General features: G+C 39.5%; 5 protein-coding genes, 1 long non-coding RNA gene and 1 pseudogene across 8 annotated transcripts; 6 read left to right on the plus strand and 1 right to left on the minus strand.

The window, feature by feature from the left end:
- Positions 1-530: 530 nt before the first annotated feature.
- LOC307119715 (myosin-7-like) lies at positions 531-15659 on the plus strand (the record flags this gene model as incomplete). The annotated part of the gene is made up of 37 exons (XM_079806163.1): positions 531-731; positions 824-967; positions 1047-1203; positions 2879-2906; positions 2997-3099; positions 3198-3290; positions 3359-3422; positions 3511-3609; positions 3712-3815; positions 3950-4088; positions 4182-4300; positions 4389-4538; positions 7096-7266; positions 7543-7852; positions 7937-8025; positions 8195-8400; positions 8553-8676; positions 8912-9048; positions 9120-9375; positions 9476-9718; positions 9799-9975; positions 10054-10199; positions 10284-10374; positions 10458-10847; positions 10950-11076; positions 11179-11297; positions 11504-11700; positions 11810-11993; positions 12075-12240; positions 12321-12445; positions 12566-12874; positions 12952-13155; positions 13269-13565; positions 13712-13816; positions 13902-13997; positions 15211-15345; positions 15540-15659. 37 exons carry the CDS (start codon positions 531-533, stop codon positions 15558-15560), a joined length of 5826 nt encoding a protein of 1941 aa, XP_079662289.1. The 3' UTR covers positions 15561-15659.
- A 6037-nt stretch (positions 15660-21696) lies between these two features.
- Positions 21697-36300, plus strand: LOC307120022 (myosin-7-like; annotated as a pseudogene). The gene is made up of 32 exons: positions 21697-21897; positions 22076-22219; positions 22299-22455; positions 22597-22624; positions 22729-22831; positions 23028-23119; positions 23203-23266; positions 23357-23455; positions 23533-23628; positions 23744-23882; positions 23976-24094; positions 24183-24290; positions 24423-24593; positions 24678-24958; positions 25057-25142; positions 25983-26148; positions 26279-26383; positions 26447-26602; positions 26686-26941; positions 27054-27296; positions 27377-27557; positions 28168-28286; positions 28370-28566; positions 28655-28838; positions 28920-29085; positions 29174-29298; positions 29432-29738; positions 29807-29944; positions 30019-30123; positions 30221-30316; positions 30403-30537; positions 36280-36300. The product of its transcript is annotated as a myosin-7-like (transcript).
- Positions 36301-39060: 2760 nt separating this feature from the next.
- On the plus strand, positions 39061-53228 carry LOC307119714 (myosin-7-like). Its single transcript, XM_079806162.1, has 39 exons — positions 39061-39108; positions 39310-39349; positions 39461-39672; positions 40019-40162; positions 40242-40398; positions 40547-40574; positions 40653-40755; positions 40855-40947; positions 41035-41098; positions 41467-41565; positions 41673-41776; positions 41907-42045; positions 42139-42257; positions 42346-42495; positions 43023-43193; positions 43279-43588; positions 43891-43970; positions 44170-44375; positions 44696-44819; positions 45906-46042; positions 46130-46385; positions 46485-46727; positions 46808-46984; positions 47063-47208; positions 47304-47394; positions 47477-47866; positions 48007-48133; positions 48236-48354; positions 48441-48637; positions 48747-48930; positions 49012-49177; positions 49277-49401; positions 49520-49828; positions 49946-50149; positions 50263-50559; positions 50672-50776; positions 51469-51564; positions 52531-52665; positions 53008-53228. Exons 3-39 carry the CDS (start codon positions 39472-39474, stop codon positions 53026-53028), a joined length of 5817 nt encoding a protein of 1938 aa, XP_079662288.1. The 5' UTR covers positions 39061-39108; positions 39310-39349; positions 39461-39471; the 3' UTR covers positions 53029-53228.
- A 4580-nt stretch (positions 53229-57808) lies between these two features.
- On the plus strand, positions 57809-79515 carry LOC307120023 (myosin-6-like; the record flags this gene model as incomplete). Its single annotated transcript, XM_079806849.1, has 35 exons — positions 57809-58009; positions 58091-58234; positions 58314-58470; positions 58550-58577; positions 58658-58766; positions 59497-59589; positions 59697-59760; positions 59862-59960; positions 60044-60147; positions 60595-60733; positions 60818-60936; positions 61069-61218; positions 61310-61480; positions 61594-61934; positions 62098-62221; positions 62304-62440; positions 62526-62781; positions 62865-63107; positions 63186-63362; positions 63454-63599; positions 64023-64113; positions 64457-64846; positions 65135-65261; positions 65351-65469; positions 65609-65805; positions 65953-66136; positions 66345-66510; positions 66590-66714; positions 66898-67206; positions 67301-67504; positions 67610-67906; positions 67985-68089; positions 68228-68323; positions 68416-68550; positions 77628-79515. The coding sequence occupies 35 exons, from the start codon at positions 57809-57811 to the stop codon at positions 77646-77648; spliced, it is 5568 nt and encodes a 1855-aa protein (XP_079662975.1). The 3' UTR covers positions 77649-79515.
- Positions 79516-81914: 2399 nt separating this feature from the next.
- On the plus strand, positions 81915-94695 carry LOC307119713 (myosin-7-like). Of its 2 annotated transcripts, XM_079806161.1 has the most exons (39): positions 81915-81946; positions 82042-82074; positions 82287-82495; positions 82577-82720; positions 82800-82956; positions 83056-83083; positions 83169-83277; positions 83594-83686; positions 83786-83849; positions 83944-84042; positions 84126-84229; positions 84649-84787; positions 84873-84991; positions 85127-85276; positions 85368-85538; positions 85647-85956; positions 86042-86121; positions 86196-86401; positions 86569-86692; positions 86775-86911; positions 86998-87253; positions 87348-87590; positions 87666-87842; positions 87926-88071; positions 88464-88554; positions 89202-89591; positions 89679-89805; positions 89894-90012; positions 90139-90335; positions 90482-90665; positions 90858-91023; positions 91101-91225; positions 91409-91717; positions 91812-92015; positions 92119-92415; positions 92494-92598; positions 92737-92832; positions 92929-93063; positions 93390-94695. In XM_079806161.1, exons 3-39 carry the CDS (start codon positions 82295-82297, stop codon positions 93408-93410), a joined length of 5823 nt encoding a protein of 1940 aa, XP_079662287.1. In that variant the 5' UTR covers positions 81915-81946; positions 82042-82074; positions 82287-82294; the 3' UTR covers positions 93411-94695. The 2 variants fall into 2 exon arrangements, with proteins under 2 accessions (XP_079662287.1, XP_079662286.1); XM_079806160.1 differs by having other exon boundaries at positions 81918-81946; positions 82287-82720.
- A 17071-nt stretch (positions 94696-111766) lies between these two features.
- On the plus strand, positions 111767-125644 carry LOC307119718 (myosin-7-like). The gene is made up of 39 exons (XM_079806166.1): positions 111767-111798; positions 111894-111926; positions 112174-112382; positions 112464-112607; positions 112687-112843; positions 112925-112952; positions 113057-113165; positions 113254-113346; positions 114428-114491; positions 114586-114684; positions 114768-114871; positions 115334-115472; positions 115557-115675; positions 115833-115982; positions 116071-116241; positions 116353-116659; positions 116745-116824; positions 116904-117109; positions 117271-117394; positions 117477-117613; positions 117691-117946; positions 118033-118275; positions 119389-119565; positions 119661-119806; positions 120313-120403; positions 120475-120864; positions 120952-121078; positions 121166-121284; positions 121385-121581; positions 122595-122778; positions 123025-123190; positions 123270-123394; positions 123586-123894; positions 123989-124192; positions 124298-124594; positions 124666-124770; positions 124888-124983; positions 125079-125213; positions 125535-125644. Exons 3-39 carry the CDS (start codon positions 112182-112184, stop codon positions 125553-125555), a joined length of 5820 nt encoding a protein of 1939 aa, XP_079662292.1. The 5' UTR covers positions 111767-111798; positions 111894-111926; positions 112174-112181; the 3' UTR covers positions 125556-125644.
- LOC307119721 lies at positions 114408-138077 on the minus strand. The gene is made up of 5 exons (XR_013815672.1): positions 137999-138077; positions 137492-137813; positions 137240-137296; positions 125502-125611; positions 114408-117086 (listed from the first exon to the last, which is right to left on the minus strand). It is a non-coding gene; the product is annotated as an uncharacterized lncRNA (long non-coding RNA).
- Between the last annotated feature and the right edge of the window lie 6102 nt (positions 138078-144179).

The following is a 144179-nucleotide window of genomic DNA, read 5'->3' on the forward strand; positions in this document are numbered from 1 at the left end:
CTCAAGCCTACAACTTGTAAACAGGTAATTCAAAACATTAAATTATTTTGAATAATAGGGAAGTTATAATAACTGTGTAACTTAATGCATTTAATCTCTGACTGCATTGTTTGTAGGGCAGCGTTTGCAGTAATAATCTCTGCTGGAAGGTAATGCATCTCTTATATTACTGTTTCATGGTCGTAATGCATGTTTCATAAAGACAGTTTTGCAGTTGTTTTACATCATAACAGCAATTCAGCATCATTAGTGAACAATAGTGAAATGTTTGATTGTGGCTTGAAGCATATTTAATAACTTACAAATATGTATGAAAGAAGATTATTGATTATTAACTTGCCTTAGTCTTATTTATATTCAATTGGCTTAAAGCTTTGAATGTTTGTGTAGTGAAAATGGCATTGTTTCTTTTTCTTTTTTTTAAATTATCTTATTTTTGTGTCTTAAGTGCCCAAATATGCTCCTATATATAATATATCTCGTATAGTAATCTGTTTGCATACCCTAACAAACAGCAGGCTAGGTGAAAGATGGGGGATGTTGCGATGGAGGAGTTTGGAGCTGCTGCTCCGTTTCTCAGGAAGTCGGACAAGGAGCGTCTGGAAGCCCAAACGCGCCCCTTTGACATGAAGAAAGAGTGTTTCGTCCCTGATCCTGATGAGGAGTATGTGAAAGGAACCATTGTGAGTCGAGATGGTGATAAAGTCACCTGTGACACGGAAAAAGGCAAAGTAAGTTCAAGTTAAACAAGTGATTATTACTTCACTACATTAGAGGAACTTATTGTTTTGAGTAATAACTCTTGGATATGTGCTGTTTACAGACAGTAACTGTGAAGGAGGCTGATGTTCACCCCCAGAACCCGCCAAAGTTCGATAAAATTGAGGACATGGCGATGTTCACCTTCCTACACGAGCCCGCTGTGCTGTTTAACCTCAAAGAGCGTTACGCAGCCTGGATGATCTACGTGAGTCGAGTCTTAACACACTCACACATTCTCTTTATCTTGCATGAGCAGATCTAAACCTTCTGTGAATCTCCTACAGACCTACTCTGGGCTCTTCTGTGTCACTGTGAACCCCTACAAGTGGCTGCCAGTGTACAACCAGGAAGTCGTTGTTGCTTACAGAGGAAAGAAGAGGAGTGAAGCTCCTCCTCACATCTTCTCCATCTCTGACAATGCCTACCAGTACATGCTGTCAGGTGCGTCTACTTGACACCACTGGTTATACTTTAGGACCAAATTGACTAGCTTAAATCAAGTGGCAGATTCATAGAAACAACAGTTTGATGTCTGACATTTAACTTCACAAACGAAAAATATTGGAAGTGGTTTCCCCATTTTGATAAGCACATATTTTGCTATTCTAACAATGCAGAAATGTTTAATTAGTTACTTTTCATGTACTCTTTCCCTGCCAGCATTTTTTTTAAAAAGTTGCCAATCTTTTTCTCAAAACTTTAATGGCCCCCAGAATATTTAGTTTGTATGAATATCTGGGTAACACTTTAGAATAATGGTCATTAGTTAACATGAACTAATAAGGAACTGCACTTATAAAGCATTTATTTATCTTTGTTAATGTTAATTTCAACATTTACTAATGCTTTATTAAAATCTTGTTAACATTAGTTAATGCACTGTGAACTAACATGAACAAACCATGAACAGCTGGATTTATATTAACTAAAGTTAACAAAGATGAACAAATACAGTAACAAATGTATTGCTCATGGTTAGTTAATGTCCATTATTCTAAAGTGTTACCAATATCTGAACATGCAATATATCAAAAGAACAGAGAAAAAACTTGAAAGCATGCAAGCAACATTTTGAGCAAAAAGTTTAGAAGACTTCGTCCGGGTCAGAACGATGATCAAATACAGATGGAGTAGATCGAGTCCACCAACACCCCCAAAGCTTCACAGTCCTATAGCTCGTCCTGGGTCAACAACAACAATAACCTTTATTTATAAAGCACATTTAAACATAATAAGGATTGATCCAAAGTGCTGTACAGAGTACAAAGCAGACGGTTTTCAAATGCTAAAGAATAAAAATACGATTTAAGAGTAGATTTAAAAATGTCCAATGTAGGAGCAGACCTCACATGATAGGGGAGACTATTCCAAAGCTTGGGCCCAGCCACAAAAAAGGCCCGATCACTCTTTGATTTATAGCGATTTATAACAGTTAAAAGCAAGTGAGTAGACGATGCCCTAGCGGGACAATAAGGCACAAGAAGATCACTTGGTGCGTGGCCAGACAACGCCTTATATATAAACATAAGGATTTTAAAATTTTAAATCAACTCTAAATTTAATGGGAAGCCAGTGAAGAAATGCTTAAATAGGGGAGATGTGGTCCCTCTTTTTCGACGCAGTCTAGCAGCCGCATTTTGAACAGCTTGCAATCGTGATACTGAAGACTGAGGGATACCGGAATAAAGAGAGTTGCAATAATCTAATCGTGATGTTAAAAGAGCATGAATCACAACTTCTAAATCTTTGCTTGAAAGGAGATGCTTCAGTTTTGCAATAGATCTTCAATGGAAAAAATTTCCTCTAATAACAGCATTAATTTGTTGATCAAAAAATAGTGAAGAGTCAAAGATTACTCCAAGATTTGTTTTGATTTATATGCCTTTAGCTTACAATTGCTTGTTTTTGGATCAGGAGATTCTGTACATTTTCAGATGCGTAATAGCACCCCCTATAGTATAACAGTGAAAACATGGATAGCTGGAAAAACTCATCAATGATCGAGCAAGTGTTGTCATAAATGATGGAAAATCTTGTCAATGGTGAGGAAAACTTTTCTTTTTTTGTTTGGTTAGAATGTAACTGTATTTTTTTATATTTTCATTGCCCATTTCAGACAGAGAAAACCAGTCTATTCTTATCACGTAAGTCTGCTTCTGCACATCACTTTTTATAATAGTCAAAACAAAACAAAAACTTGTGCGGTGCTTAACATTTTATCTTTCTACTTGAAGTGGAGAATCTGGTGCTGGAAAGACTGTGAACACAAAGAGAGTCATTCAGTACTTTGCCAGTATTGCTGCTAGTCCTACAAAGAAGGAAACCAGTGATAAAAAGGTAAATGAAGGAGATCTGAATTCAAACAAAAAATTATTGGAATACCTTTTTGTTTGATTATCATTCGCCATACACACGTTCTTAATATTGTTTTCTAGGGTACTCTGGAGGATCAAATCATCCAGTGTAATCCTGCTCTTGAGGCCTTTGGTAATGCCAAGACCATCAGGAATGACAACTCTTCCAGATTTGTAAGTGAATGAAATAGCAGTGAAAACTGAATATGGCTTTTACTAACAATTTTTATCTTTTCAAACAGGGCAAGTTCATCCGCATTCACTTCGCTGCAAATGGCAAACTCGCTTCTGCAGATATTGAGACTTGTAGGAACACTTATGCTTAGTACCATATTAAAATGATAAAATAAATGCATAATAGTAATGATTTTAAATAAAATTTTCTCTGTGACAGATCTTCTGGAGAAATCTCGTGTGACTTTCCAGCTCAAGGCTGAGAGAGACTACCACATCTTCTACCAGATCCTGTCTCAGAAGAAACCAGAACTTTTAGGTGGGCAAAAAATTTTCTATAACATCAATAATTTAGTTTTTTAAACGTTAACAAGAAAATGCATTACAACATGATGTCTAAGTGCCGTGTCCTTTCTCTCAGAGATGCTGCTGATCACAGCAAACCCTTATGATTACGCCTTCATCTCTCAAGGAGAGACTCAAGTGGCTTCTATTGTTGATTCTGACGAGCTGATGGCAACTGATGTGTGTTATTTGAAATAGCTACAAATTCCCATTAATTCATTTTGATCTTACCTTCTTAAGATGAATTTGCCTGAAAATACAAGAAAGAAGAATATAAGGCATCTATCATGTTAAATCAATTAAATTTGCTGTAGGAAGCGTTTGATGTGTTGGGATTCACCCAAGAGGAGAAGAACAGCATCTACAAGCTGGTTGGTTCCGTCATGCACTACGGCAACATGAAGTTCAAACAGAAGCAAAGAGAGGAACAGGCCGAGGCTGATGGGACTGAAGGTCAGTATTAGGACAAAATGCTGACATAATGCATGCAGTTATTGGGTAATAGAAGATTCATTACCATCAACCATCTTCTTTTATTGACGACAGATGCTGATAAATCCGCTTATCTGATGGGCCTGAACTCTGCTGATCTCATCAAGGCTCTGTGCCACCCAAGAGTCAAAGTAGGAAATGAGTGGGTCACCAAGGGACAGAATGTCCAGCAGGTGGAGACTTCATGATGTCCTTAACTGTTAACACTAAAAGCATACGTTTTTTGTAATATTTAATAACTATATTATATCTATTGGACAGGTGTACTATGCTGTTGGTGCTCTTTCCAAATCAGTGTATGAGAAGATGTTTCTTTGGATGGTTGTGAGAATTAACCAATCCCTGGACACTAAACAGCCTCGTCAGTACTTCATTGGTGTGCTGGACATTGCTGGATTTGAGATCTTTGATGTAAGCTAAAATCAACTAATTATTGTTATTGAAGAACGTCTAGGTTACTTATCGTTACGTCGGACTGGCGTCATGGGGTCTTGCCTGGGAGCCCAATCACCTCCAAGTGGTAACAAAATGAGTTACATTACCAAGGTACATTAACCAGTGAGATTTGCTTGCCCAGTCACAACTACCCGGACATATGGGTATAAATAGGACCGGCATAATCACTTCATTCATGTTTTGCTGAGGAGCCGATATAGGGATCCCTGCCATTCAGTGGTGGTTCAGGGCTTTGGCAGGAGGATGTAACATCTCCGTTCTGTCCTTCAGGGAACGGGGGTTACATTAGTAACCTAGACATTCCCATTCAGTCAGTCACATTCGATGTTACGTCGGACTGACGTCATGGGGTCCGTGTGGAAAACGCCATAGCTACTGAACTGTGTTCCAAGTGTTTGAGATGCAGATGCTGGCAAGCTGCCGTTTTGGCAACTGCACTCACAATGTCGTAACCTACCCAGTGCCCCATGTAATCCCGAGAAAGTAGTCCCCCATACCGAAGAGGATGGAAGGGACAGGGTTTACTCTGGGGACAGTCGAAGTTACTGCTCCGGGGAGGAGCTACTACCGGGCAGAGACAGGGCACACCACCCAGGCAAACCATATTGTGGACAATACACATATGAGATTACAGAGTGGGGAATCATATCATGTGGGACTCTAGCCCAGTAGGCTACAAGGGCTGACCAGCTGACTGCCGATGGATGCTGGAGGAACTCAACTCAGGGTTAGCCTAGTGGGGAACTCACCTGTACATTTACATTTATGCATTTGGCAGACGCTTTTATCCAAAGCGACTTACTTATTACAGGGACAATCCCCCTGGAGCAACATGGAGTAAAGTGCCTTGCTCAAGAAACACTGGTGGTGACCGCTGGGATCGAACCAGCAACCTTCTGCATATCAGTTCCATGGTTTAACCCACCTGTAGGCGCTTGTATCCCCCTGTTAGACACAGGGACCGTTTCTCTACACATTACCTGTTTGTACTCAACACACAGGAAGAAACCATCTCCACTCTGAGATTATAGAATCTCACAGATGTGTTAGGTGTCGCCTAGCCCGCAGCCAGATACTGTGCGCCAATGCCCAGGAGGCACAGCCCGCTTTGGGTTTGGTACGCCAAGGCGATGTCATCCACTATCCAGTGGGCCAACCTCTGTTTGGAGACAGCCTTTCCCTTTTGCTGATCTCCAAAGCAGACAAAGAGCTGATCTGAGCTTCTGAAGCTCTGCGTGCGGTCCATGTAAACACGCAGTGCGCATACGGGACACAGCAACGCAAGGGCTGGGTCTGCCTCCTCTGGGGGCAGCGCTTGCAACTTCACCACCTGGTCCCAAAAGGAAGTTGGCGGAACTTTGGGGATGGCGTGAGACCAGGCCGTCCTGAACTCTAGGCACGATTCGCTGACTGAAAATGCCTGTAGGTCCCCCACGGTGTCTTTAAAGACAGGATTTTAAGCTCAACTGACTCTAGGGGCTCAAATGGAGCTCTTTGTAGGCCCGAAAGGACTTTCCCAGTGACCTGCCATCAACAGCGTTGTGAAGTGCTGTAATGGTGGCAACATAGACCTTCAAGGTGAAGGGGGACAGTCTCCACTCCAAGCCATTTGAAGGGAAAGCACTGAGCCGATCTGCTGGGCGATGTCCTCGACAGTGTCACCAAAGAGACCGGTCTTGGAGATGGGGCATCAAGAAAGCAAACTTTGTCAGCGTCCCTCATCTCAGCCAGGTCCAACCAGAGACGACGTTCCTGGGCCACCAGAGTGGACATTGTCTGGCCGAGGGCCTGCGCTGTGAGGTCAGTAGCCATGAGCAGTTCCTGCAACAACCCCGGCTCAGAACTGCCCTTGTGCAGCTCCTCAAGAGCTTTTGCCTGATGGATCTGCACGATGGCCATGGCATGCCCAGCGGTGGTGTAAGCCTTAGCAGCCAGGGCTGCTGTCATCTTACACAACTTGGACGGTAGGTGCGGACGATTCCACCAGGTGACAGCACAAGTGCACCACAATTGTACGCTCCACCTGTAGAATGTCCACGTAACCGCCATTGAGATTTGTGAGAGTGGAGGAGGCAGAAGAACGGCGTTGGGCTGTAAAAGGTGCCATCTACGTTTTCTGAACCTCCTCATGCACCTCAGAGAAGTAAGGCACTAGAGGAACCCAGTAACCAATCATCCAACCGCGAGCGCTCAGGACATAGTGGAGGGTTCCATTCAAACCTGATGCCTCAGTGGCTCAGAAAAGCATGGCAACTGTTCGGCTCCGAAGCAAAATATGGCTGAAGGGCGTAATGCCAGTCCTATTTATACCCGTATGTTTGGGTAGGTGTGACTGCATGCATCACTAGCCAATGTCCAATGGCTCGTTTTATCACCATTTTGGAGGTGATTGGGCTCCCAGGCGAGACCCCATAACATCAGTCCGACGTAACATTGAACATCACTCACTGAATGGGAACTTTGGTTCTTTATTACTTTGCCATTGTGATTCCACAATATCTTCCACCTGCAGTTCAACACCTTTGAGCAGCTGTGCATCAACTTCACTAATGAGAAGTTGCAGCAGTTCTTCAACCACCACATGTTTGTGCTGGAGCAAGAGGAATACAAGAAGGAGGGCATTGAGTGGGTGTTTATTGACTTTGGCATGGACTTGCAGGCTTGTATTGATCTCATTGAAAAGGTGGGTGTACAAAATCTTTTTTCTAAACATCTAATCTCTGAACTTTATTTAACTCTTTTCCTGCCATTGGCGGAAATTTCCTGGCAATCCATGTTTCACTGTTATACGGTGGGGGGCGCTATTGCACACCTTCTGAAAGAGCAGAGAATCTCTGTTTCAAAACACAGAAAATGCTGGCAGTGGCTGGCAACTTAAAAAACAATAAAAACACTGGTGGGGTAAGGTGTAATATCCATTTTGCTTTAAGTCACATACGTTTTGTTGCCTTCTCTATAGCCCATGGGTATCATGTCCATCCTTGAAGAGGAGTGCATGTTCCCCAAAGCCAGTGATGCCTCATTCAAAGCTAAGCTTTATGACAACCATTTGGGGAAATCAAACAACTTTCAGAAGCCCAGGATTGTCAAGGGTAAACCAGAGGCCCATTTCTCCCTGGTTCACTACGCTGGCACTGTGGACTACAACATCAATAACTGGCTGGTGAAGAACAAGGACCCTCTCAATGAGACGGTTGTTGGCCTCTATCAGAAGTCCACCATGAAACTTCTGTCTAACCTGTTTGCTAATTATGCTAGTGCTGACTCAGGTGTGTTGCGCTGATGACTTTATCCTTGAGACAAATAAGGATTTAGTGCAAGGTTAATTTAAATAATTGTTTTTTTTTCAACAGCCACGGAGGGAGGAGGAGGAAGTGGTGGCAAGGGAAAGGAGAAGAAGAAAAAAGGCTCTTCTTTTCAGACAGTGTCTGCCCTTCACAGGGTAAAATATAGTATAATATAATATAATATAGAGTGCTTTCAATGCTGATTCATAATGAATTGTATTATTTTGTATAGCTTGGTTTCTTAATTTATTTAAACATCATGCCCTAATATATATATATATATATATATATATAGGCAGATTGATGGATAATGTCTATCGACAGGAGAACTTGAACAAGCTGATGACCAACTTGAGGTCAACTCACCCTCACTTTGTGCGCTGCATCATCCCCAATGAGACTAAGACTCCTGGGGCGATGGAGAATCCTCTGGTCATGCACCAGCTGCGCTGTAACGGTGTGCTGGAGGGCATCAGGATCTGCAGAAAAGGATTCCCCAACAGGATCCTGTATGGAGATTTCAAACAGAGGTATATTCACTTAAAACAAGAGACATGCAAGTGTGTGAGAATGTGTGAGAATGACAAAAATTAAAGCCCACTAAATAATTTAGCTTGTTTAAAAATATTCATATATTAATATTGCCAATGGTAACTCTTTATTTTTAAATATGCAACAACAGATACCGTATCCTTAACCCTGTTGCCATCCCAGATGGTCAGTTCATTGACAGCAGGAAAGGAGCTGAGAAGTTATTGGGCTCTTTGGATATTGACCACAACCAGTACAAATTTGGACATACAAAGGTATATATACTAATTGGTAACTACTTTGTAGCTTGTTAAATTCTGTGTAGGTTTTTCCCCCTAGTTTTAAAATATGCTCTCCTGTCCCACATTAATGCGCTGAGACAACTACAAGTAATCTATTAGAAGGCTGACATCCCTAAAAAGTGTACCATATCACTGGGGCGCTTGCAGCATTGCGCTATTTGTTTGTGCCTTTGATAGATTGCCTGTTATGTCTATCTGTTGACCATAGGTATTCTTTAAGGCTGGTCTACTGGGTACTCTTGAAGAGATGAGAGATGACCGTCTTGCTCTCATCATCACCAATATTCAAGCTAGATCACGTGGTCTTCTCGCAAGACTGGAATTCCAGAAGCTTGTTGATCGCAGGTAACTGGATGGGCATTTAAATCGGTCAATGCATCATAAAAAGAGACAAAAAAAACAGTTTTGTTTTGCAGAGATGCCTTGCTTGTGATCCAGTGGAATGTGCGTGCCTTCATGGGTGTCAAGAATTGGCCCTGGATGAAGCTCTACTTCAAGATCAAACCACTGCTGAGATCTGCTGAAGCAGAAAAAGAGATGGCCAACATGAAGGAAGAATTCCTGAAGTTGAAGGAGGCGTATGCCAAATCTGAAGCCCGCAGAAAGGAGCTTGAGGAAAAGATGGTTTCTCTTCTCCAAGAGAAGAACGACCTGCAACTCCAAGTCCAAACTGTAAGTTTATGATTTGATGAATTCATGAATTCATGCAACTCTACTTTTAATTATACAAATAAATTAATAATAATAAATAATTTTCTGTTCCTGTAAACAGGAGCAAGATAATCTATGTGATGCTGAAGAGAGATGTGAGGGTCTCATCAAGAACAAGATCCAGCTTGAGGCCAAAACGAAAGAGCTGACTGAGAGACTGGATGATGAAGAGGAGATGAATGCTGAGCTGACTGCAAAGAAACGAAAGCTGGAGGATGAATGTTCTGAGCTCAAGAAGGACATTGATGATCTTGAGCTCACTCTGGCCAAAGTGGAGAAAGAGAAACATGCCACTGAAAACAAGGTCAGTTTTCAACACTGAATGTTTAGTGATGCTAGAAAGGTGTGCTATGAGTCTCTTGATATAATGACACATTTCTACAGGTTAAAAACCTGACAGAAGAGATGGCAGCTTTGGATGAAATCATCGCTAGGCTGACCAAGGAGAAGAAAGCTCTGCAGGAGGCCCATCAGCAAACGCTGGATGACCTCCAGAGTGAGGAAGACAAAGTCAACACACTCACAAAAGCCAAAGCCAAGCTGGAGCAACAAGTGGATGATGTGAGTGGATTGGTGACACTTCTGTTGTAAATGAAAAAGGTGACATTTACAATGCTGAGCAAAATATTGTCCTTCCAGCTTGAGGGTTCCCTGGAACAGGAAAAGAAGCTTCGTATGGATCTGGAGAGAGCTAAGAGGAAGCTTGAGGGAGACTTAAAGTTGACCCAAGAGAGCGTAATGGACCTGGAAAATGACAAACAGCAAATGGAAGAGAGGATTAAAAAGTGGGTTTCAAGAGAGTGAAATAATGAATCAAAATTACAACTCAAAACCTGAATAATGGCAATCAAATATGTTCTGCAACACAGGAAGGATTTTGAGATCAGCCAGCTCAGTAGCAGGATTGAAGATGAGCAGACAATGGCAGCCCAACTCCAGAAGAAACTGAAGGAGCTGCAGGTAAACTTTATGATTCTTAGAAATAGGGACTGTTGGACAGTTAGGAATTCTAGTTTTAACTTTGGTTTTCCTCACATTACCAGGCCAGAATTGAGGAGCTTGAGGAAGAGCTGGAGGCTGAGAGAGCTGCCCGTGCTAAAGTTGAGAAACAGAGAGCTGATCTGTCCAGAGAACTGGAGGAGATCAGTGAGAGGTTGGAGGAGGCTGGTGGAGCCACTGCTGCCCAGATTGAGATGAACAAGAAACGTGAAGCTGAGTTCCAGAAACTGCGCAGAGACCTTGAAGAGTCCACTCTGCAACATGAGGCGACTGCGGCTACACTGAGGAAGAAACATGCAGACAGTGTGGCTGATCTGGGAGAGCAGATTGACAACCTCCAGAGAGTGAAGCAGAAGCTGGAGAAAGAGAAGAGTGAACTCAGACTGGAACTGGATGATGTGGTCTCCAACATGGAGCAGCTTGCAAAGTCCAAGGTGATACATTCTTGTTCCCATGTTAACTTCAGGCATTCTTTACTTCAACTTTTTTCATCCACTGTGTTGCTTCCGTTTGATTAATTGATTTAATCTATCCAGGCAAACTTGGAGAAAATGTGCAGGACCCTTGAGGACCAGATGTCAGAATACAGAACAAAATACGAAGAAGGACAACGGAGCATCAATGACCTTACCATGCAAAAAGCTAGGTTGCAAACCGAAAATGGTATGTATTCTGATGAGGTTTTACTTTATTCTGTGCATTGTTAGAATACTTATCAAGACCACACATTACTTTCTGTAATGTACTGGTTATATTTTTACCTAGGGGAGCTTTCTAGACAGCTGGAAGAAAAGGATTCATTGGTCTCTCAACTAACAAGAGGCAAGCAGTCCTACACCCAGCAGATTGAGGACCTCAAGAGACAACTAGAGGAGGAAGTCAAGGTATTGCAACCAATGTTGGTACTTGAACCCATAAGGTTAGAGTAACACAGTGCAGCAGTCGTACACCTAAACCACTACACTACCCCATCATCCAATAAGCTCATCTAGGAGCAGTGGGATTCAAATGCCTGAAAGGGACTAGAGCCTTATACTACAGCTTTGGGCCATTCCCTATAACAGAAAAAATAGTTGTAAATATCTTTCAGGCTAAGAATGCCCTGGCTCATGCAGTTCAGTCTGCTCGTCATGATGCTGATCTGCTGAGGGAGCAATATGAGGAGGAGCAGGAAGCCAAGGCTGAGCTGCAGCGTGGTATGTCCAAGGCAAACTCTGAAGTGGCTCAGTGGAGAACCAAGTATGAAACTGATGCCATCCAGAGGACTGAGGAGCTGGAGGAAGCTAAGTAAGAAGCAGGATATACTTGGGTTTCCCTTGTAGCATGCCATAAAAGCATCTGAATTGGTAAAAGCCTCACTAAGTTATTTTGGAACAAATTCTTTTCATTCATGAAGGAAAAAACTTGCTCAGCGCCTGCAAGATGCAGAAGAAGCTGTGGAAGCTGTTAATGCTAAATGCTCCTCTCTGGAGAAAACCAAGCACAGGCTGCAGAATGAGATTGAAGACCTCATGGTGGATGTGGAGAGATCCAATGCTGCTGCTGCTGCTCTGGACAAGAAGCAAAGAAACTTTGACAAGGTGACTAAAACACACTTATAAAGGATCTTTCTGTTCATTCAGCTCCAATGGTAGCTTATCAAAGTCTGATTCTATCAACAGGTCCTAGCTGAATGGAAGCAGAAATATGAGGAGTCTCAGAGTGAGCTGGAAAGCTCCCAGAAGGAAGCCAGATCTCTCAGCACTGAACTATTCAAACTGAAGAACTCGTATGAGGAGTCTCTGGATCATTTGGAAACTATGAAGAGAGAAAACAAGAACCTCCAAGGTGCCATTGATTTATTAGTCATCTGGGCTAATTGATTTTATTTTCTTTCTTTTATATTAATAATTTTTCCTGCCAAACAGAGGAGATTGCTGATCTCACTGAACAAATTGGTGAGAGTGGAAAAAACATTCATGAACTAGAGAAAATTCGTAAGCAGTTGGAGCAGGAAAAAGCTGAAATTCAAACTGCTCTGGAGGAGGCTGAGGTATATTGATTATGTTATGTGTAGATGCAGTAGGTCTAGTTTTTCTAGTTACACCAGCAAGAATACATTTGCACATGCTAAATGAAATTACTGTATTTTTTAATGCTCTTAATTGGTCAGGGCTCCCTTGAGCATGAAGAAGGAAAGATTCTTAGAGCTCAGCTGGAGTTCAATCAGGTCAAAGCTGATATTGAACGTAAACTGGCTGAGAAAGATGAAGAGATGGAGCAGGCCAAGAGGAACCAGCAGAGAGTGGTGGATACCCTGCAGAGCTCACTGGAATCAGAGACTCGCAGCAGAAATGAAGCTCTCAGGCTGAAGAAGAAGATGGAGGGAGACCTCAATGAGATGGAGATTCAGCTCAGCCAGGCTAACAGACAGGCATCAGAAGCCCAGAAGCAACTCAAGGGTCTTCATGGGCATCTCAAAGTAGGCTAGATTAAATGCAAAAGTGAAATCTTATGAAGTTCTCCAGTCTTTTTATTGGTAACATTTGTACTTTACAGGATGCCCAACTGCAACTAGATGATGCTCTTCGTAGTAATGATGATCTCAAAGAGAACATCGCCATTGTGGAGAGACGCAACAATCTGCTGCAGGCTGAACTGGATGAGCTGAGATCCATGGTGGAACAAACTGAGAGAGGAAGGAAACTGGCTGAGCAGGAACTGCTGGATGTCAGTGAGAGAGTTCAGCTCCTGCATTCTCAGGTATGACACATCTCTGCATTAGACAAACACAAGTAAAACCCTTTAAATCCTCTCTTAGTACACAATATCAACTAGAGACTACATACATGAATGTCAATATTGTCCATGTTCAGAACACCAGCCTGCTGAATCAGAAGAAAAAGCTGGAGGGAGATAATACTCAGCTTCAGACTGAGGTTGAGGAGGCAGTGCAGGAGTGCAGGAATGCTGAGGAAAAAGCCAAGAAGGCCATCACTGATGCTGCCATGATGGCTGAGGAGCTGAAGAAGGAGCAGGACACCAGTGCTCATCTGGAGCGCATGAAGAAGAACATGGAGCAGACCATCAAGGACCTGCAGCACCGTCTGGATGAAGCGGAGCAGATCGCCATGAAGGGAGGCAAGAAGCAGGTCCAGAAACTGGAAGCCAGGGTTAGTTTCTGAATTTCAATTCTTAATAATGCATTTTATATTCAAAATGCATTACTTTTGTGAAGATGACTATTATGTACTTGGATTCAGATATCAATAGCTTTGTAGAGAACTGATAAATTTGAAACAATGTTCGGTTTCGGTAGGTGAGAGAGTTGGAAAATGAGGTGGAGATAGAACAGAGAAAGGCGAGTGACTCTGTGAAAGGGATCCGTAAATATGAGAGACGCATCAAGGAGCTCACCTACCAGGTTATTTCTCTATTCAAAACAATATCCCCCAATGTCACCATCTTCAAACCACCCAGACCAAAAATAATCATTAGTCTATCAACAGACTGAGGAAGATCGTAAGAATCTGGCTCGTCTTCAAGACCTGGTGGACAAACTCCAGCTGAAGGTCAAATCCTACAAGAGAGCTTCTGAGGAGGCTGTAAGTTCATTTCCTGTACATCATTGTACTGTGTATATATATATATATATATATATATTAGTGCTGTCAAACGATTAAAATATTTAATCGCGATTAATCGCATTAATGTCATAGTTAACTCACAATTAATCACAATTAATCGCACATTTTTATTTATTCTAAATGTCCCTTGATTTCTTTTTGTCCCATTATTTTTTCTTATTTTAATGCTCTTATCAACATAGAAAAGTGGATCGGCTTGCTTTGTTCAAATGTTTGTTTTATTGAAAACAACATTGGCATACTGTAGTGTTCGATTTCACACCAACATTCTCACTTGGAGCAAATAATCTCACACAATGTAACACTGCCCATCAATAAAAGGGTGAAACAAATACTTTGTTGCACAAACAGCCCCTTCAACAGCCCTTTCTAAGGGATCAAAACAGGGTGATACAAAATAAAATTACAAAGTGCACATGCAAGGTAAACTAGGACTCCGCCTATAGTGCAGTTAAACCAGGGGTCGCCAACTAGTGAACTCCGGTCCGAATCCGGACCGCGAGATGCGTCCATCCGGACCGCGAAGCCTTTTGACATAATGAAACAGTTAACGTTGCAATGCTCTCTGTTACTACGTTCAGACCCAGACGCGCGGTCAAGCATGCAGTGAAGAAGAGACTGATGGTGCGCTCACACCGGACGCGAATGACGCGACATGCACGCCGCTTAATCCGCGCCGCAGAATGTCTATTTGCGTCTTTGCATTGACTTAAATCACTCGCGCAAAACGCTTCATTCGCGTCTGGTGTGTAGGCTACGCACCATCAGAGCAGAAAGCAGCGCTCAAGACAAGCACTTTTAGTTGAAGACCCCTGAGTTAAACCATGGCTTAATACGTTTCTCATTTCGGCGTCTCACGCTTGCCATCCACGTCTACTCTTTTAATGGCCCAAACGAGTTCGGGCAGCCGCAGCGTGCCTGATGTTTTGTTTCCGGTCTAGCTACATCCGGAGTGGTGTTGTAGTTTTTCTAACGTTACTAGTTGTTGCAACAGCATGTGAAAAAACTACAAAGTTTGTTAGACCAAAAAGAACGTTAATCTCGCGATAAAAAAATTGACGCCGTTAAAATAGGTTTGCGTTAACGCCGTTAATAACGCGTTTAACTGACAGCACTAATATATATATAGTTTTGTATATTGTTTATGCCAACAAACTTTTGATTTAATCAGGAGGAACAGGCCAATTCTAACCTGGGCAAGTTCCGTAAACTGCAGCATGAGCTGGATGAGGCAGAGGAGAGGGCTGATATTGCTGAATCTCAGGTCAACAAGCTGAGAGCCAAGAGCCGTGATACAGGATCCAAGGTAAGTTAACTAAGTTTAACCCAATATTCTGTGTGCTTACTATAATTAAGTTGAAGAAGTCTCAATGAAGCAATGGGTAATGTTTTACTTTGAATGGTGAAAGGGTTAGAGACCTTTTTGTAAATATGAGTTTATATAGCTTTTACCTTTCAGCGATGCCAGATGAACACTTTTCTTTTCTCTTCCTCTCACAGAAAGGGCATGATCAAGAGTGAATTTCTTGCATTTTTCTGAAAGGCTTGTTTGGCTGGACTCTGTGCTTCGTGACTTCATTTCCTGTAGTTCTGTAGAATAAAGTGTGCAAATTAAACTTTTCTTGTGGTCTTTGTCATATTTGAAAACAATGATGTTTGGCAGGCCCTTTACAAGTACAGGCACCCTGGAGTATACCCCATACATAAATGTGTTTTTTACAAATATGCAATTGGAAGCAACATGAGTTCCATACTAGTCATCTAGTTCAACTTTATGAAAAAGTACAGCGATGGTATTTGGTGATTACCAATTGGAATATAGACATATCAGTTCACATACTCCACCACCGTGATCCTGTTAACTCTTTCCCCACCATTGACAGAATTTTATGGCAATCCATGTTTTCACTGTTATACGGTATTTCACTGTATTACTCTTGATCATCTAACATGAAACGGCATATAAATCAAAACTGTCTAATGTTACTGGATGAAATGTTGACCCAGGAAGAGGTATAGGACTCTGCAAGCTTTGGGGGTGTTGATGGACTCTATCTACTCTATCTACACTATATTGCCAAAAGTATTGGGACACGTCTCCAAATAATTGAATTCAAGTGTTCCAATCACTTTCATGGCCACAGGTGTATAAAATCAAGCACCTAGGCATGCAAACGCTTCTACAAACATTTGTGAAAGAATAGCTCAGTGAACTCAAGTGTGGTACTGTGATAGGTTTTCACCTGTGCTATAAGTCCATTCATAAAATTTCCTCACTACTAAATATTCCACACTCAACTATTAGTGGTATTATAACAAAGTGGAAGCAATTGGGAACAACAACAACTCAGCCATGAAGTGGTAGGCCACATAAAATCACAGAGCAGGGTCAGCACAGGCTGAGGGTCAAAGTGCGCAGAAGTCTGCAACTTTTTGCAGAGTCAATATCTACAGACCTCCAAACTTCATGTGGCCTTCAGATTAGCTCAAGAACAGTGTGTAGAGCTTCACTGAATGGGTTTCCATGGCCGAGCAGCTCATCCAAGCCTTACATCACCAAGTGCAATGCAAAGCGTCAGATGCAGTGGTGTAAGATGCCCTTAGTTCCAGGGAAAGGAACTCTTAAAGGAGAACTCCGGGAAATTTTTAAGTTAATCTTGATCGTTATACCTTTGTGAGTACCGTCTATAGAAGAAAAAAACTAACCGGATTGGTGCTTGCAACACGGATCTGTTACAGTTAATGCTCCCACTCAGCTAAAACGGTAGTTATGGGGGCATATACATAAAGAGTGTCTTTGTGCCTCTTAACAGACACAAAATGCAATTAAAATGTCTGTCCAACATGAACAGGGCCCTTACATGACAACGAGATGCGTTTAGCCACTTAGCCATTGTTTAAATTCACCTAAATAGTGTTTTAGACGGCTAGCTGTAGTCTCGCGCTGAAGTCCCGTGGGAACTCAGTTGTAGCCGGAAAAAGGCAAATAGTCCAGGTGGGAGGAGCGTCGTGTGTGAAGAGTGATGATCGGCTCACAAGTGAAGAAGAAATGGTTCGCGTTTGTGCCGCTCCGAATTGTGGCAACAGAATGCAAAAATACAAGAATTTACATTTTCATCGTCTTCCTTTTCATGACCTCAAGATTCTGCAGCTCCTCCCACCTGGACTATTTGCCTTTTTCCGGCAACAACTGAGTTCCCACGGGACTTCAGCGCAAGACTACAGCTAGCCGTCTAAAACACTATTTAGGTGAATTTAAACAATGGCTAAACGCGTCTCGTTGTCATGTAAGGGCCCTGTTCATGTTGGACAGACATTTTAATTGCATTTTGTGTCTGTTAAGAGGCACAAAGACACTATGTATATGCCCCCATAACTGCCGTGTTAGCGGAGTGGGAGCTCTGGGCATTAACTGTAACAGATCCGTGTTGCAAGCTCCAATCCGGTTCGTTTTTTTCTTCTATAGACAGTACTCACAAAGGTATAACGATCAAGATTAACTTAAAAAATTTAAAGGATAAAGAGTTATCCTTTAATGCTTCAGCATATCAATACATTTTGGCCAATTTCATGCTCCCAATTTTGTGGGAACAGTTTGGGGACGGCCATTTCCTGTTCGAACATGACTGTGCACCAGTGCACAAAGCAAGGTCCATAAAGACATGGAAGAGCTGGCCTCACAAATGCGCTTCAAGAAGAATGGTCAAAAATTCGAATAAATTCCTAAACCTTGTGGAAAGCCTTCCCAGAAGAATTGAGTTATTATATTGAATGTTCAGATTTTCATGCATCAAAATAGTCTGGGAACTTTTTTTTAAAATGCTGGCGGGGAAAGAGTTAAACTGCTAGAAACCAACAGTAGTTATTTGGCAAACTCTATTGGTTGTCCTATATATATATAGTTTATAATTTGCACTATTTTAATTCAGTGCATGTTATTAATGAGCAAAAGTTAACTTCCAACTCATGTGGTTAAAACTTGCAAGCTTTTGTAGGCAGAACTTTATACGTTGCATTTTGCATTATTTATGACAAAAGGTACTTTTACCTTGACATATGTACACCATTTTATAGAATACAGTTAAGCATTTGCCATATCTTATTTTACAAGTAAAAAAAACACCTACCACATTATTTATACCTCCATGTGTGAATGAAACCCAAGACTCATTTCTTTGGTAGATCAATAGGAGTTATAGTGTCTTCCTCTGTGTGCACGTTCTGCAGTAAGAAGGGTGCATCTCTGACAGACCAAAGTGTCCTCTAAACATCCTCCACACTGAAAGTGATTGATGAAAAATCAATGTTAGCAAGGCTAACATCTACAGAGCATCTACAGACAATGTTCAAGATAAAAACTAAAATGTTTGCTATGATAATACTACAGAATTTGTTTATTTCAGCTGTCTCACCTACATCAAATGTCCCCGTTCCTTTCGAGTGCATGAGACCTGCAAAACAAATGAAAAGATTAATGTATCCAAAAGTTCCAAATAAAAACCACTAAATTAAACAATGGAACTTTGTTAAAGAGTCGCTGCTTGATAGGCTGAATGCATAAAGAGAACAGTGTATGCTGGTAAAACCTAGTATTAAAGGTGAAGAACAGGCCAGGGCTAGAGGTGGAGTCTAACAGATGAATAAAGGGAGGAGCTCCTCAAAGGTTCACAGACCAACCAACCAACCATCCTGCAACCTTAAACCACAGTGCAATGTGCTTGAGATATATTAAGATATATTGCCACAAGTCAGGAGATAATGACTGCTGGCTTGACATCTCACGCCCCTCGTCATTTAAAAGAAATCAGCAGCATCTTAAACGTTCACCCTTTTGGTTAACAAATGGTCTTAACAGTTAGCTGACCCCTTCAGACATCCAGCAACAGTTGCATACTGAGAATAACAAACATTGTATATGAACAACATACATATTTTTATGTTATTTGCAAAAAGAACTTTGATTGTTCAAAGTTGACAATGACTATTTCTTCTCTTTCTACGTGTCTTTTAAGTCAAGGGGTTGAATGTTGGTTAATAATAAACACTTGTCTTGTGACCAGCATTGTTTTGCCTCAATTGGCCATGTAACTTAAGTAGTATGTATACGGCTCGCAAGGGTGCCAACATGTACCGCTTGACGTTTATTTATGCGCTGATAGACCTTTAGAAATGTGGCATCCGCTTTGTGTTCTCACTGTCCCTCATCAGGTGCTACCATTTCGTCAGAGGCTCAGAAGGAATTTCACAGGGTTATCTTTGTACTCAAGGACAATGGGAAGGAAACAATGTGGTAAGAGGATAACTGACAGTCAGACACAGACCTCCTCCATATGCATTGACGCAAAGTTCATGGTGCATTGTGCACGTAGTTGTTGCATACATTTCTACAGAGTTGATGATGAAAAACGGTCTAGTAGCATGAAAGTAATGTTATTAGAATATCGGTTCCTCAAGTTCAGTTGGACATTTTACCTAAAAATGACAAGTCTGTCATCATTTACTCACCCTCATATGGTTCCAAATTGAATGACTTGCTCTTTTTTTTTTAAAACACATATTTTGAAAATGTCAGTGTTTCTGTCAATGACATCCAATACTGTTTGTACCCCAGCATTCATCTAAATACAGCAATCGCCTTTTGTTTCCCACAGGAGGAGGAAATGCATGCAGGTCTTGGAATGAGATGAGGTTAAGTGATGACAGAAGTTTTATTAAATATAGAATATTCACAATTTTTTACAATGGGCGCTGTATTGTGAAATGTGACTGAGGATGAACTTATTGTAGAGGCTTCACACTTTTAGGCGGACAATACAGTGCAGCTGAACAAAAAATTCAGTCTGAAAATGTGGTCTAGTTGAATGACCTATGTTTTAGATAACCTGGGTCTTGGGTTGATGCTGATATAAAAAATTAAGAATTGTCTGCCAAACTGGACGAATTAGATGATAAATATTAAGTTCACATTGAGGAAAGGTTGCGTGTACATTCATTTACTTTGTGAGATCGGCCTGCTGGAGAAATACATAAATGGATGCTGGTTGCAGAGATCGCACAAGCTGTTCTTCTCAATCATTTAGGAGCACCCAGAAAGAATTTCACAGGTTATCTTTGACCTCAAGTGTGAAGGCAAAGGAACAACGGCGTGTCAGCGATGAAGGCCTGAGTGAAGCGATCACGCCAACTGGAAACTGACCTTGGGCCTTATGAATTAATTTGCGGCTGATAAAAAAAAAATATATGATGGACAGAGTGAAATGACACTTGGCTTGTCCTTGAGCAAGGTACAGATCAGTTGGTACAAACAATGAGACGCATTCTCTCTGAGCCAATAACTGATAACTGATATAAACACCATTCTGCTTTTTTCAGCCATCAGACGAAATGAAGTAAAAAGTTATGATTGCCATTGGTTAATTGTAATGAAGCGACTTTCCAGTTTCCTTTGCATTCCACCATTTGTGCCAGCAGCCAAAATCTTAATATTTCCTCTGAATCATAAATGAATTGAATGAAAGTACATCTATTGACTAAGTATGCCGGTCCTTACTGGCATGAATTGTACACTATATAAAATAAACATACACCTGTCTCCAGCAGACGCCCAGCCCAAACGTAGACACTAACATGCTTCAGAAAATTCCTGCAACCATATTTAGAGGACCTCTTACATTATAAAAAGGGGTGGAGAGTCTATGGCCTCAGACAGGTTTGCTATCATATCATTAAACGGTAAGCCTTCAGGGATGCTGGAGACTTTATGAATCCCTGATTTCATCAACAATTCCTTTACAGTATATTACCTCTTAGGCACAGAGAGATTTTTTCATACAGGTTTTGTTACATTGCTTTTACTCATAATTGACTATAATTGTCAACTGTTAAATAAGTAATACTGCTTTATATTTGTGTGACCCTAGGACAGTAAACCATTAGTGTCAGGAGAGTTGAACTGTAAAGGTAAGTAGACTAATCTCATGAGTTATCAATTTATTACACTCCAAAAAAAAAAGGTTCTATATGGCACAAAAAATGGTTCTTGGCTCGTAATCATAGGGGAACCTTTTTTAGTGCTATATAGCACCAATTTTGGTGCTTCAGCGGTTCTTCAGAGGTGCTATAAAGCACCTTAGTCAAAGAACCGGTGAAGAACCTCTGAAGAACCGCTGATAGCACTAAAAAAGGATCCCCTATGATTACGAGCCAAGAACCATTTTTGTTGCATATAGAACCTTTTTTTTTTTTTAGAGTGTAGAAGTCCTACCATATACAGTACAGTGGTCTCATTATTTGGACACACTTATAAATGTCTCTTATGCTGCAAGATCCTTTCTCTTCACTCATTTTTGATTAATGTGTTTAAATAAGCTGGCAATTTTTTGTGAATGTATGAAAGTTTTCATATACCATTCATACACAGGTGTAGAAAATCACATTAACTATCAACATATTCCTCAAACCACAAACAAACTAGATTGCACTAGATTTCAAATTAGATTCATATTTTTGCTTGAAAGTGTCATTGTGTTATTTTTCTTAAATATGTGTTAATTATCTTGTTGTTTTTGTGTCTTAAGTGTCCAAATATGCTCCTATATATAATATCTCGTATAGTAATCTGTTTGCATACCCTAACAAACAGCAGGCTAGGTGAAAAATGGGGGATGCTTTGATGGAGGAGTTCGGGCCAGCGGCTCCGTACCTCAGGAAGTCGGACAAGGAGCGTCTGGAGGCCCAAACGCGCCCCTTTGACATGAAGAAAGAGTGTTTTGTTCCTGATGCTGAAGAAGAGTATCTCAAGGCATCTGTTATCAGTTGAGATGGAGATAAAGTCACCTGTGAGACTTCAAAGGGAACGGTAAGTTCAAGATTTTGTGTTGGCGTTATGATTAATTGGGGGATTTTAAATAGTCACAAAGTGAAATTGCCTGATTATGACATTTCTCTACATTGAAATTAAAGGATGAAATTGGATTGCATGTACAAAATAATACACACAGACACTGTTTTAACACTCAAATCTCATGTTCCCACAGACAGTAACTGTGAAGGAGGCTGATGTTCACCCTCAGAACCCGCCAAAGTTCGATAAAATTGAGGACATGGCGATGTTCACCTTCCTACACGAGCCCGCTGTGCTGTTTAACCTCAAAGAGCGTTACGCAGCCTGGATGATCTACGTGAGTCGAGTCTTAACACACTCACACATTCTCTTTATCTTGCATGAGCAGATCTAAACCTTCTGTGAATCTCCTACAGACCTACTCTGGGCTCTTCTGTGTCACTGTGAACCCCTACAAGTGGCTGCCAGTGTACAACCAGGAAGTCGTTGTTGCCTATAGAGGAAAGAAGAGGAGTGAAGCTCCTCCTCACATCTTCTCCATCTCTGACAATGCCTACCAGTACATGCTGTCAGGTGCGTCTACTTGACAATTCTTTAAATATTTTATATACAACCATGCCTTTAAAAAAGACAGCACAGACAATAACTAGTGGAAATAATTTTGTGTTTATTTACTATGCATATTACATTCATAATTATATATTTATTTTACAGACAGAGAAAACCAGTCTATTTTTATCAAGTAAGATTTTCTGTGTTTTAGTTGAATCCTGGGGTTTGACTTTATTTGTTAGTTTTTTAGTAATTCATTCTTCATAAATTTCTAAGACTGCTTTGTGTTGACAGTGGAGAATCTGGTGCTGGAAAGACTGTAAACACCAAGAGAGTCATTCAGTACTTTGCCAGCATTGCTGCTGGTAGTGGCAAGAAGGACACCAGTGATAAGAAGGTTAATACAGATCCATGTTACAAAGATTTAACCTCAGAGACATATGCATTGATAATGGGTATAAAGTACAAATCACATTATTTAGTTAGTTTATGCTTTAAGGGTACAATTCTGACATTAAACTTTACTATAAACCAGCTGAAACACAACATCCTCTGCTCTGTATTTTACTCTCTATATATGTCTGTTTTTTTAGGGTACTCTGGAGGATCAAATCATCCAGTGTAATCCTGCTCTTGAGGCCTTTGGTAATGCCAAGACCATCAGGAATAACAACTCTAACACTTTGTGAGTTTGATCTGCCTCCAGTTTCAAAATATGCTGATTTTATTTACACAAGTGAAATTACATTGATGACTGTTTTTAAACAGGGCAAGTTCATCTGCATTCACTTTGCTGCCAGTGGAAAGCTAGCTTCTGCTGACATTGATAAAAGTTAGAATGGATTTATATTTCTTACAAGTCTCATTCTTACAAATGAATGAGCTGGATGTAAAAGCTTAACTTCTACATTTCTAAAAATAGATCCGTTAGAGAAATCCCGTGTCACTTATCAGCTCACGGCTGAGAGAGACTACCACATCTTCTATCAGATTCTGTCTCAGAAGAAACCAGAACTGCTGGGTAAGCAAAATCACAAGTGATGAGACGTCACATTGTATTTATTTATTTTAAAACATGAGATGTTTTTATCCTCTCAGAGATGCTGCTGATCACAACAATCCCTTATGATTACGCCTACATCTCTCACGCAAGTGGCCTCGATTGATGATCCTGACAAGCTGATGGCTACAGATGTGCCCTATCTAAATACATTTGTTGATACTGGCTTCACAAAGGTTTAGAACTGAAGTCCGTATAACATGCCATGCAATGCAATTAATTATTAGAGACACTGTACATGTTCTCTAGGAAGAGTTTGATGTGTTGGGCTTCACCCAAGAGGAGAAGAACAGCATCTACAAGCTGATTGGTGCTGTCATGCACTACGGCAACATGAAGTTCAAACAGAAGCAAAGAGAGGAACAAGCCGAAGCTGATGGGACTGAAGGTCAGTATTAGGACAAAATGCTGACATAATGCATACAGTTATTGGGAAATACAAGATTCATTACCATCAACCATCTTCTTTTATTGATGACAGATGCTGATAAAGCAGCCTATCTGATGGGCCTGAACTCTGCTGATCTCATCAAGGCTTTGTGCCACCCAAGAGTCAAAGTAGGAAATGAGTGGGTCACCAAGGGACAGAATGTCCAGCAGGTGGAGACTTCATGATTAACATCCCTTCATAACATAATGTTACTGCAAAAACACAATATTCTGTACCATTTTAATGTGTATTGGACAGGTGTACTATGCCATTGGTGCACTTTCCAAATCAGAGTACGAGAAGATGTTCCTCTGGATGGTTGTGATGGTTGTTGACTCTCCATGTGCAGTTTACTCTTTATATGACAGTTATATGACAATAAATATTGTCTTAAATTGTACACTATCAAAATGAATTGACTTCTAACATTACATAAAACATGACTCTAAAATCTGTCATTCTGTGATTTTGTTTTCTACCTATGTTTATCCCTTCTAGTTCAACACCTTTGAGCAGCTGTGCATCAACTTCACTAATGAGAAGTTGCAGCAGTTCTTCAACCACCACATGTTTGTGCTGGAGCAAGAGGAATACAAGAAGGAGGGCATTGACTCAGAATTTATTGACTTTGGCATGGGCTTGCAGGCTTGTATTGATCTCATTGAAAAGGTGAGTTTTAAAATATGAGAGATCTCAGGAATTGGATCAATACTGCTGAGTTAATTTGAAACCCTTCGATCTATTGTTTGCTAGCCAATGGGTATCATGTCCATCCTTGAAGAGGAGTGCATGTTCCCCAAAGCCAGTGATGCAGCATTCAAAGCTAAGCTTTATGACAACCATTTGGGGAAATCAAACAACTTCCAGAAGCCTAGGATTGTCAAGGGTAAACCAGAGGCCCATTTCTCCCTGGTTCAATAACTGGCTGGTGAAGAACAAGGACCCTCTCAATGAGACGGTTGTTGGCCTCTATCAGAAGTCCACCATGAAACTTCTGGCTTACCTGTTTGCTGGATATGCTGGTGCTGACTCAGGTGTGTTTTAGACATCAGAATCCTAAAAACAAACAAGGGAATGTTTTGTGATATTTCTTTATACATAATACATATGAACATGATATTTCTTGCAACAGCCATGGAGGGAGGAGGAGGAGGTGGCAAAGGAAAGGAGAAGAAGAAAAAGGGCTCTTCTTTCCAGACTGTGTCTGCCCTTCACAGGGTAACATATGGTTTTTCATACTGAAATTAATAATATATATGTGTAAATTAATTATATATAATACTGGGTGAAGTTGTGGCCTAATGTTTAGAGAGTTGGACCTGAAGGTCGTGGGTTTGAGTCTCAGTACCGGCAGGAAATGTAGGTGAGGGGAGTGAATGAACAGTTCTCTATTCCACTCTCATTACTCACAACTGAGGTGCCATTGAGCAAGGATCCTAACCCCCAATAGGTCCCAGGGTGCTATAGCAAAAATGGCTGCCCACTGCTCTGGGTGTGTGTGTGTTTAATACTCACTGCTGTATGTGTGCACTTGGATGGGTGAAATGCAGAGCATGAATTCCAAATATGGGACACCATATATATATATATATATATATATATATATATATATATATATTAGTGGTGGGCCGTTATCGCCGTTAACGTGCTGCGTTAACGTGAGACTCTTATCGGGCGATAAAAAAAATATCGCTGTTAATCTATTCTCAAAGTTGGGTTGGGAGCTGGGTCTATACTACACAAGCTATGATGACTTTCACCTTGATAGTTTAGCGCGGATGTATACCAAGCCGTATTGCACTGTAGGGGGCGAGAGAACGAGTCTTCGAACCTGTGTGTATGCCTACTAGTGTTGTCAAAAATATCCATATTTTGATATGTATCGATACTGAAATATCTGAAACGATACGATACTAATTTTCTACAGTATCGATATGACAGCGTGTTAGTATTGGTGTGACCGGTCTGAATTTCACGTGGTGTTGCACATAACGTTAATTCTACTAATTCACTAATATATATATGGGGATATTGATGGATAATGTCTATCCACAGTAGAACCTGAACAAGCTGATGACCAACTTAAGGTGTCAACTCACCCTCACTTTGTGCGCTGCCTCATCCCCAATGAGACTAAGACTCCTGGGGCGATGGAGAATCCTCTGGTCATGCAGCAGCTGCGCTGTAAGATTTCAAACAGAGGTACGTTTAATTTTGACTCCAAGTTCTGATAAGTGTCAAAGTTTTTGTTTTTCTTTAATCATCACATATAAAATATAACCTAAACTATAAAGTAAAAAATAAACTACAATCTGTAATTGAAAACAACAATAGCATTAATTTACTTATTACAGACACCGCATCCTGAATCCTGCTGCTATCCCTGTGGGACAGTTTATTGACAGAAGGAAAGGAGCAGAAAAACTACTGGGATCTCTGGACATTGATCACAACCATAATAACATAATATTCATCAAAATACTTTTTTAATTGTTTTAATTTTATGGATTGTCTTAAACTAGAAATCTCATTTATTTGAAGGTGATCTTCAAGGCTGGTCTCCTGGGTACTCTTGAAGAGATGAGAGATGACCCTCTTGCTCTCAGCATTACTGGTATTCAAGCAAGAGCCCGTGGTATTCTCGCAAGGATTGAGTTCCAGAAGATTGTTGAACGCAGGTTAGAAATCAGAGTTTCTCAATAAATTTGAGATCAATCATTTTAATTTGTTTAAGATATGAATGTGCAAAATTACATTGCAGAGATGCCTTGCTTGTGATCCAGTGGAATGTGCGTGCTTTCATGGGTGTCAAGAATTGGCCCTGGATGAAGCTCTACTTCAAGATCAAACCACTGCTGAGATCTGCTGAAGCAAAGAAAGAGATGGCCAACATGAAGGATGAATTTCTGAAGTTGAAGGAGGCATATGCCAAATCTGAAGCCCGCAAAAAGGAGCTTGAGGAAAAGATGGTTTCTCTTCTCCAAGAGAAGAACGACCTGCAACTCCAAGTCCAAACTGTAAGTTTATGATATTATACATTTATGAATGTGAAATGTATGAAATGTATAATTAAATCAAATGTAGAGTTGCTTAAATTGATTACAAATAATTTTCTGTACCTGTGAACAGGAGCAAGATAATCTTTGTGATGCTGAAGAGAGATGTGAGGGTCTGATCAAGAGCAAGATCCAGCTTGAGGCCAAAACCAAAGAGCTGACTGAGAGACTGGATGATGAAGAGGAAATTAATTCGGAGCTGACTGCAAAGAAACGAAAGCTGGAGGATGAATGTTCTGAGCTCAAGAAGGACATTGATGATCTTGAACTCACTCTGGCCAAAGTTGAGAAAGAGAAACATGCCACTGAGAATAAGGTCAGTTTTCAACACTGAACGTTTAGTGATGCTAGAATAGTGTGTTAACAGTCTATTGATTCAATTATACAATTTTACAGGTTAAAAACCTGACAGAAGAGATGGCCGCTTTGGATGAAATCATCGCTAGGCTGACCAAGGAGAAGAAAGCTCTGCAGGAGGCCCATCAGCAAACGCTGGATGACCTCCAGAGTGAGGAAGACAAAGTCAACACACTCACAAAAGTCAGAGCCAAGCTGGAGCAACAAGTGGATGATGTGAGTGGATTGGTGACACTTCTGTTGTAAATGAAAAAGATGAAATTTACTAGCCTGACAAGCCAGACCCACATCAAGATGTTGGGTCTGGAAACACACTATTGACAGGGCTCAATCCGAGGGGCGGGATAAACGGTTGTCTTTCAAATTCCCTCTGCATGCAATTGGATAGCGCCATGAGCGCCACAACCAACCAGAGCAAAGAAGGTGAAGCCAAGCTAACGTTAGTTGATAGACTTTCGCCGTATCCGGTAGGCAAAACTTCGAACATATCTTCTTTTCTTAAGAATGACTTCAGTGCCGTTGTGCGTTGACCGCTGTGCGTCAGCTTCTTTGTTTACGAGTAGCACGCAGAACCTCCGCAACTCTGCCGTGACGTGCCGTCATTATGTTAAGCCCGCCCACCGACTCTACACACGCTGTGATTGGCCTGACCAGAGTTTGGTTTTTCCAGCTCCCAGGTCTACCGAGAGTTGCTAGACTACACTCGGGGCAAAATACATTTTCTGCCGCTAGGGTGCGTCTAGATTTCTAGGCTAGAAATGTACAATGCTGAACAAAATATTGTCCTTCTAGCTTTTTTTCTGTAATGTAATGGTTATACTTCTATCTAGGGGAGCTTTCTAGACAGCTGGAAGAAAAGGATTCGTTGGTCTCTCAGCTAACAAGAGGCAAGCAGTCCTACACCCAGCAGATTGAGGACCTCAAGAGACAACTAAAGGAGGAAGTCAAGGTATAGTTTATTTTTTAAAGGATTTGTTACCAACTGTCCATTGCATTTGTATATGGTTAACAGGATATTCCCAATCCTCATAGGCTAAGAATGCCCTGGCTCATGCAGTTCAGTCTGCTCGTCATGATGCTGATCTGCTGAGGGAGCAATATGAGGAGGAGCAGGAAGCCAAGGCTGAGCTACAGCGGAGTCTGTCCAAGGCAAACTCTGAAGTGGCTCAGTGGAGAACCAAGTATGAAACTGATGCCATCCAGGGGACTGAGGAGCTGGAGGAAGCGAAGTATGAAACATGAAAATCAGTATTTCCTACAAATAACATCTTGTTTATATTGAAAGATAAAAGGAACAAATTCTGTTTATTCATGAAGGAAGAAACTTGCTCAGCGTCTACAAGAAGCTGAAGAAGCTGTGGAAGCTGTTAATGCTAATTGCTCCTCTCTGGAGAAAACCAAGCACAGGCTGCAGAATGAGATTGAAGACCTCATGGTGGATGTGGAGAGATCCAATGCTGCTTCTGCTGCTCTGGACAAGAAGCAAAGAAATTTTGACACGGTGAATAAAACACACTTATAAAGGATCTTTCTATTCATTCAGCTCCAATGGTAGCTAATCAAAGTCTGATTCTATCAACAGGTCCTAGCTGAATGGAAGCGGAAATATGAGGAGTCTCAGAGTGAGCTGGAAAGCTCCCAGAAGGAAGCCAGATCTCTCAGCACTGAACTATTCAAACTGAAGAACTCTTCTGAGGAGTCTCTGGATCATTTGGAAACTATGAAGAGAGAAAACAAGAACCTCCAAGGTCCCATAATCTGACCATTAACATAGCACATAAATTAAATATTTCTCTTGACTGTGTGTTAACTACCATTATCTTGCCTTTTAAACAGAGGAGATTGCTGATCTTACTGAACAAATTGGTGAGAGTGGAAAGAACATTCATGAGCTAGAGAAAGTTCGTAAGCAGTTGGAGCAGAAAAAAGCTGAAATTCAAACTGCTCTGGAGGAGGCTGAGGTGTATTGATTGTGTAATATGCCATTTTTGGTTACCATTAACAATGAATATTCAAGGTGTTGTATGTAATTGTAAGCCTATATGGTGAAGAAAAAAATGAAGTCTTAATTAAACATTTCTCATCAACTGTCAGGGTTCTCTTGAACATGAGGAGGGTAAGATCCTGAGGGCCCGACTGGAGTTCAATCAGGTCAAAGCTGATATTGAACGCAAGCTGACAGAGAAAGATGAAGAGATGGAGCAGGCCAAGAGGAACCAGCAGAGTGGTGGATACCCTGCAGAGCTCACTGGAATCAGAGACTCGCAGCAGGAATGAAGATCTCAGGCTGAAGAAGAAGATGGAGGTAGACCTCAATGAGATGGAGATTCAGCTCAGCCAGGCTAACAGGCAGGCATCAGAAGCCCAGAAGCAACTCAAGGGTCTTCATGGGCATCTCAAAGTATGCTATAGTATTATATAGTATTTTACAAAATGCAATCTCCAGTTTTTCATTTGTAAAATTTGTAGCAGGACACCAGTGCTCATCTGGAGCGCATGAAGAAGAACATGGAGCAGACCATCAAGGACCTGCAGCACCGTCTGGATGAAGCTGAGCAGATCGCCATGAAGGGAGGCAGGAAGCAGGTCCAGAAGCTGGAAGCCAGGGTAAGTTACTGACGTTTTTGCAAACAAGTCTATTGCTTTCATTTGATTAGCTAACCCTCTTACACATCTCTAAGGTCAGAGAGCTGGAAAATGAGGTGGAGCTTGAACAGAGAAAGGCGAGCGAGTCTGTGAAAGGAGTCCGTAAATATGAGAGACGCATCAAGGAGCTCACCTACCAGGTCATATTCCCTCACATAAAAATAAATGTCTTTTATTCATACCATTTATATAATTTAAGCATAGAGACACAATTAAATCTTTGTATCCTGTCTGCAGACTGAAGAGGACCGTAAGAATCTGGCTCGCCTGCAGGATCTGGTGGACAAACTCCAGCTGAAGGTCAAATCCTACAAGAGATCTGCTGAGGAGGCGGTATGTTTAAGATAATTATTTTTATTCATTGAATTTTTCTGGAAATATTTTCAGATCTTTGAAATGCATACAAATATGTTGTTTAGGAGGAACAGGCCAATTCTAATCTGGGCAAGTTCCGTAAACTGCAGCATGAGCTGGATGAGGCAGAGGAGAGGGCTGATATTGCTGAATCTCAGGTCAACAAGCTGAGAGCCAAGAGCCGTGATACAGGATCCAAGGTACAGTCATCATCAGTTTGCTTAATTAAAATTTGGATTGCTTTGACTCTGCAATCCAGATTAATGTAATTAGAAAACAAATTTGGAGAAATGTGTTACTCAAAACTAGAGATTCACCAGGCGAACGGCCACAAATTGTAACCAGTTTTTTGGCTCATCTCTTGCACACAAACTGCATTGCAATCATTTCCCAAAATGAATATTATAAAGTCTGTAAATGGGACATTAAACACAGGCCAGAGATGGGACACGCCGAAGACGGACACAATAAGGAGAACAGAGACACGCCAGCAGACAAAATTGTGAATGCAGTGGTTCAGATATTTTTTGTTAATGGCCAGTTTGGCCAGTAATAGAGCAAATAAACAACAAATACATTTACTTTAAGAAAAAAATAAACCTGCAACCGGTACCTGCAAATTTGCTTGTAAAAAATTGGAATCTGCCATTAAAAAAATTATTATTGGTGCATACCTGGGTCATTATACGAAAACGTGCCATTTCTCACTTTGAATGTTTGATTTTCAAAGTACTGTTTTGAAAATCTTTAAGCCCCTTTTTGGATGAAGTAGATCCTTACCTCTCAGGAAAATGTGCCGTGCCATCTCAGGCTATCTTATTTTTTATTTTATTTTAATAAAACCAACGTAAATGTGTGTGTTTCGTCAACCCTGTTACCGACATATTAATTACTTTTTGAAAAGGTTTTAAATACATATATAGAACAAATCTGATATACTGTGAAAGATAAACCCCCCCTTGTTACATTAAGAGTTTTTGTGAATTGAGAATATTGAAAGTTTTATTTTGTTTAGTGGATGAATACGTTCATTTCCAAATTACACTCTCCCAGCATCTTCTGTTTTAAGAAAAATGTATGGAAACAAAAATAAAACGCCTCAATTCAATTTTGAGTGGATTATTAGCCTCTCTTACTAAACATTTACAATTAGTTGATTACATTTTTATTTTCATTTTTTAAATGATATTAGAATATTATACAAGTAACAGGGTTGACACATCAGTAACAGGGTTGACAACAGTTACCGTATTGGTTATACTGCTTGTTAGAGTTACAGTTATGGGTGTAATGGAGTCTTAATTGGACATTCATAAACCTTTAATTCAACATGACTAATCAGCATATTTTGTAAACAGCTCTACTGAGATATTTTAGCATAAAAATTATGAAAAATTATGATGATTCTGCGCATGTAAATGTAAACCAACTGTTTTATTAAAACATTAACATTACATTGCAATTAAATGACCAATTGAACATGTTTGGCCAAAGCAAAAACCACTAACGATCACTCGGTAAAGGAAAGGACTCGGTAAAGGAAAAGCTAACTGTTGAACATGTTTGGCCTTAACAGAATAAACAAAAGTCAATGATCACTAATGATCAATGTAACATTCCTGTCTGCCTACCCAACAAGTTTTGACCAGATGTCTTTCCGTATTTCTACGTGCCGTGCTGTCACATTAAGAGGAGCAGGAATCAATCTTAAAATGTCATCAAGTATATACCAGATGCTGTCCTCACGGGCTGGCCAGAAATATCTATTCGGGCCAACAATGTGCATGCACTTCACTTGGGCATATCCTTCATCTTTTGCCACGATGATTCCTGGGTAGATCTCCTTGTCATATGTCAGGACACACCATTTTCCGATAATCTGGTCGTCATTCCAGTCGATCTGAAGTTCTTCTGTCAGGTGCTCCTCTGACTGGATTGGTTGAGGTCTGACTGATGTGCTTGAGGTAGCTGACAGTGGAGGGAAGGTGAAGTGGTGAGTGTTGAAACATGTGCAGGACAGGTTATTCAGTGTAGCACACAGACAGCTGACGTCTCTGGAGATCAAGTGGCCTTTTCTGTTGGTGACCACTTGGTGTATTCGCATTGTCCCAGGGACCGATGGGATGTTTGCTGGAATGTTACGGTATGCATCCACAATATTCTCGGTTTCCACATAAAAGAGCTTCACTGTGGTGCCAGTGGTCAGTAGAGCTCGGTAGAGTGTGATGGCATCAGGGATGTCACGCCCTTGACTCACAAGCTGATCTGCCAATCTTTTTAACACTCCCCCAACACCATCAGGAGCACCCTTGCCGTGGCTCGCTTCAAAGAAATTCCAGGTGCCACTCTCAAAGCCCCTCTTGCTCAACTCAGTACTGAACAGGAAGAAATTACCTTTCTGCCTGTACTGAGTACAAGGGCCATCACTGAAGAAGTGGACCACAGACACAGATGGATGATGGGCTTGTATGTAGTCCAGTACTGGTTCAAGATGTTGCCAGATTGCAGGGGGACCTTTTTGCTTGGATTGAGAGATGGTGCAGAAGCAGAGAGGGCTAGCATTGTCACCAACATATAACACACCTGTGTGCATTGTTGCCTGTTGGTGTGAGGCACCGAAATGTACAGCCTGGATCTCAGCACTGTATTTGCACGAGTAGTTTTCCGAGAAGTCCACATGTATAATGCATTCATGTGAGGACAGACTTCTCTTTAGTTCTCTGGAGAATGAGAACTGCTGCTTGATGTTGAACACATGCTTCTTGAACTTATGCAGCAGGCACGTGAAATGCTCAATGAGTTCCTCTAAAGAGCTTTCGATTTGTTTTTTTGCTGTCACTTTGAATGACACAGCCTCATTTTCTTGTGGCATTCTGTTCTTCTCTTTCTCCTCCAGTACCCACTGTGTGTATGTTATACGCATTGATGCATTGGTAACAGTATCCAGTGGGAAGCTTTTCAGTTTGCATTTGGGACACTCTCCATACATGCACTCCTTACTGCTGGTGCTGCAAGATACCTCCTCTATTAGCTTCTCAAGGTTTGAGTTGGGAAGAAAATTTAGTTGCTTCAACTTGTCAACCACAAAGCCGAGGTTCTCATGGATTTTGCACATGCAAGTATCTCTGTCTTGAATGGTTGGATGTACAACCCAGAAGGGACGAAGTCTGCAAAAGAGAGTGTAGGACAAAGCTCTGTTTGCATTTTCAGACAGAAACTTTCTGTGAAGGTTTAACAGTGTATCAACAAGAAATCTCTTCTGTTTTTTTACTTTGTTTCGCGTTATTGTCTGTTTTCTCCCAGTGGTGACCCGACTGACATCATCCCGGTCAAAGAAGGCTCTGATACTTGATTTTATTTGTGTTGGAATGCGGAGCTTTTCTTTACGAGAGAAAGAAAGTGCATTTCCATCTAAAGTCTTCCACCTTCTTCTTGGAAGACCAATGGCACTCTGTCCATATTTCTGCATGCGGTACTTTTTCACAATCTGCCCAGATACCAATTTGGAGATAATCTGCCTCTCTCGTTCATCATATGAAGTTGTATATTTGCTTTTTATGTCCCTCAACAGTGCAGAATGAAATTTGAGGGTTTTTCGAGCTTGCGACTGCACAGCTGCGGTGCTCAATTGATGTTTGACTTTAGAAGAAGGGGATGTTGTTTTATATTTTAGGCGGAAGTATCTTTTTTTGTACTTATTTGTCTTTTGTTTTTCTTTTTCCAGGCTTTGCCTCAATTTCCCCAGGTCATGGTGGAGCCTCTTTCTCTCCTTCTTTGACCTTAAACGCCCCTGATCACGTTGCCTGCAACACAATCAAGCACTGATTAATGAAATACTTGTACTGACAATCAAATTATCATAAATAAATAGGGAGATGCATGCACACACCCGCACACACACACACACACCCACACACACACAAACAACACACACACACACACACACACACACACACACACACACACACACACACACACACACACACACACACACACACACACACACACACACACACACACACACACACACACACACACACACACACACACACACACACACACCTTAAATTGAAATTTACAAAATTGAAACATTGAATAAAAGCCTTAACTTCTATTTACTCTAACTCTAACCTTGAGGGCCCTGGTGCTGGCTCTACACCTGGTTCTGGACTTAGAGGTGGCGTCACGCACTGATCTATGATTGCTGCACTTGCTGCTTTGGCTGTTCTGCTTTTCACTTGTGCTGCTCTCCAGTTTCGCCGCTTGGCTCTCCTTTCTCTGTCATTTAGTTCACTAACTGACCGCTTTTTCCCTGTGTCTCTGTCCTTTCTCCATTTTGCCCTCTCTTTTTCTAAATATGCTTCTCGTCTCTCAGGATCAGCATCTCTACGTTGTCTGTATCTGCGCTGTTTCTCAGCTGCAGAAAGAGGCATCCTAACAAAATCAAATCAAATAAAAATACATAAAACACTTTAACAGCAACCTTGTTTATTTATTGACTTCTCATAATAAAAATAATAATGACTTTTGGTTTATAAAGCACATTTATAAAACCCAATGCACTTGTGTGCATCAGTATAGATCAGTAACCTCAACACATTTTAGCCTTAGGATGAAAACTGTAAAAACATGTATATTATGTAAATACTATTAGTAAGAAAAGTACGTCTATGAAAATTCTCAGTCATCCAGGTTATAGTTATCCAAGAAGGGTTGGCTCAGGGGTGACAACCCCACATGGGTTAAATACCTGGCACTCCCCATCAGTCATTTAGAACTGAAGAAACCCCTTGGATGAGAGTCAAAACATCTTCAAATGAAGTACCAAGTCCAGTTGCCCTTGATTTAACCCTTCTTGGGTATACAACATGGGTAAGACACCAAAAAGCATACTTTCGTCAACCCTGTTATCCTGGAATGGTAACAGGGTTGACGGTAACAGGGTTGACGAAAAATGTTATTGGCGGCCATTACTAGCCATGAGGTATAGGTAATGACACCACATTATGTGCCTTAATGAGAGGCTTAAATGTTGTTATATATGTAAATTTTTAAATATGTACAAATCACTTTTTAACGTATGCTTTTCTGGTAACAGGGCTGACACAATGAGCGTGTCCCTGTCTTTCAGACATTACATAAACTCAAAGAAAATTCATTAAAAGAAGAGAACACTTACTTGTCTTCTACCATCAACTTCTTGAAAGGCAGATGATGTCACTTCCTGGAACTGATGCAACTTTTGGAAGAGTCCATTATCTTTAAAGAGGTGTTTTCATAAAAAGTAACAGGGTTGACGAGAACCTAGGGACCCGACTAAATTGTGCTTTTTTTTTTATTTGACACATGTTAAGAATAAAATCCATTCATGACTAATGAACTGACACTTAAGGCTTTATACAAGTATATGTTTTTTTATGATAGTTTGACTTTTTTGGCCTCGATAGCAAGTAGAAGTAGAAAAATCATACTGAGGGACAGGCCATTTTCAACATTTCTGCAAGATGCTTTGCACAAAAATGTGATTAAAATCCTTTAAAAACAAAAGAAACAGCAATTAATTTACTCTTATATTATGAGACATATTATGGAAACTAAATTATAAAATATTTTATTTGTTTAATGGTTTATTAAGATTTACAGAGCTTTTTTTTCCCTGAGGGACACAAAATGGCACGTTTTCGTATAATGACCCACCTACTCAAAACCAACAGTTTCTTTAATTCATACTCTGTATGAGGTGGTGCATATGTGCAATTTTTTGTGTTTGTAAATAAAAAACATTTGCCTCACCAGTTACTGAGATACTATGCATAAACAGAATGAGCTTTTTAAAGTTGATGCTAAACTAAACAGTCTAAACAACATTACTTTTTTCTAGTTGAAAAAATAAAGAAAATACCTTCTTCCCAATATCCTTTTCATGTCTCTTCCTCTCTCAGAAAGGTCACGATGAAGAGTGAAGCTCACACATGGATCCTTCTGACAGGCTTGTTCAGTGTGGCAGTGAATTATCTGTAGTTCTGTAGAATAAAATGAATGTGCAAGTAAGTCCCTGCTTCTCTGCTATTATTTTAATACAATGCTGTTGAATTCACCTTAAATACATTGGGTGAAATGATACCCCTTTAGAGGAGCCACTCTTCAATCAAGCACACATAAAATCAGATGTTTAAATTACATCTTATACAAAATTATAAAACAGAAAATCTTCTTTTTGCCATTTATTTCCTCTCAAAATGGCAACATTTTTTTCCTGAATTTTGGCACTTTTTAATCACAAATTTATGGTTGTGTTATAAATACATTTATAGATTGAATGATTCAAAGCACTGAATGAAAGATTACATAAAAAATCAAATGGGAAAACTTACCTTTCAATTGGAAAAACACAATGTTCCTCATTTGGAATTTCTCAGGTTAGATTATTTGCTCATAGTATGTGTGTGTATGGTGATGTATTTTTTATGTTTTTTAAGAAGCTGTGATCCCCAGTAATGACTCTAGTCCAAAACAGTTTTCATGCAAAATTGTCACCATACATCTAACATGAAGAAAAAAAATGCTTTAGATGATTTGCAGCTAATGTCTTACCTTAAACAGAAGAGCTTTGAGGTTCCTTAAACCTGAAAAACCTCATGACACTTATCTAACTTTACTTATCTAGGTAATTTAGGGCAAAATAACTGTGTATGTGAGCTAGAAACTGTAGGTGTAATTCAAGGTGATGAGCAGGTCAATGATGGACAGATGATTGAAGGTGGAGTCAACCCTGAACAGCTGAGAATGGAGAGGTGAAGGGGAGGAAACCAACTATGCTGCCCCTTTAAATGATACCATATAGGATTTGTGTTATTTTAAAGCCTTAACGGCTGAATTTCTATACTGTTATGGTGAAAACAAGGTGAAGCAAACGTGACTGGTTATCTGCAAAATCTTTGTCGTCTTTTTGGATTTGAGGACAAATGGTCTCTAGTTCTATCTATTAATTCAAAATTGACAATGTCTCTAGACGTGGGCAATTTAAACTATACTATATTACCATAATTTCTAATTACAGAAATTCCCTAGATGTAACGAAAAGAGAAATGAACACCCGATATTTTAAAGCTATTTGATATGTAGCTAATAATAAAATCCACATTCTGACCAGCACTACATTGTTCTCCCTCTGTTGGACATGTAACTTAAGTTAAGACAATGCAGCCACCAAGTGTGCCAACATCTATAACTAGAGGCTCCTTTTTATGTGATCCCTTTACAAAAACAGCACCTGCTTCACCCCGGATTTCAACATGTGGGCTGAGCTGTCCTCAATCGGCCAGACGAACTCAGGAAGAATTTCACACCGTTATCTTTATACTCAAGGGCAAAGTGAAAGAAAAATAAGTGTCACATAAGCAGAGATAAAGGTGTATCTTTTGTTGTTTGATTGGCACTAACAGGTTCAGTTAATTGCCCAAAGGTTAAATCCACTTCATGAATATAAACCAAATTACTTTATAAACGCTTTTTTAAAAGTTTGAAAAAGGGCATCAATTTAGATTCAATGCACAACCTATTTTTAGGTTATATCTTTTCAGTATTTGCATTTTCAGTAGCCTTAAAAAGTTGAACTCAAGTGTGACCATTTGCAAACCCTTAAAGAATCTTACATCTTAGGAAGGAAGTGTCTTCAGTGGGTTTCATAATTAACACCCTTCATATTATTCGACTCTATGACCGCATGTGTGAATTGCCAAGATATTAGCACTCATCACACACTTCTTGTTCCTCCTTGTTAGCCTGAATGTCTTGACCCCAACTTATCAGCTTGCAGGTCTTAAGTTAACAATGGTGCTCGACTGTCAGTCTGGTAAGCTGATCTGTAACAGGTGTTTTCAAGATCTGTTGTATAAAGATCTGTTGTTGGAGCATATACAAATATAGGAGCAGCGAGCAGAATCTCTACAGAAAGTTCACTTGCTCTCCATTAATGGATGTAGTCAGGTAGATCATGCAAGCTGTTCCTCTCAATCATGAAGAGGCACTCAATAGGAATGCCACAGGGATATCTCTATGCTTAAGTGTACAGGGAAGAAGACACATGCTCCATTACCAATACAGCACAAACTGAAATATTCACACCAGCTAGACTTTGACCTTGGTGGCCCATTCAACAACTGTTAATCAGGTGAGGCCTCTAGTGGAAACCACAGGAAAAATGTCCGTGATGAACCTCTACACAAGAGACACATACCTTTTGGAAGATCAGTTTTATACAAAGCTAATCCTGACCATTTACTTATATTTTGAAGTCTGATAAAGGTTTCAAAAACAGTACACATCATATGTTATGGACATTTCACATTCATTATTTATTAAGTTACCAATTAAGGTAAATACCGTTTAACATGATCTGATGTTGTAGAGATCAGTATATGAGTTTTATTTTGTTTCAGACTTACTACACTGATCTTATTCAATTCTTCAACGTGTTTCAGGCATACAGTGGGAGGGTAAAATAATTTCTGATTAATCTGAATATGTTTCTAAAATCCATTTTTGATACTCAATAACCATTATGAACTCTGAGCCTGACAGGGATGACATTCAATACCACAATAAACTGGCCCCCACCTCTCCCGAGTACCCGACCCGTCCTTCCTAACCAAACTGAGCGAGCTGGAAGCTTTGGGTGATGCCAACAACCATATTTAGAGGAACAATTGCATTATAAAAAGGAGACGACATGATTTCAATTGTATCATCGTTATCTTTCTTTTTGTGCGGTAAGTTGGAGGGTACATTGATTTATACACATCATCGAAGTCATAGTCAAAGAGTTATTTACTAATTGTAGTATAACTTGACTTGGTGACAGACCAGGTACTGTTTTTGGAATCTGTAGTGATTTGGGTTTGAGTGTTATGTGGTCAGTAGTAGACATGAGACATTGTTGACATCATTTTCAATCGTTTGTGTGGAACTAGAGCTTTGAAGCATCAGTCTCTGAAGAAGACAACAGCAAAAGTGAGTAGATTTTAGTCTTACTTAACAGGGTAATCAAAACCGAATGTGTACTAGTCACGTCATTTTATAAATTACTACTGCATCGCATAAAGTTTACTTGAAATCCAACAGAAGGGTGAAAAATGGGGGATGCTGTGATGGCAGAGTTCGGGCCAGCGGCTCCGTACCTCAGGAAGTCGGACAAGGAGCGTCTGGAGGCCCAAACGCGCCCCTTTGACATGAAGAAAGAGTGTTTTGTTCCTGATACTGAAGAAGAGTATCTCAAGGCAACGATTACCAGTCGAGATGGTGATAAAGTCACCTGTGAGACTTCAAAGGGAACGGTAAGTTTGAATAAGTGTAAGCAGTGGCATTGTGATTAATCAGATTTTAATTATTGTTGTGACTTACAGTTGCTTAATTCATTTTGCTAAGTGAAAGGCTTAAGACGTTTAAAATAAGGGCTGATAATAATATTTATAATACATAATTATGTTTTTCAATATTTTGATTAAAATACATTATTGTCTGAGTTAGTTTTTTATTAACATTGCTTCACCATCTAATGCACTCAAATTAATTTACTATTATTCTAATTTGAAAGATACTTTGGATAAAATGATTGAATCTCGATGGTGCACATAAATATGCATAAACACTGATTGTGTCAAATTTGTCATGTTCTCACAGACAGTAACTGTGAAGGAGGCTGATATTAACCCCCAGAACCCGCCAAAGTTCGATAAAATTGAGGACATGGCGATGTTCACCTTCCTCCACGAGCCCGCTGTGCTGTTTAACCTCAAAGAGCGTTACGCAGCCTGGATGATCTACGTGAGTCGAATCTTAACACACTCACACATTCTCTTTATCTTGCATGAGCAGATCTAAACCTTCTGTGAATCTCCTACAGACCTACTCTGGGCTCTTCTGTGTCACTGTGAACCCCTACAAGTGGCTGCCAGTGTACAACCAGGAAGTCGTTGTTGCCTATAGAGGAAAGAAGAGGAGTGAAGCTCCTCCTCACATCTTCTCCATCTCTGACAATGCCTATCAGTACATGCTGTCAGGTGTGTCTACTCAGCATATTCGAAATAGTTTACAATAATTGTGCAAATTGTTTCCAAATATACTGCATTTATATTACCTTGCTGGAAGAATAAGTAATCAATATCAATGAGATCCATTTTATAACAAAACATTGTTTTTATTTTACAGACAGAGAAAACCAGTCAATTCTTATCACGTAAGACTTATATGGCTGCAAAGTGTCAATAAGGTTGATATGTATGTATGCTCTGTCTAGACTGTTTTGTGTTGACAGTGGAGAATCTGGTGCTGGAAAGACTGTGAACACAAAGAGAGTCATTCAGTACTTTGCCAGCATTGCTGCTAGTCCTTTAAAGAAGGAAACCAGTGAAAAGAAGGTAAACGGAGGAGATCTGAATTCAAACTAAAAAAGCATTGGCCTGCCATTTTGTTTGACTTTCATTCATCATACACAAATTTCTAATATTGTTTTTTAGGGCACTCTGGAGGATCAAATCATCCAGTGTAATCCTGCTCTTGAGGCCTTTGGTAATGCCAAGACCATCAGGAATGACAACTCGTCTCGCTTCGTGAGTGGACACTAATTTAAGTTACAAATAATTATCATTTTGTAGATTTTTCCAAAGTATTTAAAGACAATATCCTCTTTCGAACAGGGCAAGTTCATCCGAATCCACTTCGCTGCCAGTGGCAAGCTAGCATCTGCTGATATTGAGACTTGTAAGAAATATCTTTGATTATTGACTGTTTTTTCTTTTAAGACACATACACAGTTACAATAGGGACAAAGTTTTTTTTTTTATTTTTTTATACATATTTACAAATAATTTGTACCCAGAAGTGAGTTAAATCTGGGACATCTGGGGATACATTAATTTGTAAAAACAATACATATATTGTTTTCTGTTAGGGTTAGCTAAAAGCCAATTAATATTTTTTATGAATACATTTTTATTTATTATTCTTATTTTCATTTTTTTTTAAATGGTTAGGGTTAGGTTATATCATTAGCTGTATATAAAAACAAAACAAGTCTATGGAATGTCCACATTTAGATACAATGCTTATTTTGTGATTTCTATGAACAGACCTTTTGGAGAAATCTCGTGTGACTTTCCAGCTCAAGGCTGAGAGAGACTACCACATCTTCTACCAGATCCTGTCTCAGAAGAAACCAGAACTTTTAGGTGGGCAAAAAATGTTACAACCAAACATCTATAATTTAGTTTTTTAAATGTTTACAAGAAAATGCATTACAACATGATGTCTAAGTGCCCTGTGTCTTTTCTCTCAGAGATGCTGCTGATCACAGCAAACCCTTATGATTACGCCTTCATCTCTCAAGGAGAGACTCAAGTGGCCTCTATTGTTGATTCTGACGAGCTGATGGCAACTGATGTGTGTTATCTGAAATAGCTACAAATTCCCATTAATACCTTTTGATCTTACCTTTTTAAGATTAATTTGACCGAAAATACAAAATGTTTCATTAACATTTATCATGTTAAATTAATTAAATTTGCTGTAGGAAGCGTTTGATGTGTTGGGCTTCACCCAAGAGGAGAAGAACAGCATCTACAAGCTGATTGGTGCTGTCATGCACTACGGCAACATGAAGTTCAAACAGAAGCAAAGAGAGGAACAGGCCGAGGCTGATGGGACTGAGGGTCAGTATTAGGACAAAATGCTGACATAATGCATGCAGTTATTGGGTAATAGAAGATTCATTACCATCAACCATCTTCTTTTATTGACGACAGATGCTGATAAATCAGCTTATCTGATGGGCCTGAACTCTGCTGATCTCATCAAGGCTCTGTGCCACCCAAGAGTCAAAGTAGGAAATGAGTGGGTCACCAAGGGACAGAATGTCCAGCAGGTGGAGACTTCATGATTAACATCCCTTCATAACATAATGTTACCACAAAAACACATTATTTAGTAACATTTTAATGTGTATTGGACAGGTGTACTATGCCATTGGTGCACTTTCCAAATCAGTGTATGAGAAGATGTTCCTCTGGATGGTTGTGAGAATCAACCAATCCCTGGACACCAAACAGCCTCGCCAGTACTTCATTGGTGTGCTGGACATTGCTGGATTTGAGATTTTTGATGTAAGTACTTGATGTTGTTACTATTAGTCACTTTTCTGGATATACTTGCTCAACAGGTACTCTCCATGTACAGTTTAGTCTTCAAAGTTAAATTTCACTGGGCCCAGTCTTAAATTGTACATTTTCAAAATGAATTCATACCCCAAATTTACTAAATGTATGAACGTTGATTATTTGATATCATTGCAATGCTTAGTTAAAGACCTAACTATTCGCTTTGGTAAATTTTTTCCCCCAGTCTTCTATTGAAGGAAACTCCAGGACATACAATAGAAATAATATTTTTTTTAAAGTAGCCAATAATCTTTATCAGTTTCCTAACAGATAATGCTGTTTGTGAGAGATGGTATTAAGGAGACATGACGATCTTATAGAAAGCGTATTATTGTACAAAGAATTGTACTGTGTATGTTTGTTTAACTAATACTTTTGGTCAGTCTTGTTTATTTTAAATTGTGTATATGAGCTAAAAGATTTATAGTGCATTGGCATTTCGATTAGTTGACAACACTGTTAATCTGTTTTAGTTCAACACCTTTGAGCAGATGTGCATCAACTTCACTAATGAGAAGTTGCAGCAGTTCTTCAACCACCACATGTTTGTGCTGGAGCAAGAGGAATACAAGAAGGAGGGCATTGAATGGGAGTTTATTGACTTCGGCATGGACTTGCAGGCTTGTATTGATCTCATTGAAAAGGTACGTTTTTCAAATTAGAGAGATCTCAGGTATTGGATCAATACTGCTCATCTAAATTGAAACCCTTCGATCTATTGTTTGTTAGCCAATGGGTATCATGTCCATCCTTGAAGAGGAGTGCATGTTCCCCAAAGCCAGTGATGCAACATTCAAAGCTAAGCTTTATGACAACCATTTGGGGAAATCAAACAACTTCCAGAAGCCTAGGATTGTCAAGGGTAAACCAGAGGCCCATTTCTCCCTGGTTCACTATGCTGGCACTGTGGACTACAACATCAATAACTGGCTGGTGAAGAACAAGGACCCTCTCAATGAGACGGTTGTTGGCCTCTATCAGAAGTCCACCATGAAACTTCTTTCAAACCTGTTTGCTAATTATGCCGGTGCTGACTCAGGTGTGTTAATAATCAAGGGGGGGAATTCATTACCCACTTTTCCACCATCAGGCCGAATAGTTTAAGAACGATAAGGAATGGTTCCAGTCATATTTGCACTTGAGCTTGCTTCAGCACAGCACAATTACAAACCATTCTCGACCCGAAATTATCAGCATGGTCGGCTAACCTCCTCCTTTTAACCGTGCAGGTCCTAAACTGTTAAGCAACGAGAGAGGTTTCGCCTGATGGTGGAAAAGCAACTATGAATACAAATAAGGAATGCAAGGTTAATTTTAAGAAAACAATGTTTATTTCAACAGCCGCAGAGGGAGGAGGTGGCAAAACAAAGGAGAAGAAGAAAAAGGGCTCTTCTTTTCAGACAGTGTCTGCCCTTCACAGGGTAACATATACAGTGCCTTTCCTAGTGATTCATAATAAAATAATTTATTTAATATAGCATGGTTTCTTAATTTCTTTAAATAGCATGACCTAATATATATATATATATATATATATATATATATATATATATATATATATATATATATATATATATATATATATATAGAGGCAGAGTCATGGATAATGTCTATCCACAGGAGAACTTGAACAAGCTGATGACCAACTTGAGGTCAACTCACCCTCACTTTGTGCGCTGCATCATCCCCAATGAGACTAAGACTCCTGGGGCGATGGAGAATCCTCTGGTCATGCACCAGCTGCGCTGTAATGGTGTGCTGGAGGGCATCAGGATCTGCAGAAAGGGATTCCCCAACAGGATCCTGTATGGAGATTTCAAACAGAGGTACATTCATTAATGAATACAAGACATCTAAGTCACACGGGTCAAAAAAATGACCACAAATTATGCAACCACAGTAGACATATTTGCAAATATTCATATTAAATATTATTTCTCATTCAGAGCTGTTTCTCATTTGGTTTTGTGATTTACTTGGGTCTTTGAACAAATTGCTGGAAATAATGGTTTACACAAAATGTCTTTAATGGGAATTTGAGCCATTTCTTGACCCATTTGTTTTACAGTACCTTACTTTATTTTAAATGCCATATTAATATTGTCAAGGCCAAAATTAATATGATTTCCACTTTATTCAACAACAGATACCGTATCCTTAACCCTGCTGCCATCCCAGATGGTCAGTTCATTGACAGCAGGAAAGGAGCTGAGAAATTATTAGGCTCTTTGGATATCGACCACAACCAGTACAGATTTGGGCATACAAAGGTACCTTAATAAAATGTATAATTCAGGTTATAAATGGATAAAATACAAAAAAATATTAGTATGCATGTAATGATTAGTGTTGTCACAATATTGGAATTCTAACTTCGATACGATACCTTGAAAATCATTGCTATTCGATACCATGGGGAAAACTTTTTTTTTTACTATCTCAATTTTTGCAATAGCTTACACACAGAACAGGGAGGCTTTATAAAAAACAAAAACAGTCAGTAATAAAAGAAGAACAAATAAACAAATTTCAAACGATAGTACAAATAAATACAATATAATAAAGACACATTAAATAAACATGGCTTTAAGTTTTTCAGGTGGGTCTAACAGTCGTATTCAGGTAAAAAATACTACAGAATTTAAATAATCAAATGTAAAACTACACTGGATAGTCTTTACATACAAATGAATGCTTACAATTAAAGTTGCAAAAGTTATTCAGTCAAGCGCAGCGAGTGATTTTCTCTTCTTCTTTTGATCTTTGATTAACATGACAGACAGCAGCAGTATTAGGCTGCTGTCACTTAACAAGTTTATGCACGGATCTAATATACTGTTACACAACATGCGTTTTCTCTCAAATATTTACATTCCAATACTGACTGTATTTACCTAAATACTTGGCAAAATGGGCATTTTGACAATTTTGTATGTATTTGACCGTTTAAGCGCAATAAGCCACGGAAAATAAGTCAATTTGCTACTTGTGAGCTGTTTGAGAGGAGGCTTTATGTGTGCGCCACTTTTATAGATCAGTGGTGCGTGTGCTTTTGGTGTGAGCGCAAAACCTGCAGAAATTTGTAAAATTATGCGCAATACAAGCACTATTCAATAGGAACGAATGAGACATGTGAGTGACAGAACGGGTGTGAGTCTACTGTCAATTCACTGTAGGAGAAAAGAGAGCAAGAATGTGCAGCTGGTATCGCGTATCTTTACTGCAGAAAAGGAGTATTGGAAGTTTTCAGATATTTCAGTATCGGTACATATCGAAATACCAATATTTTTGACAACACTAGTAATGATCACTTGTGCAATGTAAGACTAAATAAGAGACCCTTTTTATTTCTCAAGGTGTTCTTCAAGGCTGGTCTGCTAGGTACTCTTGAAGAGATGCGAGATGACCGTCTTGCTCTCATCATGACAAATATTCAGGCTAGAGCTCGTGGTATTCTGTCAAGAATTGAGTTCCAAAAAATTGTTGATCGCAGGTAAAGTTTTAGGCTATTAAATTCAGAAATAATTCCACTAGTACTTTTAATATGAAGTATATGAACAATTTTTGTGTCATATTACAGAGATGCCTTGCTTGTGATCCAGTGGAATGTGCGTGCTTTCATGGGTGTCAAGAATTGGCCCTGGATGAAGCTCTACTTCAAGATCAAACCACTGCTGAGATCTGCTGAAGCAGAGAAAGAGATGGCCAACATGAAGGATGAATTCCTGAAGTTGAAGGAGGCTTATGCCAAATCTGAAGCCCGCAGAAAGGAGCTTGAGGAAAAGATGGTTTCTCTTCTCCAAGAGAAGAACGACCTGCAACTCCAAGTCCAAGCTGTATGTTTACAAGCTTTGAGCTTGAGTCTGTGATTGTATTAAATTTAATAATAGTAATTGTTTTCAAATACATGAAATTCCATATTTATAAATAAACAGGAGCAAGATAATCTTTGTGATGCTGAAGAGAGATGTGAGGGTTTGATCAAGAACAAGATCCAGCTTGAGGCCAAAACCAAAGAGCTGACTGAGAGACTGGATGATGAAGAGGAGATGAATGCTGAGCTGACTGCAAAGAAACGAAAGTTGGAGGATGAATGTTCTGAGCTCAAGAAGGACATTGATGATCTTGAGCTCACTCTGGCCAAAGTAGAGAAAGAGAAACATGCCACTGAAAACAAGGTCAGTTTTCAACACTAAATGTCTAGTGATGCTAGAATGGTGTGTTAAGAGTCTCTTGATACAATGACACATTTTTACAGGTTAAAAACCTGACAGAAGAGATGGCAGCTTTGGACGAGATCATCGCTAGGCTGACCAAGGAGAAGAAAGCTCTGCAGGAGGCCCATCAGCAAACGCTGGATGACCTCCAGAGTGAGGAAGACAAAGTCAACACACTCACAAAAGCCAAAGCCAAGCTGGAGCAACAAGTGGATGATGTGAGTGGATTGGTGACACTTCTGTTGTAAATGAAAAAGGTTTCATTTATAATGCTGAACAAAATATTGTCCTTCCAGCTTGAGGGTTCCCTGGAACAGGAAAAGAAGCTTCGTATGGATCTGGAGAGAGCAAAGAGGAAGCTTGAGGGAGACTTAAAGTTGACCCAAGAGAGCGTAATGGACCTGGAAAATGACAAACAGCAAATGGAAGAGAGGATTAAAAAGTGTGTTTTCCAGACGAGGAAATAATTATTCAATAATACAGTTCACGATCTGAACCCTTATCAATAATGGTAATCAAATATGTTCTGCAACACAGGAAGGATTTTGAGATCAGCCAGCTCAGTAGCAGGATTGAAGATGAGCAGGCAATGGCAGCCCAACTCCAGAAGAAACTGAAGGAGCTGCAGGTAAACTTTATGATTCTTAAAAATAGGGACTGTTGGACATTAGGAATTCTAGCTTTAACTTTGGTTTTCCTCACATTAACAGGCTAGAATTGAAGAGCTTGAGGAAGAGCTGGAGGCTGAGAGAGCTGCCCGTGCTAAAGTTGAGAAACAGAGAGCTGATCTGTCCAGAGAACTGGAGGAGATCAGTGAGAGGTTGGAGGAGGCTGGTGGAGCCACTGCTGCCCAGATTGAGATGAACAAGAAACGTGAAGCTGAGTTCCAGAAACTGCGCAGAGACCTTGAAGAGTCCACTCTGCAACATGAGTCCACTGCGGCTACACTGAGGAAGAAACATGCAGACAGTGTGGCTGATCTGGGAGAGCAGATTGACAACCTCCAAAGAGTGAAGCAGAAGCTGGAGAAAGAGAAGAGTGAACTCAGACTGGAACTGGACGATGTGGTCTCCAACATGGAGCAGCTTGCCAAGTCCAAGGTGATGTTTTGTTTCCTTGATATAATTTTTAATTGCTTTTCCTCACTTCAGGTGCTCTTAAGAATTATGCTATAACTTTATTTATTCACTGTGTGCCTTAAACTTTTTTTTTTTTTTTAACATTTCTTAAATCCATCCAGGCAAACTTGGAGAAAATGTGCAGGACCCTTGAGGACCAGATGTCAGAATACAGAACAAAATATGAAGAAGGACAACGGAGCATCAATGACCTTACCATGCAAAAAGCTAAGCTACAAACTGAGAATGGTATGTACAATGACAAGGAAATACGTTATCCTGTGTATTGTTAGACAAATGCCCAAGATTGCTCACTACTTTATGTAAAATAATGGTTATACTTCTATCAAGGGGAGCTTTCTAGACAGCTGGAAGAAAAGGATTCATTGGTCTCTCAGCTAACAAGAGGCAAGCAGTCCTACACCCAGCAGATTGAGGACCTCAAGAGACAACTAGAGGAGGAAATCAAGGTATGGCTTATTTTTAAAGGATTTATTACAAACTGTCCATTGCAGTTCAATGTATATTGTAAACAGGAAATTCCCAACCCTCATAGGCTAAGAATGCCCTGGCCCATGCAGTTCAGTCTGCTCGTCATGATTCTGATCTGCTGAGGGAGCAATATGAGGAGGAGCAGGAAGCCAAGGCTGAGCTACAGCGGAGTCTGTCCAAGGCAAACTCTGAAGTGGCTCAGTGGAGAACCAAGTATGAAACTGATGCCATCCAGAGGACTGAGGAGCTGGAGGAAGCTAAGTAAGAAGCAGGAAATACTTTGGTTTCCCATGTAGCATACCATAAAAGCATCTGAATTGGTAAAAGCCTCAATAAGTTATTTTGGAACAAATTATTTTCATTCATGAAGGAAAAAACTTGCTCAGCGTCTGCAAGATGCAGAAGAAGCTGTGGAAGCTGTTAATGCTAAATGCTCCTCTCTGGAGAAAACCAAGCACAGGCTGCAGAATGAGATTGAAGACCTCATGGTGGATGTGGAGAGATCCAATGCTGCTGCTGCTGCTCTGGACAAGAAGCAAAGAAACTTTGACAAGGTGAATAAAACACACTTATAAAGGATCTTTCTGTTCATTCAGCTCCAATGGTAGCTAATCAAAGTCTGGTTCTATCAACAGGTCCTAGCTGAATGGAAGCAGAAATATGAGGAGTCTCAGAGTGAGCTGGAAAGCTCCCAGAAGGAAGCCAGATCTCTCAGCACTGAACTATTCAAACTGAAGAACTCGTATGAGGAGTCTCTGGATCATTTGGAAACTATGAAGAGAGAAAACAAGAACCTCCAAGGTGCCATTGATTTATTAGTCATCTGGGTTAATTGATTTCATAAACTTTTTTTAATTCTCTTGACTTTCTTATATATTAATAATTTTTCCTGCCAAACAGAGGAGATTGCTGATCTCACCGAACAAATTGGTGAGAGTGGAAAAAACATTCATGAACTAGAGAAAATTCGTAAGCAGTTGGAGCAGGAAAAAGCTGAAATTCAAACTGCTCTGGAGGAGGCTGAGGTATATTGATTATGTTATGTGTAGATGCAGTAGGTCCAGTTTTTCTAGTTACACCAGCAAGAATACATTTGCTGCTAAATCAAACTTACTGTATTTTTTAATGCTCTTAATTGGTCAGGGCTCCCTTGAGCATGAAGAAGGAAAGATTCTTAGAGCTCAGCTGGAGTTCAATCAGGTCAAAGCTGATATTGAACGTAAGCTGGCTGAGAAAGATGAAGAGATGGAGCAGGCCAAGAGGAACCAGCAGAGAATGGTGGATACCCTGCAGAGCTCACTGGAATCAGAGACTCGCAGCAGAAATGAAGCTCTCAGGCTGAAGAAGAAGATGGAGGGAGACCTCAATGAGATGGAGATTCAGCTCAGCCAGGCTAACAGGCAGGCATCAGAAGCCCAGAAGCAACTCAAGGGTCTTCATGGACATCTCAAAGTATGCTAGATTATTATTATTATTATTATATTTTTTTTTTACAAAAATGCACAGGTGTAATGCAAAAGTGAAATATTATGAAGTTCTTCAGTCATTTGTAAAACTTGTACTTTACAGGATGCCCAACTGCAACTAGATGATGCTCTTCGTAGTAATGATGATCTCAAAGAGAACATCGCCATTGTGGAGAGACGCAACAATCTGCTGCAGGCTGAACTGGATGAGCTGAGATCCATGGTGGAACAAACTGAGAGAGGAAGGAAACTGGCTGAGCAGGAACTGCTGGATGTCAGTGAGAGAGTTCAGCTCCTGCATTCTCAGGTATGACACATCTCTGCATTAGACAAACACAAGTAAAACCCTTTAAACCCTCTCTTAGTACACAATATCAACTAGAGACTACATACATGAATGTCAATATTGTCCATGTTCAGAACACCAGCCTGCTGAATCAGAAGAAGAAGCTGGAGGGAGATAATACTCAGCTTCAGACTGAGGTTGAGGAGGCAGTGCAGGAGTGCAGGAATGCTGAGGAAAAAGCCAAGAAGGCCATCACTGATGCTGCCATGATGGCTGAGGAGCTGAAGAAGGAGCAGGACACCAGTGCTCATCTGGAGCGCATGAAGAAGAACATGGAGCAGACCATCAAGGACCTGCAGCACCGTCTGGATGAAGCTGAGCAGATCGCCATGAAGGGTGGCAAGAAGCAGGTCCAGAAACTGGAAGCCAGGGTAAGTTTCTGAACCTCAGATCCTAATAATGCATTTTCTAGTTGCTATTCATGAATACTTGTATTCGGAGGTTTAGAATTGGTGTGTTTGAAATTATTTTGGATTTTTCAAGGTGAGAGAGCTGGAAAATGAGGTGGAGCTTGAACAGAGAAAGGCGAGCGAGTCTGTGAAAGGAGTCCGTAAATATGAGAGACGCATCAAGGAGCTCACCTACCAGGTCATTTTCTTTGAAAAAAAAAAAGTATTTTTATTCATGCAAAGATTTTATAAAACAACATCAATTGTGGTCAAGTCAATGTATGCTCTATGATTATATACAGAGTTGGGAGGGGTACTTTAAAAATGTATTCCATTACAGTTAAAAAAAAACATCATAAAAAATTATTAAGTAACATAATCCAAGTACCACAATACGAAAGTAATGTAATCTGATTACTTTTGGATTCATTCAAGGTCACATATGTAAATAAAGTCAAATAAAAAGCAGAATTTAGGGCAATGATTGCCATGCACCAGTAGGTGGCTCACATGAGTCATGACAACAGAAGCAGCTGTCAATTAGAGATGCATGGATCACTTTTAACAGTTTTCTTTCCTTCCTTTAATCTTTTTAATTATCCTTTTCAAAATTTCTCTTGGATCTGTTTTGCCTCCATTTCCTTTGTGTTTTATACAGTATATTGACCACTAGGAGATGCTTCACTGAAGAGATATATGTTGTTGAAAAACTAAAGTCAAAGAGTAATGCACACTTGTTGCATTTTACTATGAAACGAGAGTTTCGTGTAATCTGATTACTTAGTTTTTTAACATAACTGTAACTAAGTACAGTTACCAGATTTTTGTATCCTGATTACGTAACGTCGTTAAATGTATTCCGTTACTCCCCAACCCTGACTTTATATGCAGACTGAGGAGGACCGTAAGAATCTGGCACGTCTTCAGGATCTGGTGGACAAACTCCAGCTGAAGGTCAAATCCTACAAGAGATCTGCTGAGGAAGCGGTATGTTTAAGATAATTTAGAAAGCATCTAATCATGCTTTACACCTTTGGTGTTCTCAGTCAAAAATGACCAGCCTTTTAAATAGCTTGTTATGCTGAACATGAACATGATAACATCCTCCTGGATACGGTTTCTCTTATTTTCCAGTCATATTTGAATGGGAACACCAAAAGTGTGCCTTTGTGCAATTGTGTACAAGATAAAATCATTTCAAGACAAACTTCTTGGTTAAATATTAAAGCACAATAGTGTGATAAATAGTGTAATTTTTTTCATATATATATATATATATATATATATATATATATATATATATATATATATATATATATATATATATATATATATATATATATATATATATATATATATTAATATTGACAAAATTATCCACAAATACAGCTTTCATCATTAAAAAAACGATAAGCTCAGATCAATGAGGACTGCGGTCAATCATTTCCAAAAACTGTCCTAATTGAAAGAAAACAAAAAGATTGAATACAATATTTGGGGATAATAAAGCATAGCAAGAGATTTTATGAGCTTTTTTTGTAGGCCGGTCAACTGTGTACACCACAAGTGTAACAAGGTGGGGGGAAAAATCCCCCAAAATTTGGGAAGTAGTAGTAACACCCTATGTGAGCATATTCAGTAAGGTTTAGTCCAATACAATAACAGTAACTAACATTTTTTGGGGAAAAGAAAATCCTCTCCGGGTCAAAATGACTTAAGGGTTAAAAAGAATTACAATTGCAATTTAAGGAGAATAAACAAAATTTTCTTTAACAACCTTTGTTTGAATTTGGTTGCACACAATTTTAATTAATCTTGAAACCCAAAATATCCTTAGTGCATAAAGCTTGATTGCCATGATTTTCTGTTCTTGTGATGAATAAACTTAAATAAAAATATGACTTGGTTTCTTGGCATGGGATTGCTTGATAAAATATCTTCATGTTTTTATAGGAGGAACAGGCCAATTCCAATCTGGGCAAGTTCCGTAAACTGCAGCATGAGCTGGATGAGGCAGAGGAGAGGGCTGATATTGCTGAATCTCAGGTCAACAAGCTGAGAGCCAAGAGCCGTGATACAGGATCCAAGGTAAGTATTTGTTGTTTGCAAACAAATGTTAAATGACTTGGCAGGTTTGGTGCATACTGGCATTAACATGAACTCTAAAGCAATCAAAAAATTAAAGTAACTATTTGACAGTGGACACCTACCCACAAAATATTTCAACAACTTTCAAGTGAGAAATAACAGCTGTTGCTTCGAAAAGCCTTGATAAGCAGAGCTCTTTTAAGAGCTCCATTACTACTGTGCAATAAAATTTTGCAGGGAAAATAATTTTAAACAATTATATTCATGGGCAAAATGTGTTGTATTTTCTAATAAGATAAATTAATCTTACATCTTTGTCTTTTTTTCTTCTTCTTTGAACAGAAAGGACATGATGAGGAATGAAGCTCTCCCATCTCTCAAAATCCTGTGTGTTGCTTTGAATCCATTAGTCTCCATATCAATAGAATAAAGAACATGTGCAAATTAAACTTCTGCCACATTGTGTTATTTTAAAACTAAATTGCCATCCTCACTAGTGGTTTAAACTGTGTGCTTTACAAAGTCAAATTAAGGAGTAAAAATAAAAAAACATTTCATGCATCAGCTGACAAAGATTTGATGTGCTGATTAAAGTAGCTATGAGCATTAGTAGCCAAGTAAAAACGTCTGCAATGAAATCCACAATTATACAGGTCATTCTCCCAAATATTGAAGTACCATAAACTTCTAGGAGAAATTATGAAAACATAATTTGGTGTTTACACCAAATACATTAATACATGTAAATAAAATCTGTAGTTAACATACTGTTGACTTACCTTTTCTAATGGTCCAAATAGAAATAAAACTAGCAAACACGTTTCAGACGAGTGAACTGTCCGTTACAGAACTACTCAATGGGTAGTGAGGCAAAAGAAAGTGAGGCAACTTCAACACTTGTCACTTGTGCTATATTAAGAGCTCCATAAAGCTTAGCACATACATTACTATATGTGAGAGGAGTCTCTGACGCACGTAAAAAGCTTAAAAAAGCTTATAAACTTGACAATGACCATTTTTCTTAGGCATACAGGCAATGTGATAAATCAGAGTAAATTTGCGGATTAACATTGTTCAAAAAGAGATTGCCATAGCTTTTGAAAGTTCAAGGTAATTAAACAATATCATAAGCATGGCATGGAGGAGGCATTAGGTCATGTAATAGATCATGTAACTTAAGTAGTAAGAGTTTATGCAAGTGATGGACGTCTACAGATGAGACGTGTCCTACTGTTTCAACCCACCCTATCTGATCTCTTCCATCATAGAGGCACTCAAAGGAATTTAACAGGTTATCTTTGTCCTCAAGGCTAAAGTAAAGGAAACAATGCCATTTTAAACAATACAACTTGAAGGGTATGGCCCCTCTGTCATCTCTCTGAGGGACAGCAACAGACTTCAAGCACTTATGCGATTCAGTGCTTCAAAGCATATTGGGGATATCCGTCAAGTTTTTAGCCTGGATGCATAATGCAGCAGATGAACAATATATTTAGAAAACCCATACTGGTCAGAGTGCATTTTTATATGAAGGCAAATTGCATATTTTATACAATGTTTGAAATAATATTTTTTACTTTGGATACATGTAAAATATATTATTTTAAAGTTATAAAATGTTGATATTTAAAATGTCAACTGCAAACTGAAGTTAAGAGCCTGTTTCATCGGATGCTCTAAGCAATCATGATAATGTGCTGATGATCTTCACATTACCACCACCAGAGGATGTCACTGTCACTGGTGATCAACCACATCAAAATGTTAAGCAATATACAATTGCTTCAAAAAGACCAGAAGTTTAATGCATATTTTTCAAAGTATGTTTTAAATAAAAGTGGTGTTATTTGCATATCAAAATTTAGAATTTATTTTGCAGCAGCACTTGAAGTGACAAACAAAACTTGATCCTGGTATCAAAAATGAGCTTCAATTTACACTGAAACTTTCACCATCTATATAAAGGAGTCACATGATCAGTGTTATCTAGAAACAGTCTGGCACAAACACTATATTGTCAAACGTTTTGGGACGCCTGCCTTTACATGCACATAAACTTTAATGACATCCTATTCTTAATCCATAGGGTTTAATATGGAGTCGGCCCACACTTTGCAGCTCTAACAGCTTCAGCTCTTCTGAGAAGGCTTTCCACAAGTTTTAGGAGTGCAAAGTTTATGGGCCTTTTTGACCATTCTTCTAGAAGCGCATTTGTGAGGTCAGTCTCCACTCTAATTCATCCCAAAGGTGTTCTATCGGGTTGAGGTCAGGACTCAAGTTCCTCCACACCAAATTCGCTCATCCATGTTTTTATGGACCGACACTTTGTGCACTGGTCAGTCATGTTGGGACAAGAAGGTGCCGTCCCCAAACTGTTCCCACAAAATTGGGAGCATGAAATTGTCCAAAATGTCTTGGTGAAGCATTAAGAGTTCCTTTCACTGGAACTTAGGGGCCAAGCCCAACCCCTAAAAAACAACCCCACACCAAACTTTTACACGTGGCACAATGCAGTCAGGCAAGTCCTGTTCTCCTGGTAACCGCCACTGCATCTGACGCTTTGCATTGCTCTTGGTGATGTAAGGCTTGGATGAGCTGCTCGGCCATGGAAACCCATTCCATGAAGCTCTACACACTGTTCTTGAGCTCATCTGAAGGCCACACAAAGTTTGGAGGTCTGTAGCTATTGACTCTGCAGAAAGTTGGCGACTTCTGCGCACTGTGCGCCTCAGCATGCGCTGACCCCGCTCTGTGATTTTATGTGGCCAAACACTTTGTGGCTGAGTTGCTGTTGTTCCCAATCGCTTCCACTTTGTTATAACACCACTAACAGTTGAGCGTGGAATATTTAGTAGTGAGGAAATTTCCCGAATGGACTTATTGCACGGGTGGCCACCGATCACGGTACCACACTTGAGTTCACTGCGCTCCTAAGAGCGGCCCATTCTTTCCCAAATGTTTGTAGAAGCGTCTGCATGCCTAGTGCTTGATTTATACACCTGTGGCCATGAAGTGATTGGAATACCTATATTCAATGATTTGGATAGTGTACACTCATTTGAACTAATTTGCTCAAAATGTACAAAATTCTAAAACTTTCAGTTTGATCCATGCTTTAATTATACTTTTAATCACCGATTTTTTAATGTGGTCTCAGAATTTTGATACAGTGTTGTTTTGAGATATTGTGAGACATCAGTGTCATTGAGATACTATTATAGTTTTTATTACAATTTTAAATTAGTTTAAATTTTTTGTTTTTTTGTTTTGTTTTCACTTTAATGTTAGGTAAAGTTATATAGTCTTTTTAGAAAATGTAATTTTTATTTCAGTTTTAGTTATTTCATTTTTTTTTTTTTTTTTTTTTTTAATTTCACTTTTGCATTTAATCAATGTGCCATTGTTTAATGCTTAAGAATTACACCTACTAATTTACATTTTACTAGCAAAACTAGCTGCATGGTCTGAAGCAGAAGACCGGAAGTAGAGACACAATGAATTCCTATTTAAACCAACAGATGCAAAACCGTTCTAGTGCACCCAGTGACAAAAGGAAGCTCCGATTACAGGTTGTCTCCATTTCTTCCATTCTTTCTTCTGAGTGTTGATAAACCAGAGTAAATAGACAGGTGATAATGAGGCTCTGTAAAGGATGAGGGGCCTAGAATAGATTGCCCAAGTGCTAAGACTAAGTAAGGTGCTTGTGGAGAGGGTGCAAAATAGCTGAGGGGCAAGAGGTCAAGGCCGGCTAGAAACATCACAAAAGGTCTTAAGTGATGGCACAGCTCCCCAACAAATCAACACCGTAGAGCTGACAATACATTAACGCTGTATAGAAACAGATCTGGGGCTAAGTAAGATGGTTAGTTTTAACTGCTCACCGTGTTCTATCTGTTAAGAATGAATAATTATAAGCACTTTCATGTTAACTGATGCACAGAACAGTAACACTGCTGTAATGTATTCAGAATATATTAATTTCTGTAAACATACAAATTGCATTTTCTATCTTACAGAATACATTTCATGGTGAACATGGATTAACATGAATGAAGCTATTGTTCATATACATCATTTGTGTTTTACAGGTTGTATCAAATTCATTACTTGATGCAAACTCTAAACACAAATTAGGGATATAGCATTTAGAAATCAAGTAAGGTTAAAGCAACCTACAAGCAAGAGTTGCAGCTGTCTCTGCATTAGTGGAGAACAAAAGGTCGCAAGTGCAGATATTCATTGTTGCCGTTACAGCTGTCTACTGACAATTTTACTGTTCCGTGACAGCCGTCTTGCTCATAAGGCATTGTTACCTTGTCTTTATCCTTGAGCACAAAGATAAACCTGTGAAATTCCCAGTGCATGCATGTCACTCTTTGAGGACAGAAAATGACGCACAGTTCTAGAAAAGCATCATAGCGCATTATTGCTGGAATCTAACTGAAAAAACATGTTGTGAATTTGTCCTATGAAACTAACTACAAAATATGAAAGTGAAGGTGTAAAATTTCAGTATAAAAACCTTATCAGTAAATATCTGATAAAAAAAAATATATACATATGAGACAAAAATAGCACCATTGTTATTTAGATCCTTTCTGATATTTCGCACTACCACCACACACCACACACCACGTGCTATACTACTGTGACTGACAAAGATTTTTTTCAGCCTTCCAAAAAGAGCTATACACACCCGAACCAAGTGACCAGAACCAAATACAGATAGTCAACGTCACAGTCATTGTGCCTTTATATAAAGAGATACATTACAGCACAATGTTGCAAGCTCAGATCATTGTGTCATCTAAAGGTAAGAACACACATAATTAGATTAAATTGTTCATAGGACTGAACAATAGAATAAGATGACTTCTCATAAAAAAAATTTTTTTTCATTGAAAGGACTTGGATTTTCTTGGGTTTGGATTTCGTCTGGTAAGGCATGCTTTTATAAAGGTCAACACATTGTGTATATGTGTGCGTGTATGTTTATGCAATATTTTCTTTTTGTCACCAATAAATAATTAGATTTTTTATATTTATAAATCATATTTAATTTATATTTTTTTCCAATATATCTTTTAATTGTAAACAAGTTTCACTTTAAGAGAATCTTGTCATCTATGCCTCAGTCTGAAAGATGGGGGATGCTGTGATGGCAGAGTTCGGGCCAGCGGCTCCGTACCTCAGGAAATCAGACAAGGAGCGTCTGGAGGCCCAAACTCGCCCCTTCGACATGAAGAAAGAATGCTTTGTGCCCGACCCTGAGGTTGAGTACGTCAAAGCCTCCATCACTAGTAGAGACGGTGACAAAGTCACTGTTGACACTGAATTTGGGAAGGTAAGATCTAATCTCTGCATTGTTGTAGATTGTACACAGAAGTACAGTGTGACTGTCAAAACATTTTTGTGTTATCCACAGACAGTAACTGTGAAGGAGGTGGATGTTCACCCCCAGAACCCGCCAAAGTTCGATAAAATTGAGGACATGGCGATGTTCACCTTCCTACACGAGCCCGCTGTGCTGTTTAACCTCAAAGAGCGTTACGCAGCCTGGATGATCTACGTGAGTCGAGTCTTAACACACTCACACATTCTCTTTATCTTGCATGAGCAGATCTAAACCTTCTGTGAATCTCCTACAGACCTACTCTGGGCTCTTCTGTGTCACTGTGAACCCCTACAAGTGGCTGCCAGTGTACAACCAGGAAGTTGTCAATGCCTATCGAGGAAAGAAACGAACTGAGGCCCCTCCACACATCTTCTCCATCTCTGACAATGCCTACCAGTACATGCTGTCAGGTGATGATCTGACTTATGTTTTTAGAGATTTCTAATGCAATTTCAAATGCTAAGTTTCTTACGTTTTATTTTCTCACAGACAGAGAAAACCAGTCTGTCCTGATCACGTACGTAATACATATTATTCCACACCAATATTTCGATGCAGTATTTTATCAGTCTTTTAATGAACTGTTTTTATTTTAAGTGGAGAATCCGGTGCTGGAAAGACTGTGAACACTAAAAGAGTGATCCAGTACTTTGCGAGCATTGCAGCAGCATCACCCGGCAAAAAGGATCCATCAGCAGAGAAAAAGGTGCTTAATTCCCAAAAACTCATTCCCAAAAACTCATTATGGATGAATGAATATACCATAGACCATAAAAAAATATGGAGGATGCGACTTCATTCTCTTCCGCTGAAGAAAAGTGAAGCTGCCGGAGGTTTCAAATATGGCTCTAACAGCTTGCACAGATTTGGGACCGAGTCTGCAGTAGTTACCTCGGGACTGGACTCTGCGCAGTACAGAGCCGGAAGTAGAGCCGTGATATTAAAAGCCGCCCACACTCTTGCAGATGCGGAACAATTTATTATGTTGGTTTGAAATAAACAGTTATGGAAATGTTGAAATTAAAGCTAAAGCTCCAATCTCCACCCAAAAATCCCGGAAAAAGTCTGTTGTTGCCTCAGTGACGACTTCACTCAGACAAGCCGTCAATCTCAGCTGTCAATCGTTTTTAACACGAGTGCGGGAGGTTTGGAATATACCTTCTATATAGCATAGCATACAAAAAAATTACTAAATTAATGTCTTCATATATTAAATATTGTTATGAGTAACCTTACTTGTACCATATTGCAATGCATTTACACGTAAACAAACAACAACATCTTTGTTTTCTTAATAATATTTCTGCTGTGACTTTGATTCTGTATGGATTATTGTTATTTTTACAAGACTACATAATGTCAGAACATATGCATGGCTGTTAACTTAAAGGTACATCAAACGCTTTACACAATTATTGTTAAAATATGATTCTCAGGGTACTCTGGAAGATCAAATCATCCAGTGTAATCCTGCTCTGGAGGCCTTTGGTAATGCCAAGACCATCAGAAATGACAACTCCTCCAGATTTGTAAGTGGGGTTTACATTGGTGTTGTTATTCTATATTGGTTGGTTTCCATAATATGTTATATGAGCAAGCTATTTATTTTATTTATTATGTATTGCTGTATTTACAGGGTAAATTTATCCGTATCCATTTTGGGGTCAGTGGAAAGTTATCTTCTGCTGACATTGAGACTTGTAAGTACTTTCATTTCATAAGAAACAACATTTTTTAACAAATCACTCATTGATGAAATGTGTAACTGTTTTGATATTCATCTGTTTATCAATTCATTTAGATCTGCTGGAGAAGTCTCGTGTCACCTTTCAGCTCAAGGCTGAGAGAGACTACCACATCTTCTATCAGATTCTGTCCCAGAGAAGACCAGAACTACTGGGTAAAATTACCCATCATATCTATTAGCACTGCCAGCTCTAATTAGAAGAGTCTTTTCTGATCTATGTTCCCATTTCCCCTTAGAAATGCTGCTCATCACCAACAACCCCTTTGACTATGCCTTCATCTCCCAAGGAGAGACACAAGTGGCTTCTATTGATGACTGTGACGAGCTGATGGCCACTGATGTGAGTGTTTGTTAAAAACATAGGCAGTTGACAATACGAGATACCACATTATACAATATTATAAGAAATAGTCCAGTTTAGTCACCATTAGCACTTTTGACAACCTGTATGACTGCGTTTATCCTGAGGAACATGAATTGATAATGTCCTGGCTGTTTTCCATACAATAAAAGCATATCATGATCAGGGGCTGTCAATAAGTATAAAACCATAAAAGGTCCGCACAACTTGTTTTTTTCCGATGCCATCTGATTGTGTGAGGAAAAGAACAGCGTGAACACGCTCTACTTGTGTGTTCCACAAAATAAATTAAGTCATACAGGTATACAACAACTTGAAAGGGAATAAATTATTCTCTTGTCCATTCTTTAAAAAAAAACACTGCTAATGTAGTTGTCAAAAAGTAGAAGAAGAAACATTTGCCATGAAATTTAACATTTGCTGTAGGAAGCGTTCGATGTGTTGGGTTTCACCACTGAAGAGAAGAACAGCATCTACAAGCTGACTGGTGCTGTCATGCACTACGGCAACATGAAGTTCAAACAGAAGCAAAGAGAGGAACAGGCCGAGGCTGATGGGACTGAGGGTCAGTATAACTTGGAATCTCAGCTTCATAAAGGAGACATGTTGTATATAGAGTGATGGCTCTGTATTCTTTTTTATCATGTAGATGCTGACAAAGTCGCATATCTGATGGGCCTAAATTCAGCTGACTTGATCAAGGGTTTGTGCCACCCAAGAGTCAAAGTAGGAAATGAGTGGGTTACCAAGGGACAGAATGTTCAGCAGGTAACAAAAGAAAATAATAATCAAATGGGGAGTGTTTCCAAGACATAAAAACTAAATATTTAATGTCACTGAAAAAAATGCTATCTAGCTTGCAATGTGTCAAATTCAGCAAAATTCAACATTTTCTATCAGGTGTACTACTCTATTGGTGCTCTGGCAAAGTCAGTGTACGAGAAGATGTTCCTCTGGATGGTTGTGAGAATCAACCAATCCCTGGACACCAAACAGCCTCGCCAGTACTTCATTGGAGTGCTGGACATTGCTGGATTTGAGATCTTTGATGTAAGCTGAAATTATTGTTATTCAAGAACAAATCCAACAAGTAGTGCAACCAGTTTGATCATTTGGATTATACAATATCTTCCACCTGCAGTTCAACACCTTTGAGCAGCTGTGCATCAACTTCACTAATGAGAAGTTGCAGCAGTTCTTCAACCACCACATGTTTGTGCTGGAGCAAGAGGAATACAAGAAGGAGGGCATTGAATGGGAGTTTATTGACTTCGGCATGGACTTGCAGGCTTGTATTGAGCTCATTGAGAAGGTGGGTGAATATTGTGTTCATGATTATACTGTGAGGGGGAAAATCATAATTTTCAGTATGAAGTCTTGTGGCAAACTCATATATTGACTGTCATAATCTACAATTCATTTTAGCCCATGGGTATCATGTCCATCCTTGAAGAGGAGTGCATGTTCCCCAAAGCCAGTGATGCAACATTTAAAGCTAAGCTTTATGACAACCATATGGGGAAAAATCCAAACTTCCAGAAGCCTAGGATTGTCAAGGGTAAACCAGAGGCCCATTTTGCCCTCGTTCACTACGCTGGCACTGTTGACTACAACATCAATAACTGGCTGGTGAAGAACAAGGACCCTCTCAATGAGACGGTTGTAGGGTTGTTCCAGAAGTCAACTCTTAAGCTGTTGTCTATTCTGTTCGCTATTTATGCAAGTGCTGACTCTGGTAAGTACATACTGGAGTGTGACATGAAAATATAATAAGCACTACTTTTATTGTTTAATAATAACAATTGGCTTTCGTGTCTTGCAAAATAATTTTATGTATGACTCCAAGTTATTTTAGGTTGCTTCATTTCAACACTCAGTATGCAAATTTAAGCATTTGCTAGAAATAAAAATAAATATTTTTTTTGTTAGATACCGCATCCTAAATCCTGCTGCTATCCCTGAGGGACAGTTCATTGATAACAAAAAGGGTGCAGAAAAACTTCTGGGGTCTCTGGACATTGATCACAACCAGTACAAGTTAGGACATACTAAGGTATTTTTATATTAACAATAACTTTTTCCAAAGCCACTTTTCCATCGCCATCCTTTTTGATGGTAGATTCTTCCCTATACAGGTCTTTTTTAAGGCTGGTCTTCTGGGTACTCTTGAAGAGATGCGAGATGACCGTCTTGCACTTATTATAACTGGAATTCAGGCCAGGGCTCGTGGTTTTCTATCAAGAGTTGAGTTCCAGAAAATTGTGGAAAGAAGGTTAGATTTTAGCTCTTCAATCTTTAACATATTATTGAAGTTACATTTAAATGCAAGACTGAACATTCTAATTTAATCTCTATAGAGATTCTTTGTTGGTGATCCAGTGGAATGTCCGTGCTTTCATGGGTGTCAAGAATTGGCCCTGGATGAAGCTCTACTTCAAGATCAAGCCTCTGCTGAAAAGTGCAGAGACTGAGAAAGAAATGGCCAACATGAAGGAAGAATTCCTGAAGTTGAAGGAGGCTTATGCCAAATCTGAATCCCGCAGAAAGGAGCTTGAGGAAAAGATTGTTTCTCTTCTCCAAGAGAAGAACGACCTACAGCTTGCAGTGCAGTCTGTAAGTTCACATGGGACTACAACTCTGCACTTTTCAAAAGTCAGAAAATAAAATCAGATTTAATTTTTTTTTCATGTGGATAGGAGCAAGATAATCTTACAGATGCTGAGGAGAGATGTGAGGGTCTGATCAAGAGCAAGATCCAGCTTGAGGCCAAAGTCAAAGAAATGACTGAAAGGCTGGAGGATGAAGAGGAAATGAATTCTGAGCTGACTGCAAAGAAACGAAAGCTGGAGGATGAATGTTCTGAGCTCAAGAAGGACATTGATGATCTTGAGCTCACTCTTGCCAAAGTAGAGAAAGAGAAACATGCCACTGAGAATAAGGTCAGTTTTCAACACTGAACGTTTAGTGATGCTAGAATGGGTTTAGAGTTCACTTGATACAATGACACATTTCTACAGGTTAAAAACCTGACAGAAGAGATGGCAGCTTTGGACGAGATCATCGCTAAGCTGACCAAGGAGAAGAAAGCTCTTCAGGAGGCCCATCAGCAAACGCTGGATGACCTCCAGAGTGAGGAAGACAAAGTCAACTCACTCACAAAAGCCAAAACCAAACTAGAGCAACAAGTGGATGATGTAAGAGCCAGAAAACACAACACTAGAATTAAAATGAGAATCTTTAAGTAATTGCTTAATTATTTATTTATATTTTTGGGATAAAGTTTAGCTCGAAGGTTCTCTGGAACAAGAAAAGAAAATCCGCATGGATCTTGAGAGAGCCAAAAGAAAGCTTGAGGGTGACTTGAAGTTGACTCAAGAGAATGTGATGGATTTGGAAAATGATAAGCAGCAGATGGAGGAGCGGCTAAAGAAGTAATATATATTATATGATATAAAATATATAATCCAATTTTAGTATTAAAATACATTTGGTCAATAAAGTTACATTTGACTTTAGTTAACTACATTATTTAACATGAACGAATAATGAAAATACTTTTAAGGATTTAAATGTAATCATTAATTGTACATTTAAACATTTACTAACACATTATCAAAATTGAATACAGTTAATACTGTTAATATTATTAAATGAGCCTGAACTGACATAAGCTAACAATGAAAAGTTTTATTTTTATTAATTAACGTTAACAATGTTTTAAAAAAAACTGTAACAAATGTATTTTGTTAGTTAATGATGTTTACTGCATTATCTAAGGTTACCTACTTGAATCTTTTTGTAAAATTGTACCTGATATTTTAATTTGAAATTATGTCATCCTGTTTACTTGACAGAAAAGACTTTGAAATAAGCCAGCTAAATAGCAAGATTGAAGACGGACAAGCTTTGGAGTCCCAACTACAGAAAAAACTCAAAGAGTTGCAGGTAAACTTTATACGTCTTAATGAGCAATATATTTATGAGTAATATCATGCTCATAGTCATGCAAAACGTCTTCTGCAGCATCTATGCATCATTAATTTTGCATGAAAATATTGTTTCATACAAAAAGTTAAACACTAATTTCATATATATTGTCTTTCAATAATTCAAGTACTTTTCAAGTACCTCTTCATAAATATGGCTGTTTTCAAAGGTTTTCTAGGACTCACATTTTAAAAAGTCAAATTCAAGTACTTCAAGCACCTTGTACGAACCCTGTTAATAAGATAGACAATTGGACAGTTAGGAATTTTAAACTTAATTTTGAATGTATGCACATTACTAGGCCAGAATTGAAGAGCTTGAGGAAGAGCTGGAGGCTGAGAGAGCTGCCCGTGCTAAAGTTGAGAAACAAAGAGCTGATCTGTCCAGAGAACTGGAGGAGATCAGTGAGAGGTTGGAGGAGGCTGGTGGAGCCACTGCTGCCCAGATTGAGATGAACAAGAAACGTGAAGCTGAGTTCCAGAAACTGCGCAGAGACCTTGAAGAGTCCACTCTGCAACATGAGGCCACTGCGGCTACACTGAGGAAGAAACATGCAGACAGTGTGGCGGATCTAGGAGAGCAGATTGACAACCTCCAGAGAGTGAAGCAGAAGCTGGAGAAAGAGAAGAGTGAACTCAGACTGGAACTGGATGATGTGGTCTCCAACATGGAGCAGCTTGTAAAGGCAAAGGTGAGTGAGAGAAATGATGCTGAGAGTCTATAACACGGGTGTCCAAAGTCGGTCCTGGAGGGCCACCGTCCTGCGGAGTTTAGCTCCAACTTGCCTCAACACCTGTCTGGAAGTTTCTAGTGGTTCCTAATAAGACCTTGATTAGCTGGTACAGGTGTGTTTAATTGTGGTTGGAGCTAAACTCTGCAGGACAGTGGCCCTCCAGGAGTAGGATTGGACACCCCTGGTCTATAACATATGTGTGTCAGTCACAGAAAGCAATCAACTATGATATAATTTATCCTCAAGACAAACCTGGAAAAAATGTGCAGAACTCTGGAAGACCAGATGAGTGAGTACAGAACCAAGTCTGAGGAAGGTCAGCGCAGCATCAATGATTTCACCATGCAAAAAGCCAAGCTGCAAACTGAGAATGGTAATAACACAAAATATTGTGTTATGGTACCAACTGTACCATAATGATAATTGGAACAAATTCAATATTTTTTTTACATTTTCTTTCAGGTGAACTTGCTAGACAGCTTGAGGAGAAAGACTCCCTGGTGTCTCAGTTAACCAGAGGCAAGCAGTCCTACACTCAACAAATTGAGGACCTCAAGAGGCAGCTCGAAGAAGAAATCAAGGTTTTCAAAATCTCCCTCAAATTTGTATTTATTTTTATTTAGCTTAAGACCAAAAACTCACTGTTGTAACAAACAACTGGTCCCAAATATTATTTAATTATTATTCAAATATATTTATTTATCTGAATATATTCTTCAGGCTAAGAATGCCCTGGCTCATGCAGTTCAGTCTGCTCGTCATGATGCTGATCTGCTGAGGGAGCAATATGAGGAGGAGCAGGAAGCCAAGGCTGAGCTGCAGCGTGGTATGTCCAAGGCAAACTCTGAAGTGGCTCAGTGGAGAACCAAGTATGAAACTGATGCCATCCAGAGGACTGAGGAGCTGGAGGAAGCAAAGTAAGAAACTAACACTATTTACATTTTAAAAGATGAGACACTTTTCTGAATGTTCTGCTATAGTTGGTGGCCAATTAAACACATTCAAATGCAGTTTAAATGTAATGCTTGAGATGTTCACTATATTTTGTATTTTGATTATTACAGGAAGAAACTGGCTCAGCGTCTGCAAGATGCAGAAGAAGCTGTGGAAGCTGTTAATGCTAAATGCTCCTCTCTGGAGAAGACTAAGCACAGGTTACAGAATGAGATTGAAGACCTCATGGTGGATGTGGAGAGATCCAATGCTGCTGCCGCTGCTCTGGACAAGAAGCAAAGAAACTTTGATAAAGTAAGGAAATTAAGTATTTTTTCATTAGCAGGAAAAATTAGTCATGTAAAATTTTACCATGTAAAATAAAAATTGTGCAATGTTAAATTGATAGTAAACGTTTCTAAAAAGTTTCTAACTATGGATAGAGTCTAGTACTTTACTACAAAACCACTTGACCAAAAGGAACTGCTCACAATGGCCAATTGGTCTTGTTAAATTTAACCAGGTCCTGGCTGAGTGGAAGCAGAAGTATGAGGAGTCCCAAACCGAACTGGAAAGTGCCCAAAAAGAAGCTAGATCTCTGAGCACTGAACTCTTTAAATTGAAAAACTCGTATGAGGAGTCATTGGACCACCTGGAGAGCATGAAGAGGGAGAACAAGAATCTCCAAGGTAAGAGTGGTTTTACAACTCCAAACCACTACTTGAATTGCTTGCATTTGTGAGCTCACATGTTATTGCTATTACACAGAGGAAATTTCTGACTTCACTGAGCAACTTGGTGAGAGTGGGAAGAATATTCATGAGCTGGAGAAAGTTCGAAAACAACTGGAGCAGGAGAAACAAGAGATACAAACAGCTCTGGAGGAGGCTGAGGTAAAAGAAGAACAACCATTTCCCCCAAAATTCTTATTAATTTCACAACTCTTTGATTTAAATCAAGCTATTGTTTAAGTTGATTGATCATTCCAGATTATTTTAAGGAAGGTCACCTCCCACACAGGGCAAAACAAAACTTTAAATCTCAATAATAACAAACACCCATTTTACTCTTCATAGGGTTCCCTTGAACACGAGGAAGGCAAGATACTTAGAGCTCAGCTGGAGTTCAATCAGGTCAAAGCTGATATGGAACGTAAGCTGACGGAGAAAGATGAAGAGATGGAGCAGGCCAAGAGGAACCAGCAGAGAATGGTGGATACCCTGCAGAGCTCACTGGAATCAGAGACTCGCAGCAGAAATGAAGCTCTCAGGCTGAAGAAGAAGATGGAGGGAGACCTCAATGATATGGAGATTCAGCTCAGCCAGGCTAACAGACAGGCATCAGAAGCACAGAAGCAACTCAAGGGTCTTCATGGGCATCTCAAAGTATGACAAATCTTCAAATCAAGATTTTATGATGCTTAGAAGATATCCAACCCAGATCTTCAGTCTTTTTATTTGTAAAATGTGTACTTTACAGGATGCCCAACTGCAACTAGATGATGCTCTTCGTAGTAGTGATGATCTCAAAGAGAACATCGCCATTGTGGAGAGACGTAACAATCTGCTGCAGGCTGAACTGGATGAGCTGAGATCCATGGTGGAACAAACTGAGAGAGGAAGGAAACTGGCTGAGCAGGAACTGCTGGATGTCAGTGAGAGAGTTCAGCTCCTGCATTCTCAGGTATGACACATTTGTACTAATACTATGCTAAATAAAGTCTAAATCATCTCTTAGTACACAATATCAACTAAAGACTATATGAATGTGAATATTGTCCATGTTCAGAACACCAGCCTGCTGAATCAGAAGAAGAAGCTGGAGGGAGATAATACTCAGCTTCAGACTGAGGTTGAGGAGGCAGTGCAGGAGTGCAGGAATGCTGAGGAAAAAGCCAAGAAGGCCATCACTGATGCTGCCATGATGGCTGAGGAGCTGAAGAAGGAGCAGGACACCAGTGCTCATCTGGAGCGCATGAAGAAGAACATGGAGCAGACCATCAAGGACCTGCAGCACCGTCTGGATGAAGCTGAGCAGATCGCCATGAAGGGTGGCAAGAAGCAGGTCCAGAAACTGGAAGCCAGGGTAAGTTGCTGATGTTTTAAGAAACTACTTATTCTAAAAATATAAATTTTTATACGAAAATTGTTACACATCTGTTAGGTGAGAGAGCTGGAAAGTGAGGTGGAAATAGAACAGAGAAAGGCCACTGATTCTGTCAAGGGGATTCGTAAATATGAGAGACGCATCAAGGAGCTCACCTACCAGGTAGGAAAAATGTTACCAACTAACAATTTTGTCCCTGCTTGATTTGATCATGTTATTTTTTGAAAATACATAAAGTGGTGTCTTACAGTATTTAAATGTATATTGCATATACTAAAAAAATTTTTTTGCTTTGCATAGACTGAGGAAGACCGAAAGAATCTGGCTCGCCTTCAGGATCTGGTGGACAAACTCCAGCTGAAGGTCAAATCCTACAAGAGATCTGCTGAGGAGGCGGTGAGTAATTTCCCAGACTGGTGCCATCTTATGATACGACTTCTCTAGTGATTGTATCTTTTGATTTTCACAAATGCTGTTTTTATCTTTAGGAAGAACAAGCCAATTCCAATCTTGGCAAGTTCCGTAAACTGCAGCATGAGCTGGATGAGGCAGAGGAGAGGGCTGATATTGCTGAATCTCAGGTCAACAAGCTGAGAGCCAAGAGCCGTGATACAGGATCCAAGGTAAGCGTAAGCATTTAAAACAAGTGATTTTGGTCACAAAAATAAAAACCTCAAAAAATCCAAAAATAGTCAGTTATGTCAACTTGATAGGTCAACTCTAGATCTGCACTTTTTTAGTGACTTTAGGACATGGATAGCAAGTAGTTTCAACAACTAGCCTACACTTGATGAAATGCAATTTGCTATTTAACAAGTGTGGCTATTGAGAAAAACAAACAAACATTCATGCCGGTTAGCTGTGTAGAGTTTAAGCCATTTTGAACTGGATCAGCTAAACTTTAACATTCTTTTGGTTTCCTTTCTAACAGAAGGGGGCTGATGAGGAGTGATGTTTATCTCTCTAAACATGGATTGCTGAGACGACCTCTTCTGTAGTTTGGTAGAATAAAGCAGACATGAAAATTAATACCTCATACACTTTTGTCTTTTGTTTTTAAACAATGTAGACATTGCAATGTCCCAACATGATCCTGAAAACAAAAGTAAATCAGTTGCCTGAATGTACTGTATGTGCCAGAGACTGTGCTAAGATCTAATTCAAACTAAAGTCGAAATGTTCTTAAATTGTCCTTTGAAGTATGGTCAGCCATACAAAGATACGGTGTTTAGAATTTTTACCAAACTATTGCAAACCACATAATGCAGATGAAGTTGCTGACCATTACACTGTATGTTTTGACAGCTCATCCCCAGGGAATAAAATAAAACTAAGGTTTTGAATTAAATTATTATGGTTCAAATGCCTTAGATTTATTTAGTTTTGACAGAGCAGTAAAATGCAGGAGGAAATTCAAGTACCGTATAATAGTAGCCTACATAGACCATTACATCTCTTTGGTGAATGTGAAATATTGATTTAAATTATAGTCAATATAAATTATTGTTGTGAACAGCCATCATCGTTAGACTAAGAATTTACAGTTCAGCTCAATTTCAATAGAACTCTTTCACGTCAATTGCGTTGGCAATACATTAATTCTAAACCTAAAGTAACCTCATCAATGCTGTGAATGTGAGAGCTGCAATAGTCAGTCACCACCACTTGAGGGCGCCACCACCATTAAATCTCATATGAAGCATACTTTCTAGATGTCCATGTAAAGCAGGATTGGGAAAGTGGTCTACTTTTTATTCCTTTTGAACTTAAAATTTATGTATAAACAATTTACAAAAATATATTTAACATTTCCAATGGTATTGCTTAGGAAAAACATTAACTGGTTAACCTTTTGCTACACTTTACAATAGGGTTCAATTTGTTAATGCATTAAGTATCACCAATTTATGAAAATGTCGATGTATGCTTTATCTAAATACACTACTTTTCATTGAAATTCATGAAATGTTTAAATGTAGAAATTAACATTAACCTATATTCATATGCTGTAAAACCATTGTTCATTGTTAGTTTGTTACCTAATGCATGAACAAATGCACAAATGAACTGAACTGTATTGTAAAGTGTTACTAATTACATAAACAGTAATAAACAAGAAAAGACTGTGTATTAGAGAGTGTAACATATGATAACTCTCTTAATAACCTGGTGTTAATGAAAAATACTCCTGAGAACACAGTACAAATTTCCATTATACAACTAACTGACTTTGATCTAATGTATGTCAGTGTCTCTTATATTCACTTATTTATCCAAAAGCCATTAAAAAGAATGATATTAGATATGTAGTTTGGAGGACACAATTAACAAATGGTTGTGTCTTAATTTGTAGTTTGAGAGCAAAATAGATAGCACTGCATGTATGTAAAAATGATGTAATGAGACAAAATATAGAGACACAAAAGTTACATAGATACACTATATTAGATACACCAAAAGTATTGGGACACCCCTACAAATAATTTAATTCAGGTGTTAAATCACTTTTATTGCCAAAGGTGTATAAAAGCACCTAGGCATACAGACTGCTTCTACAAACATTTGTGAAAGAATGGGTTGCTCTCAAGAGCTCAGTGAATTCAAGCGTGGTACCGAGATAGGTTGCCACCTGTGAAAATCAATTTATGAAATTTCCTCACTTGTACTAAATATTGTACAGCCAACTGTTAGTGGTATTATAACAAAGTGGAAGCAATTGGGAACAACAGTGAAAGACTGTGAAAAGCCACATTGTTTGGTGGAGGACAAAGGACACTTTTCACAGACGACGTCACACTGAGTGAATCAACTGAAAATGGCCTTAATCTACATGTCTTTCTCTTCATCTGAATCTCCCCCCATCCTACTTCCCTTCATGCTGAGAGATCACCCGAAATATACCCAAAATCTATTTGATTTAAATGTAAATTCTCACTATACAGTATTATATGTGTTTGATATCATTTGAAATGTCTCAGTGCGACTGGTACAAAAATCTCGTCCCCACAGAAGTATACAAGATGATAAGAGTTTTTAGAGATATTTTGCATATTATGATGGGTGTGGCTTTTGGAGCCCTTTGGTCTCTTCTTTCAATCCAGGCAAATGGGAGAGCGATTCAATTTAAATTCCCTTTGTTATCATGTTTCCATTTGAAAGAGGTTTCTGTCTGGTCTAACCTACTTAAAGCGATGTAGCAGAAAGATCGGGGCTGGACACTGTAATGAAAGTGAGCCCATAACGTGGGTGTTATGTAATATTCAGAAGTCAGGTATCTTTCACTCTTTACTGCAGAGTATTTGATATTATGTATGGATTATCCTTGAAGTGATTATGTAATTGGCATTATACATTTACCTGACTGTTAATAAATTGTTACATTTTGATCTGATCTGAATTACTCTGTAATTATTAACTATTTCTAATAGACTACAGAACGGAATAATCTCAACAAAGGGTGAAACAGAATGACTAAATCTGTGACTAACTATTAAATATAAATTACCAAACAACCAATTGGCTGTTAATAAATTGTTACATTTTTGATCTGTTCTGAATTACTCTGTAATTATTAACTATTTCTAATAGACTACAGAAAGGAAGAATCTCAACAAAGGGTGAAACAGAATGACTAAATCTGTGACTAACTATTAAATATAAATTACCAAACAACCAATTGGCATTCAATCCTAAATTCGAGGTTATGATAAAATGGAGTCAGATAAGATACATTAGAAATAATCCATTCTACCCAGCTGAAAACACAGAACGCGCAGCGTCTTTCAAACCGCTATCGTTACTGTCATTGGAATGAATTCAGTGGTCTTACAATACCCTTCTCTTGGAATAAATTAATAATCAATACTGAGTGTTCACAGGATGAACTGATTGATTGATTGTAATTTTATGTAGCTACATCAAGTTAATCTCATTAACTGATTAAAATATTAATAATGAATCATAATGAATAATCATAATGAGCTATGAATAATTATTAACATTCCCCCTTTGAGCTAACTCAATATAAATCTGGTGGAGAATGCGGGCATCATTTTAAACAATTGTTTTCAGATGGACCCAGTAATCAATCATGTGTTGTTCCATAAACTTTATTACCATCATACATATACGTACAAGTTTCTGATAAAATCAACCAAACTATAGTTTGAATGCGCTTTCCTCCAAACGTCAGAAAGTTTCTCAATGCTATAATGCATGTTTAAATTGTACGATAAGAAACTAACCTGAAATGATCAAAGAAATTATAATTTTACTCGTTAAACAAGCTTAAGCCTTTTTCTGACGAAGAACTCTCAGACTAGACGCCTCTTTTTACCAGCATGAAAAATAGGCTAAAACTTTTATTCATATTGTGAATAGATTAAATACAGAAAGCAAGCAAAGCACGCTCCCTTTAATATAATCACTATAGCTGTCAATCAGATGTTGCGTGACTGCCAGTGCTTAAAGGGGCAAGTTGCGCAGCGTGCAAGACTCTGGAGGAGATCAGTGAGAGGTTGGAGGAGGCTGGTGGAGCCACTGCTGCCCAGATTGAGATGAACAAGAAACGTGAAGCTGAGTTCCAGAAACTGCGCAGAGACCTTGAAGAGTCCACTCTGCAACATGAGGCCACTGCGGCTACACTGAGGAAGAAACATGCAGACAGTGTGGCTGATCTGGGAGAGCAGATTGACAACCTTCAGAGAGTGAAGCAGAAGCTGGAGAAAGAGAAGAGTGAACTCAGACTGAAACTGGACGATGTGGTCTCCAACATGGAGCAGCTTTCCAAGTCCAAGGTGATGTTTTGTTTCCTTGATATCAAAATGTGCAGGACCCTTGAGGACCAGATGTCCGAATACAGAACAAAATATGAAGAAGGACAACGGAGCATCAATGACTTCACAATGCAAAAAGCTAAGCTACAAACTGAGAATGGTATGTACAATGACAAGGAAATACTTTATCCTGTGTATTGTTAGACAAATGCCCAAGATCGCACACTACTTTCTGTAAAAATAATGGTTATACTTCTATCTAGGGGAGCTTTCTAGACAGCTGGAAGAAAGGGATTCATTGGATTCACTCTCAGCTAACAAGAGGCAAGCAGTCCTTCACCCAGCAGATTGAGGACCTCAAGGGACAACTAGAGGAAGAAATCAATGAATGGTTTATTTTAAAGGATTTATTACCAACTGTCCATTGCATTTCAATGTATATTGTTAACAGGAAATTCCCAATCCTCATAGGCTAAGAATGCCCTGGCCCATGCAGTTCAGTCTGCTCATCATGATGCTGAATATTGTAAAAAAGTGAATGCTTCTTTGTAATATTTTAGGAAGAAGCTGGCTAAGAAGCAAAAGAAGCTGTAGAAGCTGTTAATGCTAAACGCTCCTCTCGGGAGAAGACTAAGCACAGGCTACAGAATGAGATTGAAGATCTCATGGTGGATGTGGAGAGATCTAATGCTGCTGCTGCTGCTCTGGACAGGAAGCAAATAAACTTTGATAAAGTAAGGAAAGAAAGTATTTTGTCATTAGCTGGGAAAAATTAGCCATGTAAAATTTTACCATGTAAAGTCAAAAATGGTCAATGTTAAATTTATAGTAAATGTACGTTTTTATTGATGGACAGGGTCTAGTACTATTCTTTACTACAAAACCACTTGACCAAAAGGCACTGCTCTCATTGGTAATTTGGCCTTGTTAGTTTTATTCAATAAGGTGAATAAAACACACTTATAAAGGATCTTTCTGTTCATTCAGCTCCAATGGTAACTAATCAAAGTCTGATTCTATCAACAGGTCCTAGCTGAATGGAGGCAGAAATATGAGGAGTCTCAGAGTGAGCTGGAAAGCTCCCAGAAGGAAGCCAGATCTCTCAGCACTGAACTATTCAAACTGAAGAACTCTTATGAGGAGTCTCTGGATCATTTGAAAACTATGAAGAGAGAAAACAAGAACCTCCAAGGTGCCATTGATTTATTAGTCAGTGGGCATGCACAAATATAAATAAAGAAAATAAATGTCTGCACACTACAGCTACAAAAATATATTTATAAACAGTGCAACATTTAAATCAGTCAGTTCTTTGTCAGGCTATTGATAACTTTTTGTCCCACACCTGAGCCCAATTTGGGTTTTGGATGTGCACACCTTTATTTGTATTTTTATTCACATCAATATCACAAAAATCTTAACTTGTATTAACTATTATTATCTTACCTAATAAACAGAGGAGATTGCTGATCTCACTGAACAAATTGTTGAGAGTGGAAAGAACATTCATGAGCTACAGAAAATCGGTAAGCAGTTGGAGCAGGAAGAAGCTGAAATTCAAACTGCTCTGGAGGAGGCTGAGGTACATCTAAATATCTAATTGTTGATATTTTTGTGTTATCTGTGTATTTATTCAAAATATTAAAATAATGTTATTCTAATAGAAGTGAACATGTTTCTAAAAAAACTATATTAATTGATCTGTCAGGGCTCCCTATTTCTCAGGAAATATTTTAAGAGCTCAGCTGGAGTTCAATCAGGTCAAAACTGATGTGGATACCCTGCAGAGCTCACTGGAATCAGAGACTCGCAGCAGAAATGAAGCTCTCAGGCTGAAGAAGATGATGGAGGGAGACCTCAATGAGATGAAGATTCAGCTCAGCCAGTCTAACAGACAGGCATCAGAAGCCCAGAAGCAACTCAAGGGTCTTCATGGGCATCTCAAAGTATGACGAATACTCAGCTTCAGACTGAGGTTGAGGAGGCAGTGCAGGAGTGCAGGAATGCTGAGGAAAAAGCCAAGAAGGCCATCACTGATGCTGCCATGATGGCTGAGGAGCTGAAGAAGGAGCAGGACACCAGTGCTCATCTGGAGCGCATGAAGAAGAACATGGAGCAGACCATCAAGGACCTGCAGCACTGTCTGGATGAAGCTGAGCAAATTGCCATGAATGGTGGCAAGAAGCAGGTCCAGAAACTGAGTCCAGAGTAAGTTTAAGAACCTCAGATCCTAATAATGCATTTTCTAGTTGCTATTCATGAATATTTGTATTCGAAGGTTTAGAATTGGTGTGTTGGAAATTATTTTGGATTTTTCAAGGCGAGAGAGCTGGAAAATGAGGTGGAGCTTGAACAGAGAAAGGCGAGCAAAAGGATTCTGTAAAAGGAGTCTGTAAATATGAGAGACGCACTTTCTTTGATACAAAAAATATTTTTATTCATGCAAAGATTTGATAAAACAACATAAATTGTGGTCAACTCAATGTATGCTCTATGATTATATAGGGTTGGGAGGGGTACTTTAAAAATGCATTCCATTACAGTTAAAAAATAACTTCATAAAAAAGTATTAAGTAACATTCCAAGTACCACAATACAAAAGTAATTTGATTACTTCTGGATTCCTTCAAGGTCACATATGTAAATAAAGTCAAGTAAAAAGCAGTATTTAGGACAATGACTGTTAATATAAATCAACCATCCACCACCCCCACGAACCCATGATTTTCTCTGATTCAGGTATCCGCACCCAATCGTCACATTATAATTATTGTAATTCTAAATGTTATGTGTGATGATATGGTCACATATTACACTGAAGTAGACTGCTTTCAAATTAACATTTAGCTATTTCAAGTAAAAGTTCTTCCTTGGCAAAATTGCATTTCCTTAATAGCCTAAACGCTTTACTTAAACAAAACATAAATTGTCACTGTTTCCGTCACTGAAACTTCCCGAACATACACACAAGAAATTAATACATTCATCCCAAGCAAAGGCTGGATATAGGCTTTATGAGTTTATTGTCGTATACATACGCTGTATACATACACAGCTGTTCCATATAACAAACTTATCACTTATTTTGTCCTGGTTAACTATTTCAGTAAAACATTGTACTTTTTCCTTCCTTTTTTTTAAATTCTCCTTTTCAAAAATTCTCTTGGATATGTTTTGCCTCCATTTCCTTTGTGTTTTGTATATTGACCACTAGGAGATGCTTCACTGAAGAGATATATGTTGTTGAAAAACTAAAGTCAATGAGTAATGCACACTTGTTGCATTTTACTATGAAACGAGAGTTCTGTGGAATCTAATTACTTCGTTTTTTAACATAACTGTAACAAAGTACTGTTACCAAATTTTTGTATCCTGATTACGTAACACCGTTAAATGTATTCTGTTACTCCCCAACCCTGACTTTTTAAGCAGACTGAAGCTTGGTACATACTCTGTAAGTATGAGAAAGGCAGGTGCCGAACATCTCTGTTTCTCTGAATTAACCCTGCCCACTTAAAAATATGTTTTAAGATAATTTCAGTAAAAATGTATGCATCTAATCATGCTTTACACTTTTGGTGTTCCCAGTCAAAAATGACCGGCCTTTTAAACATTTATTTTAAATAGCTTGTTATGCTATATTATCACCAAATATTGGATTCAATCTTTTTGTAGTTAATTTTTTGAAACTGATTAATTGTTGGCCTCACTGATCTGAGGATAAAGTTCATCTCTGTGAAAAAGAAAACTTGTAATAGTTTGTTTGTGTAGTAAACGCGTGTGTGTGCACAGTAGCGCGAGTCAAGATTAAAAGCGTGAGCGTGATTAAATCAAAATAAAAAATATGACTTGGTTTCTAGGCATGGGATTCCTTGATAAAATATCTTCATGTTTTTATAGGAGGAACAGGCCAATTCCAATCTGGGCAAGTTCCGTAAACTGCAGCATGAGCTGGATGAGGCCGAGGAGAGGGCTGATATTGCTGAATCTCAGGTCAACAAGCTGAGAGCCAAGAGCCGAGATACAGGATCCAAGGTAAGTATTTGTTGTTGGCAAACACATGTTAAATGCCTTGGCAGGTTTGGTGCATACTGCCATTTACATGAACTCTAAAGCAATCTAAAATTTAAATAAACTATTTGACTGTGGACTAGCCTAGAAATCTAGACGCACCCTAGCGGCAGAAAATTTATTTTTATAGTCTAGCAACTCTTAGTAGACCTGAGAGCTGGTAAAAACAAATTCTGGTCAGGCCAATCACAGCGTGTGTAGAGACGGTGGGCGGGCTTAACATAATGACGGCCCGTCACGGCGGAGTTGCGGAGGTTCTGCATGCTACTCGTAAACAAAGCTGACGCACAGCGGCCTTTTGAATCGACTTTGGCCGCGACTCTGGAAGACTTGGAGTTAAGCTTTTCTTTGAGAAAAGAACAGCATTGAAGTCATTCTTAAGAAAAGAAGATATGTTCAAAGTTTTGCCTACCGGATACGGCGAAAGTCTATTAACTAATGTTAGCTCGGCTTCACCTTCTTCTTTGCTCTGGTTGGTTGCGGCGCTCATGGCGCTATCCAATTGCATGCAGAGGGAATTTGAAAGACAACCCCTTATCCCGCCCCTCAGATTGAGCCCTGTCAATAGTGTGTTTCCAGATCCAACATCTTGATGTGGGTCTGACTTGTGAGGCTAACTGTGGACACCTACCCACAGAATATTTCAACAAGTTTAAAGTGAGAAATAACAGCTGTTGCTTCGAAAAGCCTTGATAAGCAGAGATAATGGCAACTCCGTTACTACTGTGCAATCAAATTTTGCAAGGAAATATAGAAATCATTTTAAACAATTATATTCATGGGCAAAATGTATTGTATTTTCTAATAAGATAAATTAATCTTACATCTTTTGTCGTTTTTTCTTCTTTGAACAGAAAGGACATGATGAGGAATGAAGCTCTCCCATCTCTCAAAATCTTGTGTGTTGCTTTGAATCCATTTGTCTCCATATCAATAGAATAAATAGAATAAAGAAAATGTGCAAATTAAACTTCTGCCACATTGTGTTATTTTAAAACTTGACATCATCACTAGTGGTTTAAACTGTGTGCTTTACAGAGTAATATGCATCAGCTGACAATGACAAAATTGTTATTTTGTTAAGATTCGTTGTGCTGATTAAAGTAGTTATGAGCATTAATAGTCAAGTAAAAACTTCTGCAATGAAATCCACAATTATACAGGTCATTCTCCAAAATATTGAAGTACCATAAACTTCTAGGAGAAATTATGAAAACGGGTCAGAACAGGCCCTTAACATACATGTAAAAAATACAATCAAATAAAATCTGTAGATAACATACTGTTGACTTACCTTTTCTAATGGTCGCAAATAGAAATAAAACTAGCAAACACGTTTCAGACGAGTGAACTGTCCGTTAAAGAAATACTCAATGGGTAGTGCCTGTCACTGCTCAAGATGATGCAGTGGCTCCAACAGACATGTTAAATAAAGGAGGAGTCGGGGAAGGAAGAAAGTGAGGCAACTTCAACACTTGTGCTATATTAAGAGCTCCATTAAGCTTAGCAAATACATTACTATATGTGAGAGGAGTCTCTGACGCACATCAACAACTTTAAAAAGCTTATAAACTTGACAATGACCATTTTTCTTAGGCATACAGGCAATGTGATGAATCTGAGCCAATTTGCGGATTAACATTGTTCAATGAGAGTTTGCCATAGCTTTTGAAAGTTCAAGGTGGTTAAACAATATCATAAGCATGGCATGGAGAAGGCATTAGGTCATGTATATAACTTTAGTGAGAGTTGTCCTACATACTGTTTCAAACCACCCTATCTGATCTCTTCCATCACAGAGGCAATCAAAGGAATTTAACAGGTTATCTTTGTCCTCAAGGCTAAAGTAAAGGAAACAATGCCATTTAAAACAATACAACTTGAAGGGTATGGCCCCTCTGTCATCTCTCTGAAGGACAGCAACAGACTTCAAGCATGCTATGCGATTCAGTGCTTCAAAGCATATTGGGGATATTCATCAAGTTTTTAGCCTGGATGCATAATGCAGCAGATGAACAATATATTTAGAAAACCCATACTGGTCAGAGTAAATTTTTATGTGAAGAAAAAATGCAAAAAATGCATTTTTTATACAATGTTTGAAATAATATATACACACATCCACCAGAGGATGTCACTTGGTGATCAACTATATCAAAATGTTAAGCAATATACATGTGCTTCAAAAAGTCCGAAATCGGTAGTTTAAAATATATTTTTTAAAATATAAAATAATTTGGTGTTATTGGCATATAAACATTTAGAATTTATTTTGCAGCAGCACTTGAAGTGACAAACAAAACTTGATCCTGTTATAAAAAATTAGCTTCAATTTACACTGAAACTTTCACCATCTATATAAAGGAGTCACATGATCAGTGTTATCTAGAAACAGTCTGGCACACACTATATTGCCAAAAGTTTTGGGACGCCTGCCTTTACATGCACATAAACTTTAATGACATCCTATTCTTAATCCATAGGGTTTAATATGGAGTTGGCCCACCCTTTGCAGCTCTAACAGCTTCAGCTCTTCTGAAAAGCTTTCCACAAGTTTTAGAAGTGCAAAGTTTATGGGCATTTTTGACCATTCTTCTAGAAGTGCATTTGTGAGGTCCAGCACTGATGTTGGACGAGAAGGCCTGGCTCGGAGTCTACCCTCTAATTCATCCCAAGGGTGTTCTATCGGGTTGAGGTCAGGACTCTGTGCGGGCCAGTCAAGTTCCTCCACACCAAACTCGCTCATCCATGTCTTTTTGGAGCGACGCTTTATGCACTGGAGCGCAGTCATGTTGGGACAGGAATGGGCCGTCCCCAAACTGTTCCCACAAAGTTGGAAGCATGAAATTGTCCAAAATGTCTTGGTATGCTGAAGCATTAAGAGTTCCTTTCACTGGAACTAAGGGGCCAAGCCAACCCCTGACAAAAAAAACCCACACCAAACTTTTACACATGGCACAAAGCAGTCAGGCAAGTTTTGTTCTCCTGGCAACCGCCAAACCCAGACTCGTCCATCGAATTGCCAAACAGAGAAGCGTGATTCGTCCCTCAGAGAGCACGTCTCCACTGTTCTAGAGTCCAGTGGCGGTATGCTTTACCCCACTGCATCTGATGCTTTGCATTGCACTTGGCGATGTAAGGCTTGGATGATGCTCGGCCATGCAAACACATTCCATGAAGTTCTCTACGCACTGTTCTTGAGCTAATCTGAAGGCCACACGAAGTTTGGAGGTCTGTAGCTATTGTGGCGACTTCTGCACACTTTGACCCTCAACATGCGCTGACCCCGCTCTGTGATTTTACGTGGCCTACCACTTTGTGGCTCAGTTGCTTTTGTTCCCAATTGATTCCACTTTGTTATAATACCACAAACAGTTCAGCGTGGAATATTTAGTAGTGAGAAAATTTCATTATTTCCTTATTGCACATTCTAAATCTTTCAGTTTGATCCATGCTTTAATTATAATCACAGATTTTTGAATGTGGTCTCAGCCTTTTGATCCAGTGTTGTTTTGAGATACTGTGAAATACCAATGTCATTAAGGTACTATTATAGTTTATATTACAATTTTAACTTAGGTTTTTTTCTGTTTTCTTATTTAGTCTTTTTAGAAAATGCCAATTTTTTCAGTTTATTTCAATTTCACTTTTGCATTTAATCAATGTGCCATTGTTTAATGCTTCAGAATTACACCTACTAATTTACAACATTTTTAGTAGCAAAACTAGCTGCATGGTCTGAAGCAGAAGACAGGAAGTAGAGACACAATGAATTCCTATTTAAACCAACAGATGCAAAACCATTCTAGTGCACCCAGTGACAAAAGGAAGCTCAGATTACAAACTTTATTAGACACAAGGTTGTCTCCATTTCTTCCATTCTTGTTTGTGAGTTCTGATAAACAAGGGTAAATAGACAGCTGATAATGAGGCTCGGTAAAGGATGAGGGGCCTAGAATAGATTGCCCAAGTGCTAAGACTAAGTAAGGTGCTTGTGGAGAGGGTACAGAATAACTGAGGGGCAAGAGGTCAAGGCCGGCTAGAAACATCACAAAAGGTCTTAAGTGATGGCACAGCTCCCTAACAAATCAACGCCGTAGAGCTGACAATACATTAACACTGTACAGAAACAGATCTGGGGCTAAGATGGTTAGTTTGACCTGCTTGCTATGTTCTATCTGTTAAGAAGGAATAATTATAAGCACATTCATGTTAACTGATGCACAGAACAGTAACACTGCTGTAATGTATTCAGAATATATTAAAATCCGTAAACATACAAATTACATTTTGTATCTTACAGAATCCATGAACATGGATTATCATGAATTAAGCTATTGTTAATATCAATCATTTGGGTTTTACAGGTTGTATCAAGTTCATTACTTGATGCAACCTCTAAAACAACAAATTAGGGATATAGCATTGAGAAATCAAGAAAGGTCAAAGCAACATCAAGAACAAGCAAGAGTTGCAGCTGTCTCTGCATCAGGGGAGAACAAAAGGTCGCAAGTGCAGATATTCATTGTTGCCGTTACAGCTGTCTACTGACAATTTTACTGTTCCGTGACAGCCGTCTTGCTCATGAGGCATTGTTACCTTGCCTTTATCCTTGAGCACAAAGATAAACCTGTGAAATTCCCAGTGCATGCCTGTCACTCTTTGAGGACAGAAAATGACGCACAGTTTTTGAAACTGTTAATTAAACTTTGTACAATTTTACTCAAATTTTTTTTTGAATGTTTAACTATGGTTAAGATACATTATATACAAGAGTCTCCATCGCTATAATGATTTACACACATCAAAAAAACGTGAATTTGTCCTATGAAACTAACTACAAAATATGAAAGTGAAGGTGTAAAATTTCAGTATAAAAAACTTAAGTAAATATCTTATAAAATATCTTAAAAAAATAATATAAACATATCAGACAAAAATAGCACCATTGTGATTTAGATCCTTTCTGATCTTTCGCGCTACCACCACACACCACGTGCTAAACTACTGTGACTCACAAAGATTTTTTCAGGCATCCAAAAAGAGCTACACACACCCGAACCAAGTGACCCGAACCAAATACAGATGGTCAACGTCACAGTCATTGTGCCTTTATATAAAGAGATACATTACAGCACAACGTTGCAAGCTCAGATCATTGTGTCATCTAAAGGTAAGAACACAGATCATTTAGATTGAATTGTTCATGAGGACTGAACAATAGAATAAGATGACTTCTCATTAATGATTTTTATTTTTAATTGAAAGGACTTGGATTTTCTTGGGTTTGGATTTTGTCTGGTAAGGCATGCTTTCATAAAGGTCAAAACATTGTGTATATGTGTGCGTGTATGTTTATGCAATATTTTCTATTTGTCAGTTGAAAGACCAATAAATAATTAGATATTTTATTTTTATATTTATAAAACATATTTAATTTATAATTTTTTCTAATATATCTTTTAATTGTAAACAAGTTTCACTTTAAGATAATCTTGTCATCTATGCCTCAGTCTGAAAGATGGGGGATGCTGTGATGGCAGAGTTCGGGCCAGCGGCTCCGTACCTCAGGAAGTCAGACAAGGAGCGTCTGGAGGCCCAAACTCGCCCCTTCGACATGAAGAAAGAATGCTTTGTGCCCGACCCTGAGGTTGAGTACGTTAAAGCCTCTGTCACCAGCAGAGACGGTGACAAAGTCACTGTTGACACTGAATTTGGGAAGGTAAGATCTAATCTCTGCATTGTTGTAGATTGTACACAGGAGAACAGTGTGACTGTCAAAACATTTTTGTGTTATCCACAGACAGTAACCGTGAAGGAGGTGGATGTTCATCCCCAGAACCCGCCAAAGTTCGATAAAATTGAGGACATGGCGATGTTCACCTTCCTACACGAGCCCGCTGTGCTGTTTAACCTCAAAGAGCGTTACGCAGCCTGGATGATCTACGTGAGTCGAGTCTTAAAACACTCACACATTCTCTTTATCTTGCATGAGCAGATCTAAACCTTCTGTGAATCTCCTACAGACCTACTCTGGGCTCTTCTGTGTCACTGTGAACCCCTACAAGTGGCTGCCAGTGTACAACCAGGAAGTCGTTGTTGCCTATAGAGGAAAGAAACGAACTGAGGCCCCTCCACACATCTTCTCCATCTCTGACAATGCCTACCAGTACATGCTGTCAGGTGATGATCTGACTTGTTATTTTTTGAGCGATTCAAATAAAATGTGTATTTCTAATGCAATTTCAAATGCTAAGTTTCTTATGTTTTATTTTCTCACAGACAGAGAAAACCAGTCTGTCCTGATCACGTACGTAATACATAGTATTCCACAACAATATTTTCTTTCCATGTTGCATTTCATCAGTCTTTTAATTAACTGTTTCGATTTCAAGTGGAGAATCCGGTGCTGGAAAGACTGTGAACACTAAAAGAGTGATCCAGTACTTTGCGAGCATTGCAGCAGCATCACCCGGCAAGAAGGATCAATCAGCAGAGAAAAAGGTGCTTAATTCCCAAAAAATTACTCATTATGGATGAATGAATATACCTTCTGTATAACAGCATACAAAAAATAATTACTAAATTAATAATGTCATCATATACTAAATATTGGAGTTACAAATTGTCACAATTCAATGCATTTACACGTAAATAAACAACTTCTTTGTTTTCTCAATAATTTTTCTACGGTAACTTAGATTCTGTAAGGATTATTATTATTATTACAAGACTACATAATGTCAGAACATATGCATGGCTGTAAACTGAAAAGTACATCAAACGTTTTACACACTTATTGTTAAAATATGATTCTCAGGGTACTCTGGAGGATCAAATCATCCAGTGTAATCCTGCTCTGGAGGCCTTTGGTAATGCCAAGACCATCAGAAATGACAACTCTTCCAGATTTGTAAGTGGGGTTTACATTGGTGTTGTTATTCTATATTGGTTTCCATAATATGTTTTATGAGCATGTTATTTATTTTAATATGTATTGCTTTATTTACAGGGTAAATTTATCCGTATCCATTTTGGTGTCAGTGGAAAGTTATCTTCTGCTGATATTGAGACTTGTAAGTACTTAATTGCCCAACATCATTTCAACAAATCACTCATTGATGAAATGTGTATCTGTTTTGATATTCATCTATTTATCAATTCATTTAGATCTGCTGGAGAAGTCTCGTGTCACCTTTCAGCTCAAGGCTGAGAGAGACTACCACATTTTCTATCAGATTCTGTCCCAGAGAAGACCAGAACTGCTGGGTAAAATTACCCATCATATCTATTAACACCACCAGCTCTAATTAGAAGAGTCTTTTCTGATCTATGTTCCCATTTCCCCTTAGAAATGCTGCTCATCACCAACAACCCCTTTGACTATGCCTTCATCTCCCAAGGAGAGACACAAGTGGCTTCTATTGATGACGGTGACGAGCTGATGGCCACTGATGTGAGTGTTTGTTAAAACATAGGCAGTTGACAATACAAGATACCACATTATAAAATATCATAAGAAATAGTCCACCCAACATATGCAGTTTAGACATTAGACATTTGGCAACTCGTATGACTGCGTTTCTGCTGAGGAACATGAATTGATAATGTCCTGGCTGTTTTCCATACAATATAGAGGCTGTCAATAAGTATAAAACCATAAAAGGTCCACACAACTTGTTTTTTTCACAATTGAATTGTGTGAGGAAAAGAACAAGCGTGTTCACGCAGTCATACACGTATAGAACGACTTGAAAGGGAATAAATGATTCTCTTCTCCATTCTTTAAAAAGAAAGACTTCTAAAGTAGTTGTCAAAAAGTAGAATATGAAACATTTGCCATGAAATTTAACATGTTCTGTACCTTTGCTGTAGGATGCGTTCGATGTGTTGGGTTTCACCACTGAAGAGAAGAACAGCATCTACAAGCTAATTGGTGCTGTCATGCACTACGGCAACATGAAGTTCAAACAGAAGCAAAGAGAGGAACAGGCCGAGGCTGATGGGACTGAGGGTCAGTATAACTTGGAATCTCAGCTTCATAAAGGAGACATGTTGTATATAGAGTCATAGCTCTATATTCTTTTTTTATCATGTAGATGCTGACAAAGTCTCATATCTGATGGGCCTTAATTCAGCTGACTTGATCAAGGGTTTGTGCCACCCAAGAGTCAAAGTAGGAAATGAGTGGGTAACCAAGGGACAAAATGTCCAGCAGGTAACGAAGTAAATAATAATTGAATGGGGAATTTTCAGCCTCATATGTTCAGTTTCCAAGACATAAAATCTTGAAAAATTGCTATCTAGTCTGCAAAGTGTAAAATTATGCAAAATTCAATCTTTTCTTTATCAGGTGTACTACTCTATTGGTGCTCTGGCAAAGTCTGTGTATGAGAAGATGTTCCTCTGGATGGTTGTGAGAATCAACCAATCCCTGGCCACCAAACAGCCTCGCCAGTACTTCATTGGTGTGCTGGACATTGCTGGATTTGAGATCTTTGATGTAAGCTGAAATTATTGTTATTCAGGAACAAATCCAACAAGTAGTGCAACCAGTTTGACCATTGTGATTATACAATATCTTCCACCTGCAGTTCAACACCTTTGAGCAGCTGTGCATCAACTTCACTAATGAGAAGTTGCAGCAGTTCTTCAACCACCACATGTTTGTGCTGGAGCAAGAGGAATACAAGAAGGAGGGCATTGAATGGGAGTTTATTGACTTCGGCATGGACTTGCAGGCTTGTATTGAGCTTATTGAGAAGGTGGGTGAATATTATGTTCATGATTATACTGTGAGGGGGGAAATCATAATTTTCAGTTTCTTGTGTCAAACTGATATATTGACTGTCACAATCTACAATTCATTGTAGCCCATGGGTATCATGTCAATCCTTGAAGAGGAGTGCATGTTCCCCAAAGCCAGTGATTCAACATTCAAAGCAAAGCTTTATGACAACCATTTGGGGAAAAATCCAAATTTCCAGAAGCCTAGGATTGTCAAGGGTAAACCAGAGGCCCATTTTGCCCTCGTTCACTACGCTGGCACTGTTGACTACAACATTTCAAACTGGCTGGTGAAGAACAAGGACCCTCTCAATGAGACGGTTGTAGGGTTGTTCCAGAAGTCAACTCTTAAGCTGTTGTCTATTCTGTTTGCTAATTACGCAAGTGCTGACTCCGGTAAGTACATACTGGAGTGTGACATGAAAATATAATAAGCACTACTTTTACTGTTTAATAATAACAAAAATAATGTATATCACAGCTGCAGATTCTGGAGGAAAGGCTGCCAAAGGAGCTAAAAAGAAGGGTTCTTCCTTCCAGACGGTGTCAGCCCTCCATAGGGTATGAAATATTATAATTTTGTCTCATAAGGTTTTATACCATATAAATCTAAATCCTGTATGCTCTACCAACAGGAGAACTTGAACAAGCTGATGACCAACTTGAGGTCAACTCACCCTCACTTTGTGCGCTGCCTCATCCCCAATGAGACTAAGACTCCTGGGGCGATGGAGAATCCTCTGGTCATGCACCAGCTGCGCTGTAACGGTGTGCTGGAGGGCATCAGGATCTGCAGAAAGGGATTCCCCAACAGGATCCTGTATGGAGATTTCAAACAACGGTTAGTATGAAACCAAATGGTTTTCATGTCTTACAAAATAATTTTATGTATGACTCAAGTTATTTCAAGTTGGATCATTTCAACTCTCTGTAAGCAAATTTAAGCATTTGCTAGAAATAAAAATAAATGCATATTAAAATAATTGTAATGTATGTTTTTTTTGTTAGATACCGCATCCTAAATCCTGCTGCTATCCCTGAGGGACAGTTCATTGATAACAAGAAGGGTGCAGAAAAACTTCTGGGGTCTCTGGACATCGATCACAACCAGTACAAGTTAGGACATACTAAGGTATTTTTATATTAACATTAACTTTTTCCAAAGCCACTTTTCCAGTGTCATCCTTTCTGACGCAAAATTCTTTACTATACAGGTCTTTTTTAAGGCTGGTCTTCTGGGTACTCTTGAAGAGATGCGAGATGACCGTCTTGCGCTTATTATAACTGGAATTCAGTCCAGGTCTCGTGGTTTTCTATCAAGAGTTGAGTTCCAGAAAATTGTGGAAAGGAGGTTAGATTTTAGCTCTTCAATCTTTAACATAGAATTAAAGTTACATTTAAAATGCAAGACTGAACATTCTAATTTAATCTCTATAGAGATTCTTTGTTGGTGATTCAGTGGAATGTACGTGCTTTCATGGGTGTCAAGAATTGGCCCTGGATGAAGCTCTACTTCAAGATCAAGCCTCTGCTGAAAAGTGCAGAGACTGAGAAAGAAATGGCCAACATGAAGGAAGAATTCCTGAAGTTGAAGGAGGCTTATGCCAAATCTGAATCCCGCAGAAAGGAGCTTGAGGAAAAGATGGTTTCACTTCTCCAAGAGAAGAACGACCTGCAGCTTTCAGTGCAGTCTGTAAGTTTCCATGGGACTACAACTCTGCACTTTTCACATTTTCACAAGTCAGAAAACAAAACAAGTTTTACATTTTTCATTTTCATGTTGATAGGAGCAAGATAATCTAATAGATGCTGAGGAGAGATGTGAGGGTCTGATCAAGAGCAAGATCCAGCTTGAGGCCAAAGTAAAAGAAATTACTGAAAGGCTGGAGGATGAAGAGGAAATGAATTCTGAGCTGACTGCAAAGAAACGAAAGCTGGAGGATGAATGTTCTGAGCTCAAGAAGGACATTGATGATCTTGAGCTCACTCTGGCCAAAGTAGAGAAAGAGAAACATGCCACTGAGAACAAGGTCAGTTTTCAACACGTCTAGTGATGCTAGAATAGTGTGTTAAGAGTTCCTTGATACAATTACGAATTTCTACAGGTTAAAAACCTGACAGAAGAGATGGCAGCTTTGGATGAGATCATTGCTAAGCTGACCAAGGAGAAGAAAGCTCTTCAGGAGGCCCATCAGCAAACGCTGGATGACCTCCAGAGTGAGGAAGACAAAGTCAACACACTCACTAAAGCCAAAGCCAAGCTGGAGCAACAAGTGGATGATGTAAGACAACACTAGAATTAAAATGAAAATCTTTTTTAAGTAGTTGTGTAATTATTTATTTATATTTTTTGGATGAAATTTAGCTGGAAGGTTCTCTGGAACAAGAAAAGAAAATTCGCATGGATCTTGAGAGAGCCAAAAGAAAGCTTGAGGGTGACTTGAAGTTGACTCAAGAGAATGTGATGGATTTGGAAAATGATAAGCAGCAGATGGAGGAGCGGATAAAGAAGTAATATATATATTATGATATAAAATATATAATCTAATTTTAATATTAAAATATATTTGGTCAATAAAGTTCCATTTGACTTTAAAAAAAATAATAATAATAGAAAAATACTTCTAATCATTTAAATGTAATCATTAAATGTAAATTTACTAACACATTATTAAAATCAAAATTGAATATTATTAATACTGTTAATATTATTAAATGGGCCTGAACTGACACAAGCTAACATTGAAAAGTTTTATTTTTTATTAATTAACGTTAACAATGTTTAATAAATACTGTAACAAATGTATTGTTTGTTAGTGATCTAATGTTACCTACCTGAATCTTATTGTAAAATGTTAACTGATATTTTAATTTGAAATTGAGTCATCCTGTTTACTTGACAGAAAAGACTTTGAAATGAGCCAGCTAAATAGCAAGATTGAAGACGGACAAGCTTTGGAGTCCCAACTACAGAAAAAACTGAAAGAGTTGCAGGTAAACTTTATATGTCTTAATACAGGGTTTGTACAGATACTGTAAAATAAAATTCCAGGACTTTAAAGGACTACAATCAGAGATCGCACTTATCAAAACAATGTCTTTATTATCTTTCAAATTCTAAAAAAGGTAAACAGATAAATAAAACATACTAATAAAACAAAATTGATTAAAGTGCAGCTCATGCAAAGTACGCAATGACTTTGGCAACTATGACCATTGAAAGGATACAATGACAAAAAAAACATTCCTTATTAAAACTGATTTTTTTCCCGTGAATATATGATGGACCTAAAGAATGAAAGCAGTATCCTATACTTGGATATTTATGACCAATGTCAGGCTCATAATCATGCAAAAATATCTTCTGCAGCATTAATCTATGCAGCATTCATTTTGCATGAAAATATTGTTTTATCGAAAAAGTTAAAACACTAATTTCATATATATTGTCTTATAATAATTCAAGCACTTTTCAAGTACCTCTAATCATACATATGGCTGTTTTCAAGGGTTTTTCAGGACTTACATTTTAAAAGTCAAATTTAAAAAAGTCAAATTCAAGCACTTTAACCACCTTGTACGAACACTGTTAATAAGATTAGGAATTTTAAACTTAATTTTGAATGTATGCACATTACTAGGCCAGAATTGAGGAGCTTGAAGAAGAGCTGGAGGCTGAGAGAGCTGCCCGTGCTAAAGTTGAGAAACAAAGAGCTGATCTGTCTAGAGAACTGGAGGAGATCAGTGAGAGGTTGGAGGAGGCTGGTGGAGCCACTGCTTCTCAAATTGAGATGAACAAGAAACGTGAAGCTGAGTTCCAGAAACTGCGCAGAGACCTTGAAGAGTCCACTCTGCAACATGAGGCCACTGCGGCTACACTGAGGAAGAAACATGCAGACAGTGTGGCGGATCTGGGAGAACAGATTGACAACCTCCAGAGAGTGAAGCAGAAGCTGGAGAAAGAGAAGAGTGAACTCAGACTGGAACTGGACGATGTGGTCTCCAACATGGAGCAAATTGTAAAGGCAAAGGTGAGTGAAAGAAATTATGCTGAGAGTCTATAATGTATGTGTGTCAGTCACAGAAAGCAATCAACTATGATATAATTTATCCTCAAGACAAACCTGGAGAAAATGTGCAGAACTCTGGAAGACCAGATGAGTGAGTACAGAACCAAGGCTGAGGAAGGTCAGCGAAGCATCAATGATTTCACCATGCAAAAAGCCAAGCTGCAAACTGAAAATGGTAATAACACAAAATATTGTGTTATAATACCAACTGTACCATAATGATAATTGGAACAAATTCAATATTTTTTTATATTTTCTTTCAGGTGAACTTGCCAGACAGCTTGAGGAGAAAGACTCCCTGGTGTCTCAGTTAACCAGAGGCAAGCAGTCCTACACTCAGCAAATTGAGGACCTCAAGAGACAGCTCGAAGAAGAAATCAAGGTTTTCAAAATCTCCCTCAAAAAAGTCAAATGTTTTTGCTAAAGAAAAAAATTCCCTGTTGTAACAAACAACTGGTCCCAAATATTATTTAATTATTATTTAAATATATTTTTGCTTTGTCTTCAGGCTAAGAATGCCCTGGCTCATGCAGTTCAGTCTGCTCGTCATGATGCTGATCTGCTGAGGGAGCAATATGAGGAGGAGCAGGAAGCCAAGGCTGAGCTGCAGCGTAGTATGTCCAAGGCAAACTCTGAAGTGGCTCAGTGGAGAACCAAGTATGAAACTGATGCCATCCAGAGGACTGAGGAGCTGGAGGAAGCAAAGTAAGAAACTAACACTATTTACACTTTAAAAGATGAGACACTTTTCGGAATTTTCTGCTATAGTTGGTGGCCAATTAAACACATTCAAATACTGTTTAATGTAATGCTTGAGATGTTCACTATATTTTGTATTTTGATTATTACAGGAAGAAACTGGCTCAGCGTCTGCAAGATGCAGAAGAAGCTGTGGAAGCTGTTAATGCTAAATGCTCCTCTCTGGAGAAGACTAAGCACAGGTTACAGAATGAGATTGAAGACCTCATGGTGGATGTGGAGAGATCCAATGCTGCTGCTGCTGCTCTGGACAAGAAGCAAAGAAACTTTGATAAAGTAAGGAAATTAAGCATTTTGTCATTAGCATGTAAAATTTTACCATGTAAAATCAAAAATAGTTAATGTTAAATTTATAGTAAATGTAAGTTTCTAACGACACATAGGGTCTAGTACTATTCTTTACTACAAAACCACTTGAACAAAAGGGACTGCTGTCATTGGTAATTTGGCCTTGTTAAATTTAACCAGGTCTTGGCTGAGTGGAAGCAGAAGTATGAGGAGTCCCAAACCGAACTGGAAAGTGCCCAAAAAGAAGCTAGATCTCTGAGCACTGAACTCTTTAAATTGAAAAACTCATATGAGGAGTCATTGGACCACCTGGAGACCATGAAGAGGGAGAACAAGAATCTCCAAGGTAATGGTTTTACAACTCCAAACCATTGCTTTAATTGCTTGCATTTGTGAGCTTAATGTGTTATTTCTACTGTACAGAGGAAATTTCTGACCTTACTGAGCAACTTGGTGAGAGTGGAAAGAATATTCATGAGCTGGAGAAAGTTCGAAAACAACTGGAGCAGGAGAAACAAGAGATACAAACAGCTCTGGAGGAGGCTGAGGTAAAAGAAGAACAACCATTTCCCCCAAAATTCTTATTAATTTCACAACTCTTTGATTTAAATCAAGCTATTGTTTAAGTTGATTGATCATTCCAGATTATTTTAAGGAAGGTCACCTCCTACACAGGGCTGAACAAAACTTTAAATCTCAATAATAACAAACACACATTTTACCATTCATAGGGTTCCCTTGAACACGAGGAAGGCAAGATACTTAGAGCTCAGCTGGAGTTCAATCAGGTCAAAGCTGATATTGAACGTAAGCTGACGGAGAAAGATGAAGAGATGGAGCAGGCCAAGAGGAACCAGCAGAGAGTGGTGGACACCCTGCAGAGCTCACTGGAATCAGAGACTCGCAGCAGGAATGAAGCTCTCAGGCTGAAGAAGAAGATGGAGGGAGACCTCAATGAGATGGAGATTCAGCTCAGCCAGGCTAACAGACAGGCATCAGAAGCCCAGAAGCAACTCAAGGGTCTTCATGGGCATCTCAAAGTATGACAAATCTTCAAATCAAGATTTTATGATGCTTAGAAGATATCCAACCCAGATCTTCAGTCTTTTTATTTGTAAAATTTGTACTTTACAGGATGCCCAACTGCAACTAGATGATGCTCTTCGTAGTAGTGATGATCTCAAAGAGAACATCGCCATTGTGGAGAGACGCAACAATCTGCTGCAGGCTGAACTGGATGAGCTGAGATCCATGGTGGAACAAACTGAGAGAGGAAGGAAACTGGCTGAGCAGGAACTGCTGGATGTCAGTGAGAGAGTTCAGCTCCTGCATTCTCAGGTATGACACATTTGTACTAATACTATGCAAAATAAAGTGTAAATCCTCTGAGTAAACAATATCATCAGAAGACTATATGAATGTCAATATTGTCCATGTTCAGAACACCAGCCTGCTGAATCAGAAGAAGAAGCTGGAGGGAGATAATACTCAGCTTCAGACTGAGGTTGAGGAGGCAGTGCAGGAGTGCAGGAATGCTGAGGAAAAAGCCAAGAAGGCCATCACTGATGCTGCCATGATGGCTGAGGAGCTGAAAAAGGAGCAGGACACCAGTGCTCATCTGGAGCGCATGAAGAAGAACATGGAGCAGACCATCAAGGACCTGCAGCACCGTCTGGATGAAGCAGAGCAGATCGCCATGAAGGGTGGCAAGAAGCAGGTCCAGAAACTGGAAGCCAGGGTAAGTTGCTGATGTTTTAAGAAACTACTTATTCTAAAAAAAAATATTTTTATTCTAAAATTGTTACACATCTGTTAGGTGAGAGAGCTGGAAAGTGAGGTGGAAATAGAACAGAGAAAGGCCACTGATTCTGTCAAGGGGATTCGTAAATATGAGAGACGCATCAAGGAGCTCACCTACCAGGTAGGGAAAAAATGTTGCTTACTAACAATTTTGCCTGTGCTTGATTTGATCATATTATTTTTTGAAAATACATAAAGTGTTGTCTTACAGTATTTAAATGTATATTGCATATACTAAAAACCTTTTTGATTTGCATAGACTGAGGAAGACCGAAAGAATCTGGCTCGCCTTCAGGATCTGGTGGACAAACTCCAGCTGAAGGTCAAATCCTACAAGAGAACTGCTGAGGAGGCGGTGAGTAATTTCCCAGACTGGTGTCATCTTATGATACGACTTCTCTAGTAATTGTATCTTTTGATTTTCACAAATGCTGTTGTGTGTAATCTTTAGGAAGAACAAGCCAATTCCAATCTGGGCAAGTTCCGTAAGCTGCAGCATGAGCTGGATGAGGCAGAGGAGAGGGCTGATATTGCTGAATCTCAGGTCAACAAGCTGAGAGCCAAGAGCCGTGATACAGGATCCAAGGTAAGAGTAGGCACTTAAAACAAGTGATTTTGGTCACAAAAATAAAACCCCCAAAAAATCCACAAATAAATGGTCACATCTACGTCGATTTGATAGGTCAACTCTAGATTTGCACCTTTTTTGACTTTAGGAAATGAGTAACAAGTAGTTTCAACAACTAGCCTACACTTGATGAAATGCATTTTGCTATTTAACAAGTGTGGCTATTGAGAAAAACAAAAACAAAACAAAAAAACATCCATGCCGGTTAGCTGTGTAGAGTTTAAGACATTTTGAACTGGATCAGCTAAACTTGAACATTCATTTGACCTTTTTCTTTCTAACAGAAGGGGGCTGATGAGGAGTGAAAATATTATATGGATCTCTCTAAACATGGATTGCTGTGACGATCTCTTCTGTAGTGTGGTAGAATAAACCAGACATGAAAATGAATACCTCATACACTTTTGTCTTTTTTTTTTAACAATGTAGACATTGCAATGTCCCAACATGATCCTGAACACAAAAGTAAATCAGTTGCCTGAATGTACTGTATGTGCCAGAGACTATGCTAGGATCTAATTCAAACTAAACTCGAAATTGTCTTTTGAAGTATGGTCAGCCATACAAAGATACAGTGTTTACCAATTTTACCAAACTATTGCAAACCACATAATGCAGATTAAGTTGCTGACCATTACACTGTATGTTTTGACAGCTCATCCCCAGGGAATAAAATTAAATTAAGGGAACATGCCTTAGAATTATTCAGTTTTGACAGAGCAGTAAAATGCAGGGGGATATTCAAGTACCGTATAATAGTAGCCTACATAGACCATTAAATCTCTTTGGTGAATGTGAATTATGATTTGAATTATAGTCAATATAAATTATTGTTGTGAACAGCCATATTTGTTAGACTAAGAATTTACAGTTCAACTCAATTCAGAAGAACTCTTTCACATAAATTGCATTCATTAATTCTAAACCTAAAGTAACCTCGTCAATGCTGTGAATGTGAGAGCTGCAATAGTCAGTCACCACCACTTGAGGGCACCACCACCATTAAATCTCATATGAAGCATACATTCTAGGTGTCCATGTAAAGCAGGATTGGGAAAGTTGTCACAACTTTGTATTCCTTTTGAACTTCAATTTATGTATACACAATTTACAAAAATCTATTTAACATTTCCACTGGTATTGCTTAGGAAAAACATTAACTGGTTAACATTTTGCTAAACTTTACAAGAGGGTTCAATTTGTTAATGCATTATTTATCACCAATTTTTGTAAATTTTGATTTATGTTTTATCTAAATACACTACTTTTCATTGATATGCAGAAATTAACATTAACCTATGTTCATATGCTGTAAAACCATTGTTCATTGTTAGCTTGTTACCTAATGCATGAACATATGCACAAACAAACTGAACCGTATTGTAAAGTGTAAACAGTAACAAATGAGAAAAGACTGTGTATAAGAGAGTGTAACATATGATAACTCTCTCAATAACCTGGTGTTAATTAAAAATACTCCTGAGAACACAGTACAAATTTCCATTATGCAACTGACTTTTATCTAATGTATGTCAGTGTCTCTTATATTCACTTATTTACCCAAAGCCATTAAAAATAATGATATTAGATTAGTTTGTCTTAATTTGTAGTTTTAGACCAAAATAGATAGCACTGCATGTATGCAGCTTGCATAATGATACAAAAGTAACAGAGATAGACCATATTGACAAAAGTATTGGGACACCCCTCCAAATCATTGAATTTAGGTGTTGCAATCACTTCCATGACCAAAGGTATATAAAAGCACTTAAGCATGCAGACTGCTTCTACAAACATTTGTGAAAGAATGGGTCACTCTCAGGAGCTCAGTGAATTCAAGCGCGGCACCGTGATAGGTTGCCACCTGTTCAATAAGTCCATTCATGACATTTTCTCACTAGTACTAAATATTCAACAGCCAACTTTCTGCAGTCAATAGCTACAGACCTCCAAACTTTGTGTGGCCTTTAGATTAGCTCAAGAACCGTGTGTAGAGCTTCATGGAATGGGTTTCCATGACCGAGCAGCTGCATCCAAGCCTTACATCACCAAGGGCAATGCAAAGCGTCAGATGCAGTGGTGTAAAGCAGGGGTTTTCAAACCTGTCCTGGAGGACCCCAAGCCTGGCACATTTTGTATGTCTCCCATATTTGACACACCCTCTTCAGGCCTTGCAGTCTCTAATAATGAGCTCATGAGTTGAATCAAGTGTGTTAGACGAGGGAGACATATAAAATGTGCAGTGCTGGGGGTCCTCCAGGACAGGTTTGAAAACCCCTGGTGTAAAGCACGCCGCCACTGGACTCTAGAGCAGTGGAGACGTGTTCTCTGGAGTGACACATCACACTTCTCTGTCTGGAAATCCAATGGACGAGTCTGGGTTTGGTGGTTGCCAGGAGAATGGTACTTGCCTGACTGCATTGTGTAAAATTTGGTGGAGGGGGGATTATGGTGTGGGGTTGGGGTTGGCCCCTTTAAGTGAAATAACTCAATGCTTCAGCATACCAAGACATTTTGGACAATTTCATGCTCCCAACTTTGTGGGAACAGTTTGGGGATGGCCCATTCCTGTCCCAACATAACTGTGCACCAGTGTACAAAGCAAGGTCCATAAAGACATGGATGACCAAGTTTGGTGTGGAGGAACTTGATTGGCCTTCACAGAGTCCTGACCTCAACCCGATAGAACACCCTTGGGATGAATTAGAGCCGAGACTTCGAGCCAGGCCTTCTCGTCCAACATCAGTGCCTGACCTCACAAATGCGCTTCTAGAAGAATGGTAAACACATAAGCACTCCTTGTGGAAAGCCTTCTCAGAAGAATTGAAGCAGTTATAGCTGCAAAGAGTGAGCCAATTCCATATTAACCTCTATGGATTAAGAATGGGATGTCATTAAAGTTCATCTGCATATAAAGGCAGACGTCCCAAAACTTTTGGCAATATAGTGTATATAAGGGGCACCTAGATGTCATCCACTTCTCATCTGAATGGACTATCCAGCATTATACAAGAGTCTCAAGATGAACCCTTGTAATAAGCCAAAGGACCTGCCAAGGCCGCTCAAAGGCTAGGAACCAACAACTTTACATGGAAGGGGCTCCTTTAAGGGAATATGGTCAGGGGACCGAAAGGAGCCAGTCACTTTTTTAGGAGGACATTGTGTCAGCCCCTAATGCCGCCAGGGAGGCTGACTTGGTTGCTCTGTGACCTAGTCTAGCCAGCAACCTGTCTGTTACTTGAACAAAATATTTTGCATTATTTGCCTCTAGAAGAGGCATCCAATGAAAGGGAAAGGAAAACTGCATGGGAGACCTACTGAGATAGCCTGCGACCCTTGCTACTATCCATCTGTACCTAACACCACTAGAGAACCAAGAACTCAGTAACTCAGTCAGTATGACTCAAGTAACAAGTTCAACTGAGGCAACAGAGGAGGACACAAGGAGCAACGCCATAGAAACGCTCCATGGCCCTTAAGAGTTAATACTTTCCTGCATTCATTTATAGCCAATTGATCTATAAATAAACATGCACCCCAGAACATTGTGTGTATGATTAGTACTGTCTAATGTAGTGTTTTCTGTATGGTATTTTTGTTTTATGCATATTCCATGATAGAACGGTCAATGTAACCTCAGCTATACCATGTTTGGTCTCTATTAATTTGTACTTTGAAGATCTGAATGATTGTTTATATAATATGTTGATACCTGGCAACACATTAGTATCACAAGAATCCATAAGTTTCTTCATCAGCAACCAATCAAATTACATGTTCAAATGCCCTTCTAGAAGACAGAGGATCGTAAAATGTTCCCTCCGAAAGCCTAAGTACGATTGGCTCACTGACCCCTAGGAGGGGGGGTTTTACCCATGTATGTGTGATTTAGTTAATAAAACCTGTGCACAATACATGTTTGGTTCTGACTCCCTGCCGAAAAACAAATTGTCACTTAAACGATCGATTTTGTTACATGCTCTAAGCGCTGTAAATAGTAAGGAAGAATTATTTTCTGTGGCCATGAAAAATACCCTTCTCTTAGAATTAATTATTAATCAATACTGGGTGTTCACAGGATAAACTGATTGATTGTAATTTTAATGTATCTACATCAAATTCATCTTATTTAAATGTTAATAATTAATCATAATGAGTTATGAATAATTAGTCATATCTCCCCTTTGAGTTAACTCACTACATATCTGGTGGAGAATGCGGGCAAAATTTAAACACTTGATTGCAGACGGACCCAGCAATCAATCATGCGTTGTTCCATAAACTTTATTAACATGCATGCAACATTTGCATAGCGAACTCCGCCCACCAGTGTGGCTATATACGGAGCCTGTTGAGTTACCTGCTGAGGAGCCGAGGCTGAGCTCCCCGGCCGGTACAGCGGTTGAGGCACGGGGACGTAACATGAATGGGATGCAAACAGGTCTGTGTATCTCCAAACAGTTCCCAAATCAGCTGAACCGACTGGGGATGGAGTCTAAATTCCCCTGGACATAGCCATTGTCGTGAGAGCTCGTCAACTTCAGCTCGATTCAGCTCTCCCGGGATGTAAATGGCGCGAAGCGACCTCAGATGTTTCTGACTCCATAGGAGGAGATGGCAGGCGAGCTGTGACATACTCCTGGAGCGCAGTTTACCCTGATGGTTGATGTACACTACTGTTGCCGTGTTGTCTGAACGGACCAGTATGTGTTTGTCCTTCAGCAGCATTCGGAAATGGTGCAGGGCTAGACGTACGGCCAGCAACTCGTGGCAATTGACATGCCATAGGCGCTGGGGCCCTCTCCAGGAGCCCACAGCAGCAGGTCCATTGAAAATGGCAACCTAGCCTGTGGCAGAGGCATCGGTTGCAATAACATGCCTGGAAACTCGGTCTAAGGGCATTCCGGCCCTTAGAAAAGAGAGGTTCAACCAGCGGGTGAAGGTTTGACGGCAGGCCCGAGTGACTGGCACCCAGAGCGTGCCATCTCGGGACTCGATCGCGAAGCCAGTGCTGAAGCGGTCGCATATGAAGCAGGCCAAGTGGCATGATATGCCCCAGAAACCTCTGAAATGTCTTCAGTGGAACCACATTCTTGCCCTTGAATTGACTCAGGCAATTCAGCAGTGACTGCGTGCGCTCGCTGGTAAGCTGCAAGTACATGGCGACTTCCAGACAGAGAAAAGAGATCCTCTGCACGGCGGAGAGTTTTCTCTTTTCCCAGTTGACCCAAAGGCCCAGACGGACGAGGTCCTGAAGCACCAGGTCCCTGTGTTTGCAAACCTGGTCTCGAGAGTGAGCTAGTATGAGCCAGTCGTCAAGATAGTTCAGGATGCGAACAGTGTTGCCCGAGTGGCAAAAGGGCTGCCTCAACGAATTTCATCAAGACGCGAAGAGACAGGGCTAAACCGGATGGGAGTACCATGTACTGGTATGCCTGCCCCTCAAAGGCAAACCGTAGAAACGGTATGTGTCGAGGAAGAATGGACACATGAAAATATGCGTCCTTCAGGTCAATCACTGCAAAGCAATCCAACGGATTAATGCATTTCGAAAATGCGTTTGGCTGTCAACATCTTGAATGGAAGCCTGTGAAGGATTCGGTTCAAGACGCGGAGGTCCAGGATTGGTCGTAACCCATTGCTCTTCTTGGGTACAATCAAGTAGGGGCTGTAGAAGCCGGATTTCATCTCAGCTGGATGGACGGTCTGGATCACACCCTTTGCCAGTAGGGTGTCGACCTCTGCATGCATGACAGGGGCATTGCCACCCACGGACTACCCAAAAGTGGGGAGGAGACCGTGTGAACTGAATCGCATAGCCGAGCCTGATCGTTCGAGCGAGCCAGCCGGACAGATTTGGTAGTTCTAGCCAGGCTCCCAAAAACTTAACCAGCGGGGTTTGGAAGGCTTAGGGCCAGAGAGGGGATGCACCAACTTAATGCAACCTCCTTACTGCCCAGGTGAAAGATGCTGTTGGGCTGAGTGGAAGCCACAGGGGGGCGCCCTCGGCAGTGGGCAGGCTGAGCTGGCGGCATAGGTGCAGCAGCAGATTGGGGAATCAAAGAAACAGACTCCATAGACTCCCTCAAATCTGCCAGGTTCAGCCATAGGTGGCGCTCCTGGACCACCAAAGTGGACATCATCTGACCCAGGGACTGCACAGTGACCTTTGTTGCTCTGAGAGCTATGTCTGTGACAGTGTGCACAATGCATAAGCCCTGGGTCAGCACCTCCCTCGTGCATGGTTTTTAAAACCTTGGCCTGGTATCCTTGCAGGATGGCCATGGCATGCAAAGCAGACGCGGCCTGACCCACAGCTCTGTAGGCCTCTGCCACTAAGGTGGACAAGAACCTGCAAGCTTTGGACGGGTGCTTTGGATCACCACGCCAGATGGAGGTGCTTTGAGGATGCAGCTGCATTGCAACAGAGCGTTCCACTGTGGGAATCCCTGCATACCTTTTAGCTGTGCCTCCATCGAGGGTAGTTAAGGCTGAGGTCGCACCAGAACAATTACAGGCAGTAAAAGGTGCCATCCACAAACTGGTAACTTCCTCAAGCACATCCGGTAAGAATGGCCCTGGGGGTGGTAGCAGGCGATCAGCGTGCCCTGTGCCCAGGAATCAATCATCCAGCCTTGAACACTTGGGCTGAGGTGGAGGATTCCAGTCCAGCCCAATGTTCACACCTGCACGGGAAAGCATGGCCGTCAGCTCTGGATCAGACTCGGGAAACGCTGGTGCTCCAGAACAAGGCAGCGCAGCTGAACCCTCATCTCCAGATGACTCAGGCCCGCCTTGTGATGTGGCAATCAACATTATATCATCCGTCGGAGCCCCGAAAGAAACACTGGGTCCCTGGCGTGAGGGAACAGCCATCTCAATCGGAAGCTCCACAACTTGCGATATGGAGGGTGGTGTGGCCCAAGGAATACACATAGGTGTGTCGCACACCATAACCCTCAGATCACCCTGGCCATCAGCCAAAGTAGGTCCTCACGAAGAGGAACTAGATTGGGGTATGACAGGGGACTCTACCCCTTCTGAGGTCATTGAGTCTCGATCTAAGCATTGCGATGTTCCCGCAGTGAGAACATGACTCTTCCACGAGCGCTGCCTCAGCGTGATTAAAGCCCAAACATGCTAGACAGTGCTCGCGGCTGTCAGACGGATGAATTACGCGACAGCACCCAGAAACATATGGGTGAGACATCTTGAAAAAGACGTGCCCTGTAGCTCTTTTAGAAGAGGAAAAACTGCAGCAGCGCCAATGCGTCCAGGGAGAACACACACACTCTGTGGCAGATCACTGCACAGATCAGTAGCAAGAATGCGGAACTCGCTGTAACCCTGACATCGCTGAAGAGTCGCTCGTCTTACTTGTAGAGAAAAGCTCAGAAGGCACGTGATGTACTCCGCTCCGAAGCAGAAACATAATGCGAGAATGCATGCCCGGCTCTTTATACACCCACGCTGGTGGGCGGAGTTCGCTATTCAAATTCCGCAGACCCATGATATTGTTTTGCCATTGGCTTGTTTTGTAGAACTCGAACGTGATAAGCTTCTAAGCGAAACCCCCATTCCGTGTGACTGACCGAAAGGGAACAGGGACTCAGTGTGATACACAAGATTATTTAGCTAGACAAAACTGCCATTCTTGTATATTGTGAAAATACATCTAAACAATTTGACCAGTGGGGCTCACACAATGGCAAAAACCCTTTTTATTTTGGTGGCATTGGCTTATTTACTGACACATTAACTAGGTTTTGAAGCATGAATTAAATGTGTTGGGTAAGTAACTACATTTTGCAGATGTGATAGTTCTGATGTTAAAGCAAACAGTTGTGGCACTTGCACTTACAGTTTAGAAAAATGTGCCAAAGTGATAATGATTCTGTATGATAACTGTAATGATTCTCACATATGACAATGTGATTGTTTTTAATTAATTTTTTATAAAATATGATATTTAAAGCATTTTTCCTGTCAACAATGAGCAACTAAAAATAAAAGCATTGCTTTGCATTACCTTCATCTGTAGATGTGTTGGATCTTCTTCTGCAGGGAGCACAGTATTTGTTTGTGGCTGAGTAAAGATAGAAAAACCAGGGAAAAGAGAGTGAGGGAAAAAGAAACATTTGCACAGCAAAGTTCAATGCCAATTTGCCTAATGGAAACAATGTGTTCTTGTAGATAGATAGATAGATAGACAGACAGACAAAGATTGGGGTACATTGTGCAAATATTAATACCTGTATTCTCTGTCTCCATCATACCGCTGACTTGAACAAGGGGTAACGAAGAAATGATAAGCAACTCAAATGGAAAAAGGATTATTGGACCTCCAGTGGACAAACCACACAAACAGACCCCCTCATTTTCCATTAATAGCCTGCTCAATTGTCATGATGCATTGACCTTTTGGTGAGTTGAGACGACAAAGGGCTGAGAATAAACCGTCTCCGTCTCAGGGAATAGTGTGGATCGAAATGTTCCACCTCGTCATAACAAGAGACGGACTTGGCAGCTAAAGGAAAAGAGACCGGATGTTAAAGGATTACTTCACCCCAAAATTAACATTTCCTGATAATTTACGCATCCCCCATCTCATCCAAGATGTTCATGTCTTTCTTTCTTCAGTCGAAAATAAATTAAGTTTTCGGAAGAAAACACTCCAGGATTTTTCCTCATATGTTTTCAATTGCAACCAAAATGCTGAAGGTCCAAATCAATGTCGTTTCAAAGCGCTTCAATGGGCTTCAGAGGCTCTGCGTGATCCCAGATGAGGAATAGGGTCTTATCAAGCAAAAAGATCAGCCATTTTCCACAAAAAAACATTTTGATTAACTTTTTTACCTACAACCCCAAATCAGAAAAAGTTGGGACAGTATGGAAAACGCAAATAAAAAAAAAGAAGTGATTTCTAAATTTACTTTAACTTGTATTTCATTGCAGACAATATGAAGACAAAATATTTCATGTTTTGTCTGGTCAACCTCATGTTATTTGTAAATATGCATCCTTTCCTGTCATTCAGACCTGCAACACATTTTAAAAAAAGTTGGGACAGTAAAGCATTTACCACTTTGTAATGTTGCCATTCCTTTTCACAACACTTAACACTAGAAGTCCCGGAGATTTTTACCCCTCCTTTAGCCAAGTGGAAGCTAACTGGCTAGTCTTTTGGCTATCATTAGCATCAATTCATGTGTAAATGTGGTCATTACCTGAGCAATCTGCAGGGGGGTTGGGGGTGTGTGTGTGAATGGTTGCTGGTGGCTTGTTTGTATGTGTGGGGGAGGGAGGGCTGCTAACAAGACTCACCACTCGGCAGGCCTTGAAAATTATCCTGAGTGAAGGAAACCCTTGTGACTCAGATGGAGAAGACATAGAACTTCAGCCGGATTCGGACTCAGAGCTGTCTGATCTGTCTTCAGGTTAAGTTTCATTTCATATTATTTCCTATTTCATTTCAAACCAGACAATACAAAAAAGTAAATATTTATGTCACTCCACTCTGCTTTTTTTGTGTTTTTCTCATAGTCCACTTTTTTGTTTGTACTACTTAGCAGACATTCACTGCCATCTGAAGTGCAAAACATTATTAGTTGTTTCTTTGCTTTAGTTGTATCTTTTTATTTAGGAAGATATTTCAGACATTATTCCGATACAGAGAAGGAGATACTGGAATTATTATTAGTATCTATGCATGCATTTGTGATATCATTTGACTTTTCCATTGCTCACAATTTGAATTTGTTCACACTGCAGATGAGGAGACTACTCCTCAACCAAAAAAAGAGAGCCCGTTTGGGGACTGAACTGACAGAGACAGCGAAATATGGCACAGTGTGGCGTGAAGAACAGGTGGGGACGCGTCTCCCTTTCACCCCAATCAAAGCATACGCTGCAGATGGAGAGCCAACGGCTAAGGCCAGGAAAAGTATCTCGAGTCACCTTCAGAGCTTCCTGTGTTTCATCACTCTTGACATGCTTCATAGCATTCAAGAATGGACTATTCAACATGCACAGGAAACGGAGCATGTTCATTGGTTCATGGCCCTCCCTGAACTAATGGCATTTATTGCAATTGTCATCTTCCGGGGGCTTACCAAGGTTCCATCACTACGTGACTGCTGGTCAGCAAACCTGAGAAACCCACATACCATTGGAACAATGCCGCGAAACCGCTTCCAAGACATCATGCGACACCTACGCTTTGATGACAGGTCCACCCGGAGTGATCGAGCAAAGACTGATAAGTTTGCTGCAATTTCCAGTGTGTGGGGATCATTTGTCACCAATTGCATCACGTCCTACAACCCTGGTCTACATATCACCGTTGATGAACAGCTTTTCCCGTCAAAGACTCGCTGCTGTTTCCTGCAGTATATTGCAACTAAACCTGACAAGTTTGGGATCAAGTTTTGGGTGGCTTGCGACCTAAAATCCAAGTACATTTGTAATGTCCTCCCATATCTTGGCAAGGACCCTAGTCGTCCCAGTGGAGAGAGACTGTCTGAAAATGTAGTGATGAGGCTGATGGAACCATTCCTAGACAAGGGCAGAAATGTTACCACGGACAATTTCTTCACATCGCTGTCACTTGCGCATAAACTTCTTAGCCGGAACACCAAACACCAATGCAAGAACAATCATGCCACTGTGCGATGTGTTCACTGCTACAGATACACATGTGGTAAATGCAGACGGGAGATACCATGGCAGTGCCAGGATTGTGAGTGATTGCTGGAATGTACTCACTCACTTTTTAATATTATTTGTAAATATGTGTACAAATGGTTGTTTTTTTTAATTAATTTTATTTTGTACTGTTTTTATCAATAAATCTCAGCAACAAAGGAAAAAAAAAACATGTGTGTTGATTTCTCCCTAAGATGGCAAAGTGAAACACAAGTTTCCTTGAAGTGGCTCAGCATGGCCCCACCTTGTTTACATAACAAAAGCAACTGTTCACAGCTGATTAAGGCTATTAGCCTAAAGCCTTCCAGCCCATCGGCTGTCCTACAGGTTTTATAGGTAGAAAAGCCAAATGGCTGCTCCCTGGGACTTCTAGTGTTAAAAGACGTTTAGGGACTGAAGACACCAAGTGATGAAGTGTTTCAGGTGTAATTTTGTCCCATTCTTCCTGCAAACAAGTCTTAAGGTGGGCAACAGTACGGGGTCTTCGTTGTCGCATTTTGCGCTTCAAAATGCGCCACACATTCTCTATTGGAGACAGGTCGGGACTGCAGGCAGGCCAGTCAAGTACCCGTACCCTCTTCCTCCGCAGCCAGGACTTTGTAATGTGTGCAGAATGTGGTTTTGCATTGTCTTGTTGAAATATGCATGGACGTCCCTGGAAAATATGTCTTCTTGAAGGCAGCATATTATGCTCCAAAATCTCTATGTACTTTTCAGCATTAATGGTGCCTTCACAGAAGTGCAAGTTACCTTTGCCAAGGGCCCTGACACAACCCCATACCATGACAGACCCTGGCTTTTGGACTTGTTGCTGGTAACAGTCTGGATGATCCTTTTCTTCTTTGGTCCGGAGCACACGGCGTCCATTCCTCCCAAAAAATACCTCAAATACGGATTCATCTGACCACAGTACACGTTTCCACTGTGTGATGGTCCATCCCAGATGCCTCCGAGCCCAGAGAAGTCGACGGCGCTTCTGGACACTGTTAACATAGGGCTTCCTTTTGGCACAGTACAGTTTTAACTGGCATTTGTGGATGTAAATATGTATTGTGGTACTTGACAAAGGTTTGCTAAAGTAGTCCTGTGCCCATGTGGTGATATCGCTTCTAGATGAATGACGATTCTTGATGCAGTGCCGCCTGAGGGATCGGAGATCACGGTTGTTCAGCTTAGGCTTGCGCCCTTGTCCTTTACGCACTGAAATTCCTCCAGATTCCTTGAATCTTTTAATTATGTTATGCACTGTTGAATGTGAAATATCCAAATCTCTTCCTATCTTTCTTTGAGGAACATTGTTTTTAAACATTTCAATAATTTTCTCACGTATTTGTTGGCAAACTGGCGATCCTTGGCCCATCTTTGCTCCTAAAGGATTAGACCTTTCTTGGATGCTGCTTTTGTACCAAATCATAATTACAATCACCTGTTGACATCACCTGTTTCAAATCACATCATTATTTAACCATTTTACCTCATTACTAGCCCTAAATTGCTCCTGTCCCAACTTTTTTTGAAATGTGTTGCAGGTCTGAATGAAAGGAAAGGATGCATATTTACAAATGACATGAAGTTGACCAGACAAAACATGAAATAATTTGTGTTCATATTGTCTGCAATGAAATACAAGTCAAAGTAAATTTAGAAATCACTTCTTTTTTTTCTTTTTTTTCCATACTGTCCCAACTTTTTCTGATTTGGGGTTGTAAATTGCTCATCTTGCGCAGCTCTGTGAGGTGCTAAGGATGATGTAACCACGTTGGAAAGGTCAGGCTAGACGTAGGCAGAAGTACCGCCCCCGTGATTACAATGCACTCTTGTGCAAAAAAAAAGGTAAAACAATGATATCTGACTATTTTTAAGTTGAAAATTGAGTGTTTTTGCTAAAGGGCGTTTGTATTAGTCTTCACACGAGCGCTTTGAGAAGGCCTTAATGAGGTACTTGTGCTAACCACTTAAATCATGTAAGCAACATGCAACAAATCATTTCTCTTTTTTTGTAATGTTAATGTAATGTTAGAGTATTATCTGAATATTTAGAGTTCACTATTTCATCTGGGTTTTATTTCAAAGTAACGATTGTAGCGCAGCAGGAGCAGTTTCTCAAAACGCTGGTCTGTGAGACGGTTTCTTTTTGGGGTGAGGATGAGACTTCCAATACTAAACAGCCTCTCAACTGGCGCACTGGAAGGTGTTGCTGTGTTGGCTTTTAAGAAGATCTTCAAAATCCTTAGGAAATCATGTAAATTTCCCATATCAGCTGATTTCTGGTATTCACAAATCTCCATTTCCACAGTAGTTGCTTGTTCGTCATGTTGATTCTTCTCTTCAGGAAATGCGAAGAAGTCATTTTCATGGTCTCTGCTTTCAGGAGACGGCAGTGCCTCTTTCTGTGGTATCTCAATGGTGAGAGCACGACACTGTTGCTGCCAGAATCATCTTGATGTTGTCTTTTCTTGTTTCATCCCTCAGCCACCGCAACTTGAATTTTGGCAGGGTTACCGCCGCAAGCAAAGCTTCATCACTGTCAAGGATGGAGCTAAACCGTGTTTTGAAGGCCTACAAGAGAATGTTATATAGGTTACACAGTTTATAAACTAATAGATATGCATTCATAACAGAATAATTTAATTTATGCAAAAAAAGTAAGTAGAATTGAACTTAAAGGGATAGTTCACACTATTTTAATTAGCCCATGATTTACTCACCGTCAAGTCATCCTAGACGAATACAATCGGACTTATATTAAAAATGTCCTGGCTAATCCAAGCATTATAATGGTAGCCCAAAAGCTTGGAAGAGCCAGGACATTTATTAAAAAACTCGATTGTGTTCGTCTGAAAGCAGAAAGTCATATATACCTAGGGTGGCTTGAGGGAGTGTAAATCATAAGGATAATGTTCATTTTTGGGTGAACTACCCCTTTAACAACAGATACATAAACATATTGACTTGAATGCACTGACCCTATTATATGAGAACTGAACTAAGCTGAATGATGACATCAATGTTTTCTGCAGAGCTGCTTTAACACTATATTGAACTCATTTTACAGCTTTAATTTTATTCTGTTTGCACCGATCAGTGAATCATTATTTTCCAAAAAACTGTTTTTTAGCGTTACAGTTTTTAATCTGGTTATATATGCTCTATATAATTGTGTATGTAACAAATAAATCTCTTGAATCTTAACGCTGCTTTGAAACAATCTATATTGTATAAAGTTTTAAAGAAATAAAATTGACAAGACAAAACAAAAGTACAATAATAATAAGACAATATTGAACAGACTTACGTGGACTATGAGGTTGGGAAGGTCAGCCATCATATGAGAGAGCTCTTTCAGTGCCAAGATTTTGGCCATCAGGATTTCAAGGGTAGGTTGAAGGGTGCCATAGAAACAGTCATCTTCACCTTGAAGTATATCCAATGCCATACAGATAGGCTTCAGAACCTTGCAGTAGTCTTTAAGGAACTGATACTCTCTCTCAGTAATGCATCTGATGTCCAGGCGAGTGCAAAGTTGATTGAGGTCCACAAAGGGAATGTCTGTGACTCTGCTAAGCGCATCATGAAACGAGTTCCACCTTGTAGTTGAGGGGACCAGCAACTTCCTTTTGCTGAATTCCTCCAGGCTCTCTGATGCCACAGTTGATCGACTAACTTTTGACCACAAGGCTGAACACTTTCCAGTTGCACTCCTGTACAATGCTTTGCAATCTGCCTTTGTCGTCAAAAACGTTACTAGTGCATGTAAGGTTAAGGGTGTGGGATGCACACCTGTGATGCGGAGGAAGAACATACGTTTCGCTGTACTCAGTGTCAACTTTGTGTAAATCCGTGAAGATTACCTCATCTTCATTATTCTCTGCTTCATTGTCATCTTCAGCTTGAAACATTTTGAATGCTTTAACAAAGTTTGCGCCATTGTCAGTGACAGTTATCTTACCACAAAGAGCAAACGAGCTGTAAATTTGCTCTATCTCCGCTGCGATGGCATCATACGTGTGTCTCCCACGAAATCGTCTGCAGGCGATTGCAGCTTTTTGCCGATGGAGAGTAGCAGGATCGATCCAGTGTACAGTAATTCCCAGAAAACTTTTATTCTGAGCGGTCCATAGATCTGCAGTGGTGGAGACATATTCCAGGTCGGCAAAAGTTTTCTTCAGGTCTGTCTCCATGTCCATATACGCCTTGTCCAAAAAGCTTGCAAAAGTTTTGCGATCGGACAGCAAGGCCCCCAATCCTTTTCCCTGTCACAAAGATTTTGCTGATGATATTGCGAAATGTGGGCGCCTCCACAGTGGACAGTGGCTGCATCTCCTCAACAATAAAAGCAGCAACCAATTTGTTCAGTTCAGTCGAGCTAATTGTTTTACCTGGTGGTGAACTGAAATCAAGCTTTTGTTGTTTCGCTTGAGGCCGGGTGCAGGTATCATTGGGCTCTCTCGCTTCTGTTGTGCTGTGCTTTGCATGCAGAAGTTTTTTTTTTTATTTGAAGTGGGGTTTTTAGCAGTTGACAAGAGCTTTTCACCTGCACATAATCTGCACTTAACGATTATCCCCTTCTCCTTTTCTTTGACGATTTCAAAATAATGAGAACACTTCCATCGCAGTAATGTACAGCTCTGGCCTACCATCTTCGTCTGACTAGCGTCTGTTCCCGCGCACGTATGAGTGCGTGATTCTACGACTACGTTCATTTTAATTCAGTACTTTATTTTTTTGATGCAAATTAATTAAACAAAAAAGTAACTCGCATTACTTTTTAAAAAAAGTAACTCAAATATTAATCTGTTAATTTATAAAGTAATGCATTACTTTACTTGTTACTCCATAAAAGTAATATTATTACGTAACGCACGTTACTTGTAACGTGTTACCCCCAACACTGGTCATAACCCTCTTTATGTCCATCCTGCCACAACCTTGAACTACCCTGCTGAATGGGCAGGACACTGTCTTGGCTCCTCAGCACAAACGTAATGAGTGGATGCATGCCGCCATCTTACATACCTGTATGTACGAGGGAGTGGCTTGGCATGCAAATTCCAATCGCCTATTTCATTGGCCGTTTTTCTAAAACTCGTGATTGAGACCCTTAATGTCAATCAACATAATGTCTCCATTGCCTCCATCAGAGAACAAGGGAAGCAAATGCAAAACTTTTCGCACAAGCATTTGCAGTCTGATGCATTCGTGTGCGTATCAATGTAAGTCAATAGAACAAAAAGTGTAGTGTGACCGTCCCTTTATTCTGAACAAAAATGACAGATGCACTGAAAATGCAATTTCACTCTTTGAAAGTAGATGGCGCTTATGGAACAGCAGAAATATATTGTTTTCCCCATGCAACTCTGTAAACAAAGCAGCGTTGCGCTTATAAACTGCTTAATTAAGAATCATTCGTTAGAACTTTGAATAACCAATTTTTTATGTAGCTCAATACTGAGCTAAGCATCACTGAATTTGTATTTACCTGGCACTGAATATGTACTTACCTGGCACTGAGCTAGTTAAACAGCTGCACGCTTCTCACGGGTTCATCATACAGGGCTGCCTGCATACGATCACTATTCATACATCGCTTTTCTCATGTTTTCCCCCGCTTCCTCCCCAATCAGTAGCATTGTTTTGTTCTGGCTTTGTAAGCGCATAAAGGCCAATTTTGCAATAGCACCATTCTACTCTAACAAAATGTAGTTCAGGTTTAAATCGAGCACTTTCAATGACCTATGTACTTCAATGACCTATGTACTTTCCAGTCCTTCAATCCATGTGTCAGAAATTCAAGAATGTTAAAGCTTGTTAGTTGTTTGATGCTCAAGAATTACAAAGTAGAGACACAATGGATTCCTATTTAACCCAACAGATGCAACACCATTCTAGAGCACCGAAATAACAAAAGAAAGCTCAAGGATTAAAAAAGGATTACAAACTTTATTAGAGATAAGGTTGCCCCCATTTCTTCCATTCTTGCTTCTGAGTTCTGATAAACAAGGGTAAATAGACAGCTGAGAATGAGGCTCTGTAAAGGATGAGGGGCCTAGAATAGACTGCCCAAGTGCTAAGACTAAGTAAGGTGCTTGTGGAGAGGGTACAGAATAACTGAGGGATGCAAGGTTAAGGCAGGCCAGAAACCTCACAAAAGGTCTTAAGTGATGGCACAGCTTCCCAACAAATCAAAGCCGAAGAGCTGACAATACATTAACGCTATGCGTGTCAGAAAATGACACACAGTTCTAGAAAAGCATCATCTAACTAATCTGGAATTTAACTGTCAAATAAGCAATTTTAATTAAAAAGGATTGTGTGAATGCTCAACTATGGTTCAGATACATTATACAGTATATAAAAGAGTCTCCACCTGTATAATGGTTTACGTACATCTAAAAAACAGACATGTTGTGAATTTGGCCTATGAAACTAACTATAAAATATGAAAATAAAGGTGAGCATTTCAGTATTAAAAAACTTTAGTACAGATCTGATATCTTTAAAAAAATGATGATATACACTCACCTAAAGGATTATTAGGAACACCAATTTCTCATTAATGCAATTATCTAATCAACCAATCACATGGCAGTTGCTTCAATGCATTTAGGGGTGTGGTCCAAACTCCAAACTGAATGTCAGAATGGGAAAGAAAGGTGATTTAAGTAAGTTTGAGCGTGGCATGGTTGTTGGTGCCAGATGGGCTGGTCTGAGTATTTCACAATCTGCTCAGTTACTGGGATTTTCACGCACAACCATTTCTAGGGTTTACAAAGAATGGTGTGAAAAGGGAAAAATATCCAGTATGCGGCAGTCCTGTGGGCCAAAATGCCTTGTTGATGCTAGAGGTCAGAGGAGAATGGGCCGACTGATTCAAGCTGATAGAAGAGCAACTTTGACTGAAATAACCACTTGTTACAACCGAGGTATGCAGCAAAGCATTTGTGAAGCCACAACACGCACAACCTTGAGGCGGATGGGCTAAAACAGCAGAAGACCCCACCGGGTACCACTCATCTCCACTACAAATAGGAAAAAGAGGCTACAATTTGCACAAGCTCACCAAAATTGGACAGTTGAAGACTGGAAAAATGTTGCCTGGTCTGATGAGTCTTGATTTCTGTTGAGACATTCAGATGGTAGAGTCAGAATTTGGCGTAAACAGAATGAGAACATGGATCCATCATGCCTTGTTACCACTGTGCAGGCTGCTGGTGGTGGTGTAATGGTGTGGGGGATGTTTTCTTGGCACACTTTAGGCCCCTTAGAGCCAATTGGGCATCGATTAAATGCCACGGCCTACCTGAGCATTGTTTCTGACCATGTCCATCCCTTTATGACCACCATGTACCCATCCACTGATGGCTACTTCCAGCAGGATAATTCACCATGTCACAAAGCTCGAATCATTTCAAATTGGTTTCTTGAACATGACAATGAGTTCACTGTACTAAAACGGCCCCCACAGTCACCAGATCTCAACCCAATAGAGCATCTTTGGGATGTGGTGGAAGCTTTGTGCCCTGGATGTGCATCCCACGAATCTCCATCAACTGCAAGATGCTATCCTATCAATATGGGCCAACATTTCTAAAGAATGCTTTCAGCACCTTGTAGAATTAAGGCAGTTCTGAAGGCGAAAGGGGGTCAAACACAGTATTAGTATGTGTTCCTAATAATCCTTTAGGTGAGTGTATATATGGGACAAAAATAGCACCATTGTGATTTAGATCCTTTCTGATCTTTCTCGCTACCACCACACACCACATGTTAAACTATTGTGACTCATCTAATCTTTCGTGCTACCATAACACATCACATGCTAAACTACAGTGACTCACCCAAAGACTTTTTCAGGCACCCAAAAAGAGCTACATACATGAGTGATTCCGGACCAAATACAGATGGTAAACGTCACAGTCATTGTGCCTTTATATAAAGAGACACATTACAGCACAATATTGCAAGCTCACATCATTGTGCCATCTAAAGGTAAGAACACAGATCATTTAGATTGAATTGTTCATGACGACTGAACAATAGAATAAGATGACTTCTCATTAATTAGTTTATTTTTTTATTGAAAGGACTTGGACTTTCTTGGGTTTGGATTTCATCTGGTAAGGCATGCTTTTATAAAGATGAACACATTGTGTATGTGTGTGTGAATGTAAATGTATGCAAAATTTTATTTTTGAATGCAATGATTTCTAATTAAAGACCAATAATTATATATTTATAAATATTTATAAATTATACTATTTATAAATTATATTTAATTTTTAAATATATATATTTATTTTTACAATACATTTTTGAATTGTAAACAAGTTTCACTTGAAGAGAATCTTGTCATCTATGCCTCAGTCTGAAAGATGGGGGATGCTGTGATGGCAGAGTTCGGGCCAGCGGCTCCGTTCTTACGAAAGTCAGACAAGGAGCGTCTGGAGGCCCAAACTCGCCCCTTCGACATGAAGAAAGAATGCTTTGTGCCCGACCCTGTGGTTGAGTTTGTCAAAGCCTCTGTCACCAGCAGAGACGGTGACAAAGTCATTGTTGACACTGAATTTGGGAAGGTAAGGTCTAATCTCTGCATTGTTGTAGATTGTACACAGGAGTACAGTGTGACTCTCAAAACATTTTTGTGTTATCCACAGACAGTAGCTGTGAAGGAGGATGATGTTCACCCCCAGAACCCGCCAAAGTTCGATAAAATTGAGGACATGGCGATGTTCACCTTCCTACACGAGCCCGCTGTGCTGTTTAACCTCAAAGAGCGTTACGCAGCCTGGATGATCTACGTGAGTCAAGTCTTAAAACACTCACACATTCTCTTTATCTTGCATGAGCAGATCTAAACCTTCTGTGAATCTCCTACAGACCTACTCTGGGCTCTTCTGTGTCACTGTGAACCCTTACAAGTGGCTGCCAGTGTACAACCAGGAAGTTGTCAATGCCTATCGAGGAAAGAAACGAACTGAGGCCCCTCCACACATCTTCTCCATCTCTGACAATGCCTACCAGTACATGCTGTCAGGTGATGATCTGACGTGTACTTTTTTGGAGATTTCGAATGCAATTTCAAATGCTAAATTTCTTATGTTTTATTTTCTCACAGACAGAGAAAACCAGTCTGTCCTGATCACGTAAGTAATGCATATTATTCCATAGCATAATGTTCCTCCTTTAATCAATATTTTATTTCTATGCTGTTGTTGATCAGTCTTTTAATTAACGTTTTTATTCTAAGCGGAGAATCCGGTGCTGGAAAGACTGTGAACACTAAAAGAGTGATCCAGTACTTTGCGAGCATTGCAGCAGCAACAACTGGCAAGAAGGATCCATCAATGGAGAAAAAGGTGCTTAATTCCAACAAAAAAAGCATGTCTGTTAACTGAAAGGTACATCAAACGTTTTACACACTTATCATTAAAATATGATTCTCAGGGTACTCTGGAGGATCAAATAATCCAGTGTAATCCTGCTCTGGAGGCCTTTGGTAATGCCAAGACCATCAGAAATGACAACTCCTCCAGATTTGTAAGAGGGGTTTATATTGGTTTTGTTATTCTATATTGGTTTTCATTTCTATATTGCCCAAAGTTTTGGGACGTCTGCCTGTATATGCACATGAACTTTAATGACGTCCCATTCTTAATCCAGAGTTTAATATGGAGTTGCCCCACCCTTTGCAGCTATAACAGCTTCAACTCTTCTGGGAAGGCTTTCCTCAAGGTTTAGGAGTGTGTTTATGGGAATTTTTGACTTTTCTTCCGCTGATGTTGGACGAGAAGGCCTGGCTCGCAGTCTCCACTCTAATTCACATCAAAGGTGTTCTATTGGGTTGAGATCAGGACTCTGTTTAAGTCAGTCAAGTTCTTCCACACCAAACTCGCTCATCCATGTCTTTATGGACCTTGCTTTGTGCACTGGTGCGCAGTTATGTTGGAACAGGAATGGGCCATCCCCAAACTGTTCCCACAAAGTTAGGAGCATGAAATTGTCCAAAATGTCTTAATATGCTGAAGCATTAAAAGTTCCTTTCACTGGAACGAAGGGCATCATACACCACTGCATCCGACGCTTTGCATTGCACTTGGTGATGTAAGGCTTGGATGAGCTGCTCTGCCATGGAAACCCATTCCTTGAATTTCTCTACACACTGTTCTTGAGCTCATCTGAAGGCCACAGGAGTTTTGGAGGTCTGTAGCTAGTTCTGCGCACTGTGCGCCTCAGCATGCGCTGACCCCGCTCTGTGATTTTACGTGGCTTACCACTTCGTAGCTGAGTTGCTGTTGTTCCGAATTGCTTCCATTTTGTTATAATACCACTAACAGTTGAACGTGGAATATTTGTGAGGAAATTTCATGAATGGACTTATTGCACAGGTGGAAACCTATCACGGTACCACACTTGAGTTCACTGAGCTCCTGAGAGCGACCCATTCTTTCACAAATGTTTGTAGAAGCATCTGCATGCTTGATTTTATACACCTGTGGCCATGGAAGTGATTAAAACTCATTCAATTATTTAGAGAGGTGTCCCAATACTTTTGGCAATATAGTATATGTTATATGATGTTTTATGTTATTTATTTTATTATGTATTGCTTTATTTACAGGGTAAATTTATCCGTATCCATTTTGGCCACAGTGGAAAGTTAGCTTCTGCTGACATTGAGACTTGTAAGTACTTTACTGCCCAATATCATTTCAACAAATCACTCATTGATGAAATGTGTAACTGTTTTGAAATTCTTCAATTTATCAATTCATTTAGATCTGCTGGAGAAGTCTCGTGTCACCTTTCAGCTCAAGGCTGAGAGAGACTACCACATCTTCTATCAGATTCTGTCCCAGAGAAGACCAGAACTGCTGGGTAAAATTACCCATCATATCTATTAACACCACCAGCTCTAATTAGAAGAGTCTTTTCTGATCTATGTTCCCATTTCCCCTTAGAAATGCTGCTCATCACCAACAACCCCTATGACTATGCCTTCATCTCCCAAGGAGAGACAACAGTGGCTTCTATTGATGACGGTGACGAGCTGATGGCCACTGATGTGAGTGTTTGTTAAAAACATAGGCAGTTCACAATACAAGATACCACATTATAAAATATTATAAGAAATAATCCACCCAACATTTGCAATTTAGTCACCATTAGAACTTTTGGCAACTCGTATGAATGCGTTTCTGCTGAGGAACATGAATTGATAATGTCCTGGCTGTTTTCCATACAACAAAAGCATATCATGATCAGGGGCTGTCAATAAGTATAAAACCATAAAAGGTCCACACAACTTGTTTTTTTTCTGAAGCCATCTGATTGTGTGAGAAAAAGAACAGTGTGAACACGCTCTCCGTTGTGTTCCACAGCAGAAATTAAGTCATACAGTTATAGAACGACTTGAAAGGGAATAAATTCTCATGGCCAGCCTATTCTTTAAAAAGAAAGACTGCTAATGTAGTTGTCAAAAAGTAGAATATGAAACATTTGCCATGAAACTTAACATTTGCTGTAGGAAGCGTTTGATGTGTTGGGCTTCACCCATGAAGAGAAGAACAGCATCTACAAGCTGACTGGTGCTGTCATGCACTTCGGCAACATGAAGTTCAAACTGAAGCAAAGAGAGGAACAGGCCGAGGCTGATGGGACTGAGGGTCAGTATAACTTGGAATCTCAGCTTCATAAAGGAGACATGTTGTATATAGAGTCAAAGCTCTGTATTCTTTTTTATCATGTAGATGCTGACAAAATCTCATATCTGATGGGCCTAAATTCAGCTGACTTGATCAAGGGTTTGCTCCACCCAAGAGTCAAAGTAGGAAATGAGTGGGTCACCAAGGGACAGAGTGTCCAGCAGGTAACAATGGAAATTAATAATCTAATGGGCATTAGAGTTTTCTGCATCATAAGTTCACTTTCCAAGACATACAAACAAAATCTTTCATGTCTCTGTAAAATTGCTCTCTTGTTTGCAATGTGTCAAATTCTGCAAAATGAAATATTTTCTTTATCAGGTGTACTACTCTATTGGTGCTCTGGCAAAGTCTGTGTACGAGAAGATGTTCCTCTGGATGGTTGTGAGAATCAACCAATCCCTGGACACCAAACAGCCCCGCCAGTACTTCATTGGTGTGCTGGACATTGCTGGATTTGAGATCTTTGATGTAAGCTGAAATTATTGTTATTCAGGAACAAATCCAACAAGCAGTTGGATAATCACCATTATGATTATACAATCTATTCCACCTGTAGTCCAACACCTTTGAGCAGCTGTGCATCAACTTCACTAATGAGAAGTTGCAGCAGTTCTTCAACCACCACATGTTTGTGCTGGAGCAAGAGGAATACAAGAAGGAGGGCATTGAATGGGTGTTTATTGACTTCGGCATGGACTTGCAGGCTTGTATTGAGCTCATTGAGAAGGTGGGTGAATACAATGTTGATAATTAAACTGGAAGGGGAAAAATCATGTTTTTCACTTAACTTTTGTGGCAAACTGATATATTGACTGTCACAATCTACAATTCATTGTAGCCCATGGGTATCATGTCCATCCTTGAAGAGGAGTGCATGTTCCCCAAAGCCAGTGATGCAACATTTAAAACTAAGCTTTATGACAACCATTTGGGGAAAAATCCAAATTTCCAGAAGCCTAGGATTGTCAAGGGTAAACCAGAGGCCCATTTTGCCCTTGTTCACTATGCTGGCACTGTTGACTACAACATTGCAAACTGGCTAGTGAAGAACAAGGACCCTCTCAATGAGACGGTTGTAGGGTATTTCCAGAAGTCAACTCTTAAGCTGTTGTCTATTCTGTTTGCTAATTATGCTACTGATGACGGTAAGTACACACTGGAGTGTGACATGAAAATATAATAAGTACTACTTTTACTGCTTAATAATAACAAAAATAATGTATTTCACAGCTGCGGATTCTGGAGGAAAGGCTGCCAAAGGTAGCAAAAAGAAGGGTTCTTCCTTCCAGACGGTGTCAGCCCTCCATAGGGTATGACATTTTATAACACTATTTTGTCTAACAAGGTTTTATAGCAAATTAATATAAATCGTCTATGCTTTACCAACAGGAGAACTTGAACAAGCTGATGACCAACTTGAGGGCAACTCACCCTCACTTTGTGCGCTGCATCATCCCCAATGAGACTAAGACTCCTGGGGCGATGGAGAATCCTCTGGTCATGCACCAGCTGCGCTGTAACGGTGTGCTGGAGGGCATCAGGATCTGCAGAAAGGGATTCCCCAACAGGGTCCTGTATGGAGATTTCAAACAACGGTTAGTATGAAACCAAATGGCTTTCATGTCTTACAAAATAATTTTATGTATGACTCCAAGTTATTGCAAGTTGCATAATTTCAATTCTCTGTTTGCTAAATTAAGCATTGGCTAGATATAATAAAAAAAATACCTATGAAAATTGTTTTGTTTTTTTGCAGTTACCGCATCCTAAATCCTGCTGCTATCCCCGAGGGACAGTTCATTGATAACAAGAAGGGTTCAGAAAAACTTCTGGGCTCTCTGGACATCGATCACACCCAGTACAAGTTAGGACATACTAAGGTATTTTTTTATTAACATTAACTTTTTCCTAAGCCAATTTTCCAATTTCATCCTTTCTGATGCAAAATTCTTCCCTATACAGGTTTTTTTTAAGGCTGGTCTTCTGGGTACTCTTGAAGAGATGCGAGATGACCGTCTTGCGCTTATTATAACTGGAATTCAGTCCAGGGCTCGTGGTTTTCTATCAAGAGATGAGTTCCAGAAAATTGTGGAAAGAAGGTTAGATTTTAGCTCTTTAGTCTTTAACGTATTCTCCAAGTTACATTTTATCATTTACATTTCTTTAATATCTACAGAGATGCCTTGCTTGTGATCCAGTGGAATGTACGTGCTTTCATGGGTGTCAAGAATTGGCCCTGGATGAAGCTCTACTTCAAGATCAAGCCTCTGCTGAAAAGTGCAGAGTCCGAGAAAGAAATGGCCAACATGAAGGAGGAATTCACCAAGTTGAAGGAGGCGTATGCCAAATCTGAAGCCCGCAGAAAGGAGCTTGAGGAAAAGATGGTTTCTCTTCTCCAGGAGAAGAACAACCTGCAGCTTTTAGTGCAGTCTGTAAGTTCACATCTGCACTTTGCATTTTTCCACAAGTCAGAAAACAACAAAAGATTTAAAACAAATAATAATAATAATTTTGATAGGAGCAAGATAATCTTACAGATGCCGAGGAGAGATGTGAGGGTCTGATCAAGAGCAAGATCCAGCTTGAGGCAAAAGTCAAAGAGCTGACAGAAAGACTGGAGGATGAAGAAGAGATGAATGCTGAGCTGACTGCAAAGAAACGAAAGCTGGAGGATGAATGTTCTGAGCTCAAGAAGGACATTGATGATCTTGAGCTCACTCTGGCCAAAGTGGAGAAAGAGAAACATGCCACTGAGAATAAGGTCAGTTTTCAACACTGAATCAGTAAGTGATGCAAGAATGGTGTGTCAAGAGTCCGTTGAGACACTGTAAAATCCAACAGTAGTTCTAACAAACACTTTTAGTTAAAAGGTTAGTTCACCTTCGGAACACAAATTAAGATATTTTTGATAAAATCAGAGAGCTCTCTGACCCCATGACTTGGAAAGACATGAGGGTGAGTAACTAATGACAGAATTTTCATTTTTGGGTCAACTAACCCTTTAAATTTACTTAATGTAAATCTGTAATCTGTAATATTAATTGATTGGTTTGCATGCGAGGCACTCAATTTTTTCAGACGGGGCATTTCTTAATAGACTTTTCACTCATTTCCTCCACTTCTGCAATTATCGTTCTCTAGTTGCATTCACTCATTTCCCAAAGTCATATTGAATGTTGAATTGTCAAAACAACTGAAAATTTTGAGAGAACACATAAGCTCACTTCTTACATTGATGTTGATTTTCCTAAAATTCTCCATTATGGTGTTCCCTTTGGTTAGGCACTTGGAACTTAAATTATATTATTGTAATTCTCTTCCTATTGATGCAGCGATGCAACAAGAAATCAGTTATTTGGTTTCAAAGGAAGGGAAGTAATAAAAAGGTTGCTTTAAAAGGTGACCTAACTTCTAACTAAATCATTAACTAGTCTATTTTTCATGTCAAATAATGATCTTATACAGTTTTATCTAACACCTTGTGAAACTTTTAATTGGATTGATATAATTCCACTATATTTGTGATAATATCTTGCAATTGACTATGCTTGAATCACACACCGACTTCAACATTCAGCATGCAAAACACAACAATGGTAGCTATACTAAGTCAAGTGTAAATCTAAATTAATTATCAAGTATTTGAATCTGAATGCCTTTATTGTCATTGCAAATTTGTACAATGAAATTCAAGTGCAACTCCTTGTGGTAAAAGAATAACATCTCTACATTTAATAGAACTCTTGAGTAAGTGAACTATACTCACTAGTACAACATATCCTATTTCACTTTTTTTAAGGCAATTGGTTTGCATGCTTTTTAAAGCAAGTCTGAATAATTAGATTTTACAGTGTACAATGACACATTTCTACAGGTTAAAAACCTGATAGAAGAGATGGCAGCTTTGGATGAGATCATCATTAAGCTGACCAAGGAGAAAAAAGCTCTTCAGGAGGCCCATCAGCAAACGCTGGATGACCTCCAGAGTGAGGAAGACAAAGTCAACTCACTCACAAAAGCCAAAGCCAAGCTGGAGCAACAAGTGGATGATGTAAGAGCTAGAAAACACAACACTAGAATTAAATTGTGTTATTATTTATGAAGTGATTGTATAACTATTTATATATATTTTTTGATGAAATTTAGCTCGAAGGTTCTCTGGAACAAGAAAAGAAAATTCGCATGGATCTTGAGAGAGCTAAAAGAAAGCTTGAGGGTGACTTGAAGTTGACTCAAGAGAATGTGATGGATTTGGAAAATGATAAGCAGCAGACGGAGGAGCGGCTAAAGAAGTAATATATATTACATGATATAAAATCCAATTTTAATATTAAAAAGATATTTAGTAACACTACAATAAGGTTCCAATTGACTTTGTTTAACTACATAATTTAACATAATGAAAAATACTTCTAAGCATTTATTAAACTTAATGTAAAGTTAAACATTTACAAACACATTACTAAAATCAAAATATAATATTGTTTCTAATGTTAATAATTAGATTAGATAGGCTTTTATTATCCTGGAGGAAATTTGTCTTGGACACGTACAATACATTTTCTGCTGATTAAAAATAAAATAAAAGTACATACATGACTATCACTCATACACACACAATAATAATATTAAATGGGCCTGAGCTAATAATGAAAAGTTTTCTTTTTATTAATGAATTAATTACAAGTCTTGATCATTTTTTATTTAATGTAGTTTAACATTAACTAATGAAACCTTATTGTTAATTATTATCAAATGTTCATATAATCATTCATGTGTGGTCCTGTTTACTTGGCAGAAAAGACTTTGAAATAAGCCAGCTCATTAGCAAGATTGAAGACGGACAAGCTTTGGATTCCCAACTCCAGAAAAAACTGAAAGAGTTGCAGGTAACTTGTCTTAATAAGATGGATACATTTGGATAGTTATAATTATCATATTTTAATGTATGCACATTTAGGCCAGAATTGAGGAGCTTGAGGAAGAGCTGGAGGCTGAGAGAGCTGCCCGTGCTAAAGTTGAGAAACAGAGAGCTGATTTGTCCAGAGAACTGGAGGAGATCAGTGAGAGGTTGGAGGAGGCTGGTGGAGCCACTGCTTCCCAGATTGAGATGAACAAGAAACGTGAAGCTGGGTTCCAGAAACTGCGCAGAGACCTTGAAGAGTCCACTCTGCAACATGAGGCCACTGCGGCTACACTGAGGAAGAAACATGCAGACAGTGTGGCTGATCTGGGAGAGCAGATTGACAACCTCCAGAGAGTGAAGCAGAAGCTGGAGAAAGAGAAGAGTGAATTCAGACTGGAACTGGACGATGTGGTCTCCAACATGGAGCAGCTTGCAAAGGCAAAGGTGAGTGAGAGAAATTATGCTGAGAGTCTATAACACATGTGTGTCAGTCACAGAAAGCAATCAACTATGATATAATTTATCCTCAAGACACACCTGGAGAAAATGTGCAGAACTCTGGAAGACCAGATGAGTGAGTACAGAACCAAGGCTGAGGAAGGTCAGCGCAGCATCAATGATTTCACCATGCAAAAAGCCAAGCTGCAAACTGAGAATGGTAAGAACACAAAATATTGTGTCACGGTACCAACTGTACCATAATGATAATTGGACAAATGTCAATATTTTTAATATTGCATTTTAGGAGAACTTGCCAGACAGCTTGAGGAGAAAAACTGCCTGGTGTCTCAGTTAACCAGAGGCAAGCAGTCCAACACTCAGCAAATTGAAGACCTCAAGAGGCACCTCGAAGAAGAAATCAAGGTTTTCAAAATCTCCTACTCTAAAATGTTTGCTAAAGACATAAAAATTCACTGTTGTAATAAAAAACTGGCTGAAAATATTTGTTTTTGTTTTTCTTCAGGCTAAGAATGCCCTGGCTCATGCAGTTCAGTCTGCACGTCATGATTCTGATCTGCTGAGGGAGCAATATGAGGAGGAGCAGGAAGCCAAGGCTGAGCTGCAGCGTGGTATGTCCAAGGCAAACTCTGAAGTGGCTCAGTGGAGAACCAAGTATGAAACTGATGCCATCCAGAGGACTGAGGAGCTGGAGGAGGCAAAGTAAGAAACAAATAATATTTAAAAGTTTGGTCTTTAGTAATGAGACACTTTTCTAAATGTTCTGTTATAGTTTGTGGGCTATAAAAAAAAAATCAATTTTATACAAAAAAACGTATAAAATCAAGCACTAGGCATGCAGGTGCCTCTACAAACATTTGTGAAAGAATGGGTCGCTCTCAGGAGTTCAGTGAACTTAAGCATGGTACCATGATAGGTTGCCACTAAAAAGTACTTTATCACTACTAAATATTTCACACTCAATTGGTAGTGGTATTATAACAAAGTGGAAGCAATTGGGAACAACAGCAACTCAGCCACAAAGTGGTAGGCCATGTAAAATAACAGAGTGGCGTCAGCGAATGTTGAGGCGCAAAGTGCGCAGAAGTCGCCAACTTTCTGCAGAGTCAATAGCTACAGACCTCCAAACTTCATGTGGCCTTCAGATTAGCTCAAGAACAGTGCGTAGAGCTTCATGGAATGGGTTTCCATGGCCGAGCAGCTCATCCAAGCCTTACATCACCGAGTGCAATGCAAAGCGTGGGATGCAGTGGTGTAAAGCATTTCACAATTTCATGCTCCCAACTTCGTGGGAACAGTTTGGGGACGCCCCTTCCTGTTCCTGCGCACCAGTGTACAAAGCAAGGTCCTTAAAGACATGGATGAGCGAGTTTGGTCTGGAAGAACTTGACCGCCTGCACAGAGTCCTGACCTCAACCTGATAGAAGACCTTTGAGGTTAATTAGAGCGGGGACTCCGAGCCAGGCCTTCTCGTCCAACATCAGTGCCTGACCTCACAAATGTGCTTCTAGAAGAATGGTCAAAATTTCCTATAAACACACTCCTAAACCTTGTGGAAAACCTTCCCAGAAGAGTTGAACCTGTTATAGCTGCAAAGGGTAGGCCGACTCCATTTTAACCCATAAGAATTAAAAATGGGATGTCATTAAAGTTAATTTGCATGGAAAGGCAGGCGTCTCAACTTTTGGCAATATAGTGTATTTTGATTATTACAGGAAGAAACTGACTCAGCGTTTACAAGATGCAGAAGAAGCTGTGGAAGCTGTTAATGCTAAATGCTCCTCTCTGGAGAAGACCAAGCACAGGCTACAGAATGAGATTGAAGATCTCATGGTGGATGTGGAGAGATCTAATGCTGCTGCTGCTGCTCTGGACAAGAAGCAAAGAAACTTTGATAAAGTAAGGAGAGAACGTACATTTTGTTATTAGCCACATTAGCAACTCAAGGATTAACCACATATTTACAAAACAAAATAGCATGTAAAATACATAATAGCATCGACAATATTCAATGTTAAATTGATAGTAAATGCAAGTTTCTAACTATGGATAGGGTCTATTTTGGGGTCTATTCTTAATTTACAAAAACACTTGACCAAAAGGCACTGCTCTCATTGGCCGTTTGGCCTTGCTAAATTTAATCAGGTCTTGGCTGAGTGGAAGCAGAAGTATGAGGAGTCCCAAACTGAACTGGAAAGTTCCCAAAAAGAAGCTAGATCTCTGAGCACTGAACTATTTAAGCTGAAAAACTCATATGAGGAGTCATTGGACCACCTGGAGACCATGAAGAGGGAGAACAAGAATCTCCAAGGTAAGAGTGGTTTTACAAACCCAGCCCATTACTTTAATTGTTTGTATTTCTGAGCTCACATGTTATTTCTATTACACAGAGGAAATTTCTGACCTCACTGAGCAACTTGGTGAGAGTGGGAAGAATATTCATGAGCTGGAGAAAGTTCGAAAACAACTGGAGCAGGAGAAACAAGAGATACAAACAGCTCTGGAGGAGGCTGAGGTAAAAGAAGAACCACCATTTTCTCCAAAATTCTTATTCATTTGACAACTCTTTGATTTAAATCAAGCTATTGTTTAAGGCACTTGATCATTCCAGATTATTTTAAGGGAGTTCACCTCCCACCCCAAAACACAAGGTTGAACAAAACTTTAAATCTAAATAATAACAAACACTCATTTTACTCTTCATAGGGTTCCCTTGAACACGAGGAAGGAAAGATTCTTAGAGCTCAGCTGGAGTTCAATCAGGTCAAAGCTGATATTGAACGTAAGCTGACGGAGAAAGATGAAGAGATGGAGCAGGCCAAGAGGAACCAGCAGAGAATAGTGGAAACCCTGCAGAGCTCACTGGAATCAGAGACTCGCAGCAGGAATGAAGCTCTCAGGCTGAAGAAGAAGATGGAGGGAGACCTCAATGAGATGGAGATTCAGCTCAGCCAGGCTAACAGGCAGGCATCAGAAGCCCAGAAGCAACTCAAGGGTCTTTATGGACATCTCAAAGTATGATGAATCTTCAAATCAAGATTTTATGATGCTTAGGTGAAATCTAACATAGTTCTTCAGTCTTTTCATTTGTAAAACTTGTACTTTACAGGATGCCCAACTGCAACTAGATGACACTCTTCGTAGTAATGATGATCTCAAAGAGAACATTGCCATTGTGGAGAGACGCAACAATCTGCTGCAGGCTGAACTGGATGAGCTGAGATCCATATTGGAACAAACTGAGAGAGGAAGGAAACTGGCTGAGCAGGAACTGCTGGATGTCAGTGAGAGAGTTCAGCTCCTGCATTCTCAGGTATGACACATCTGTACTAATACTATCCAAAACAAAGCCTAAATTCTCTCTTAGTACACAATATCATCAAAAGACTATATGAATGTGAATATTGTCCATGTTCAGAACACCAGCCTGCTGAATCAGAGGAAGAAGCTGGAGGGAGATAATACTCAGCTTCAGACTGAGGTTGAGGAGGCAGTGCAGGAGTGCAGGAATGCTGAGGAAAAAGCCAAGAAGGCCATCACTGATGCTGCCATGATGGCTGAGGAGCTGAAGAAGGAGCAGGACACCAGTGCTCATCTGGAGCGCATGAAGAAGAACATGGAGCAGACCATCAAGGACCTGCAGCACCGTCTGGATGAAGCTGAGCAGATCGCCATGAAGGGAGGCAAGAAGCAGGTCCAGAAACTGGAAGCCAGGGTAAGTTGCCGATGTTTTTAGAAACTACTCATTCTAACATTTTTATACTAAAATTGTTACACATCTGTTAGGTGAGAGAGCTGGAAAGTGAGGTGGAGATAGAACAGAAAAAGGCCACTGACTATGTCAAGGGGATTCGTAAATATGAGAGACGCATCAAGGAGCTCACCTACCAGGTAGGAAAAATATTGCCCCTGCTTGATTTGATCATGTTATTTGTTATATACATACATTTTAGTATTTAAATGTACTATATTGCATATGCATCCTAAAAACATTTTTGATTTGCATAGACTGAGGAAGACCGAAAGAATCTGGCTCGCCTTCAGGATCTGGTGGACAAACTCCAGCTGAAGGTCAAATCCTATAAGAGAGCTGCTGAGGACGCGGTGAGTAATTTTACAGACTGGTACCATCTAATGATACGACTTCTCTAGTAATTGTATCTTTTGATTTCACAAATGCTGTTGTGTGTAATCTTTAGGAAGAACAATCCAATTCCAATCTGGGCAAGTTCCGTAAGCTGCAGCATGAATTGGATGAGGCAGAGGAGAGGGCTGATATTGCTGAATCTCAGGTCAACAAGCTGAGAGCCAAGAGCCGTGATACAGGATCCAAGGTAAAAGTTGGTACTTAAAACAAGCGATTTTGGTCACAAAAATAAAAACCTCAGAAAATCCACAAATAAATAGTCACTTAATAGTCACAAATAGACTTAATAGGTAAACTCTAGATCTGCACTTTTTAGTGACTTTAGGATATGAATAGAAAGTAGTTTCAACAACATGCCTACACTTGATGAAATGCATTCTGCTATTTAACAAGTGTGACTACAGAAAATAAAAAAAAAACATCCATGTTGATTAGCTGTGTAGAGTTTAAGCCATTTTGAACTGGATCAGCTTACCTTTAACCCTTTTCCCCTTTTTCTTTCTAACAGAAGGGGGCTGATGAGGAGTGAAAATATTAGATGGATCTCTCTAAACATTGATTGCCGTGACAATCTCTTCTGTAGTTCTGTAGAATAAACCAGACATGAAAATGAATACCTTATCCTCTTTTGTATTTATTTTAACAATGCAAAACTTTGCAATGTCCCAACATGATCCTGAACACAACAGTAAATCAGTTGCCTAAATGTACTGTATGTTCCACAGACTAGGCAGTCTAGTCTAAGATCTAATTCAAACTAAATTCAATATGTTCTTAAATTGTTTTAAATACAACAAAATGTATAAAAATAAAGGAACTCTAGTTACAGATAAATATCCTTGATACATAAAATAAAAGGTTTTCAAACAGATCACAGTGGTAGCATCAGAAAGGTATGGAAAAAAAGAAATATAGAAAAAAAGTACATCAACAAGATAATAATGTTAAGTAAATTAGGAGTCAAAAAGATATAATGCAGTATAAAAACCAGTATAAAGTTATCACATTCCTAGGTTATCTAATACAGACTTCCATATTTTCCAAAATATATCTAGATTGTCATCGTCAATAAATTTTCTCAATATGAACAATTCTCACAAGCTCACTCAGCAGCACATCTCCTGTTTCCACCTCTGAAGAATCAATCTCTTTGCAAAACAATAAGGAAATACACTCACATAAAGGATTATTAGGAACACCTGTTTCCCAATTTCTCATTAATGAAATTATCTAATCAACCAATCACATGGCAGTTGCTTCAATGCATTTAGGGGTGTGGTCCTGGTCAAGACAATCTCCTGAACTCCAAACTGAATGTCAGAATGGGAAAGAAAGGTGATTTAAGTAAGTTTGAGCGTGGCATGGTTGTTGGTGCCAGACGGGCCGGTGTGAGTATTTCACAATCTGCTCAGTTACTGGGATTTTCACGCACAACCATTTCTAGGGTTTACAAAGAATGGTGTGAAAAGGGAAAAAAATCCAGTATGCGGCAGTCCTGTAGGCGAAAATGCCTTGTTGATGCTAGAGGTCAGAGGAGAATGGGCCGACTGATTCAAGCTGATAGAAGAGCAACTTGTTACAACCGAGGTATGCAGCAAAGCATTTGTGAAGCCACAACACGCACAACCTTGAGGCGGATGGGCTACAACAGCAGAAAACCCCACCGGGTACCACTCATCTCCACTACAAATAGGAAAAAGAGGCGACAATTTGCACAAGCTCACTAAAATTGGACAGTTGAAGACTGGAAAAATGTTGCCTGGTCTGATGAGTCTCGATTTCTGTTGAGACATTCAGATAGTAGAGTCAGAATTTGGCGTAAACAGAATGAGAACATGGATCCATCCTTCCTTGTTACCACTGTGCAGGCTGGTGGTGGTGGTGTAATGGTGTGGGGGATGTTTTCTTGGCACACTTTAGGCCCCTTAGAGCCAATTGGCCATCGTTTAAATTAGGGATGCACCGATATGAACATTTTGGCCGATACCAATAACCGATAATTCTTTATATTTAAAAGCCGATAACCGATATATTGGCCGATAAATCTAAATACAAATTTTAATAAACTTTGAGAGCCTGATTACAAAAACAAAAGGCTCACCATTAAAAGCCATGCCCCAAACACTTCAACATAAATCAAACCTATACACTACAGTAGCCTATTTGAACCAGTGTAAGATTACTTAACTTTTCAAATTAATTTTACACTCCTATGGCCAACTTACTTTATTAAAAAAAATGGTAACACTTTACAATAAGGTTTAATTTTTGTTAGCATTAGTTAACCAACAATGAATGAACAATACTTCAACAGGATTTATTCATCTTAGTTCATGTTAATCTCAAAATTTTCAGATCCAAAGAACAAACATTTTATTACTAACATTAACAAAGGTTATTGTTCTCTGTTTGTTCGTGTTAGTTAATGCATTAACAAATTAGATCTTATTTGTAAAATGTTACCAAAATTCTATTGCCTAAAAATAAAAATAATATACCTAAATAATGCAAACAAGTTATTGGACAGCATTACTTAGGCTGCATAATAAAGAATCAGAATGCAAGTGCATGAAATAGCCTCCGCACAGACAATAAGGAAATGGTTTTAATCAAACCATATTGTTGATGGAAATGATACGAGAACAATAAAAGTGCTAGTTATTAAAAAATAACGCTTTTGTGTTTTTGAAAAAAATATGTTTAATATTACAGTAATAGTAAACATCTTTAATATTAGTCTAGTCTATTAGGAATAATGTTGCTGTTTGAGAGCGCGTGCTGAAGCTGGAGAGAATGAACGAACAACCGTAAACTGAAGCGCTTAGAAGGTTAATTAACAACTAAACGCATCATATATGAGAACAATCAGATATTTATACAAAATAAATATATTACAACTTATATTAGCACAAAATCACGCATAGGTGAAGGCCTAGAACTCCTGTGAATGCTCTTCCCCTGTTTGAGAGCGCGCGTTGAAACTGAAGATGATCACCGGTACAATGAAGCACTGCGGGTTATTGACTTAACGAAACGCATTCTATATGACATTAATCAGATGTTTATGCTACAAAAACGTAATATTACGACTTACATATGCTTAAAATGATGTGAATGCACAAGCGAATTTGACTGTGCTGGTCAGAGTGCGCTGTGGACGCTTCCCACAACAGCGTGCTGAAACACAACAACTAAACAAAGAGAATTCACGTTTTATAAAAAAAATATTCTCATTACAGTGTTATGTATAGGACAGTCCCAGTAGTTATTAATGCTGTGCATTTCTGTTTGAAATGCACGCGCTGAAGCTAAAGACCGGTACAATGAAGTGCTTTACTGCATCGTTAATTAACTCAACCAAACGCATCCTATATGGGATTATATAGACAGAATAATAAATATAATATTACAATTTACAATGGCACAAAAGGCTGTGAATGCACAAGCGAACTTGACTGTGCTCGTCATGAAGGTGTAACTCCGTGGGCGCGCTCTTCCCTCAACAAACGCGCTGAAACACAACGTTCTTTTACAGCCGTATTCTCATTATCATTTTATGTAGATTATATGTTAGACTTGCGCATATGTTGCACATAACTGTATTTTCCTTTTCGAAGTGATTCAAATCATATTTAGAGCAATTCAAACCCATCATGGTGGACAGCGCGTCTGTCTCAGCTGAAGGAAAAATACATTATCTATCGGCTTGACTATATCGGTCAAATTTTCTTAAAGGACCGATAACGATAACATAAAAAATAATAAGTTATCGTCCGATAACGATATGTTGCCGATATATCGTGCATCCCTAGTTTAAATGCCACGGCCTACCTGAGCATTGTTTCTGACCATGTCCATCCCTTTATGACCACCATGTACCCATCCTCTGATGGCTACTTCCAGCAGGATAATGCACCGTCACAAAGCTCGAATCATTTCAAATTGGTTTCTTGAACATGACAATGAGTTCACTGTACTAAAATGGCCCCCACAGTCACCAGATCTTAACCCAATAGAGCATCTTTGGGATGTGGTGGAACGGGAGCTTCGTGCCCTGGATGTGCATCCCACGAATCTCCATCAACTGCAAGATGCTATCCTATCAATATGGGCCAACATTTCTAAAGAATGCTTTCAGCACCTTGTAGAATTAAGGCAGTTCTGAAGGCGAAAGGGGGTCAAACACAGTATTAGTATGGTGTTCCTAATAAACCTTTAGGTGAGTGTACACTGTCTTTCAAATTAACTAAAAGAAGGTACAGAACCCCGAAATAGCAATCAATCAAGCTACAATAGTCAGTCACCACCACTTGAGGGCACCACCATACTTTATAGGTGTCCATGTAAAGCAGGATGGGGCAAGTTTTTAATCCTTTAATTTCTCAGTGTAGGTTTATTTTTTAACATAAATAAATAAAAAAATAATGTTCATTGCTAGTTTATGTTACAATGCAAAAGAATGCATAAATGAACTGTAGGGGTAGCAGTGGTTAATGTAACTTCAATGTGTTTCCTGTAAAATGACACCAAAATTGTGCATTTAGAGACCACTGTATGTGGGTATGGGAAGCTATTCAATTTGGGTAGGCCAAATCCAGGCGGAAATCCCCAAAAATGTTCCCCGTCAACGTTAACGCATTACGGCATGCGATTAATTCAAAATCCTTAATGCGTTAAAATGATTTCACGCAAATAAATTACTGAAGCATGTGAAATTGTGCCATTAATGTAATTTACTTCATGCAGTTAATGATCTTAGAAGTCCAGCGAACAGTGACTCGCAACCAGTTTTCAATTAATTATTCATTCCAGTGTCTGTTTAACTTTAAAACACAAGTTCTGTCATATTCTGTAATTGTTTCCGAAGAGCGCGAGCCTTCACGCATCACACTGTGTGAAATAGTGTGGTGCAGGTATGATGTCCGAACCATGTGGTAAACATAACTTAACTATACGTTGACGTTTGTTCGACAGCGTAAATTACACACACCCATAGCGAAAATACTAATTTTGAAACAGTTATGTTCATCATTCAAAACGTACGTTTTTAACAAGTAACTATATAAGACGGTTTGGGGTGTGAGTGTGTGCAGTGGCCAAAATGTCAAAAATCGTCAAGTTCTGTTTACCACACGCTTTATTTTACTCATGAATTGAAAAAACCCAACTCCAGTAGGAAAATCTCGAAGGAACCAGTGGTGAATTAGACTTCCAGGTTCTAACGTTATACCTGCACTACTCTATACAGACTGAACAGAACATCAAAACATCCCACCGGCGGCCAGATGATACTATGTTTCTCGGCAGGGTGTAGCAAACCAGTGTCCTGCTAGTAATGTTTTGATGGATGCGGATTGTAATCAAGGTAAAGACGATTGCAGTGATGTACAGGAGTCGTACAGAAGCACGTGAGAGTCTATTATTATTGAGGTACAAACAAAACCATGTATGTGCGCTCTCTTATGCACAGACACATTTTAGTGCATTCACTTTGTTTCCACACACATTCAGGATGTTTTTATCTGTCAAGTGTAGCTTGCTGTGTTTAGTCATTCTGAATGGATTCGTGTTCTGTAGTAAGTAAATTTCAGGTTAAGGCAATTGGTTTAGGGTTGTTTTTGGCATCTCCATGTGGTTCTGCTCAGTATCGTAACTTGGCATGAATTCTAAAAAGTTTTGTTCTGTAATGTTTTTTTTCCCATGGGTGCTTTGGTGTGCATAAATGTATTAATTATATGGACTCCTTGTATCATTTATCGTGGAAGAGCAATAGGAAGATATGTAAGAATTAGAGGATGGATACCCGACCCGGACAGATATTTAGAAATAATGTTCTGTTCGGGTTCGGGTCGGGCTCGGTCACGTCAGCGCGATAAGGCATTGAACATTTGAAATTTAAAACAGCTTATTATGTAGGTAGCAATGGGCCTTTTTAACTTGATGTTTTTGTGATTCAAATAAATTAAAAATATTACCCTAACATCCCTCTTCCTGTGCGCGGAAATTTGTTTATGTGGCTGTGACAACGCACAACCAGCATGCGTGCATATCGCATATTATTAGGGTACATGTGGCTGGCAGCGCAACTTCAGCGCCGCTGGCAGGACCATCGAGCAGAGGACAGCCTTGAATCCATCCACAGTTGATGCAATCCTTCTTCTGCATAATAACCTGGATTAGCCTAAACTTTGATGGATGATTATGTACAACCCCAAATCAGAAAAAGTTGGGACAGTATGGAAAACGCAAAAAAATACTTACTTTGACTTGTATTACAGACAATATGAACAAAAAATATTTAATGTTTTGTCTGGTCAACCTCATGTCATTTGTAAATATGCATCCTTTCCTGTCATTCAGACCTGCAACACATTTCAAAAAAAGTTGGGACAGTAAAGCATTTACCACTTTGTAATGTTGCCATTCCTTTTCACAACACTTAAAAGACGTTTAGGGACTGAAGACACCAAGTGATGAAGTGTTTCAGGTGTAATTTTGTCCCATTCTTCCTGCAAACAAGTCTTAAGGTGGGCAACAGTACGGGCTCTTCCACACATTCTCTATTGGAGACAGGTCGGGACTGCATGCAGGCCAGTCAAGTACCCGTACCCTCTTCCTCCGCAGCCAGGACTTTGTAATGTGTGCAGAATGTGGTTTTGCATTGTCTTGTTGAAATATGCATGGACGTCCCTGGAAAAGATGTCTTCTTGAAGGTAGCATATTATGCTCCAAAATCTCTATGTACTTTTCAGCATTAATGGTGCCTTCACAGAAGTGCAAGTTACCTTTGCCAAGGGCACTGACACAACCCCATACCATGACAGACCCTGGCTTTTGGACTTGTTGCTGGTAACAGTCTGGATGATCCTTTTCTTCTTTGGTCCGGAGCACATGGCGTCCATTCCTCCCAAAAAATACCTCAAATACTGATTCATCTGAACACAGTACACGTTTCCACTGTGTGATGGTCCATCCCAGATGCCTCCGAGCCCAGAGAAGTCGACGGCGCTTCTGGACACTGTTAACATAGGGCTTCCTTTTGGCACAGTACAGTTTTAACTGGCATTTGTGGATGTAACTACGTGTTGTGGTACTTGACAAAGGTTTGCAAAAGTAGTCCTGAGCCCATGTGGTGATATCGCTTATAGATGAATGACGATTCTTGATGCAGTGCCGCCTGAGGGATCGGAGATCACGGTTGTTCAGCTTAGGCTTGCGCTAGGGCTGGGCGATATGGAGCAAAAAATATATCTCGATATATTTTGCTATATTTCGATATACGATATATATCTCGATATCTTTACAGGAAAAATAACCACCCAAAAACTACTGCAAAAAAAAATATGCCAATTTTTTTTTATTGAAGTGCAAAGAGGTAGGCAGTTCATGTAGGAACAAAGTAGGGATGCAACAATACAGCACGTCCACAGTTCAATACATACCTCGGCTTTTTTTACCACGGTTTTCGGTTCGGTTCTGATGGCTAGTCGCATCAGATTTTTGCTATTCTATTCTTAGCCGAACAGCAAGAGCTTAAGGAGGAAAAAATACATTTTTTTTATTGCAATACTCTTTCTTTATTTTACTTAAAAGACTTGAAAAACCTTACTTAAACTTAAAACTTTACTTTTAAAAAACCTTGTACACATTCCTAGTGTACTGTATAATATGAAATAAATATATATTTATAAAGATTTACACTGGCAGCTCAGAGCTGTACAGCAGCATATTAGTATGAAATTGAATTAATAAATGTAAAAATAAAACACTACATAGACTTCCCTATAAAATATACATTGATTCTTATTAAAGCTACTGTATAAGTTTTTCAGTCAAGAGCTGTGAGTGATTTTGTCTTTGTCTTTTGTTATTTTATTAACCACTAAAGGAATAGTTCACTCAAAAATGAAAATTCTGTCATTGATTACTCACGCTCAAGTTGTTTTAAACCTGAATAAAGTTCTTTCTTCTGTTGGACATAACATATATTTTGAAGAATATTGGAAACCAAACAGTTGCTGGTCCCCATTGTAGGAAATAATTATATGGATGTCAATCGCTACTATCAGCTGTCTGTGTTCAACAGAAGAAATTAATACAGGTTTGGAACAACATTAGAGTGAGTAAATAATGACATCATTTTAGATTGAACTGTCCCTTTAAGGACAAGCGGCAGCGTGTTCACTAGGCTGCCCTGCTGTCAATTTAAGACTTTCACGCATCTAATATACAAACACACGCCGATTTTACTTTCACTTTAGACATAACCGACTGTGTTTATGTTAACCTTGTGTGTATCTGACAGTATTAGCGCAGTAAGATTTAGTCCAGTAATCACTTGTGACAGGCTTTTAGTGCGCGCGCTCTGGAAAGCGCATGGTGCCCTACGCGCAAGGCTTTAAAACGCATGCAAATAATGAATTTTCATTCAAAAACAAAACAACTCAAATCAAGGGCATAGTAAGTAACCTTCTCCAGCAAGCAAGCCGCTCTCTCTCTGTAGTGTACAGTCGCGGGAGTTCTTGTCTCGCAAAGTAATGCCGCCTAGGTAAACTGTATCTTGGATCAAGTGTTTGAGAACCAACTGTCGGCATTCATGGCAGTAGACATCTGTCTGCTGTTCGTCTGACGCCTTAACCGAAGTATCTCCATATAATGGAGCCAGTTGTTTTTAAGACGAGTTCTGTAGCCTCCGAGCTGGTTGCGGACGCCGCCATGACAACACGCGAGGGGAGGGGCGAGCGAGCGGGGGCGAGCACAGCACAGAGAAGGCAAACGAGCAAAGTGGCGGAATCAGAATTAAATATAAACAATATATCGATATATACGATATGTCAAAATCCATATCGTCTTTAAAAAATATCTCGATATATTTTGAATATCGAGATATCGCCCACCCCTAGCTTGCGCACTGAAATTCCTCCAGATTCCTTGAATCTTTTAATTATGTTATGCATTGTTGAATGTGAAATATCCAAATCTCTTCCTATCTTTCTTTGAGGAACATTGTTTTTAAACATTTCAATAATTTCCTCGCGTATTTGTTGGCAAACTGGCGATCCTCGGCCCATCTTTGCTCCTAAAGGATTAGACCTTTCTTGGATGTTGCTTTTGTACCAAATCATAATTACAATCACCTGTTGACATCACCTGTTTCAAATCACATCATTATTTAACCATTTTACCTCATTACTAGCCCTAAATTGCTCCTGTCCCAACTTTTTTTTTTAATGTGTTGCAGGTCTGAATGACAGGAGAGGATGCATATTTACAAATGACATGAAGTTGACCAGACAAAACATGAAATATTTTGTGTTCATATTGTCTGCAATGAAATACAAGTCAAAGTAAATTTAGAAATCACTTCTTTTTTATTTATTTGCGTTTTCCATACTGTCCCAACTTTTTCTGATTTGGGGTTGTAAATAGATCCCATGTTGCAGTTTAGTAGCCATACATTTTTCGATAAAAATGGTAAGACTGATTTTCATTTCAATAAGCTGCATTTGTGTTACGTTAATATTTTGTTCTGTTAGCTTGGGCCATTTTTGGTAGACCTTTGTTCATTTAATTTTGGTTTCACAATTGGCTATTTGATTGGGCCCCGTTAACACGTGTAGCCTATTTGTTTCCCTGTGTGCGCGCTAGTGCGCTCATCTGTAATAATTTCAGAATGCCTTCCTACAGTTGCTTAACCCTTGTGCACTGTTCGATTTCTGGTTCCACTCCTTAAGGTCCGGGTCAAATTGACCCTAATTCGATTCAATACAATTCCCCAAAAATCACATTATGAAAAAACACATACAATCAGGTACAAACAAGTAACTTTTAATATCAATACTTTTCACACATTACAAAGAATAAATATCTGAATTTACGATTTATAAAAATACTTTTAACCACTATTTTTAAGATTGGCCCTTAGGACACTTGCCTTTATACATTTAGAACAATAATATCTTAGTCTAAACCTAAAGTAATCTTAAACAACTATATAGCATTTTAAAGCTTTCAGACTTTAATCTCAAACCATATATGGAAATCGAAGAGTCTACATGTCATCTAGTGGAAAACGTTGGTACTGCGCACAAAAACATATTTTTTTGAGATATCAAACTAAAATTTGATACAGTATTAGTTCAGTTATTTAGCTTTGATTTTCTTGAGGTTTTAGAATTGAACATGTTTTGTAAAATGTATATTTTATATAAAATTAAAAAAAAAAAAAAAAAAATATATATATATATATATATATATATATATATGTTATATATTTTACATGTTCATAAACTTTGTCTTTCAACTTTCTGAGCTCTGACATACAACAAAGTGTTTTGTATTTTGTGTCTGTACAGTTGCTTTTGAATAGCTGTCCTATATGGGTCAAATTGACCCAAAAACAGCAAGAGTGTATAACATTGTGATATGCACATTTCACAACGCATCAGCATGTTGAAACTTTGCATGCATGTTAATGACCCTAAATGAGAAAAGGTCACATAATTTCAAGAAAAACAATGTAGGTTAGATAGTATTTCAGATAGATTGAAACAATTAATTATAGCTCATTTTTACCATTTGTGGCATACAAAAAATATTTCTGTATTGAAAAAAAAGGGAAAAGCTTTTTTTTTTAGCTTCATAGGTTAGTAAAAAACTAAAATAACAAAATATAACCAAGAAATGTTATTATTTTGGGTCTCTACAATTGCCTTAGAACATTAAAATATGTGGGTCAAATTGACCCGTGAACATCACGAACGTAACAGTAAATGTGTGCGTATATGTCAAAACACATCAGCGTGTTGAAACTTTGCATGCATGTTCATGACCCTAAATGAGAAAAAGTCACAAAATTTTAAGAAAAAAAAAAAAGTAAAAATCAAAACGGGTTAAATTGACCCGCAACATAACACAAGGGTTAATAAAAGCGGGCTTTCCACACGAACAAACGTACACGTGTCATTAGTATGAGAAAAAAAAAATAGTGTAATGTCTGAAGAATAACAGACAAGGGAGGCTGTTTCCAAACTTTTAATCAGAACGATGATGAACACACTCTCACTCAAGCGCACCCGTCTTCCGTATTTGTTTCCGCCCCTCTGAACTCCCTTTGTTAACCCTATCACTGCCGGTGCAAAACAAAACAGCAATTTCACAACTATTAAGAGTCTGTGCGCTACATTCGGGCTTGGACATAAATATCTTAATTCCTGTCAGGCTCGGGTCGGGTTCGGTTACTGCTCTGTCGGACAGAAAAATGCGGCCCGATCCGCACTCTAGTAAGAATGTGTGGTGGTGCTGGGATGTTATGGGAAGACATAATAGAGTGTGTAAAAATGCAACTGTGAATTTTCAGTTTACATGTAACACGGTCCCACTTAATCATTTGATACAATGCACTTTTTGTGTTTATGTTTTTACATTGTACCAATTTTTGTAAATATATAAAAATAAAAATATAGAAATATAAAAAATTTAAAATACGTGCATTTAAATTTCAGCTGTAATTAAATCTATAATTACACTGTTGTTGACCCTTCCCTTACCACTTAAACCACCCTTTAACCTACCCATACCACCAAATCTGTCCCTAACCTTACCTGTATCTACCTCCATAAGGGCAAAAGTGTTTTGTAATACAAGATGAACACAATAAATACACTGTATTTTTTATGTAAGTACATAGTAGATAAAGACACCTGTCCATTTTCTATTTGTGTAACACAATATTGACTTCTCCAAGTAAATATGTACCTACTGCTGGATTCTGTATCTATAAAGCTCAGTGTGATACACAAGAGCATTCTCGTATAGTGTAGAAAACAGACGGTCAACTAAAATATTTCCATGGTGAAAATACATCACAAAAAGTGTGGCTCACTCAATGGCAAAAACCCTTTTTAGTTTGGTGGCATTGGTCAAATTCACTGACACATTCACTAGGTTTTGAAGCATGAATTACATGTTTTGTGTGAGTAAATACATTTAGCACATGTGATGATGTTCACGCACAGTTGTGGCAGTTGCACTTACAGTTTAGAGAATGATTAATAAAAACTGTATTGGTTCTCACATAATATGATCATGTGATTGTTTTAAGTTTATTAAACAGTTTAATTCTGTATTTATAAAATTTGATATTTAAAAAAATTGTCCTATCAGTTACTACACTGAGCAACTAAAAATCAAAAAGAAAAAGCATCGCATTACCTTGATCTGTAGATGTGTTGGATCTTCTCCTGCAGGGAAAACAGTGTTTGTGTGTGGCTGAGTAAATATAGAAAAAACAGGGTCAAGAGAGTGAGGGAAAAATAAACATTTGCACAGCAGAAGTCAAAAGTCACGCCAATTTGCCTAATGGAAGCATAATGTGTTCTTGTAAAGAACAATCAAATTCATTGACAGACAATCAAAGATAGACAGACAGTCAAAGATAGGGGTGCATCATGTAAATATTAATACCTGTATGCTCTGATTCTCTGTCTCCATCATACAGCTGGCTCGAACAAGGGATAACGAAGAAATGACAATGACTCAATCAAAGGAGCAAAAGCATCATGTGACGTCCAGTGGACACTTGTCCAAGTAAACCAGACAAACAGACCCCCCAGTCTCCATTAATAGCCTGCTCAGTGGTCACGAAGCACAATGGGTCAAGTCATTGACCTTTTGGTGAGCTGAGACGACAAAGGGCCTAAACAGCTGAGAATGAACCACCTGCGTCTCAGGGAAGAGTGTGGATTGGAATGTTCCACCTTGTCATGGCAAGAGACGGAACTGGCACCTAAAGGAAAAGAGACAGGATATTAAGGTTCTCCAGATCTCCAGTTAATCCAGAGTGAAGGCCTTAATAAGGTACTTGTGCTAACCACTAAAATCATGCAAGCAACATGCCACAAATAATTTCCCTTTTTTTACTCAAAAGCTTAAGAAAACATATGCTTGACCCAAATGATTCCAAACGATTACCAGAAATGATTCCTGACTCCCTCAAGGTCATTGTGATGGATGGGTCCAACTGGCTTTACGATGCTATGACCTTTAAGACCTGAAAACAAACAGGCAGAATTTACTTATACATCCATAAATATAGGTATACAAATATTAATTATTAGGATATAGAGTGAGTAAAATAAGTATTTGAACACCCTGCTATTTTGCAAGTTCTCCCACTTAGAAATCATGGAGGGGTCTGAAATTGTCATCGTAGGTGCATGTCCACTGTGAGAGACATAATCTAAAAAAAAAAATCCAGAAATCACAATGTATGATTTTTTAACTATTTATTTGTATGATACAGCTGCAAATAAGTATTTGAACACCTGAGAAAATCAATGTTAATATTTGGTACAGGTCAAACGTTTCCACCAGGTTTACACACTGCACGAGGGATTTTGGCCCACTCCTCCACACAGATCTTCTCTAGATCAGTCAGATTTCTGGCCTGTCGCTGAGAAACATGGAGTTTGAGCTCCCTCCAAAGATTCTCTATTGGGTTCAGGTCTGGAAACCTTGATATGCTTCTTACAGAGCCACTCCTTGGTTATCCTGGCTGTGTGCTTCGGGTCATTGTCATGTTGGAAGACCCAGCCTCGACCCATCTTCAATGCTCTAACTGAGGGAAGGAGGTTGTTCCCCAAAATCTCGCAATACATGGCCCCGGTCATCCTCTCCTTAATACAGTGCAGTCGCCCTGTCCCATGTGCAGAAAAACACCCCCAAAGCATGATGCTACCACCCCCATGCTTCACAGTAGGGATGGTGTTCTTGGGATGGTACTATATATATAAAATATATATAATATATATAGGGATATATATATAAAAAAATCCTAAATAGTACAGCCCTATTTTCCCCCTAAATTGTACAGCCCTATTTTCTGATTCTTGTCCATTACCTGTCCACTTGCTCAAGATGATGCAGTGGCTCCAACAGACGTGTTAAATAAAGGAGGAGTTGGGAAGGAGGGGGTTAATTAACACTAGATGAAAAGATTGTGGCAACTTCAACACTTGTGCCAATGTAAGAGCTTCATAAAGCTTCGCACATACATAACTATATGTGAGAGGAGTCTCTGACGCACATAAAAAGCTTAAAAAAAAAGGTTATAAACTAGACCATGATCATTGACATACCGGTACATATCTGATCTCTTCCATCACAGAGGCACTCAAAGGAATTTAACAGGTTATCTTTGTCCTCAACGCTAAAGTAAAAGAAACAATGCCATGCAAACAAGACAACTTGAAGGGTATGGCCCCTCGGTCATCTCTCTGATGGACAGCAACAGACTTCAATCATGCTATGTGATTCAGTGCTTCAAAGTATATTGGGGATATCCATGGGGCTATCCCTTAAATGACTAAATTTAAGGTGCATTTGACTTTTTAAAAATCCAATGAGGAAAGAGGCTGGTAGAGTGAGCAAGTTTTGAGTGAGAGCAGTTTGCAGCTCTCTAATTCCTGCTTTTAACATATATTTTACACTGGTTTTATTTTTTTTATCATTACTTAATTAAAACATTAACCCCCACGGGTCGGCCGTCAGTGCCAACGAGACTCAAGTAACTAAATAAAAATAAATCGATTTTTGTCATACAGACAAGTGTTATACATCATTCAAAACTGTTATGTACTTTTATTTGTGTATACTCCAATTAAAAACAAAATGTTGTACTTTTCTTAAAATAAATAAAATGAACATTATGCACGTTAAGCTGCCTCTCAGTCAGTGAGGTCTATTCGGAAATGCATCTGAAAATTAGCTGTAACTCAGTGAATACTTGCCACACAGATAATACTAATAATATTTAATTTTTTTTCTGTATTTTTGATCAAATAAATGCAGGCTTTATGAGCATGAGGCTTCTTTAAAATAAAAACAGTAATGTGTCCAATCTTTTGACTGGTACTATATATAATTTAAAATATAATAGGTCTATATAAATTTTGGTCACATGCTGTGCAATAACATATGCATGCATAAGATCACAAAAATCACGTTTTCTGTTAAGAGTGCACATTATATTAAGATTAATCCAAAAGTTGCTATGATAAGTGTACTAAAACAGTAACTGTGTACTGCCTTTGACTCTCAATTGTTTATATTGTTAACTATTTTCTAAATAAACAAAAATATATATTTATTTTGTCCTCATATTCTCTCTTGTAGTTCCCCCTCACATACCTGACTCATTATGCAGCTTATTATGCGGTTCTTTGTCTTCCCAGGTGTGGGAATGCGAATGGGGGCCCAATCTAATCACGGCACTCGGCTGTCTTCCAGCATCCTGTCTTGACCAGTGCTCCCTGCCGTGAGTTAAGCACAAACGACGGGCTAGGCTCAACGCCAATACCAAGGTACACTGGGAAGCATATCCCACGTGGAGAAATACAACACAATGCGGGAGGACTTAAGAATACACATTTGACTGACGTAGGGTCTGCATATGGAGGACTCTGGGGTAGCCAGCCACAGGTGGAATGTTTCAACCCCAGGAGTGGCAAGGTGTCTTGCCAAGGGAAGACACATGCTCGAAGAGGCTTACTGTGGAATTAAACATATGGGGGTTGCCCAACCGGAGAACCATGCACATGGAGGCACCTAGCCTAACTCGAGGGCTGACCATGCACTCTGGTGTCGGCGTCAACAGTGCTGGAGGAACTCAGGGCTTACTAAAAAACTCACCTGAGTGCAAATGCGCACACAGTTTATGTTTCAGTTACTGGTCACTTGGAGCGAGTACACAAGAGGAAACTGGCTCTACACAGAGATTATAGAATCTCGTGTTGAGTGTCGCCCAGCCTGCAGTTCTACAAATGTCTGTTAGTGAGGCGCCATGTGCTAAAGCCCAAGAGGAGGCTACACTCCTAGTGGCATGCCCTGAACCTGGTATACCAGGACAATGGCGTCCACTTTCCAGTGAGACAACCTCTGCTTGGAGAGAACCTTCCCTTTCTGCTGCCCTCCGTAACAGACAAAGACCTGGTCTGAGGTCCTGAAATACTGTGTCCGGTCTACGTAAGCGTGAAGGGCGCTGGACAGAGCAGTGCCAAGGCTGGGTCTGCCTCGTCCAGGGGCGCGCTGGTTCAGGTTCACCACCCGATCTCTGAAAGGAGAGGTGGGAACCTTGGGTACGTATCCAGGCCAGGGTCTCAAGATCACGTGAGAGTTAGCTGGCCTGAATTCCAGGCACACTTCGTCAACCGAAAATGCCTGCAGGTCCCCTTCCCTCTTAATGGAATCTATGGCAATCGAGAGCGCCACTTTCATTGAAAGGAACTTTAACTCAATGGGCTGCAAGGGCTCCAAGGGAGCTCTCTGCAGGACAGATAATACCACTGAGAGGTCCCAAGAAGGCGAGGTGGATTTATCCTCCTTACTCCTCTAAGGAACCTGTGGATCAGGTTGTGCTGTCATACCATTTTTGAGTCTACCAGGTCATGGTGAGCCGACATTGCGGCCACATAAACCTTCAGGGTAGAGAGAGACAGCCTTCGCTCAAACCTTTCTTGGAGGAAGGAGAGCAACGACCCGATCGGGCATTTCCTGGAGTCTTCTCGTCGAGAACAGCACCAGGTGTTGAAGAGGTTCCACTTCAACGCATAAGCCTGTCTCATGGACAAGGCCCTAGCGGAAGTGATGGTAGCCACCACCTGTGGTGGTAGGGTACTCAAACCTGCCGTGTCCCGTCCAGGGCCCAGACGTGTAGGTTCCATAGATCGGGACGTGGTGTGCCAAAGGGTGCCCCGTCCCTGAGAAAGGAGGTCCTTCCTTAGAGGGATCGACCAGGAAGGGGCTTTCGCAAGGAGTATGAGTTCGGAGAACCAAGTTCAGCTGGGCCAATATTCCATGTTTGAGAACAGGGAACAACACTGCGTCTCGTTGCCATGCCTCTGGGCTGCCTGCATGGTCTTTTCAGACGAAGAAGTGGATGACATGTTCTCTCGACTGCCCTTTTACATTTCCTGGTCACACTAGTAGTGACGTCATGGCTGTCGCTGGCAAATACAATTGTCGTGATTATACTTCAGTCATCAGTCATGCTGAGGCGTTCCCCAATAGCGTCTCAGGAGGCATTGTCTCTTTCCCTGTTCTCAGGGAACCAGGGTTACGGATGTACCCCGAGATGTTTTGTTCTGGCTTTGGCAGCACATAAAGGCCAATTTTTGTAATTGGACCATGCTACTCTAACAAAATGTAGTTCATGTTAAAATCAAGCACTTTCAAGGACCTATGTTTGCTTTCACAAACTTTCCAGTCCTTGAATCCATGTGCCTGAAAATCAAGGACTTTCAAGTACTTTCAATAAGTGTGGAAATCCTGTTAGTTAAAGTTTTTCTTTTTAAAAAATTAAATTGAAATGAGACATGTTGCCTTGGCTGGTAACTAGCTGAAATATTATCATTATTAAAAAAAAATGTTTTTAGTTTGATCAGTTAATGTTTATTTCAAGTAATAAAATCTTTACGGTTTTAGGTCTAGTCCACACATAGACTAGCCTAGAAATCTAGACGCACCCTAGCGGCAGAAAATGTATTTTGCAGCGAGTGTAGTCTAGCAACTCTCGGTAGACCTGAGAGCTGGAAAAACCAAACTCTGGTCAGGCCAATCACAGCGTGTGTAGAGTCGGTGGGCGGGCTTAACATAATGACGGCACGTCACGGCAGAGTTGCGGAGGTTCGGTGTGCTACTCGTAAACAAAGAAGCTGACGCACAGCGGCTTTTTGAATTGGCTTTGGCCGCGACTCTGGAAGACTTGAAGTTAAGCTTTTCTTTGAGAAAAGAACAAAGAACGGCACTGAAGTCATTCTTAAGAAAAGAAGATATGTTAAAAGTTTTGCCTACCGGATACGGCGAAAGTCTATCAACTAAGGTTAGCTCAGCTTCACCTTCTTCTTTGCTCTGGTTGGTTGTGGCGCTATCCAATTGCGTGCAGAGGGAATTTGAAAGACAGCCGTTTATCCCGCCCCTCGGATTGAGCGCTGTCAATGGTGAGTTTCCAGACCCAACATCTTGATGTGGGTCTGGCTTGTCAGGCTACACATAGACAGGTATTTTTAAAAAGAGTTTTTCCTCCATTAAAAAAATAAAAGAATCGCGTCCACATGAAAACGCAAAAACACGCTATGAAGTGCTGTCAAGAGCATGCCAAACCAACAAGTGGCAATATAACCCTAACCGTGAAGACCTTTTAGCCAATCAGAAGCCTGGAAAAAAGTTATTGCCGGTTCTGACGTAACAAGCCAAAATCTCTGGTTTCACTGTCCACGTGATAACACAGCAAGCAGAGTTTCTAAAAATCTTTACCCTGGCAGGAGTTTTCAAAAAAGTTCGGTTTCAGTGACCGGATACTGCATTTGCATGTGGACGAACCACAGAAAAAGCTGTGGTTTTGAAAATACTGTGTTCGTGTAGACATGGCCGTAGTTCTAGTTAACTATAACAAGCTTGTTTTAAACCCCACTGTATATCTCAATTAAACTATTTGAAGAATCATATCTGCTGGGTCATTCTGAAAGAAATGTTTCTTTGCCATGTACCGTTGTTGTGTCAATGTGCCATTGTTTAATGCTAAAGAATTACACCTACTCCAGCTTTTAAATCACATTTTTAGTAGCAAAACTAACTGAATGGTCTAAAGCCAGAAAACAGGAAGTAGAGACACAATAGATTCCAATTTAACCCAACAGATGCAAGACCATTCAAGTGCATGCAGTGACAAAATGAAGCTCCGATTACAAACTTTATTAGACATAAGGTTGCCCCCATTTCTTCCATTCTTGCTCCTTAGTGTTGATAAACAAGGGTAAATAGACAGCTGATAATGAGGCTCTGTAAAGGATGGGGGGCCAAGAATAGATTGCCCAAACTAAGTAAGGTGCTTATGGAGAGGGTGCAGAATAACTGAGGGGAAAGAGGTTAAGGCAGGCCAGAAACGAAAGGTCTTAAGTGATGGCACAGCTTCCCAATAAATCAACGCTGTAGAGCTGACAATACATTAACACAGTACAGAACCAGATCTGGGGGCTAAGATGGTTAGTTTAACCTTCTCACCATGTTCTATCTGTTAAGAATTAAGAATTATAAGCACCTTCATGTTAAATGATGCACAGAACAGTAACACTGCTGTAATGTATTCAGAATATAT

This window comes from Gobio gobio (genome assembly GCF_949357685.1).
Source record: "Gobio gobio genome assembly, chromosome: 23".
Taxonomy (NCBI): Eukaryota; Metazoa; Chordata; class Actinopteri; order Cypriniformes; family Gobionidae; genus Gobio; species Gobio gobio.

Coding starts and splice junctions, on each gene's coding strand:
- LOC307119714 (XM_079806162.1), top strand. CDS start 39,472: ATGGGGGATGCTGTGATGGCAGAGTTCGGGCCAGCGGCTCCGTACCTC. Junction 48,931..49,011: donor AGCAAAGAAACTTTGACAAG/GTGAATAAAACA, acceptor TTCTATCAACAG/GTCCTAGCTGAATGGAAGCA. Junction 50,150..50,262: donor TTCAGCTCCTGCATTCTCAG/GTATGACACATC, acceptor GTCCATGTTCAG/AACACCAGCCTGCTGAATCA.
- LOC307119713 (XM_079806160.1), top strand. CDS start 82,295: ATGGGGGATGCTGTGATGGCAGAGTTCGGGCCAGCGGCTCCGTACCTC. Junction 85,957..86,041: donor TTACGCAAGTGCTGACTCCG/GTAAGTACATAC, acceptor TGTATATCACAG/CTGCAGATTCTGGAGGAAAG. Junction 86,912..86,997: donor CAGAAAATTGTGGAAAGGAG/GTTAGATTTTAG, acceptor TAATCTCTATAG/AGATTCTTTGTTGGTGATTC.
- LOC307119718 (XM_079806166.1), top strand. CDS start 112,182: ATGGGGGATGCTGTGATGGCAGAGTTCGGGCCAGCGGCTCCGTTCTTA. Junction 118,276..119,388: donor AACATGCCACTGAGAATAAG/GTCAGTTTTCAA, acceptor ACATTTCTACAG/GTTAAAAACCTGATAGAAGA. Junction 123,395..123,585: donor CAGCTCTGGAGGAGGCTGAG/GTAAAAGAAGAA, acceptor TACTCTTCATAG/GGTTCCCTTGAACACGAGGA.